Here is a 128,624-nt window from a genome sequence, read left to right on the forward strand (position 1 = left end):
CGTAATCATCAAACAGCGTTTTAATATGTACAGCGTAGTAAATAACCAAACCAGTAAACAGGACAGCTCTCAGAGATCTGCTCAAAAGGGACGGATAACTCTCGAACGTCGGGTTGTCGGTTGAATTAGCATCGCTTTCACGGAAATTATATGTTAGAGTACAATTTTATGGGAATTTAAATTGATGGTAAAAAAAAAATCAACTCTTATAAAATGGAGTAGATTTATAGTAACAACAACTTACATTGAATAAGGGTATTTTAGAAAAATTAAAATACAACTACATTCTTCAATTGAGAAGTGAACTATAGGCCCTGTTTGGAAGCTAGTTTTTTGGGCAAGTTTTTTACCTACAAGTTTTTTAACAACTTTTGCTACAGGAACCCAAAAAACTTCTCAAAATTTTTTACCTACACACTTCAAAATACACAAAACACACACAAATTCCTCCACCATCCCAACCCAATACACAAAACACACATAAAAAAAATACCCCTCCCTTTGGCTTTCTTCTTCCTCTACCATCCCAACCCAGTCCACCACCTCCGTCACCGACCACCACCACCTCCGGCGCCATTTTCTTTTTTTTTTTTTTTGCCTTTCTCCCTCTCCCTGCCATCCTCCTCCTTTACCCAATTTGACTGCATTCCTCTTTTTTTTTTTTTTGTGTGTCCCCCGCAACCCTCCCCCTCCAGCGACCAGATCTGGTCCCATGACCAGATCGCAAAAGTGGAGGGGAGGGGAGGGGAGCTGCGATCTGTTCGCACAAGGGCGACGAGGCTGCTGAGGGTGACGGAGATAGATGAGGGGAGGAGAAAAAGGAGGTGGCAGGCAGCGGGGGTTGGCGGGGCAGAGGGAGAAGAGGGGCGGCGGCGAAGAGGGGAGGAGAAGAGGTGACGGGCGGAGGAGACGGGAGAGGAAAAGGGGTGGCGGGTGGCGGGGGAGAGGGGAGGAATATGGGTGGCGGGTGGCAAGGAGAGTGGAGGAAAAAGGGTGGAGAGCAGAGGGGGGTGGCGGGGGAGGGAGAAGAGGAGTGGCAGAGGAAAGAAGGGGAAGGGGAAAGGGAGGGAGGGGGAAGGGGAGAGGGAGGGTGACGGCAGAGGGAGGGGGAGGGGGAGGGGTAGGGGGTGCTGCGTTGCTGCGGGGAGGGGGGCTGGTAACGGGGAAGGGGGAAGGGAAGGAAGAAGAAGAAAAAGAGAAGAAAGAAAAGAAAAAGAAAAGAAAGAAAAAGAAAAAGAAAAGAGAAAGAGAAAAAGAAAAGAAAAAAAGAAAAAAAAAAGTTTTTCCTCTTAAAAACTTCTACAAAAAAATTTTTCACCTTACAAAAAATTTTACACAAATTTTTTCAAAAACTTCTACAGTGTACTACAGTAAAGTTTTAGACAAACTCCCAAAAAACTCAGGTTCCAAACAGGCCCATAATTTGGAACAGATAAAAAAAAAGAAAAACAGGACTATCAAAGTAGGACGGAGAAAGTATATTTTTTCATACATCAAAAGAATTGTGCACAACAAAATTAGACGAGTATAAGCTAAATCGTGTATTAAATACAGTATAACAAACACACAATTTCCCGTAATGATTAGTGTGACAACCATGACAATTGCACATATCGTCAAACAGATATTAATTACAAGCGAAGGAAAAGAGCTAATATGAGTCACATGAACCAGAGAAAGAAAAGCCAGTGCCAAAGCAAATCAAAAGAGTGCACTACTATCGCCATTATGCTTCCCAAATTACATCAGGCGACTGAGAGTTTTGTGGCTGTAGTAGAACTCCAGCCTGGTTAGGAATTAGGAGGAGTCCCTTCCTTCGAAATTTCAGGGTCCATAGGGCTTAGATTAAAAACTTTTATTATAAATGTTTTTGCAAATATTTTTAAAATTTAAAACTTTGTTAAGGCCTATTCAAAAATATTTTTATCTTCCCTGACACAAGGGTTCACCAACCTCTCTCCACCTTCTCTTCTCTAGCCACCACCAGGCCTGTTTCCTCTCTCTTCTCACTCTTAACTGTTCTTTTTCTTCTTCCCTCTCATTTTTCGTCCCGTCCTTTCTCGTGCATCTATTCACCTTCTAGTTGTAGGGAGAGAGAGGAGAAAAAGAAAGAATAGGGAAAGGGAGGGGTGGTGGTGGAAAATGAGAAGAAGAGATAGAAGAGAGAAGAGGAGGTTGGGCGGTGGTGAAGGAAGAGGAGAGGTTGCCAAGGTGTGGGTGATGGTGGCAAAAGGTTGGAACTGGTGGTGGCTGGAAGTAGGGGTAGTGGTAAAGAAAGAAAGGTGTGTTGAGTTATATTTGAAAATTTTTAAGTTATTTCTTTTCTTGGAATATTTTTGGGCTGCTGTTATTATAGACTTTGTATGTATATAATTTTTTGATCGATCATCACAAACTACACCTACGCCTTGCCTGCAATGGGATAGATACTAAACCATTACCAGGCCAAATAAATGCAGTAAGGGCCTGATCTAAGTGTCTTGTGGTAGTCAAGTCGCCACAAAGACACCTATATTTATGGGAGTCAAAGTTTGAATTCTTTGTTTTTTTTTCAAAAAAAAAACACTTAAGTTTCTTTTTCAAAAAAAAACACTTAAGTCCCTTGTGATGGCTAAGTTGTCTAGGACAATTGAGCACCCACAAATACACTAAAGCACCCGCTGCAGATTTTGTATTTGAAATATAATTTTTTCCAAGAAATTAGAACCCATACATAGCCTCAATTTTTGGTTCGCTCAATTCCAAACACCCAAACGTGAACTAATACCTTTTTTTTGTTTTTTTTTAGGGCAACTTGAACTTAAAAGCGCACGGACATGTCCTATCGCGCAGGAGCATGTTAATACCAAAATGCCCCACCCATCAGCCATCTTCAGGACATAGTTAGGATCCTACCCCAATTAAGAGATACAGAAGACAGCCCAATGCAGCCGTTTTGTGGGCAACACATTTGAGTGAATTGTAAACCCCTAAAAATGATTCAGGCCTATGGCCTACTTATCAGAAACCCATTTAAGTGGTGTTTGTTCTGTCGTCAATTTTAGTATCATTTGCAGATTCATTTTGCAATGGATAAGACAACGATGGCATACCAGAAAGAGTGGGAAATAAAAGGATTTTGACCTCCAACCTTCATACAAACACTAACAAGTTAACAACCATCAACGACTATAAATAACACACACACTATTTAAGGAAAACTCACAATCCAATCCAAAAGGCATGCTGACTTTCAGGCTACACTGAGGATTTTAAGTAGTACACACACCACTCACAATCGATGTGGAATAGAGGGAAAGGGGGAGGGGAAACACCAAGACTATTGTCAAAGGCTCACCAACGGCTTTTAACCATTCCATGATTTTCCTTATCCACCAACAACCATAAATAGTACACACACACACTACCTAAGGGAAACCCACGGCTCAACCTAAAAGATATGCTGACTTTCACTAACAAGTTAACAACCGAAGTGACGGATAGACGAACAGATAAAATTCATACAGTTTCATCAATGAAATGATTAGTTAAATCAAAGCATTATTTTTTTTCAATACCAGACCAGGCTAAAATTTGAAGGAAACGAATACGAAATATATAAATATGCAAAATCATTTGCATTTAAAATGCACCTACTTTTTTATATATAAAGGCTTTATTGTATTCAAAAATTTAGCCTTCATTTCTTTTGAAAAGAATGATTATTTGAAAAAAATATTAGTTTGAATAATTCATGTAACCGTTGTTGTGATGTAATGTTTGTAAAATAAAAAATAATTAAAAATGTATAAAGATAGAAAAAATGTGTTTATAATGCAAATAAAATAATATTTAGAAAAATCTATGCATCAAACACACTTTGCAGTAGAAATGTTCAATTGAAAATGATACACATAGATGTATTACAGAAGTTAGGACGTGGGTAGAGACATTTGAGTACGAAATTTCCGGTCTTTGCACCATCACCAAATATATATATATATATATATATATATATATATATATATAAGTAGGCTCAATTGAAAAAAATAAACCATTTATTCATAAAAAGGTTGATGTGAGGGTCATGTTAATGTATGTTTGAATTTCGCTGCTAATGTAAATATTGTATCGGTAATGATTTGCAAGAAGCTCTATAAATGATCTATGATTTAGGAGGCGTTTCTTGATCTACAGCGGTGATTGAAACCGAATCAAACCACACTTTCTTCTTCTTAAAAAAGAAAAATATCCTGTCTCAAGGACCAATAAATAGAGAACAAGAATTGAGAATTTTGGCTATAAGCATCAGGGCCTAAGCAATAACAATCATCTTCCATCAACAGCCGATTCCACCATGGAAACCATACAATCTCACATAGCCTTTTTACCATCTCCAGGAATGGGTCATCTCATTCCTCTCACTGAATTCGCCAAACGACTTGTTCTTCACCATAACTTCTTAGTCACTCTTATACTTCCCTCAGACGGTTCACCCATGAGCGCCCAAAAATCCTATCTTCAATCACTACCCGCAACCATAACTCCCATCTACCTTCCTTCGGTTAGTTTCGACGACCTCCCTGAGGATACCAGGGTCGAAACCCGTATCGCCCTCACCATTTCTCGATCTCTTCCCGCAATTCACGATGCATTATTTCAGTTGCTAATAACCAAGCCATGCTCACGTCCTATCTCAGCTCTAGTGGTTGATCTTTTTGGTTCAAATGCTTTCCGATTGGCTAGGGATTTAAACATGTCATCCTACATGTTTTTCACATCGACTGCAATGTCCTTTTCCTTACTCGTACATTTGCCAAAGCTTGATCAAACCTATACATGTGAGTATAGGGACTTGACCGAAGCAGTGGTGTTACCCGGATGTGTTCCACTGCTCGGGAAAGACTTTCTTGATGCTATTCAGGAGAGGAAGAATGATGCTTATAATCTTCTTCTCGAATTATGCAAGGAATATGGTTCCGCCGATGGGATACTGATTAACAGTTTTGTGGAGTTGGAATTCGGTGCTCTCAAGGCTTTGAAAGAAGAGGGATGGTTTAAACCACCGATTTATCCAGTTGGACCGTTGATTCAGACAAGATCAATAAACGAGGTTGTTCCGGAATCATCAGGTTGTTTGGAATGGTTAAATAACCAGCCAACAAAGTCGGTTTTATTCGTTTGTTTGGGCAGCGGAGGAACTCTGTCCCAGGAGCAAATAAATGAAATGGCTTTCGGTCTGGAAATGAGTGAACAAAGATTTCTCTGGATTGTTCGAAGCCCGCATCAAACCGCTGCAAATGCTGCGTTCTTTACCAACAAAAGCGTGAATAATCCTTTGAATTTTGTTCCAAAAGGGTTTTTGAAGAGAACAAAAGAAAAGGGGTTAGTGGTTCCCTCATGGGCTCCTCAAATTCAAGTCCTGAGCCATGGTTCAACCGGAGGGTTCGTGAGTCATTGCGGTTGGAACTCGGTTTTGGAGAGCATTGTCCATGGAGTGCCTTTGATTGCATGGCCACTTTATGCGGAGCAAAAGATGAATGCTGTTGTGTTGACTGAAGATTTGAAGGCTGCCTTAAAGGTCAAGGCGGATAAAATCGGACTTGTGGGGAGAGAACAAATTGCAAAACTCGCAAAAGATCTAATTCAAGGAGATGAAGGAAAGGATGTTCGAGATAAGATGAAACAACTCAAGGATGCTGCTGCTAGAGCTTTCGAACTGGATGGCTCTTCTTCAATCTCACTTGCCCAGGTGGCTCAGAAGATGAGTGTCTTGAAATCTAAGTGACAATTACGGAACACCACCAATTGTTGAATGTACTCTTGGCTAGCTAGTTGCTTTCCTGTTCGAGTGCTCTAGAAACTAGAAATTTGTTAGGATCTTTGGGATGAATTCAAATTTGTTTTGGATCTTAGCTAGCTAGTTTTGGATCTTTTCTTTCTAGTTTCCATTTACACTACGCTTGCTTCCTAAGCTAATTCCTTCCTAGTATTTTTCTCTTCAATTTATTAGGCCCGGTTGATGAATTCAAATTCCCTCGGATCCCCTCCAGTGGAATGAACCACAACAATTTACAAAAGAAGACAGAAAAGAAAATACAGACAATGAACTTAATGTCGTCCAGCTCCTAAGCTGCCCCTTCCTTTCAGCTTTCAGAATGGTAAAATTGAAAAGATGCATTAAAATAGAGGAAAGAAGAAATGGTAGGGCTGGCCGTTGGATGTCAGCACAGAAAGCAACTGGGCAGGAGGTGACATTTCAACTGCTCTATTCGTCGTTACACTGAAAGAAAATATCATACTTTTCATTTTTTAATGTCCAAAAACATTTGTTATGTTAGAAAATTCAAAGAACAGTATCTTTTTTTAATATAATGTTTCTTTCTAATTATATGTAAGAGAAAAATTAGAAAGAGAAGTACAAATATCACAAGTAAACCACTATTCTTAAAAAGTTGGATTTCCAAAACATAACTAAATAATTGGGACGGAGAGGGAGTATTATTGTTCGTCTTATTATTTTTTTGGTAAAATTTCAGAAACTTTCTCTAAGGTTTTTGACAATTTCATTTGCCTCCCTTTAACTTCTGAAAATCTCAAATATCTCCCCTAATAGGGAATTGGGATCAATTGCTAATATAATGTGTGGCAAAATGACTATTATATCCTAAGTATTTAGTGAGATTAATTAAACAATACCTACAAAAATCGCTATTGGACTATATTTGAAGAAAAAAAATAAAAATTTGGCCATTTGTCTTTAGCAAGTTGGTGTGAATTTCTCCTCCAAATCTAGATGGCACACTTTTCTAATAGTAATTACGTACTATTAAAAAAGTGTGCTATATCATTTAATTTTTTAAAAGTTTTTAATGTTGGCCTTTATATTTTGTTGAGTTGCTTTGCAAATTTAGAATTTAGTTAGTCAAATCATCTAAAATTTGCTAATGCATTTGCTACATATTTTTGAAAATTACCTCCAGACTTTTGATTTTTTTTGCCTAGTTTTAATCCATTTAATAGTTTCTCAAAACAATCGTTGTAACAATTGGTAAGGGCATTTTTTATGCCAATTTACGTTCTCTCTCCAACAATTATTTTCCTATTCTACCTTTTTTTGATTTGGGATTACATGTTACACAAAAGTTTCAAATAAGAGAGCTAAATGAAAATTTCAAAATTTGAGAGGAACTGAGTGAAATTGTCAAAAACCTCAAGGGAGGATTTTGAAATTATCCCTACTTTTTTTTTGGTAAGAACATTTCAACTATTATCACTCATAAACTTTTTCGTGCTTTTTATGTTGGTACACATATTTTGTCCTCCATTAGACTCATGAATGCTCTAAGCATTATGATGTTTTCTTTTCTAAGATATGCTGGCCTATGTGTTATACTCCGTTAGTTAAAATTTTTACTTAATGTCATGATACACTATTGACTGTTATGAGATGAAACAGAAAAGAAAGTGAAGCATTCAGTTTTGTTAGCCATCTAAAAATGCAACGAAAGATAGTTGACACATATAAAGAATATGTGGGAAAAAGTAGTTTATTATTGTACCAACAAAAAAGCATGTCCAATTCTTATATTTCAGTATTGTTCTATGCTTGATGCAAACTAATACTCAGCAAAAAGTATTGTTCTGTATTTAATGCAAACTAAAGCAGCATTGATTTGATATTGTGTTCCCAATAAATGTACATTGCAAAATGAGTGCATCCATGTATAGGTAATGTAACTTTGGTATAATGTTCCTAACACAACACCAATGTGTCTCTGTCTAGGGGTGGCAATGGGGCGGGGGACACCTCGCCCCGTCCCCCGTCCCGCTCCGCTTCCCTCGCAGGGCACCACGGGAAAATATTAAAATTAAATTTTATTATGTAATTTCATTATAATTAAATTTGAACAAATAATTAAGTACTAAAATATTAACACATCACCAAATTATTATTCATTATAATTTTACAATTGAAACTCATAAAAATAATTAAACAAAGGTTATTTGAATACAATCTAATATGATAAAAGAAATATAACTAAAATAACCAAGTTTTCACTTTTGATACAAATACAATCACTAAATTATTATTGTATTTTTTTTTTGAAAAAAATGTTATTGTATTAAGTGTAGTTAAGAATTTAACATAAATATATTAATAAAGTTAGTATAAATAATTAATAATTTTTATTAATAGACATGTATAATTAATAGTATAATTGAAAATATCAATATATATATAATTATGTACATATATATATATATATTTTCAAATGCCCGTTTCTAAACGGGGAGAAAAAATTCCCCCCGCCCACGCTCCAATGACCCCCCGTGGGGAGGGTGCCCGCCTCCGTCCCCATCCCCATCCCCAGACTCGGTCCACATCTCAAAGTCTAGGAAGAAATTATGATCATAAGAAAGCTCGAAAACGCAAATAATGGTTTAAGAAGAATATATCCACGGAAGAGATTTCACTAGCAACTGATTTAAATTGCAAGACGAATGTGATTGCTACATTTCGTTCATGTATTCAACACTGTTACATTTCGGGTCTGAATTTGGACAGACCACAGATATTTTTGACGTTTTTTCTTTTCATATTCGTCTCACTATTTTTCTCTTATGTATTGAAGGACTTGTGCATATTCTTCTTCTCAATCATTATCGTTTGGATTGTTATTTTTAAAAATTTTTATAAAAATATATATTATGATGATTTGATATATATATATATATATAATTAAAAATACATTTCCAAAAAATATAAAAAATTTTCCGTAAAAAATCACGATCCAAACAAGGCAATACAGTCTTACTTTCAAGAAACTGGCACAGTACCCAAAACACCGAGAAGATAGAGCATGCGATGCATGTATTGGTGGATGCGTTGCCATCTGAAAAGGAATCTAAAAAATAGGCAGACTCATTCCATTACCTATTGAGTATATAGTAGCGAGTGATTCTGTAATTCCTCATTCCACACAATATTTAATAAAATCACCATGGAAACCACAAAACAGGAAGAAGCTCGTCATCTTCAACCTCACATCATCATACTTCCAGGTCCAGGACTGGGTCACCTCATTCCCTTCACTGAGCTCGCCAAACAAACGTCTTGCCTTACACCATAACTTCTCCATAACCTTCATAATCCCCACCGACGGTTCTCCTACCAATGCCTAGAAGGCCTTCCTTGAATTCCTAGCATCAACTCCATCTTTCTTCCTCCGGTAAACATCCATGACCTCACAGAAGACACTCCTGTTGAAGTCCGCATTTCACTGACCGTAAACCGCTCGCTCCCGTCCCCCCGCCGCGCGTTAGTTGGAACTAATTTCTCAATTGGGTCATCATCATGTAGTTGTACTCGTATTTGTGCATTGGTTGTTGATCTTTTTAGTCTTTCAGCAATTGATGTGGCAAAAGAATTTGGCATCCCATCTTATGTATTCTATCCCACCACAGCTACGTGCTTCTCCTTGGTCTTGCATATGCCGGAGCTGGATAAAATTTACCCCGGCGAATATAGGGACTTGCCTGAACCAATCGAGTTACCCGGGTGTTTCCTGTTGCACGGGAAGGACTTCATGGACCCGGTTCAAGATAGGAAGGGTAAGGCCTACAAAAGGTTGCTGCAGATACGCGACCGCTACAATTCAGCACAAGGGATATTGATTAATAGTTTTATGGACTTGGAACCGGTTCCAATTCGGGCTCTGAAGGTAGGTAGAGTATTGTCCTTGAAACCACCGGTTTATCCGGTTGGACCGTTGGTTCAAGGCAGCGGTATAATATATTAATATGATTAATATCATCACGCGGAATACACGAATCTGAATCGCCAGGATATTGTCTGATGAGCAGCCGGAGGGGTCGGTTTTGTTTGTTTCGTTTGGGAGCGGGGGAACGTTGTCTCAGAAGTAGTTGAATGAATTGACTTTTGGACTGGAAATGAGTGAAGAGAGATTTCTTTGGGCTGTTAGAAGCCCAAATGAATTCGCAGCCTTTTTTGGTGTCGAAAGCGTGGAAAGCCTGTCGATGTTCTTCCCGAGGGGTTTTCAGAGAGGACTAAAGAGAAGGGTCTTGTGGTAGCCTCATGGGCTCCTCAAATTCAAGTCCTCAGCCATGGTGCAACTGGGGGTTTTCTTACTCATTGTGGGTGGAACTCAGTTCTGGAGAGCATAGTGCATGGGGTGCCTTTGATTGCATGGCCACTTTTATGCTGAGCAACAGATGAATGCTGTATTGTTAACTGAAGATTGGAAGGTTGCCTTGAGGGTTAAGGTGGATGAAAATGGACTGGTGGGGAAAGAAGAAGTTGCAAGATTGGCAAAAGGCCTAATTGGAGGAGAAGAAGGAAAAGGACTTGGGCTCAAGATGAAAGATCTTAAAGGTGCAGCTGCAAGGGCTTTGAGAGAGGATGGATCATCGGTTAAGGCACTTGCTGAAGTGGCTCATCGATGGAGTTCCTTTAACGTGCAAAAGTAAAATTCTTCTACATCACAGTCCACCACCAACTCTGAAATTTTGTCCAGGGTGACTTATAAATCAACGGTTTCCATGTTTCTTTTACAAGAAAAAAAGGAGCTCCATTGAGGAATCGAGCTTGTTTTAACTCTTGAAAAGATGAGCTGGATTAAGGAATTAAGCTTGTTTTAATGTAGCATCACTTCAAGACTTACACTTGAGGTCCGTTTGATAAAACTGAAATCTGAAAAATAAAATTGGAATCCATTAAATTATTAAATTGTTAAGTTATTAAATCAAATACATTTAAATGTATATCATATTTAGTAATAAGTAAATAGTTTATCATTTATTTTTGAGAGTAAATTTTACCACTTAATTAATTCATATATTCAATTTTTTATTTTCAAACGCGTTTGAACATATTAAGAACTGAATTCATTAATTTTAAGTATTGAATTAGATTATCAAACAAAACCTTGATCACTCCCAAACTTTTGAATATTAATCAAGCTAAGTATTCAGCCCACAGCATTCTCCTTCAAAGGAGTATTTGCATCCTCCTAAAATGCCGAAAAGAGCAGAGAGAGCCCTTAGTCACTGGGCCCGTTAGAGAGACAGAATTAAAAGCAGCCCAACCCAGGGCCATATGAGTAATCTTCAATCATAGCATGTAAACCAATTACCTAGTAGAGAACATTAAAATTTTCAAATGAACCCAAAAACCTAAAACCCTAGAGAAAAATCTGAGAAAGGGGTTTAGGATCAGCAGATGGAGGAGACACTACTGACACTGGATCAGGATACTACTTGTACAGCTTGGAATTATAGTGGGCAGAGACTAGCTGCTGGCTCCATCAATGGGACATTAGCCATTTACGATTCAAAGGATCCAGCTTCTTCATCCTTCACCTGCACTTCCAGATTTAAGGTGCGTCACAAAAATTTACTGCACCCATTTCTTGCCTTTCTTCTTTTTGCCTTTTTTAATGTGCAATTTGCTAGTTGCTGCTATAAATGCAGTGGGCTTTAAATTGTTAAGTTAATAATCATCTTTTCTTGAAGATTTTGTTGGGTTTTGTTTAATTTGTGAAAAGGATATAGATTTTAGTGACAAAAACTTATTCGAAAACTTACTCGTTGAGCAGGGTTTTCTGTGTTGAGAAAGTAACATTTCTGGGTGTAGTTCTTCTTATCACTGCTCTGAGGCAATAAAGAAAAATAAAAGGAACTTTCACTGTAGTGGAAATGCTTCATTTTCTAAAGTTGTAGCTTTGGAGTTGATGTTTCTGTGAACTTAAACACTCAAATTAGTTGTTTGTTCTTTATATGGTCAACTGCTGTATTCTGATGTTGCATTTGTCTGAGATCCAAATTCCAAACATGATGCAATTTCTTATGCAAATTAGGTGCAAGAAACAAGCATTCTGAAAATTGTCTGGGTTCCCCCAGAGTTTGGAGACGCAGTTGCCTGCATTTGCTCTGATGGAAGTTATTCATTGTGGGAAGAAGTTGTGGAAGGTACTTATTGAGTTTAATACACGGTGTTTATCCTTGAAGTTATAGTCCTAAATGAAAATTGTTACCACAATCTTTTGAAATGCTGGGCTTGTTTAGTAGGACCAATCAGTGCATCAAATGTTTAATCTTAGACCATGTAACCTGACTCTCATCATTCTATTCGTTTGGTAATTCTTTAGATGCTGATATTCTCCAGTGGAAGCTGTGCAAACGCTTTGACAGGAACTCAAGTCGAGTTTTAGACATTCAATTTGGAGTCTTTGCCACATGTTTGAAATTGGTAAGTTTTGGACTTAGTTGTTGACGACTTCAATCTCATTATGCCTGTCATGTCATGAACAATTGACAAGGGCTTATAGCAAAAGGAAGAACTAAAAGTTCTGCATTTCTTCAACCACCAAAATCTAATAGTCTGCAGAGTATTACATTGTAATTATATTGAAGAAGGCCCGGTAACATCTTTTCTCATTATTTGTACTTTCTGATGCATGTGTGATCAATGGGGAAATTACTGATAGAATTATCTCTTAGATATATTGTCTATTACTGTATCAATGTGTTGAAGAAGTTACTCTGTATTTTTTTGCCGCATTGATTCCTCATGCTATGTTTTACCTAGTCTTTGAAGCTTGAATAATCCAGCATGCCTGATATAACACTCTTAAGCCTTGTTTGCAGTGACACTGTATATTGTACTTGAAAAAATTGAGAAACTGTTTCTGGATATTTAATAACCATTGCTACTCTACATTGAAATTTCTAGTAGTGGGGCAATGGGAATTACAAATTCCAATTTCTGAGCCGAAATAACTTGTAAGGTTTTTCTATTTTTCTGCATCACTATGTGCCTCGTAAGTGGCCCCCTTCTTTGTTTTTTGGTTCTGCATCAGTGTGTGGCTTTTAAGTGGCCCCCTTCTTTTTGGGTTTTATTTGTTGTTGAAGGAAAAACTCCAATTAGCCAATGAGTGAATGCTTTGTTGTTCACTTAATGGTACTTAAAAGTAAGTTTATAGGGTTATGAACACAGGCTACATATGTTGAGTGCTTTTTCTACTCTATATTAAGTCATTATTCTGTAGGTTGTTGTTCAAAAATTTGTAGTGCCTGTTAAGGTTGCATTGCTTTTTTGTGTACATATGGAAGAAAAGACTTGTTATCCTTCCATTCACTACACAAAGCTTCTTTTATGAATATTGATAATAAATGTTCCTGATAAAGTTGTGTTAGTCATGTGTACATCTCGAAGGAAAGAAGGGTAGCTTCTGAAAGTGAGATGCTACCTGATACAATCTTCCTATAGTAAAACCTCTGTAATTGTCTACTTGCAGCACTCAACAAGTAGAGTTCTTGTACGCTCAATTCTGAGGTACAGGGTGTATATGCACCAGTTTAATGACAATGCAGTGTTGTTTCTGCTGTATATACATCTGTGGCTGGCTTCCTATTTCTCATTAAGGAACCTTTGGATGATTTTTGTGACTTTCAATGGACTTAATTAATCACCAAAAGGAAATGGGCTAATAGTAGAACTCCTGATGCGATGCTCTGATGTATATTTAGGCAAAATTTTTCTAACAGGATGAGGGAATCATTCAGCCCTGCCCTATTGAATGAATAAGGAGAGACATATTCCATGACTCTGCCATTCTTATGCTACTCATTCTTTACTCCCCCTGTATCTTCTTAAAGGAGTTTTTGCAAGAAAGAGTTGACTTTTGCCCCCCTCCTGGAGTTCAAAACATTTACAGTTCTGCTAATCTCCATTCTTATCTTATGATTGAACTGCTCTGGCTTAGCTAATATAACTAATTTAAATTTGAGTTTTTTTTTTCGTTCCTGCTGTTATTTATTCCATATGTGCAACAAGCTGCTTAATTATGTCACTTTTGTGTCTTTTCCAGGTTGCTGCATACTCAGATGGCCAAGTGAAAATCTTTGATCTCCTTGATCCCCTGGATTTGATAAATTGGCAACTTCAGGTGGTTGTTCTATATCACTTAATTACTTTATATTACTGCAAACTAGTCACAGCAAGTATTGCTGCGATTTCTGTCATCTTCGGAGTTCCAAGGCTTTTGTGTCTTATAGCAATTGTTCTCCTTTTTCCCTTTATTCTCTCTTTCCTTGTTTTTTTTTAATAATATTCATGGTTCAAGTATTGAGTAGATTTCCCCTGCCCGCTGCACCTTCAGATCCTAATACTTGTATGTGCTGGAAGACTTTTAATATTCACATTAACAAACATGATATTTTGATCTTTTGAGAATGGTGGATCTGAATATTGTCCTTGTAGGCTGAATTTCAGAATGTCATTGAATCTACATCCAAATTTGGTAGACCTTCGTGCTTGTCTGCAGCAATGTGTTGGAATCCTCAAAGGGGTGAACTCCAGCAGTCAAGCTTTGTTTTGGGTTTCAATTCAGATATTCCGCAACTCAATTCCTCTAAGGTATTACAGATTCTTTCTTCCTTCTTTCTTCACCTCACGCTACAGCCACTTGATGGAAACATAAGGTTTTGACTCTTTTACCTGTTTGATATTCAGCATCAAACCTTGTTTGTTCACATAGTTTATTATTAGAATAACTAGTTACAAATGTTTAGTTTCTCACAGTGTGCTGTTTGTTGTATGAAGAGGATCCTGTCAATTGTTTAACTGTTAAGCTTGTGCATGCCTTAAATGTCCCATAGTTGTTATTGCATGAAATGCACATATGTTGGTCCATATGGTGATGCATTATCATGAGGTAGCTTCCATTTCTGTTAAATGTGAGGGGTGGCACTGTATGTGTTAATTGAGATTTTTTATCTTGTCCAATTGAAAATCATCATTGTCCAAGTATTGAGTGAACAACGAAATGCCGGGTGAGACTGGCCCTGGAGGTTTCCATTGTATGACCTTTTTATAGGCTTCCACAGGTTTGGGAATTTGATCAGGATCACCAGAGATGGCTACCTGTTGCTGAATTAGCTTTGCCAGAAGATAAGGGTGATCAAGTTTTTGCTGTTGAATGGGCACCAAATATTGGAAGGTGGCATACAGCTGTTCATTTCATGAATTTGTCCTTTATACATGAGATCCCTAATAGGATTTGGTTTTTCTGATTTGAGATTAGCTTTCAAGAGCATGGAATCAAAACAGCAAGGAGATAAAGCTAGATAGCAATTTATTGATGTGACAATTTTAGGTTATGATTAGTCTACTTTGTCATAAGGCACTTGATCCAACATTTCTGTTCCGTTCTTTTGACTTCTAAAGCAAGATTTTGGTTATGAAAAAGTTATAGGTGATTTAGATCTTGAAGCATTCCAATGCTTTCACCTATGTTAAATTTAATAATTTGAAATTGTGGAGCACATTAAACCATTTATAAAGCTGCAAGGACTACCATAGCACATTATCAGTTAGCCAAAACTACTATATGCTACCAAGACATGAGTCTGGACTTTATCATCTCACTGGACCTCAGATCCTTTACTTAATTGGTGCAATTGGAATAAGAATCAGATTAAAATATTCAAGTTTAATGATGGTGGATAAGAGCATTGTACTTTGTGCAGGCCATATGAAGTGATAGCAGTTGCAACTTGCAAGGGAATTTCGATGTGGCATGTCGGATCAAACCATGATCCTAATGGGAGGCTCTCCGTGGAGAGGGTTGCCTTGCTCTCAGGTCATAACGGCGAGGTACCATTTGCTAAAGCTTATGTACTCCGATGTCATTTTCCTTTCAGGTGTTAGGTAGCAATTCTGAATAGTGGTATGAAACTACTTGTGCAGCTTTTCTGGCTTTTGGGTGTGACATCATATTGCACTCTAATCCCAATATGGTTTTGCAATGCTTTTGTGTCCGTGGACCTTTTACCAATCTTTACAAATTTTTCTCTACTAAATCTTATTGTCAGTTGGCACGTATGAACTGTGAAATGTTTTTACATTGAATTGTTTATCCTTGCATCTTTAACCTCCAGCTCACCTGGCACACCAGTTATTTTTGGGTTGACAAAAACATTATATTTCTTGTATAGGTTTGGCAGATGGAGTGGGACATAAGCGGAATGACATTGGCCACCACCGGCAGCGATGGAGTTGTCAAGTTATGGCAATCTAACCTAAATGGGGTTTGGCATGAGCAGGCTCTATTTGAGCCAACCAGTTAGATTGCTTCACTGTTATAGATGCAGAATTTGGGTTTGCTCGTCTTTCTGACTCCTCTTGGATTGTAATTCTTGGATTCGAATTGGATTGGAGGCACTTGTGCTAATATTTGACTGTAAAATTGCAAATGTAGTTCTCACGACAGTTACATGTGGCTCCACAAGATGGTAATTACAAGAGCGATGATAATACCTTTAACCAGGCAACTGGAGAAGTTGGGACCATTCTGCTTTGTCCACTATAACGTGATCTACTTGATATTGGGGAAGAGGAGACCGATGGTCCTGATGGATTTGACGAAATTCAGAAAATTGGGATTTTTTCCGCAAGTGAAAGGCCTTGATTGACTTCAGGATTTCTTACTTATAATTCTTTCCATCTTATCACTCAATTCAATCCACCCTCAAACTGGGATATATATGTTCGAATACAAGGAGTCAAAGATCTTTTATTAGGCCAAGCCAATGCAAAAATAACGATACTGGAAAAAAAATTGGAGATAGCAAAAGCGAGAAACAACAGAAGGTAGAACTCTTTACGCGGAATGAATCGTCTACTTTTGACTTTTGACTACTTGAATCTTCTTACAAAATTGTTGTTGTGAATTTGTTTTGGAATTTTGTCTTTAAAGAAGGAAATGGCAATTTCTTGAACACCCTCAGTTTGTAAATTTTACTTCGGTTGACTGCAAGTGTGGTGCTGCAAACCTTGTAACACAATCACTACAAGCCCTTACAATTTCCTGTTGGAAGAATAGTTTACTAGATGCACAAACACTGGAAATTTTCATACTTTATCCCCCTTCTGTAGCAGAATATATATGCAGGAACCAAATGTTTTTGCCTTTTCAGATGATGCAAACAAAAGAAATACAATTAACCTTTAGTAAGGTTGAATTTAACCATTAACATTTAACGGAGACCATCAACAACGCCTTTGATCAATTCCAATTCCGCTATCCATCATCTCTTATGGCTCAACGACTTGTGCAAACTAGCTTAGGTAATGTAGTAAATTTTTTTCTACTTTCTACAAACAGCAATGAATTTATATCAAATACCAGTGTGAAACCGTCCTTCAAACAAGCATATTACTTGGGTAAATCATTTTTTACCCGCATGTGGTTTGGTGATTTATCATATTACCCCCCATAGTTTAAAAACCTATACATAGTCCCGTCACAGTTTGAGTTAAAGTATCATTATTAGTTTTTTTTTTTTTTTTGTTAAAACTAATGATCAATATTAAAAAATCAAAGCGAAACAGTTAAATTGACAAATTCACTTTCCACTACTATTTTTTCTCTTTTTCTTTTCATGTCTATTTTTTTTTATTTTTTTTTCCTTTGGGAAGATAAGAGATGATTTTGAAAGATTGTACTTTTGGCCTACTAAATCTTAACTTTCTCCAAATACAAAAAAGAAGAAAGGAAAAAAAATAGATAAATAACAAATAGAGAATACTATTAAAGATTTGGTTTAAAATCATACAATAATATTTTCATTTAAAGATTTAACATTTTCTATTTCTTATTTATCTATTTTTATGTCCTTTTCTTTCCTTTTTTTTTTTTGTATTTGGACAAAAAAAGAAAAAAAAGTAGTAAAAAGTTAATTTATTAATTTATTAGTTTGACTTTGACATTTAGTTTTTAGCCTAGACCATGGGTGGATTGTGTATAAATTTTTAAACCATATTGGAGTTATGTGGTAAAACATTAAATCAAAGTAAAAAGTAAGTTATCCTATTTACTTTTTCGATTAATCTTCTATACAATAAGAATGTATACATTGTCTCACATTGTATTGTATTATTAACCTAAGTAGCACCGCATGTATCATGGATCTGAAGGTGATAATATATATTCTATCAATATATATATAAGATTTACTCGTACTTTTTCGTCTTCCACGTAGTAATCTCATGAGATCGCACGAAATGTTTTTGAGCCAACGGCATAAATCTTATACATGCCTAAAATAAAGTATTAAGCTACTCCCATTAAAAATCCTGATGCCTGTAGGAGTCTAGCAAAACTGTTCATTGTATATCCACAGTCTGTATGTTTTACGTAATTAGTGCTTGGTGTCTGATTTTATCCTCAATTGTAAGCCCAACATCTGAATGCCCAAAATAATTGGGCTGAGCCTTCTTGTGTGTACTTGTTCCACCGACTACTAGAGCCTAGATATGAACAAGGATGTTTGTTTGATTGTTACTAGAACACCGGGATAGAAGCAGCGACCGTGCAAACATGTTTTAGGAAAGTTAGAATTCCAGAATCAGTAGGTATTCGACGAATCTGCTGATTTACATTGCATTGCACTCACACGTATCCCTACATATATGTATAGACACCTCCTCTCTGCCTCCACAAACTTTTCTCCCCATTCTTCTCTGTGATCAAGAAACGTTAAAGATGGTGAGAAAGAAAGTGGACATCGTGAAAATTGAGGATAAATCAAAAAGACAAGTGACTTTCACGAAAAGGCGGCAAGGGCTGTTCAAGAAAGCCAGTGCACTTTGCAATATTAGCAATTATGAGATTGGAATCGTCACTTTTTCCCTGGCCGGCAACATGTATGCCTGGGGACATCCCACAGTTGACTCCGTCCTGCAGCGTTACATGGCCTACAGGGCCCAGAAACCTGATGAAAATCATCAAGAAAACGAAACTTCTCCAGGCGATCACCATCAGAACAAACGGGAGGTGAGTCTGGCTTTGTCTTTATCACTACCTGCAGATGAAAAAGAGACTCCTAAAAGATCTGACGAAGAGAAGGCTGGTCAGGAGAAGGGTTTGGTGTTGAAGAACAACAAGAATAACAGTAGTAATCAAGAAGGGGAGAAGAGAGTGGAGGGGCATGCAGCAGCGGCGAAGTCAAAGGTGATGGCCTCATGGAATTTGCCAAAAGTTGATGATCTAGAGATTGATGAACTTGAACGACTTATGGCAGATATGGAAGAGATGAAAAAGAAGGTTGTTGATCGCGCTAATCAGATGAAAAGCAGTGCTGGTCGAGTTCCAAGTTCCTAGTCTGCCTAATTAGTTGGTACATATTTCGGGGGAGAAGATTTCAATCTTACAAGTCATTCAATTGTTAATTGCAATCGTTGGTCTGAAAGTCTACAATTTTTTTTTTTTTGGGGTTTTTGAAGGTTTGGTCATGTTTCAGCCAGCCATTGGCAGACAGGTATTTAGGTGAGTGAGCAGGGATCAGTAATTAGGACTTAGTAGTTAAATGGGGTTTTGTTTGAGTTCATAGGACGATGGACAATATTGCTGCATGTTCCTTTTCCCCTTTCTCCTCAGAATGTGGCACTTCTACGTTTAATTTTTCTTTGTGCCTTAATATGTGCCGGGAGCAAGATATGCACTTTGTCCGACTAAAGTTTCTTCTTTCCTACATCACAGGCGAACCACATTATAATGACCTTAACCGCACCGGCACCGGCACCGGCACCGGCCCAGGCACCGATTCCATTTGTTTCACTTGATTTTCACCAATAATAAGCAGTAGTAGAACTTTTCATATAAAAATTCTTTAATCATGTTGAATGACTTTGCCCGGAAAGGACTCGGCAATGTCTTTCTCATCTAATTCCAACCTTTGGGCTTTTGGCACCTGGGCATTTGGGCCTACTGGTTTCCCTCCGGCCATTTTAGTTCTCGAAAACAGGATAAGGCTCTGCTCATATCCAACACAATTTTCCTCCAAAAATAAATAAATAAAAAGACACAATTTTCCTCAATATCACCCTTTAATTTCCAACGCAGAACTGCAGGTACACAACTGTAAAACTACGCGTTGTGCAAAAATGATATCAGCGATGAACTCCGTACAACCTCTCTGGAGTTTGAAGAGCCCCAAATTGTCACTGGGTTCTTCTTACTCTTACTCACTTCGGCCTAGCGTTTCTCAGACAAATCTTGGGAGTAAAATCAAACGATCCAAGTTTGGCAGGAGATTCTTGGCAAATAGAGCGAGACTTGTAGTGTGTGGTGGGTTTCTTTTGCCAGTGGATCCCTGGGCACCTAATGTTGATTCACAAAGCATAGCTCCACCGCTCTTTGCTTTATCTCTTTTCCCCTACATTGGTTTCTTGTATTACATCACCAAATCCAAGTCTGCCCCAAAACTCACTCTTTTTGGATTCTATTTCCTGCTTGCCTTTGTTGGTGCCACCAGTGAGTTTCTTGCTCTTTTCCTGTCACTGAATTTCTTGTGTTTTCTTTGGGGTGTGAACATGAAGAAAGTTGCAATTATCCCTTTGTCTTTCCCCCTTTTCCGCGTATTCTTTTCAAAAGAAAGCCATCTATCATATTCATCAATACTTAATCCTTTTGCCAACTATAACTGTATTTACAAATAATCAAATAGTTCTGCTCTTTTGATTTCTAATTCCGATTGTCCTTCTTATCTATTATGACTATAACAAATCTAAACTAGGTATGAGTTGCTAGTGGCTTCTTAATGTTTTCTGGTTCAACATCTGGAATTAAACAATCAGTTCCCTGACTTGGTGTACCACTTGGAAAGTGAACAATGTGCGCTATGTTGAGTGAAGTTTCTTACCATTAAATTGACTGCAATTGCTTTTGCCATCCTATGCTTCATATTTTTGCTACCGAGAGCTACTATTCCACACCACTAACATTTTGCATCTTGGTTATTTCTGCCAGTCCCAGCTGGAATATATGGTAACTACTGTCCCTTATCAAAATTTTTGATGCAAATCAAGTACATCTTCCTCATAGTCTAAAATTGTCTAAATTTTGTGCTCTTGAGCAGCAAAAGTGCAATATGGAACTTCCTTGTCCAATGTAGATTGGTTGCATGGTGGAGCTGAGTCACTGCTGACTTTATCCAACTTGTTTGTTGTTCTCGGGCTGAGGCAAGCTCTTCGAAAGTTGAAAAATGCAGACGAAACCTCCTCTAGTTTGGCTTCTGGTATTGAAACGGAAAAGTCATCCAATGTCAAATTTTAAGAGAACGGACATTTTATATTGGATACTTATCCTTGCCAATGTTTATACGTAGCTAATTCCGTCACCTCTGTCTTTGGACAACTTTTGGCATACATTTGATCTAGTATTGACAGTCTGCTGTTTGCGAAAATCATGCAATTTGGTTGTGAACCTAATTTTCCAGGTTGATTCTGTATCGTGTTTAAATAATCATCCTGAGACAATATTAATGGAGCTGAAACCCCATCCACCCTCCAGAAAGGACAGAAGAAAATATTAATCATGTTACATTTTTCATATCAGGTACCGTAAATAGTGCCATGCGAAGAATTTTTGATCTCCTTTCCTTGGAGCAACTTTATCTTTTAATTCTCAAGCGCTCATGCACATAATTGAGCAATTATGCTAGCTAAAGAAAGGCCTATGAACACACCTAAACAGAAAAGAAAATACATATTAAATAATCTGTGTTCATGGTTTTGTTCATCTGAGAACTCTTAGCTTAATTCTTGGCAAACAAGAGCAACTTCTGTTCAGTGAAGGCCTGCAAATTGAAGGCAATATCCATGGATACCAACATACTAGGAAGCAGTTGGCGGCAAAGCCTTTGTCAAGAAGTTGTCAATCCAATGCGACTGGTTAGTGGTTAGTAAGATTCTTAAGCTTCTCAGGAACACTGGTCTATTCATAAAGAACATTTCTAGAGCTTAACTGCTAGATGGGAATGTTATAGCTATGGCCCCTGTACTCAGAGATGGGCCTCTATATTATGAGGTTCATAAACAATTTTAGATACTCTCTTGGCTAAATAACTAAACAATTCTGGATACTAACTTGGCTAGCATTATTTAGCTGACGTACAAATTTGTACAGGCACATTCTCATTCTACTTGTGAAAATGGGAAAGATTAGTTGCTCAAATTATCAATTTTGGAAGCATGGCCAGTTTGTTTGCCTATTCGCCTCTTCCTTTTACATTCAAGCCTGGGATCATGTGAAAAATCCAGGCGCATTGAATGGGAAATTTGGGTCTAGCTCAACAGAGTCAATTGAAAAATCCAACCCTGCGATTGGTGAATTGGTAGCTGATGCAGTGGCTGAGATGATCTCCGTGAGATCAGATTCTGAACTGTGCAAATTTTTAATCCTTCCAAGGTTTGCCATGTGGCAGGGTGACATCGAGAAGTAGTTCGATCCAGACGTTGCTGGAGAGACAAAGGATGGAGAATAAGTCCCCAAGATGTTTTCATCAACAAGTGCTGACATTGGAAAGAGCTGACTTTCATCATCCATATGTGTTGCTGAAGGGAAAGAGAAGGGGGATACAATCTCCTTAGCCTCTGAATCCCCAGTATTAACCCTTAAATTTGCTCGAAAATTCATTAGGATCTGGTTTGGCTGTTGAGGTTGTTGGTGGTTATTGTGATTGTAACTATGTTTAAATTCTTGCTTTGCTGGTGATGGGTGTTGTGGAACAGAAATGCTGGTGCCCGTGTTGCATACGTGCGTCCCTTTGTAAGTGATCTCAAATAGAGTAGGATCATCATCAGACCTCTGAACTTGCTTTGTTGCCCAGCAATTTCGCATGTGGCGGTATGTGCATCTATAGTAGCTTCTGCAGATAAATTGAAAACAGGGGTTAGTATTTACATTTCGTGCAGATGATTGTTTATCTGAAAAGCAAGCACCTTCTTAGGTAAGGGTTACTTTCATGTTTGCAGAGTGTTTTACATATTTTAGTGCAGTTTAGTTAAGGTAGTCAGGTCAGCTGGATGTACGCATCGGTCGTGTACTTGTTACAGTTGTTTGTTTGAACTTTAAATAATAAGCGAGCGTGTAGCTTTATCAATGACTTTTATGCGGGAGGACAAAGGAAATTGACCGCGCTCACCTGGGATATTTGGCTCCCAAAATGTCCTTCTGCCCGTACTTTCTCCAGCTATAGCCATCATCAGCAGGTCCTTCAAGTCCGTTCTCAGGGCTAACCCTCACTTGTTCTGTCCATGTGGGCTGTGTCTTTCTGCAAGATTAATGGCGAATTTTTTAGCATAGTGACATCCTATCATAAACTTAAGCGTTGTGATAAGATTTGAGTTCGACGAAATTCACCTCTTCTTAGATACATCTCTGAGGTCCTGATAATCGTTGAAGTTGTTCTTCGCTTCCTCATTCTGAGGGCTGCCCTCCACCGAGATTGAAGACTCCGGGGCGCCAGATGCCAGTGGCGTAGGCTGTGATTGTCCTACCGAGCCGCCACCATTCCACTTGAGGATCGAGAGAGCTTTCTCATAAGAAGATAGGATCCTTTGCAAGAGCAAATCTTGAGGCTCCATATATCCTGAGCTCAAGTGAACTCTGAGCTGCTTAGCTTGCTCCATCCCTTGAGTTAGCTCATTAACCAGCGTGTAGTAATCCCAGCTTGATCCGTACTCCATCTTGATATAGTTCCCAACTAACTGCTGTTTCAAGAACAATGCCTTCGATTTCTTTAAATGGCTTATCTCATCCAAGTGCTATATTAGTGACGCTCGGTCCGCGAGTTTGCTGCTGTCGAAGTTTTCAGTTTGCAGCATAAGCAGGAGACGGAGCAGAAGTGGAGCAGAAAAAATTTGGAAATGTTTTGTCAAACTCAAAAGGGTCGATGAAGAAGTTGCCAGGCTGCAGAGTGGAGTGATTTTGGAAGGAGGACTTGGAAGTTTGTTTCTGGGCAACTAAACTGAGGTTACGCTGTTGGGTGCAACTGCTAACTGCTAAGACGCTACTGAAAATGAGAGAAGCCGCAGCTGCTGAGTGCTGAGGAAGAAGCAGAGTGATGGATTTGAATTTAAAGAGACAGACACCTTTGAGTATTAATCTATATGATTTGAATACTTGACAAAGAGGAGGGGCTGTGGAAAAAGACTGGGAGAGTTGAAGTTTGACCGAGAAACCGAGTTTTTCCGCGTAGATTGGTCTTTGGTCATATTGGAATTTAGAAGTAAAACGTACTCTTACTGAATAGTGTGGCAGTGGAACTAAGGAAGAATGCTGACCAATTCAAAAGGGTTCTTTTTCCTTGAAACAGTTTCAAAAAGCACGTTTAAGGTTTGAGTTCCGGTAAGCGGTAGTGGCAAGTCCCCTCTCCATCTAAGTGTACCTCCTCCACCTTTTTTTTTTTAATAATATGTACCGAGATTGGTAACTTCAATTGTTTAGAATAGTGCATGTAGCATTGGATGTTTGAAATTTTCAATTTAATCCTCAAAAAAAAAAAAAAAAAAGTTCCCAATTTACACACACCATCATGGACACCAATTATTGCTAACTTTGAAGCACATAAATTTTTTTTTTCTCGAAACGATAGGATTTTTTTATTCATTAAAAAGGGAATTTATATGCGCGAGAACAAAGACTCGAAAAGCTGTACAACTAATACTCAATTGCACTGAGGAAAACACCACCGTTCCTCATCCAAAAGAATGCCTAAGGCATAAGAACTTAATCTTCTACAATTTGTCATGAAAAAATAAATTTCGCTTATTTAGTAGTAATATATTATTTACTCCACAATTGTTGACAATTGGAACTGGAAACGTTGAGACTAGATTTATCAGATTCTAGAATGTAACACCCCGGGGGAAGAAAAACCGGGCCGGGGGGGGGGGGGGGGGGAGGGAGGAATGCAGTGGTAACTGGTAAGGTCCAAGTGCTGACCAATTCAAAGCTCCAAACCAAATGGGCCTCCTTTCTTTCCTTCTCTCCTCCTTTCTCTGAAAATACTTTTTGACAGCAAATTCGTGGCGCACATGATTGAAGTTTGGAGGAGCTTACCAAGTCAGAGAAAGGGATTTAGGTGATTTGGATATGCAGCTGCCTAGATAAATCCTCATACGTCATTCCGCGTGGTTTCTTGATTGCAGCTTCTCACTGCTACGACACCACATACTAGTACTTCGTTCAATGGCCAAATTATGAAGATTCCAATTCTAATACCGCCCTCCCCTCCCCCCCCCCCCCCCCCCCCCCCACCCCACCGCACTCCAGCAAAAATGAAAAACAAAGGATCAGAGTTGGTGAGTTTAACTACTAGTCCCACTCGTAAATCGAGTTCTTAACCTTTTTTTTTTTATTTGTTTTTGAGGAAAGAGTTCCTAACTATGTTACTATTATATATGATTGAGAATAGGCAGGATGGTTCGTCGAAAAAAAAAAATATAAGCGGTAAGTTACTATTATAATACAGTAGTATTTAAAAGAAAGAAAAAACTGTTAATATTACATGTATGCATCTGCCACCGGTCTTGTCTATATTAACGAATTTAACTGAACATCCAAGACTCACCGGGAAGTGTCTCTTACCAGTGAATTTTGAGGTCACAAGTTCGAGTCTCCGCTCTGTTGGATTCCTCCGCGCACTTAGCGTGTTCGGGCCGGGATGGGGTACCGGGCCCGGGTCGCAGGGGATTAGTCGGGCCCCGTAAGAATTGACCCGGACACCCCACAAAAAAAAAAAAAAAAAAAATCCAAGACTCACCAGGAAAGAAAAGAAAAGAAAAGAAAACATGTTGTGTCCATAATATTTCAAGATAGGCCTCGAAGGATTTCTTCTTTTCAAAATGTACCATTTGTACTCCACTCTTATTCCTATAAGGGAACAGATTAGACATGCATATGAAAGCCTCTCTTGTCTTGCATCAAGATCTGAGTAGTGGAGAATTTCTTACTTTCAATTATTAAAAAGAGTGTAGATTTCAGCTCTACAATTTATAGAGTATTCACACCGCGATATATACCAACCAGTTCTTCCCAGCTGTAACATAAAAGCAATATACTTCGCCGGAGTTTAAATCGCACCAAGGACAATGGTGAAGCTTCGAAGCACTAGGAAAAAAAAACGAGAAATTAATTTTTTTTTTTTCCTCCCGCGCAGGAATAATAGCAGTATACGGCTAGTGGATTATAGAATTTGACTAATGATAACATTTTCAACGAGGCAGCCAATATTCAGAAATAAGGAGCACCTCTCCAGTCACCAGGATAAAGCAGCAGTAGTATATAATTTCCTACGAATTTTGTATGGTTACAAGCCATTAACGCGTAAAATTCAATGGGAGTCTCTATAGCCGTGTCTTCTTGCAAAGTTTGTTTACTTTAGTGGTAAAAAAAAACCTGAGACTATAGAGAGATTTGTTGTCAAAAAAAAACTGAGGAGGGATTCATTCATTGAGAGCTCAGCTCACAGAAGGAACGTCAGCTAACGATTATTTGGATCCGCCATCCAACTTACAAATGGTTGGTTCAGCACTGAATTGAATGGGCGATGTAATTTAAATAGTAAAGGTTTTGCTGCAGAAACTTCAACCTTGAAGTAGCCTTATTTATACACTTGTAAGCCAGGATTTATCTCCTTCGTACTGTTTCAGAATTAGGAGGATAAAACATTTTCAATTTGCTTTTTTTTTATAGCAATTGACTTGAGAATTCGGTACTTCTGTAGCTTCTGCTTCATATTTTTTTAGTCCCTTGCTATATAGTTTCATCCCTCCTCGTTGATCTTTCCCAGCAGCATTCAGTTCTGCACCCAAAAAACAAACTTTAATTAGTACCATCAACCGGACAAAGAGTAATTTCTTGTTCTTACAAAAACATCTTAGAGATTATGTTGAGATATGCAACTTTTCCTACATATTTTGCTAGATTATGTTTGATATCAAAATAATTTGGTTATTAGAAAAATAAGGATATTTGTTAACAAAAGATCATGTTGGTTTGTTAACAGATATTTTAGATAAGATTTGCTAGTAGAAAGAGATTATATTTTGTTGAGATTTTTAGGATAATTGTTAGTGGGATAGTTTGCTAGTTTGTTTCATGTAATCACTATAAATAGTGAATTGATGAATGTAAAACATAAGCTCATTTTCCATCTTCAATACAAGTCTCTTATAAGCTTTTTTTGCAACACTAAGGTGTTGTTTCTTAGTTCATGCCCCAAAAAACCAACAAAGTGGTATCAAGAGCCTATATCTTAAGGGTCTGAGTCTTTTTTTTAGAGTGAGTGCATTAGTGAGGATCCTTTATAAGTTCAAAGCCATGACAGGAAAGAACTTTTTGTCAAACATTTCAACTTTTAGTGGTGAAACTTACCAAATTTGGGCCATAAAATTTTGGACTTATTTGGTAGTCAATGATCTACGAGATATGGTAGAGACGAATTTTGTTTCATCAGTATTTGAAGAGCTGATGGATACACAAATTAGAGACCACAGAGTTGCAGTTAGACAGAGATCCAAGGCCAGCATTCACATATCAATTTTTGATGCTGTTTTCACAAGGATAATGGCTGATGATTTGATTGAGAATAAATTATTCTCAATTAAAATAGAAAGGAGAAGTTTCACTATGAATTGGTCAAATTTTGACAATTCTAAAGTGGAACATGATGATGAAATCAAGAATCCAGATCCTGAAAAAATTCAGGAGGAGATCATTGATAAGTCAGGAGATATCAGATTGATTCCTGATATTTATCAAGATTATAACATTTCTGTTTTTGGGTCTACAGATTTTGATGGTGATGGCAAAATGAAGAATCATGCAAAATTTCATATTTTCTATATAGGTTCAAACATCGTCAAAAGATGTTCCATTTTAAACCTATGAGAAAGTTATTTGGAAACATTAAAAAAAATCATCTTTTATGTGGAGTTTGGCATGAGAAGACAAAAGAAGAAGTTCATTGCAAGGCTAATCATCAATTGCAGAATTTCTTACAAAAGTCTCGTCCAAAACAAGATTCAAAGATTTGAGAAGACAATTCAAAATCTGCAGCAAAAGTGGCAAGGAGGAGTGTTGAGATATGCAACTTTTCCTACATATTTTGCTAGATTATGTTTGATATCAAAATAATTTAGTTATTAGAAAAATAAGGATATTTGTTAACAAAAGATCATGTTGGTTTGTTAACAGATATTTTAGATAAGATTTGCTAGTAGAAAGAGATTATATTTTGTTGAGATTTTTAGGATAATTGTTAGTGGGATAGTTTGCTAGTTTGTTTCATGTAATCACTATAAATAGTGAATTGATGAATGTAAAACATAAGCTCATTTTCCATCTTCAATACAAGTCTCTTATAAGCTTTTTTTGTAACACTAAGGTGTTGTTTCTTAGTTCATGCCCCAAAAAACCAACAGATTAGAATACGACCCACTGATCAAGTCTCCTTGTCTTAAAATGACGGCCAATTCTTAGTTGCCATATTTCCCTCTTGTATTTTAGTATTAGACATGCATTACATGGGATATCAGTTCATATAATAAGCTAGCACACAGTGGAAACACACACCTCTGCAGAAGTTTCTTTGTCACTCTCATCGTCGCTGCTGCTTCCATCACTGGACTTGCCTGCCTTGTGATTCATTTTGTTCTTCATGTTCTTTATGTGCTCGCCAATATTGGCAATGAAATGGCCTCCATGGCCTTCCTTCTTTTTCTTGTCATTTGCTGCAGCATTAGCTGCATACATTTGTGATCCTTGACATGCCGATTGCTGAACATGGCTTGTAGCGTGGCTCTCATGGTCATGGTGGAGTGAAACGTGATTCTTGGCCGCACCATGCTGTGCATGATGTCTGTGACTGTGATGCTCACCATTTTGCCCATTATGCTCTTGGTGCTTGTGCTCAGTGAATATTTTGCGGGCCGAATTAGCCATCTCCTTCACCTTGTTGGTGACAGAGTGTTCATTGTTAGCCTTTTGGGAAGTCTCAGTGGTTGTCTTCTGGCTGATGACAGTAGACTCCACATGAGTGTAAGTTTGCTCAACAGGCATATGGCATTGCATTGAAGCCATTGAAGTTCAGTTTCTGGCCGGCCTCCGTTCCGATTCTGATTGCTAATTTGCTAGTGCTTCTTGAGCTTTCGAGCTGTTGATCAGAACTTACATATAGTTGTGGAGTGTTAGTGGGATTGCTTTCAGTCCCCCCCCCCCGTCACGCTATACTCCGAATCTCCTTTTCCTGCGAAGCACGCGTTTGGGAGAATTGATTCCCTGATGATAACATTCGCCTGACTCCTATTCATTTATTCCATGTTCCATCACTTTGAGATTCTCTGAATGGCCACACTTTCAACAATGCTCTTGAAGAAACGAGTATGGGTAAATGGTACTGATCAATTTTTTTTTTTTTTTTTTAAAATCTAGCTAGACTATGATCGCAAAATCTTTTGACTCAACCATCGGTAGATTCTCTACAGAGGCATCTTGCTTAGAGCTTTACAAGAGGTTTAAAAGTAAATTCTTTTCTGAAAATAGTAAATGGGCACTTCCAACCAAATTACAGAAACTCTAGAAAGCACAAATTTCAGGAAAGCAATAGGTTGTCAGCACAAATGCAGCGTTCTAGGCACTGAATGATCTGTCATCATGTAAAGAGCTGAATAACTCAAGTGAGAAAAAAAAAAAAGCAAAAGAAACAAAACCAAAATTGGATCAAATTTGGTGGCATTGAATTGGCATAGAAAACATGTCACGGAGGATCCCAAGTTGCCTTAGATAGGTACCATTCAGAAGTTCACGCACAAAGTGTCCCTGGATGAGAGTCAAATGATGAGATTATACTAGAGAACAGATGTTACTTGTATTTACCAGAAACACGATAAATTAGGAAAATGATATAAAATAAAAGAAATAAACATATTATGTGTATCCATATAGACAAACAGTAACAAATTTTGCACTTCAAAGTTTTCCGAGGATCCAAGTAGTCAATCCACATCCTCCTGCGACGACCAAATGAAAACTCACAAAATCCTAATAACTTGTTTTCTAGGAGCATACATGCAACAAAAGCTTTAGTGAATAATAGAGAGAGCATCTCCTTGTAATAACCAAGACATATGCACAAAAACATTGATAGCTCGGCAGAACATGTCAACCAAATATGTTCGTGCCCATCTGACAAACAAAATACTCTTCCACCAAAAGGGTTAAGCTGCCACTTTGTCACCTTCCTTTTAAAAGATTGGAAACAAAAGTAGCTATAGCCTGGATTGCACAGTCTTCAGCTTCATCTTGAGAAGTTCCAGATGATTGTTGATGCTTCTTAGCAATCTTGAAAGAGTGATCACCACCTTCAATAACATGCAATTCACTGACTACAGTCATCTTCTCCTTTACAGCGTCCAACTTCTCCAGTGGACAAAGCCCATCTTTGCTACCCTTTATGATTGAATGTTATGTAACCCACAGCCAAGTATGACACAGCAGAAAATACAGTTAAAATTTCATGTTTGCAGGAAAAATTATGCTTAAACATTGAGGAGCCTATAATGCAATTAGCAGTGATAACTTCAATTGAACCAGCCATGTAAATATTCAGTATCAGAGTACAAGAAAGATGGAAACCAAAGCAAATATCAGAATAGAAGCCAGATTCATGCTTTTCAACCAGGGAAAATTTCCACATAATGGGAAAGAAAGAAAGGGGAAAAAAAAAGCAGAAGATATCATCTTGTCACCTGTACAAACATGACAGGAACTTTGAGTTGCAACAGTGTTTCATCTCGTACTGCACCATTCATCCCCTGAAATTGAGAGGGATTAAACTGAGTAGAAGAATGTAAATTTGTGCACCGAAGCAGACATGCATACATACACACACAGAAACAGAGACTTCAACAGATAAAGCTATAGCAATTTGTTTTTGTACTCCCCAGTTACTTTTGGCCACATTAAAATACTGCCCAGTGCTAATATAAAGGGTAAAGGGCTTTTGAACTTGTTTTCATGGCTTAAATGGAAATTCACACTCCTTCGCCTTTGCCTATGAAATTTAGTCCTCCAGAATGTTTATACTTGCTCAAGTCTCAAAAATCTGCTTGCCAAAAAAGGCAAGAAGTCTTAATTGGATAAGTTCTTTTCATCTTTAATACCCAAGTAAGATGCACCATGACGCATCTGCCTAACTTACATAAATAAAGACTACTGATCTCCAGCTCGTGCAGAGACAATACATGGAATCGACCATTGCTTAATTGCAGAATACAAATTGAAAGATCAGTTCGAAAACATCTGATATGCATAAAAAGGGACCAGATCATCACTAGTAAAACTACCAGAAAAAATAAAATCAGATGTAAATGATGTCCAACCTTTAACGGGTAGCCCAAACAAACTACTGCCAAAGCATCGACTTCTTTACCACTAGCAACCATGCAGCTTACCCTATACACCCAAAGCCATGACAAAAAGATCTGCATCATGTACCATACATACAGCCAGGAATAGTCTCAATAAAAAGTAGTCAAAACTATAGATAGCCGTTCTGCAAAATATTATAATTGTCTCACTCGGCTAGGATGATAGAGTGCAAAAAATCTCATTTGACAGACTCATAAGTATATGAGGTTTCATGCTGTACCCAGTCATTTCCAAAAGTTGATTGGTTCCTGCTTTTTTGGAGATTTACTCATCAGCAAACCAGTAAACTTTGTAAGGACCATTGCCTTGGCCACAATTGAAGAAAACTTACAAACAGAAAGACAATGTATAAGACTTCCACAACTTTGTCACAAACTGAAGAAGAATAACGCAAGAACTAGTGTTACCTAGAACCCATGGATTTCCCAACCATGATCAACGGATGCCCAGCGTACATCTGCATCGTCTTTCTAACAATATCTGCATGGAATTCAACCAGTTTTTCTGCCTTAGGAGGAGCCTTTCTTTTCCCTCCAGCAATATCTGCCAAAAATCCAACCAACAGCCTTACCTTAAAAATTCAAACTTTTTGAAACACCATAAAAACATCATGCTATTTTTTACTCACTAACTTCAAACTATACCTCCTAATCGAACACAATAATATGCCCACTATCATTTCTCATATTAACAGGAACCATGTGACCGAGAAAAACAAAGGAAGTACTACAACAGTTGGGATTGGCAAGAAAAAGGAACAGCTTACATGGGTAATCGAAGGTTACAACTTCAACAGCATTTAGTGCCTTGTGCAACATCTTCTTCCATCTGGTTTAGAATACTATTAAGTTGGGTTATTTACAAAATAAAGGAATATTGATGTTTTTTTATTAGGTTTCCAGAAATATACAAGTCGATTTCACAAGCTAAGAAGATTCAATATAGCCAAAGCGCGCTCACACAAAACCAGTAGAGGAAGGTGAAACGCGGGACCCACCTGACCATCCAGTCAGAGGAAGAAGGAGCACCAGCGCCATGAGCAAAGACAATTACAGGTGATGAATTGTCTTTCTTACCCTTCACAGATGCGCTGGTATTGACTGTCATCTCTTCCCGCCATTCTTCTGCATTTTGTTCCTTAGGATCGTTTTCGAGGCTCTGGCTGCTCGTGCGCCGACGTTTTGAAGCCCGCATAGCTGACACTATTCTCAGATAGAGAGAAGCGAAGATGAGAAGATTTAAGAAATGGGTTTTCTGAATTCATCAATTCAGCAGCTTCATACTTCCTACTTTTCTCGATTCTTGCTGTGATTTTCGCGCCATAAGATTTGGGGGGGGGGGGGGGAATATTGGGCAAGTTTGGGCATCAGACTCACAGCCACAGGCCCATATTTTTAAAAGTTTTGGGCGCTAAGCCCATTTAGTGGCCTTTCAGATCTCAGCAATATATATATACCTTGGGTCAATTTCATACCAACCCATTTACACTAGAGGTCTCCAATTTATGTATGCCTTGGTATTCAAATGGTATTTATGGTACGAATTTTATCTTAAAATTTTATTTTGATTGAATATTTGCCAACCCCCCCCCCCCCCAAAAGTAAATTTTGAGATGATTAAATATTTGTTCCCCAAATTTTGAGAATACTAGTAAACATTACTGTCATACATTCTATCTTTGGCTCCGTTTGATAACACTGAATCTGAATTTTGAATACTGAAATAATTAATTTGCTGAATTTTAAACACTGAAAAGAGATATATGAATGTCTGAATCTTAATGTTGAATCTATTTATACTGTTTGATAAATATTCATAACTTAATGCTTAATAAGCTAAATTGTACAATTTTGCCCTTATATCTTTTAATCCAAAAAGGAAATAGAACCTATGATTTAATTAGCTTGAAATTGTTAGGTATAAAAAAGACAATATTTATTTTTAAATCAAATTAATATAAAAGAAGAAATATATTATGCAAAACATTAAAAGAAACATTACAATCCAATAATTCATATAACATATAAATTCGACCTAAAAAATTTAGAAATGATTGTTTGAATAGAGAATATCAGATTGTTTTGTTTAATTAGATAAGGATTTTGAATAGAGAATATTAGGTTGTTTAATTAGATAAGGATTTTGAATGTAATTAACAAACAGGGATAGATTTGGTAGATAAGATAAAGTAGTTGAAGTAAATCTCTTGATTCTTATCGAATTAAGCATTCAGTTATGATTCTTGTGCTGAAAAAACTACATACAAATTCAGCACCACTTAATAAGTTCAGCAGGTGAATTTTTATTTATCAAACACCCAAAACCTCTTAATGTCTGAATGGATTCAGTTTCAGCACTTTTTTATGTTATCAAACAGGCACTTTGTCTCCACAAATTTCAGAAATCCTAATTTTAGATATTTAAGCCTTTGTAACTCAATAAACTAATCTAATATTGTTCCCCTTGGAGAAGGGGCCAGTACAACCAAAATTTTCGTACAATTATGTGGTTATTGTTCATTTTATATGTTTTTGCGTATGTTTACATTTCTGTGTTGTACACGTAATTTTTGTTCTTATACGCTAAATCAATAATTTAATACAACCACGATTGTAAACGTATAGCACATTCTAAAAAAAGTGCAATACCTGTATCAATTGTACAAAATTTCAATTTGCAATAACTTTCCCCTAGTCCCACATCGATTCTAAGGGGTTCGGGGGTTGCGTAGTTAAGTCTCCAAGTTTGCCTCAAATTTAGATGTAAGGTTTGAACTCTTGACCTTCCGCCTCACAAGATATGCGATAGCCAACTACTGCGGGGGTAGTTGGTTAATTCGCTGAACATATTGGACATGAAGATTCCGACAAATGTCAAATAATATGTTTTAGCCAGCAAAAGCGAATGTCAATCAAATACAGAGGAATCGCATCTGTGTTATCTTTCAAGCCTTGCTGGATATGGTTTTGAGATGCCTTAAGTTTGCCCTTTGTTTATTAATCTAATAGTTGATTGCCCAGTCGTGGTTCTTAGGGGCCAACTTCTGTTTAACCTTTAGCGCTGTTTCTGTGGTGGGTTTGGAAACTTTCAATTTCTCAAGGTAGGTGTCTGAGTGATCTCCGTACTCCATTATTTGCAAAAGTCAAAATTCTCTTTGGTCTTTGTTTAATGAAAAGCCTTTAAGCGCATCTATATCTATCCATTGAATTATTTGATTCTTTACTATAGTAACGTATTACTTTCAGTCACTATATTGCCAGTTCGCATTAGAGTCATAATGCCTAAAGAGTTACAAATTGAGAATATAAGTTGTATTTGCTTCATGAATAAGTCGAACTCGGATGTGTATTAATCTTAATACCATCTGTTTGTGACAGTCCCTCCATCTTCTTTAGTGCAAATAGATGGCTGAAAAATTAGTTTTCACGTGGAGAATACCATTTGAGCCATAGTGGATTTAAAGTTTAAAAGCCAGTTGATCATAGGCAAATAATTTAGCCTATACCTTTATCCTTTTTGCCAGCTCTTTTTGGAAGCAGTGGGATTTGACGATGCCGATAAAGATAACAAGGCAAGATATGGAGACCCTACCATCATACCCTGTCGATCGGTTCACGTTTTCTCCATTCTTGAACTCGCAGGTCAACTTTAGTAACGAAAAAGTCTGAGTTTCTCAGTCATCGGAAAAAGACAGAAACCTCGGGGAGGTGATCTCTCCATTTCAGTGGGTGTCTGGGGGGTCTTTACTTCTTAGCAGCGGGGCACCCCTGTGGGGTTTCTATCCCACATCGGTTCGGGGGGGTTTGGGGTTTGGGTTTATTAAGGTCTGCGGGAGCCTTCAAAAGTTGCCGGCTTTTGAAGGTTTCTCGCAGGTCAACTTTAGTAACGAAAAAGTCTGAGTTTCTCAGTCATCGGAAAAAGAATTAGAGATGTCCTCTTTACTAAGGTCTATATAAAGGGCTGCTTGTCGAATCCTGGTCCATGGAGCAAGGTGTAGAGTCTCATAGACCAAAAAGGATACACAAGAATCTTCATTCTTCAAGGCATTGGTTGTTCACTCTCCCTCAAGGGCTTCCCCGACCTGGGCCACGCACGAATGGCCCCAATAATTTAACAGGGGTTAACGTGCCTCAAGGCTAGAGAAGCTCTTGGGGGAATATTGAACAGGTCATGTCTTGCGTGCTTGTGCCAAAAAATGATGATCATGCCGACAACCATCGTTTCAGAAGTTTGAGAATCGTTTCGCATTACCAATGGCTTTCATTGCTCACTCTCCCTCAAGGGCTTCCGATCGACTTGACTCTTCAAGAGCGCCCGAGCTGAGGCGCTTGGGGAGAGTGGATAATGCTAGCCAATGTTACCGCATATAGTTTAGTTATCAGTTATCACTGCAGCTGGAAGCCTAGAATCAAGTGGCTCCTGAGCAACTATTCCTCCGACCCTGCCAAAATTAAGTTCTCTGATCAGGTTGGAAATATTTGTGCTAGTTTTTTCTTCCTGCTACCCATTTGGATACGATAAATACATGGTAAGAAACAATCTCCAAGGGTTAACACATGCATTACCTATCCATGATTGATGTTAAGTTGTTAGCCCTAATTCAATAATTGGTAAGATATTCTTGGAGGGAGAGTCCGTATTAATTTGAATGCTTGAGAAATTTTATTCTGGTCTGGAGCAGCTACATTCCTTGGTATCATCTCAAAACATTACGCATACTCGCGTTAGAGAACAAGGATTCGACAGGCTACCATACCGAAGGCTCACGATCGGTGATAGGCGTACTAATTGTGTAAAAGTGTGACAATTATCAAATTACTCCATCAACACAAAAAGTTGGACTTAAAATTCCAACATACTTGTAATAGTAGTACTAGTAAAATAGCGAGTGGAGAGGGGTTGTGGAGGTGGTACCACAGAACTTTGACAAAACAGTGCCGTTGGGGATGCATGTGATGAGTAAGTAGTGGCTTGACCCCCCACCCACCACCAGGCACCAGGGCCATCACCATGCATGTCAGCTTTTTTGGTTCTCTTTCAAACATCTTTGTTGAAAATGGAAACGCATAATATAGCAAGAAGTAGAAACTCTGTCGTCCTCTTCTGCAACTCGTAGGATCCGTAAGGACAAGATAGTGAAAAAGTGGGGATGGAAGGACGGGGCCTATGCATGAATGTATCACATCTAACTTAATCAGAAGGAATCTATCTATCTGCATTTCTTCGTTTATCGAACCTCATTGTTTCTGTCCGCATGTTTTGTGTGGAAGAAGAAAGCGAGAAATTGGCAGCTGGACTTGTGTATCAGGATTCTCAGGGGAACCCTGATTGAACTTCAAATCATACTTCTCCCAGTACACTAGCTAGGAACTGTCAACCTCTTTGTAGCATTTTTAATTTTAAGCTGTCAGAAGACTCAAAACCACTCTGATCTTGGTGCTGCTGCTTCACATTTCACACATATACACCTACACTCGCTCTGTGTGATCGTGTTCCATTTCATCAGTATCCCTTCTTTAGGTTTGATTTGCCTTGCTCGGTTTAAAATAACATTGAACACACACACGCACACGCACACATTTATTTATTTATACTGTTTCAATTAGCATATTAACTATGAATAGGGAACGGTGTTGAAAGCATAATTATGTTTCTCTATGGATAATGAATTTAATCCAGCTGACGGAGTCATTGACTTATTCTTTCGAGTTATTGCTTGATTCGTGATTGGCTGATGAGAAATATTTAAAACAAACACACACATGCATCCACACAAGACTTCGAAAGTGAAACTGGAAATATTAGGCATTGGCTCAATGCGATGGATCTTGGACTCTTGGTATGTGTTACTAGTAACATAAGAATCATATTTCTGTAGACTGTTACCTAAGGGAGTATATCTGATGAGCAATGACTGCTATTTTTTAACATTTTTTGTGGGGTAGTAGAGAATGATGTTATTGTCTATTTTTGCCTTGTGAGTGTGGTAGAAAATAGCAAATCCTTTCCTTGTGTTTAGGCACAATAAAGATAACTTGATCAATCCTAAACCAAGTCACACACACTTTCTTTAAGTAATTACTGCATCAAATGGTAACCATTCAACTACTCGACTCATTAACACAACAATATTCCTAACACAGGTTACTCTTGACTTTATGACCAATGCTAGTCGTAATAATAAATAAATAAAGTTGCAGTTTTATTGAGTCTCTTTCTTATTTTCATTCTAATTTCTGTGGAACAGATCCGGCTTCATAGAAATAGGTGCTTCCCAATGAAAGTGTAAGCTGACAAGAAAGCAAAATGTATGGTTCATGTAATTAGGACCTTAAAAAATGCAGGAATGTATGTGCAATCTTTTGGCTAGAAGAACTGTTAGATATGAGCTCCAGATCCCAGATTGTAGACGATAACTATCATGTTATGATTTCTAATAATTACACCAAGAGCACCCAAAAAAAAAAAAAAATTAAAGGAACAGACTTCACCGTAGGAGAAGGCCGAAGGACAGGCAGTAAAATTATCTCCAAAGAGAAATATCCTAGTCCTTAGTGCCTGCTCATCACTTACAATGCTCAACACTTCCACCCAATCTTGCATCATAAAACCCTAGTATCTTATACTACGCCTTCTCGTACTTGTTTTCCCATAACTTCTACCTGCAATGATGAAAGAGCACTAAAGTGTGCTACCTACGAAGAGCAGCATGAAATAGTAGTGTTTTCCACATGTTTAGCATCAAGCAAGCTCTTGATTTTTCTCCACAAGCCTGACATCTTTAGCAGATCTAAGCACATTTGCTTGATCATCAGTGATTTCTACCGCGAACCCGTCAACGATGACCAATGACAGAGTCTTCTTGTAGCTGCCAGGTTCGAGGGTATTCGCCAACAAATCATCGTGCTTCTTGCTTAAGTACAAATGAAGTTCATGCGCTCCCCTCTTCGTTCTACGGAAAAGAATGTTGATGCATATGATCCACATGTTTAGGAAATCACATATTAATGACGAAACCGTTGTTAATACACTTATTTTTGTTGAAATGGTTTCTTCATAATGGAGAAAAATAAACAGCAAGTTAGGTGAAAAACAAAAGACAAACCTGCTGGATCGAAGGCGCTCATATTCAGGATCATAATTCATGAAAACGAAGTGCAACTCGTTGTTTGTGCTTTCCATCACTGCTTCTGGCTAAGTAGTTAGCACATGTGCAGAGGATACAAATGCCACTGCCTGGCTATTTATACAGGAATGTGATGCCAGGTGCCAACTGTTCACGACTAGGGTAAAGAAAAATTACCCTCTTAGACATTTAAAAGCCGACCTAGAAAGCAAAATTAAAATGAAAAAGAAAACTTTTGCCAAGACAATCATGGAATCTTGATTGCATAAGCATTTCTAACCCAAAGAAATTATTAGTTACTCTAGCCACCTTTAAAAAAAAAAAATGGTACTAAGAACTGCAATCATGTATATGGAGATTATACTGATCAGGATTGATTGCATAATGCATCAAAAGTTTTATTTTTCTATGTTGTTATACTCGAATAGATTCCTATTCATGCCAGCCACACAACTCGAGCAAAATATGCCACCGCCAGAATGCTATATATTGACTATATATGTTCATCATGCAAGACTTCAACAGCTGATTCTTCGGTTAATTAAAGACTTTAGTCCTATGGCATTTGGGCTGATTGGAAAGATGCAGATCTTGTTCATTTTCCCTACAAGATGCATCACAAAGAAGAAGACATTCAAGTAGCAACATTTTTTTTTTGGTGGGGGGCCAAGTCATTCAAGTGACAACTTTGACAACATTATATATATTCCAGTGGGACACTTTTGCGATAATATAATTAATCAAATGCTTTAACGTCTTTTTTTGTCCCTTCTTAGGGTAGGGTTTAATTAGACGATACTGGAGACAATGCTTTAGTTAACAATATCTTAAACTGGAGCTTTGTTGCCTAGGGTTTTGCTTTAGTTCGAGTTAATTGTGATTATGGTAGAAAAGTCAACTACTAACATTCGAGGAAAGCGCGAGGCTCTTTTGGTACCTGTATCTGCAGATAAGATGTATGTATATATACTACGCAAAGTAATTACAACCCTGTTCTTTAAACAAACATGGTGGACCTGTTCAAACTTGGCTGCCTCAGTGATTAATCCAATGGATCGCTGAGGCGGTATTCATCCGTCTCCGTGAACAGGCTGCAAAGGACAAAATGCAATGAGCGGTTCTTAGAGAAATCCTGCAGAAGATGTACAGGCCCATCTGGTCTGGTTAATCAAAACCTCGACTTTAAGAAAGACAATGACAAATATCTCTTCAGAAGATAAAAATACTGTTAAATCACAGCTTCCGAATGATCTGAGCATTAACATGATGTAGCCAAAACTTAGCGGCCTTTAAATTCAATCAACGTATATGCTCCCAGATTGAATTTGGTAGCAAAAACTCAGAGATCGCGTAATGATCTGCTTTTGAAAGCATGGACAGGCTTTTGAATGAGGTTATGGATGCAGGCAACAAATGAAAAGAGCTTCAAAGTTTCTTCAAATGTACTTTTCTTACAATCAGATTAGTATGTTAAGCGAGTTTGAGCTTGAAATTTATATAGTTTTATGAACACAGGATTCTTGTTTCCCGAGGATTTATAAGTAGAGAAATTCTACTTAACCTTCAAATGCAGGTGAGATTTGGGGCCAAACTAAAAGAGATATATACCAAATTAAATCTTATAAACACGCACGCACGCACACACACAGACACGCACTGAACTAAAGAGGTAGCCTTACATTTATAGCAGCATTTATAGGAAAATAAAAAGAAATCAGGCAAATTGTGTAATTTCATCTAAATGGACTTCTTTTTTTTTTTTTTTAGGGTATCTAGATCGACTTTACTTTCATTGTTATTCATTAGTATAAATTTTTGTTAAAGTCCCATTGCTATTGCTAATGTACCAATCAAAGAGACACGAGAAATTAAAAACTACAAGCTGAAAATTGCTCAGATTCTTGATTGCGGGATCTAGAGGTCAGAAACGAAGGCAGTTAGCGGAGGGAGGGGGGGGGCCGGCCGGGAGGGGTTGGCCGACTGGCCGTACTGTCTGAGCGGTGATAACAAGGTCATTAAAGCACACGTGTATCCACTGACAGCTTCCTCAGTCACATGGTGCCGTGGTCCTCCCATGTGTCGATTGACGATTGATTAATTTCTCTCCTTTTCTTTTTCCCACAAAATGAAAAATGTTCAGTCAGCCAAGTCCATCATCAGAGTTCTGACCCACACGTAGGTGAGGTACTCAACATTCACCAATGGACACATATGCTGCATCTGTTAAAAATTGACCTTTTTTTTTTTTTTTTTGGTCAGCAATGACGTGGAGTATACAGACCCAACTAAATCAAGAAAGTGCTATAGCATAATTCTTAGATTTTTTTCGTTGCAGGTGAGGACTTAAACCCCTCCCTGGTGGCCACTAAGCCATTGGCCTAGTGGTTTGTTAAAAATTGACCACGTCGTGCACTTTTCATGTTTTCCTTGAGCTTGGTGGCTCAGTGGCTGCCAAGTGGGACTTAAGTCCTTTCTTGAGCTGTAGGTAAGAGTTCAATTTTCACCTGCAGTGAAAAAAATTCAATGGTGGTACAAGAGCACCTCTTTGATTTAGTAAGGTTTGTATATATATCTGGTAGTCCCCAATATAAGCCTCTTTAGGCTCTTCCTCTCCTCTAATGTAGGATAGAATAAATTATACAATAGTTATGGTCTCGATAAAAAAAACATTTAGGAAACGATAGGACAAACGAGATTAACCCAAAAATATGATTCATCGAAGTCTTCACTTGATATAATCATTGAATTTGGTCCGATGGTTAAGAAGAGCCTTTTAGAGCTCTCATCTATACTTGTCTAATTTAGCGATTCATCCTCCATACAGGTTCAATTTAACTTCCTCTCTGCATAGGATAGTGTAAATTATTTTTGTTAGACAAAAAAATTGTCTTATCTAGTCTGGCGACTCACCCATTATATAGGTCCAATTGAGTTTGCTCTCCCTATAAGATAAGAATAACGTAGGAACTGATATAAGGATAAGAAAAAGGATAAGGTAAGAACTCATATAATATATAAATAGAAGCAGTCTAGTGACTAAAACAGAAACTTCCGGATCTAAAGGTTCATTGACTCCTGCACCCATTCTTTCTTTTAGTGTAGAATATGAATTATCGTATTGATATAAGAGAGAGAGGCAAAAGTCAGACGTCTATGGCCTAGGACCAGGAATTCTGTTTAATTAGGCCCAATGGGCATAAGAGTGTTAAACAGCAAGCCCTATACAGTCGCTTCCTCCTATTCTTTCCTTATGGCTATTGTAATAAACAAAGAAGATGAAAGAGTGGATTGGCTTATTTTTCCTAGGTTAATATCCCTGCAAGCTGCAAGAGTCGGGAGTAATATAAAAGCCTTCGGGCCATTCAGCAGGACTTCGGCTATTCCATTTGGGCTTTGGCCCACACTGAAGCGCAATATTCACCATTGCATCCCAGCGAAAAAGTACTAAAAACTTGGAAACATCTTCCACATTTCCTTTCCTTCCTTCCCTTCATTTCCTTTCGCTTCGCTGCGCTAGACATGAAGTCATCAACCTTCTTCTTTTGCGCAAAAAAGAAAGAAAAAAAATACAGCGGGTGCAACTGGATACAGTTTTTTTTTTATAAATAAATAATATTTATTTATATTATAAATGCATTTTTTAATTATCCTTTTTATATTTTTTATTACTTTGTTTTATCTCACATACAATTTACCACAAAAAAAGTTACAATAATTAATTTAGATAATATTTTAAATACACTCACCAACTTCCTAGTTAAAGACCCATTTATATTCAACTATTGCTCAGCTGGTCCATCCTACACAGTCTCGCGTTTTGTCTTCCCCCGTAACTGGCAATTAAAGATGACAATTGAAACGAGGTTAATGAGCGTGGATTGGAGCGAAATAGCACGGGACGGGTGGGGGGGGGGAGAAATTTTTCCCCCACGCCCCCTGCACCTACTAATATATATATATATATAAATATAATATTTAATTTAATTAATTACAACCTTAGAATAAGGGGCGGGGCAAGTAGTAGGCAATGGGGCCCTAAACCCGTCATGTTGCCATTCCTACGTGCCACCCACCAATCAAAGCTTACAAGTTACACACCAGCAGTCTGCGTCCAAAACCTACATCAGTCCAAGCCTTCACCATTAGATACTTTTGCTTGTGCCGTACGTAGCCAGGTGTTTTTCTTCATAAAGTATTATGCAGGTAAAATTATGGATCTGATTATTTGACTTGTGTACGTATTGGTCTTTCTCAGACAATTGGCTGAGTGAAAGGGGGAGCCAATCGAAATGTTTGTTTTGTTGTATTCAAAGTCAATAATCTCAACTAAGATAACCAGACACTTGTGCAATCTAAGGAGGCATGTAATTGATAAAATTGTTGAAGTAGTGGACAAAAAGTCAAAAAATTGTATGAGCGATTTTTCAAAAAAAAAAAAAAAAAGAAAAAAAAGAATTGAGCTCACATCGTAATGGAAAACCAGACACATAGCCGAAGTCAACTATCACGATTATAACACGTGTACGGTAAACCCCGTTGCCCGTTGCCCAGTTTCCACTCTCCAAACTCCAAAATCACTCCAAACCGTCAAACATCCACTAATTGCCCAAACTGCCCAGTATCCCCCCTAGCCCCTAAGCATCCTATATCTACCTTTCATGCTCGATTTTCCGACGAGCCTTACCGTTCAAACTATGGCCCGATACTCCGCCACCGTCGCCTTTACTTTCACACTTGTTCTCCTCTTTCTAGTCACAGTTTCCCATGCCCGAGTACCATCAGATATCCCAGAGGGTGATGTCATCGACCTTGCACTTACACGCTCCCACGCTGGCTCGGACGCCAGCTCCGTCCTTCATCTCCCCAGCGACAGAGTCAACGATGATGTATCTCGCTCTAATCAGCCCGCCGTTGACATCCCTGAATCTGTATCCATCTCCGTCGGATCTATTCCGTTAAGGGTCTCTACTTTCCGTCCGATCAACCGTCACTTCCCCATCAGTTCAAGTTTTCGGTTCCGCAACTGCCGACATCACCACCAGCACCACCATGACCGCCCCTTTTTCAAGCCCATCGGACAACAACAACAACAGCACGTGAAAGTCCCATATGGAAATGATATGATATTGTCCACTGGCGAAAGTAACGAGTTGGATCCGTTTATATTCCATCACGGCCGCATGCGGCGGATCCCGGCAAAATTGGTCAAGTTCCATCACCACCACCATGATGACCATCACGAGGAGGATGATGATGGGTTTTCCAAGTTTGTTTCAAAGCATAGCCATAGGTTTGGTGAGGAGAAGTTTAAGAAGCACTTGCGCCATCACGAGGAGGAAGAGGACGAGGATAATCGTGAAGAAATGAAGGAGCGGGTGGGAAAGAGAGAGGAAGAGGGTAGTTTTATGAAACGTATTCGCAAGTTCCTGGATCGCTTCTAAGATATAGTGTTAAAAGTTTTTTGTAGATGTCTGTCTGATGAGTTTACATGCTTGCATGCATGTATGGCGCTGCTGATCTTAGTGATTTTGTTGTCTGTTTCGTCATATTTGTAAATAAGTTGCATCCGTCTGAGATGTAAGGAAGGCACGAAGCATATGTATTACTGCAACATATGTTGTAATCACACTTTATCAATCTGATAGGATGGATTCGATTTGCTCAGATTTTCAGTCATTAGTTCCTTCAAATCGTGATCTTGTTGAAGATATCTGTCCAGTTCATGCCATCAGCCCGCGTTTGTATTGTAATATGAGTTATGGCCTGCCCCTGCTTTCATGTCAAAAGTTGCAATTTTTGTTTGGTCTCCGCTCACGACCTGTTCTCCTCATGTTAAACAAAATTTTTTTTTCCGAAGGATCATGTTAAACAAATTTACTACTTCATTTCATATTTGCTGCTTGACTTGTAATAATAAGTCCCATCTATAATATGATAAGTGAGTTTCCGATAAGAGGCGGACTATCTAGAGAGAAGAATGGATAAGATAATTGATTTTGTTCACCCAAATATTACAAGTGTTGCATCAAGAAAAGGTATCAAGGAAAGGATGCAACAGAAATGGTTTAATGTTCATTAGAAAGTTTTAGGCAGTCGATGATGTTTAACCTTTATATGCAGGTGTACAACAAATCATAAGAATACTATATTTAGTTGAAAAATGAAAAACGTTACATTGTTCTTAGAACGAATTAGAGCAAGAACCAGCCTGATAGGTGCTGGTCAGCTCCGAACATGGCCAGGGGCTAACTCGAACAGCAGCCCCACTTACATCAGAGCATTTCCATGGAGGATTTCTTGGCCCTACGTTCCCCTGAAGGTTGATGTTGGAGAGGCAGATCCCCGTGAATGGGGAGTTCTTCAGACCTTGTATTTGCCCAGACTGCAGAACCCCCTCACCCCAGACGTCCTTTATCGTGACATCCTTAACAACTGGTAGAGCATTTGGGTTGTAATTGGTGTCAGGATGGTCTCCTACATCCCCTGCAATTTTTATCCCTTTCCTGGCATTTTGCATATAGACATTTGAGACTGTGATGTTCCTTATGACGCCACCCCGGCCAACGTTTGTCTTCAAATGGATGCCAACTCCCATGTTGTACAGGTTTATGTGCTCAGCTAACACATCCTCTATGCCTCCAGAGGTTTCACTTCCAATTGCAATTCCAGCAAATGGGGATGATCCAGTTACCCGCCTAATTGTGATGCCATGGCTGGGGCGACCATAAGCAATACCATATTCGTCCCAACCACTCTTCACAGCCACAAGGTCATCTCCAGTGGAAATGTACGAGTCCTCAATGCAAACATGGGTGCTTGAATCTGTTTTAAGTACATCAAGATTATGAAACATGTTAAAATTATTGTAGATGCAATTCAAATGTAAGAATTAGAAGTTTTAGCATGCTTTGTCATATTAAAAATTTTCAAGGATGGAATTCACAGTTATATGTGAGGCAAGTCGACATTTTGCACTCTCACTATTGTAATTGAGATCCTATTAAGGTATTGCGTCAGCAAAAGATCTTTGCTACTGTTTGTTTCTTTAGGTTTTCACACTACAATAACAGTTGTGAATGTAAGATCACGCATATTGGGAATAGTCTCCTAGATACATACTTCAGAAATCAAAGGCTGGAACTTATGCTGTTAAAAAGATGCCATCTAACAGCAGGATAGATAAGAATTTCAGCAATCATCCTGATGTTCAATATTTTGGTGCAGACTAGCACATAATGAAAACAATGTAATCTTATAAGTGTATTAGTGGAACTTTTAATCAACATCATCACCAATAAAGGGAGCATTATATAACAACTGTTGCTGAAATGGATTCTGTACCTGGATCAATTCCATCAGTGTTTGGAGAATCAGCTGGAGCCAATATCGTGACATAGTTAATAACAACATTGCTGCAAACAGATGAAACAGAATCCTATCAGATGCACATTTTGTTATTACTGTCCAGGACATCATTTAATAACATTTGCACTATTTTCATGTTGCAAACTCTTTGCTGAAATGATCATTAGGCTTATTTCTCCTTATGCTTCTTATGCCTCAAAGAGTTGAATAATGGAGTTGATCGCGAAAGAGAAATAATCTCATTTAATTGTCAAAGTGAGACCTTCTACTTATTTAATTATCAAAGCAAGACCTTCTACTGCAAGCAAACCACCAAATTTGGAAAGCTTAAGAGTTGCACAGTTAAGTATCAGATTCCATTTTCAGCATATTTAAGGTGCTTATGGACAGAAACAACCCATAAATAGCAAACAAAGAGAAAGAATTTACCTTTAGGCAGTTATTCTAGAGACCTTTATTCAAAAGATCTAAACACTTTTGACTTGTAAAAGAAACTTATTTTGTGCGCGAGGTCAAGCTTAAAAATATGATTGAAACTCCTCTTAGTTTGATTTGATGCCATAAAGATGATAAGAAGTGGCTACTCTAATGGATGCATGGTTAAGCAAAGATATATTACCTGCAATACACGGGATGGATGTTCCAAAATGGTGAGTTCTTGAAGATGACGTTCGATACAATTATGCCTCTGGAGTTCATAAACTCAATAAGATTTGGCCTAGTAAATTGGAGGGTCCTACGCCTCCACATGTTCCACCATATTTCACCTTGCCCATCAATGGTCCCATTCTCACCTAAAAGGGAAGCAGTTCATTGTACCAACACCACTGAGAAATAAAGGTAGGAAAAATACAATTTTGTTATACCAACGCCAATAAAATGACACTGTAATCTTTGTCATCAAACATTAATATGTGCATATTAATAGACACATGTCCACCTAGGAGTAATTACAAATAATATATCTTCACCAAGAGAGACGGTTTACAAAGTAACAAACCAGTGATTATCACGTCATGGAGTCCATTCCCATGGATAAAGCTCATGTACCTTCCTCCAGGTAGTTCTCTTCCTCTTCCATAAGAAGGTAAGGGAGCAATTAAAGGCCAATATCTTGTATCCTGAAGTATCAATTAAAGCAAATGTGCATATTAATGTAAACGGATTACTGTTTAAAATAGGAACAATCTATCCCTAGATTCTTTCTACTAGCAATCGGATCTGAACTATTAATAATAGCTTAGCATTTCCCTACAACCTTCACTGTATATCATGATATGGACGACATAGGCATTAGCGAAAATGTTAGCAAACTTGAGGGAGAATGGGAACCACCAATTATTATTAAAATTATAATACTGAAGATGATATCCCTCTCCCCTGAAGTGCCAACACTATTTAACTTCAACTTTCAGTTAAACAAAAAACAAACCGCTGTGGAAACTAATATATCTTGTCAATGAAAGCCTCTATTCGAATCACCCGAGTAACTGAATGGGTATGATGATACAACACTAAGTAAAACTGGTGGATTTTATTGGAACCAGCCATCAGTAAGGAAATAGCAGAATCACTAAATAAAGGGCCTGGGTCTACGGCTGGTTGCTTTACAGTCTCACCAGCAACAATGTTATGTACTGTATATAGTCATCATCTTCCATGTTAACGAACATTGAAGTGGCATCATGCCATATCTCCAACAGCAAGGACATATCAATATAGTATATATATCCCATCTTGAAGAATTAAAAAAAAAAAAAAAAACTTCGGCTTAGGTGTCAGATTGGCTAGGTTGTCCACACCTTAATAACCATGCACATGGGAACAATTGTCCACATCTATATCATCCTAGGCCCACAAGTAATCCTTAACGTGTATCCTTAGTCTTTTAATAGTACCATTTTGATAACAAAATAAAGGTTCCTTCTTTTCGTGCATGTCCTACTAATTTAAGCTAATGACCCACATAATGCGACTCATGTTTGGCCCCTCTAATTTTCCGACTTAAAATAATAATCCGCTCCGTGCTCCTTACCCTTTTCCCTCCCTACATAAAATAAAGGTTCAGGGCTCCAAATTGGATCATGGTCAAACCTAATTTAATCTGAACTCTAAAAGCAGACCATCATTCCTTCCTTAATCGCATGAAATCGAAATTGATCCGTCCGCATTATACCTACCAGAGTAATGAGCCCATAAGCACATGCATGTCGTCACATTTCACAAATTCTTTTTCATGACAAAAGAAGTACCACACTACTATGGTAGTGAAGCTTAATCATTGCATTAAAAGTTCACCATCATATTCAAAACTGTATCTAACTATAGCAACCAAAAAACATTAAAAAAAAAAAAAAAAAAAAAAAACAGTTGGATTACCGTGGTAGCTTTGATAACAGCACCTCGAGCCAAGTAAAGAGTCATGTGGCTAGTAAGATTAAAGCTCTCAGTTAAGTACACCCCAGGAGGTATGTAAAGAAGCGTGCCACCCCTCCTCCTCAAATGCTCAATTCGATAAATTGCCTCCCTAAATGCCTTGGTGTTCAATGTCCTTCCATCTCCAACTCCTCCAAAATCCGTGATCGATATCTTATCATTCCGGTACCTCATCGGGACAATGCCGGAGCACGTCACCCACTCAGCAGCTGCCTTGCAGTGGTTTAGCAGCAGGGCAGCCGCCAAGAAGGCGAAAACTATAGATGAAATTGGACGCATACTAGAACCCAGACGGGTTTTTCTCCTTTTTCGAACTAAAAATGACGGAAATATGTGAAATTGGGGAGTTTCTTTCGAGATTTTCAGCCAGTGTTTGTGGTTGAATGGAGGAAAACCAGGAGGAAAAGTACAAAAGAGTCTTTATTGACTAGGAAGGAACGAGAAATAGAATAATTTCTGCGGTTGACAAGCCGGCGAATTTCTGCTGTGAAGTCCAAGCAAGTAAGTCCAAGAAAGGCTAAAACTTGATAAGGGCTTCAAATTTATCTGCATAAACATAGGCAAGATCCATAAGCATTCCAAACAGAAAGCTCCAAAAGAACATATCACGACCGAGAAAGCTGAAAATGGATGCTGGGAAATTTGTCAATAAAGAATCTTACCCAGGAAAGATTAAGCTGAACCTTACGGAAATGAACAAAAATGAACCTTTAAAAGGGGAAAAAAACAGCACCTGAAGAAATCATCCGAAGCCGATGAAGGCAGAGTGGCTCTGAAGAAGCAAAACCGAAGCTTCTACTTGTCTAGAAGTAATTCGACTTTTGAGGGGAGCGCAAATTTCGACTGATAATATATGGTGCTAATGCGAATCGCCAGCTAAGGAGGGACACGGATGTATGGGCATTTTTATTAGTGTTTTGTATTTTGCTATATATTCTTTTCATTTTTCAAGGCTGCCGACCGTCACGGATAGTTGACGGTCGGATTTGAGGAGATCCATCAAGTTATGATGGCTTAAAACTGATTAATTAGTGAGGGTGTTTGGATTGTTGAATTATTTCACATAAAATTTCGATTGCATTATAAACACGTTTCTCAATATATTTTTTTATATTCTGAACTATCTTTTTATTTTACATACATCACATCATAAAAAATATTACAATAAATAATTATTTAAAACACACACTCAGTATTATACTCCCTCCATCCTATTTTGATAGTCCTGTTTCTTTTTTCACACAGTTTAAGAAAAAGTAGTTAACTTTGTTAGAAAAGTAAATTTAGATTGTTATTTCCTAAAATACCCTCACATTAAATATGGTACAATTTTATGGGAACTTGAATTGATGGTAAAAAAAGAATCAACTCTCATTAAATAGAATAAGTTTATAGTAATAATTACTTACATTAAATAAGGGTATTTTAGAAAAATTAAAATACAACTACATTCTTCAATTTGAAAGTGGACTACAATTTGGAACGGATGAAAAAGGAATACAGGACTATCAAAGTGGGACGGAGGGAGTAATTGCCTTTTGATATTGATTGTAACTCCCTCTTCCGAGTGACCTTTCAATTTCAATACCCCTTTATTCCGCTCCATTGGCCAAATTCTACGACATTAAAGCATAAAACTTGTCAAAAGTTGCAATTGATATAGAGGTCAAAAGTTGCATTTCAAAGACGAGAATTGATGTGTATAATGGCTTTACTGTCCCATTCAAAGGGTAATGTTTGTTTAAGACAGTTCTAGGCTGAGATGTTCTGTTATTGTTGAGATGACGCAGTATTAAGTAACCCAAGATCTCGTTAATTTCAATTTGTGGTTCAATCGGACCATGTAGCAAATAAACATCAAACTTGGTTGTTGTATTAGCAATTTAGCATATTTAAAACTGTTGGAAGAGGAATTCAAGGCGGAATCTGGATTGGACTTTGCGATAGCATTCGTCTTTACAGACCATTATCATTTGTTTATAATACCATTAGGAGTAGACAGTCCCTTGCTTTTAGGTACATCAACAGATTTCCCGGTCACGGGGTCACGGTGGTTTTGTTTTTCTTGTTCTTAAACAGCATAACTCCTCGTTAAAAAAAAAAAAAAAAACAGCATAACTCGTAACTCACAACTAAGCTCGCAACACAAAACAGGAAGTTAATGGCTCCATGCTGGATCGGGTACTGACGTGGCAGCAGTAAATTGAGAAGCATGTTTTAGTTTGGCCAAGGGGCTGATCTGTTGATGAGCAGAAATGTCATGTAGGCAAGCACGCATTTCAGGAATTAGGCCACCATTACTTGATAGATCATTCTCGGGGATACCCTGATACTGCCAGTTGCAAGAGCTTTCCGTTTACACCCCAAACCCAATGCCACCTCCTCCGTCCGTCTGTCTCTTTTGGGCCTTTGGTTGGTCGTTGGCACTGTGCTAATTGCTAGATTTGTTATCTGAGTTAAGTCGGGATGCGTTTGATAAAATTGAAATTTAAAAATTAAAATTAAAAATTTATCAAATTATTAAGTACTAAATTTATTATATTTAAATATTTATATCACATTAAGTGATAAATAAAAAAAGTCATCATTTATTTTTTGAGCGTAAATTTTATTTAAAAAATTCACTGTCACTTAATTAATTTAGATGTTCAAAATTATCTTGATTATCAAATGCATTTGAACATGTTAAATTTTGAATTCATTAAATTTAAGTACTGAATTGACTTATCAAACAGAACCTTACTAATTTTCACAAATAAGTCACACATTTTTCATGATTTTTCATGAAAAAATTACTGTAGCGATTGAATATATGTGAGGAAGAAAGATAATAGGAAAATGTGATCACGAAAAACGACGTAATTTTTTGACGGAAAACGGTAATCCAAACAAGGCCTTAATTATGGGGAAATTTTTTTTTTTATAATTAATTATGGGGAAAGTTAAAACACTACTCCTAGTTTTGTACGTTACAGGGACCCGGCACTAGTCAGAATCATGGAATCAGACATGCATACACCACAGCTAGACCCCGCGGCCACTAAATCATCAATGACTCTACAGGAAAGGAAACTCTAGCCTTGTTTTGAAAGGAATTTTTTATCAAAAAAAAAAAAAAATTCTACTCATTTTTTTTTTGTGATCATATTTTCGAATCATCTTTTTACCTTATTCACATGTATCAAATCGCAATAATACATTTAAAAAAAAACCAAAAAATTACAATCTAAACGCAACCTTAGAAAAGCTGACTGACAATGGTGGAGCCTAGAATATTACTCGCAAGTTGCATACCTCAAGGACCACCATTAACAAGTCCTCTTAATTGCTCTGGCTGCAAGGCCAATTTCCGGCTGAAATTTTGTGAGAAAATGGTCCTCTTGGCTCAAGGCACCCCCTTCCGTCTGTTCATTTGGTCCATCATTTCTTCTCTGTGGATGAGAGAGGTGGGCGAGGAGCTAGCAACACATAAATATTTTGTCGGCCCTCAAGGCCCCTGATCTAAATGCAGACCCCATTGCCCTGTCGAGGTATTGGGTAGGGATTAACTACCCACTCATCAAGTCACCACTCACCACTAGCCACTAGGCCATGGCCAGCTCACCCAAATGCTCAACCATGCGCTGATTCTCCACCCAGACATTTTCCAGATTCAGCATGCAACGTTTTTGTCCTTCTTGCGCTCTCTTTACCAATAACCGACCACATTTTTACTTTTTTTTTTTTTTCTAATCGTTTGCCCGCTTGAACAGGCTTCACAGCTTTACATAAAGCTACAGATAAGTAATGGGAACATGAAGAATAAAGCTAATAGCACAACACTTCTCATAGGTGGTCACGAATCAGAGAAAGTTCATTGAATCTCTGCTTTCAGTTTCCCATATTCTCCATAAGAATCTGCCCATGCTCTTATCTTCTCCATGGCACCACTTCTATTGCAAAGATACCTTTAATATTTTATACTGGTTCATTACCAATAGAACAGCAAGGTCCAGTCCACAACAAAGAACAGTATCTATATACTTTGCCTTCCTAAATTCCACTATTGATGGCAATTCATTGGATATTCATGCCGTATAATCTAAAGCTCATTGAAGCTAGGTCACAGCTATACACTGACCGATTTAAACTAATTCATTCCCTTCATCATCCGTACCTTATAACGCTGCAAACTGCTCCAACATGACCACTTAAAAATTTTGATGACACGACAATTTGGTTTATGCGCCCAGAAGCTCAAACTGGACACAAGAAAGAAATTAGGCGCTCGAGCTTTGCAACTGCTTCACCATAGAAAAATACAGTTAAAATTGCACATTCATCAAACTGGCTCATCCATAAAACTAGGAAAGCTACACAAGCAGTTCAGGTGTGAATCGCTGCAAGAATAGTATAGAGCTCGCTGACAACCCTCTAGTGAAAAGCAGGCAGGATTTAGCATTTAAAAGTCAAGCTTAAATCAATATAGTTTCCAGAAAACAAAAAAGAGTATCCTATATTTTTTTTTTTCTTTAAAAGGAAATGGTACAACGGGATATATTCTAGGAATGCAACTATTAATCTATCATGGCATATCACCTATCCGGTACAAACATCTTCACATTATAATATGACAAATATGAAGGAAAACCCAGAGAATATGTCCTTAGCCAAGCATTACATACACCTGGAATTACACAACACTTAAAAAGGCAAATATATTTACAAGCCAAACTCGAGAATAACATGCTAGACTTATGGTTTAAAAGTCTGATGGGATGTGAGACACTAAAGAGCAAGCATACGCCATCAAATGATTAGGTTATGCAGTGGCATGTCCTTCAAAGATTGAGGATTGGCAAGATACCGCTCTTTCTAGTCATTGAAATGAAAAATCTTGTACTTCGATGACGATAACTGGATGCCTGAAGCTGCAAATCAAGTGTACCTCTTTCAAGCCTCAATCTCTGTCAAGTGGCTCAACTCTATCCTGCACAGCTAGGCGCTCTGAGACATCAGCAAGTGACTTGAGGTTACACTTTATTAGAGCCTCAACAAAAAAACATGTTTCATCCTTGGTATTTCCCTCTGGCACGTCCACCACAAATGATTCAATAACCAATGTCCCTGGCCTCCCATCAATAACCTCTGGATGAACAGTGACGGTTGACATGTAGTTCTGCAGAATTTTTCACTACCCTTGATATCCATATAGTAAAGAAAAAAGCACAAACAAGACAAGTTTGGCCAAAGAAGCCATGAAAAATCAATAGAATCTAAATCCTGTCCGTGTAATTTGCAGCTGATGCAGCTAATTGCGTAGAAACTAGTTACCATAAACGTGCTTGCTCAAATGCACAAAAACTGTAATCATGGCACAGAGTTGCATGTGAATTGGAGCATCTATAACTCTTTTTTTTTATTATTTTAAGTGCAAGTGGGAGAGCTTGAACCTGGAAACTCTAACTTACACTCAATCCTCCCCAGATCTGCACATGCCAGAGCATTTCAAGTTATGATTCTCACAATGTTCTAAAGCACCGAAGGTGACAAGTAACTCAGTGCGTTCTCTCGAGAATGAATTGTATACAGTAGGTGAAACAAGAAAAAAAAAAAAAAAAGAAGAAGCTAGTACAACTAAAAAGATTTAAAAAAAATGCATTCATGGGCTATTCATACTGAAGAAAAATAGTTGTTCACAGGAATAAATATTACACCTCAAGTTGTGACTGAAAATCAACAGTCATCTAACAAACGTACGAAATACAGCCGACTGAATACTGAATCTCCTAAATTCCCAGGTCACAAAATTTCCCCCCGGTTCACAGGTAATTGTACTGGAAAACATGAAGAGGTTTCAAGATAGAATGAGGAGGACAGTTTTTCAGCATGAGACCACCTTATTACCTAGTAAACTCCTCAAGGCAATACAAAACTCAACCAACAAGTGTTTTACTGGCTCAAGAGAAAACATAGAAAGAAAGATACTTACATTAATATAGTCGATTTAGACTGCCATGGTAAATCCCGATGAAATTGCGTATCATCAGTAGTCAACTTGTATTCTCCTAGTCACATTTTGAATTTGCCAAACAGAGAAGAATCTAGAAAGTATAGTACCTTTAGCCTGTGATCTCCACCTACAATCCGCATGCTAAAGATGTGCTCCTCATCATCCAGAAACTCTAATCTTTCAGTGCTAGTGGTAGCTGGAAGTCCAGACTTGACATTAACTTCTCTTACACTCCCGATCTCAAGATCACCCTGCACCACGCACCTGCTCACAAAGGGCTTGTACCTTTGCGGTTGATCAAACCTCCTTACTAGAGACCACACCTGAAATGCCCAATAGCTAGCTCATTTATCCACTCCCCACAGGAAAAAAGAATCAGAAAATGCCAAGTTTACCCTGTTAATGCTAACAGTATCGATGTGTAAAACTTGCAAGAAACTAGCTAATCGTTGAAGTTCCTGCTACATACTGCAGGAGCTCACAAGCTCAACTACTTAGTCATGACCTCTCCCCCTTCCCCAAGTATCATAAAAAAAAAAAAAAGAAGAAAAAAAGGAAAGATGAGTAATTTTTCGCAGGGGAAAAGCCTCAAGATTATCGTTGCCTGCAATATCTCTCACGCTTTCGGTATCAGTGAACAGAAAAAGCACTGCTAAGTGCCAGTAAGCATTAACATGCCAAAGCGTCGGACAAACTAAAAATCCAAGGAGACGATGATGAAAATAAAGTAATCCCAGATCAAATTCGCTCAAAAAAATTCCAAATAAAAATTACAAAAAGATTAACTGCCTGTAAATCAGGAAACACAGATCCAAAGCCCAACTGAACAGTTTTGTATGAGCATAGACCAAAAAAGGAAGAATCAAGGGCCCCTTCGACTTACAAGGTGAACTGGGGCTTTAATATGTTTAACAAGAGACGACGAGCATTGGTTGGCTCTGACCTCATGCATGTGATGCCGTCTGATGTGCTCATCATCTTCCATTCCAGTTCTTTTTTCGCCACTCATTATGCTGAACATAATCACTGCTAATCAAACAATAAGCAATTCCGTGAGAGCCTATTTCCACCGACAGAAGCAGGAACTTGAGTGGATTTTGCGTGTTATCGGACGGGATGGAGAGAAAGGGAAGAGGGAGTGGATGTTTGCGGTAAAGTCAGCCCTGGAAGGGTCCAAAAGACACCGCCATTGAAACCTCCCCTGGCTTCAAATAAATAATGGGCCTAAAAAGTGTGAACAGAAGTACACTCTCTCTCTCTCATCCACATCTCATTTCCATTTTGTGTAATTAAAAAAAAAAAACAAAAACTTAATTGCCTACTGCATTAATGGCTGCAATGTCTCCCGTTTCTTGTCATTGGTCAGATGGATTAAACCAAACTAAACTTCTCGTTGCCTGCCATTCTCCTCTTTCATATAAAAATAAAAAAAAATTATTTGTATTGAATAATGGCTATCGAGTGGCTCGATTCGTTTGCAGCCCTAACAGTGATGTGATATAGGTGGCAAGAAATAAATAATTAAAAAATTTTCCTCTAATATTCCGGGGGGGGAGGGGGGTTTGGTAAGAGCTTATTCATAATTATTTTGTTGCGGACAAATCAAATGAAATCGGCCTGTGAGTTAGTGCTCGTCAAATATTAAACTTGACTAAAACGTGTTGTTCGGTTAGTATTTGCCAAACAGCATTAAACACGATCTGAGGAAAATTTACATGTAAACTTGACTAAAACGTTGTTCGGTTTGTGAAAAGGTTAAAAATTTACATGTAAATAATGAGGCTGCTCAAGGCCAAATTGCCTTCCCTACGCACGCGAACAACCCTTTGGGTTTGTTTGGATTACTTCATATTTCCCCAATTTTATTTGCTTAAATCATCTTTACAATTTCCAATACACTTTTTTATCTTTCCAATATCTTTTTATCTCACATACATCACATCACAAAAAGTGCTACAGTAAAAATATCCCAAATAATCCCAAATAACTTACAATCCAAACAGACCCAAAATTTGACGACAATTTCAAGTTAATCAAAGCATGAAATAAAAAAAAGGTTTGGCTAATACTTATACCGTTGAATTAAAAAAAAGAGGCATGGAGATGGAGGGTAATCCCTTTCAACCATCCATCATTTGCGTTGGCTAATTGATTGTTACCCATCATCTTTCGACCTTACCTACATAAGCCCTCCCTTAATATTTTTATTTATTTTTTTACCAATAAGCCCTCCCTTAACTAGAACTTGAAATGATGTGAGGACTGAAAGCGCGTACGTAGTACCAGTTACCAAATGATCCACGTGACCAAGGTGAAAGGTCTGCCCAAATATCTTACAGTTACAGATCGAATAATTTATTCTCTTTCATGCGACGCTTCTTCTCTCTTTTTTTTTTTGGGTAAAAAAAATGAGATCCCAGCCCTTATTTGAGTTATTGGATTATTCACCATTTTTGTTATAAAGGTTGAACTCTGGTTGGTAGATGCCTTGATTAGGGACTACACCACCAGATCAGCTACTGCTACCTTGGGGGGACACGACGCTTCTTCTCTTTCGAAAGCCAAAATTAGGAGTTGTATGTATCATGTCAATAATGGCATTCCACTAGTAGTAAACATCAAAATTAGCTTGATCAAGTGTTTAAAAAAAAAAAAAAGCTTGATCAAGAGTCTTTCCCCAAGCTGTGGTCAAGTAGAATGATGTCGCTTAGCCTCGGAGAGCCAACTTAAGTTGCAAGGACATTGATCGTAAGGTCTCTGATTCAAACCCTTCATTTTGAGTTTTACTGATAGTCTTTCTTAAGGTTTGATAGTCTCCCATTAGAAGAAAAATGTTGGTAACATCATTTTATTCAGAGATTAACTTTTGATAAAATCATATTGAGTTCCCAAAAAAAAAAAAAAATGACCAAGCCTAGTAGTTGACTTTAGAACTCACGTTTTGTCTTTTGTTTGCATTAACTGGTGCAAAATTGTAGCCCTCTCGGAGATCATGCAAGTGCCTCATAAATCCGGTACTCCACAAGATACAACTTTTTCCTTCTTCTAGGATTTAACAAAGAGTAAATTTTTTATACACTATTAATATATATACTATCACAATTAAATGAATGATACATACGTAAATTTTGAATTTTACACATATATTATATACAGTATTTAATAATGACGGTGTATATTAGATTAACTCTTTGACAAAATCCCGGACTTGTAAATTGCAACTGCGCACGCAAAGAAAATTTGCTGGAAATTTCATTGGGCCGACCCCAATGAAAAGCCCCTCAGTTTGCAAACTGGCCCAGAAGACGATCTTCCCGGACAATAATTTCCCGCCAGTACTGCTCCTCGCCTTCATCGGCCTCCCTTTTTCCCGCCATTCCGCAAATCTTCTCAATCGATTCGCTCCTCACAGTTCAAAGCTCCTTCTCCATTCCTCAGCTCGCCAACCCCACCCGGATCGTATGTTTTCTTCTTCGTTTCTGCAATATCTCAAAGTTTTAATTACAAAAATCAGTATATATTAAGCAGTAGTAATATTTTAATTTTCCTTAGGGCCAGGTTTTCTTTTTCTTTACAGTAGCCCTTTTTGCATATCATCTGTGAAAATAGTGTGACGAGTTTCCTACTCATGGCTGGAGAGGGAGCTGAAAATGGAAGAGATGATATGATTATTGATGGATCAGGAGCTGATCAGCAGAGGCAGAATAATTTAATCTTTGATGGAGTCAACGTGAATTACCTCAAACTTTATTACGGTAAGTTTTCTTCGTCTTAGAATATGAATGTTCATTTCTTAACCTTGAACAAGTCTACTGCTTTTAATCTATCATCGATTATCCATAAATTCGAGAATTGTATAAATCCCAGTGCCTTTTTGTTCCTCGTCTTAGGGCAAAGATTCTGGATTTAATTTTTAGTGCCTCCATTCCCTTACCTTCCCCATCCTACTTCATCCTTCCCACCTCTCCCCCGTTGAAAGATTTCTTTTTTCGGAAAAAGAAAAACCTATTGTCTACCGGATGCTTCCTTATATAGTTTGTCTGTGGCAGGGAAGCTTTTTCCTCATGCTGATGTGTTTAAATGGATGTCGTATGGGAACGGTATGCTGGATATCTTAACCTACAGGTTCCCCTTTTTGTGGGGGGACAAAAGAGAGACTGTATTTTTTCTTTTGAAGAACTCATAGAGTTATGTTTTGGCTGGTTAGATGGGAAGCATCCCGGGTGCGACCATTCATACTTCGGGCGCAGAGAATTCTCCTTCACCTTGGATAATGACATATATTTGCGGTTTCAGTCTTTCAGTGGCTTGTCTGAAATGGAAAATTCTATAAGGGAAAAATGTCCCTTTAAAATTGATATTGGCCCTGTTTACAGTGTGGATGTAAGATTTCTTTGCTTTGGTCCTGTTTTATTGGTAAAAATGTCCATTTGTTTACATTCTGGGTACGTATGAGTTATGACATATGTTGCAAGCGCAATATGAGAATGCAATGAATGAATAGCGGAAGACTGGAAATCGATGTTGTTTTTATCAAAACATGCTTGAGGCTTCTTTTATATGAATGCTCAGTACCAGCCTGTACGCATGAATGAGTCATCGGCTTTTCATTTAGCATTTTATGTGCTTTCTCGTTTCCTGCAGCCTGCAAGGAGGCATGCCTATGCACAAGGGAGTGATAATGTCTTCACTCCAGTCGAGAGGGAGCTCATTTTTGATATAGTGAGTTGCTTAATTTTACAATTTAAGACTGCATAGTTGGAATCCCCAGCCATTTGACATTTCTATGATACAGGATATGTCAGACTATGATGACGTAAGATATTGCTGCTCAGGGGCCGATGTCTGTTTGGATTGCTGGCCATTGATGACAGTTGCTATTAAAGTTCTTGATTCTGCCCTTAGAGGTATTCATACTGTTTTCATCTATGATCTGAGTATGTTCTCTGCTCATCCTTAAAGCTGTCATTTCTGGCATTTATATGTTAAGAGAAATTTCTTTTCCATTATCACTATTGTATTGCGGCTCATTGATATGCTAATTGACAGCGTTTTTTTGTTTTTTGGTACTCTTTGTTCACTTTCTGATGTAGTATATGATCTTGCGTACTGTCAATTTTTAACTGTTCGAATAATATTTGATCCTTTTTGTCCTGTCAAACAGTATTTTCTTCCTCTTCAGAGCAGTTTTTATTTTTATTTTTATGTGAGTCCTTACTTTCATTTCATTGGAACTTGTTTTCAATTTCTGTTGAGGTTCGAATTTTTTCTTATAATCTCTTAGATACTGAAATTATTTGTGGATTTATCTTCAAAAGAATATAATCTGTTGACCAAATATCATATACTACAATATCCTAATTTCGCTCAACTTTGTCCTGCAGATGACTTTGGATTTAATCACATCCTCTGGGTGTACAGTGGTCGACGTGGTGTGCATTGTTGGGTGTGCGATGGAAAAGCTAGGAGGTAATGCTAACATTTGAGAAAAGTAAAGGAAATTTAGACTTGTAAATTTGCTATTCACCAATTGAGGTGTGCCTTATATTGCTACTACACCAGGTTGAACAATGAACAGAGGGCAGCTATTGCAGATTACTTTCGTGTGTATAAGGTAATCCATACCTATCTCAGATCTCCAGCGATTCTGGATTATTTTTTCTTAGCCCAAGATCTAACGAGCACATTTTTCTGTTCAGGGTAATGAGAATAGTCAAAAAATGGTTTCTCTATTAGGTCAAGCACTTCATCCCTTCCTTGTGTAAGTGCATTTGTCATTTTCTTATGATAGGTAATCAAGTGATTCTCTATATCTATTTGCATCTTTGTGAATAAGTCCTCATTATATCTCTGCAGGAGAGCACACAATGAAGTTCTGAAAATTTTCTTCGAGGAAAAATTGCTTTCCACTCAAAATCTATTATTAGATGAGGACCGATACGAGAAGATTCTAGGAATGATTCCTGATGAATGTATGTGTATTTAAATATCATTGGAATTCATCTCCTGGTCCTCGTTCTGTTGTGTTATGGGTAACCTTTCCTCAAGCACTGGGAAGTTGTGAAACAGAATGTTTATTTTGCAGCCATTACTTCAGAGCTTCGTGGAAAGTGGGCTGATAATAGGCGCTCCAAAGAAGATATTAATGTTGTCCGCTGGCAGCAACTGAAGCACATGCTGCAATCAGCGAAACAAAAGGTCAGTAGGTCAGAGTAAAGGAGCTGCAATTAGCTAAAGCTAATTCATGTATCCTGCTCCTTCTATGTACTCCCAGTCTGGAGTTACCGATAAACAATCAAATCTTGATTGAGTAAATCAAAATGTACTTTCCTTTTCCCGTTTCAGTTGCAACTTCGTCGGTGTGTGGAAGAGATAGTTTTTTCTTTTACATATCCAAGGCTTGACATGGAGGTCTGTAAATTCCCCCTACCTCTTCTACTGCCTCTCGTCAGACATCATATTTCCTTGCTAATCACCTTAACTTCTTCTGTTCCCAACCTGAATGAATCACTGAAATGTATCAGGTTTCAAGACACATGAACCATTTGCTAAAGGCACCCTTCTGTGTACACCCAAAAACAGGTTTGCATTAACCTTCAAGATATATAGAAGTTCAGGATTTTATAAATTCTGATGGGTGGTCACTTTCATTTGATTTTGGTATTAGAAACCGTGTGCATTGATTGGAAAACCTATCTTTGGACTTTGGGTTCAAACTTTAGCTGTGAAGATATGATAGCTGTTGAGCATATGTACTGTGATTCATCTGAAATGCATTTTTCTTGTTTGCAGCTCCTTGACATACAATTCTTGCATCTTGCTTCCTTTTTTTTCTGCAGGCCGTGTGTGCATTCCTATTGATCCAAACTGCTGTGAAGATTTTGACCCTACTGCAGTACCGACACTTTCCAAGGTAAGCGTCAATGTGCAAGAAATTATTCATCATTTCTACAAGAATTTATTATGGGAATGCTGATAGCCTTCTGTATGCCTCCTTATTTTGGGAGTGGTCAAATGGTTTTAAATAGTTAATTCGTTCTCAAAATAAAAATCTTTGTTGTTTTTTATCACAAATATGTTTCTTATCTATTCATTATCTCCTTACCCAAATATGCAGATCCTTGAAGAACTTAATACGGAAGGTTCAAGAAAGGAAGGTGACAATGGTATGCTTACAGAACCAGAGATTCTATGAGTGCTCTTTGATTTGGTTGATGAAAGTTAATCTAGCAAGCATCCCAGAATGAATAATTATTTCTGGCTCTTCTTAATTGCCTAATTATTTAGAATATATGTTATGTTCATTGTGAATTAGATGGCACACAATTGCTTCAGGTTGGTGTTTCTTCCTTTTGTCATTAGGTGAATTTATCTGGAATGACCATGATAAAACTTGAAAACTGTCATGCCTTTTAAACATCTTCACATTTAGTAGTATATTCCATTCAAGATAGTTGTCTAATGACTCCAAGTCTTTCCAAACTGGAAGGTCAGATATTAGTTATACATTATGGTAATTCTTGGTGGCAGAATGGGATAGAACATCACTGGGAGATCCTGTCAGATATTTTCGATCATCTTTCTTGCAGCCTCTGCTAAAATCATGCAAGGTATTTCTCAATTATTATGATAACTTGTTCTCATACTAAAAGACTATGCTCTTTTCCATTTTCTTCCTTTATTATTTTTTTTGAATTTTGGGGTTGTGTTCATTGTTTTCTGAGACGCATTATATTTTCTCTATGAACACTAGTGGTATATAGGCTAGCTCTTATGTCATCTAAGGTCAAAAGTTTTTTAACACCATCTAAATTTTGTTAGCCCTAGGCCTTGAACTCCATTTTTTTTTTAATCTTGCCTTTTTCCTGTATTAGTTATCTCTTAGCTATTCCCCTGGACTAGCAATGAAATCTGCATCTATTTCGAATTTGAATGAACAGAGTTGAGAAACATTAGGATTGACCCAAGGCATTTTGTGAACTGCGCAGGAGGAGATAGAGAGTTCCTATAGTGCCAAACTTCAGGAGTCAAAGAACTCACTGAACTGGTAGAGTATATTATTCATCATCATGTGTAATTTTACCTCTCTAAGTTGATAGCTTGGCATAAAAGTGTCAAGTCCATTTGTTTTTCTGAGGCATGCTGGTAGTTTGGCTCCACTTTTTTCAGTTAGCAGTTGGGAGTCATTAACGGTTGTCATGTACGTAACATATTATAATTGTCATGGCAAAAAGTTGTAGAGATCAGTAATTTATTAACAGTTGTCATGTGTGTAAGATATCTCATACGGCTTAGGCAAGTAATCTGAAGAATTTTAAGTGCAATTTATTCCATGCAATGAATATCACTAAAAATTTAGACGGGCTTCCATTTGGCACCTGTAGGTGGAATCTTGAGTGGCACTTTGATCAGTAGGATGTACTGTTGTTCAGAATATAATCTTTGTGCTAACTACAGAACATAATCCATTAGATGTTGTGCAAATGTTTCAGACAACTTTGCATTCCCTAGTCCTAGTAAGGAATGTTGTGTACCAACAGGTCTTGTATTTTTTTTTTTTTTTCTTCTTCTTCTTTTTCTTTTATTTTAACCAAGAAGTGGAAGCTGGAATGGAACGTGTATCCGTGCCAAAATAACATGGGTACTAAATCCTCCATCGTACAACACGAATTATCTTCTGGTCCTCACCCTTCTGAAGTGCTAAAACTAAAAGAGCACTGCTGCGTGTTCTTGGAAAGTAAAACTGCGAATAAATAACCTCCTTGTCGTTCATGTCTTCAATCTTTGCTTTTAGAAAATCGCATCAGTTCCAAACGTTTTGAGAATCGGAAGAGAGAATTTTTGCACTCTCGGTCTAAAAACACGTACACTGATAACTGATTACCAAACCCAAAATCAGTCACCACGGGGGACTTTACCAGAACGAACTCTTCATTGTCAAAAGCAGCCAACCGTCCGTGGTACTCTCCCTCTGTGGTTTTCCTTCGCGACAATGAAAGGACTAAATTATTTTCTCCAGGTGATTGAATTCGCAAGTTTCTAACAAAAACAATAATATGAATGTTGCAAATGATTCTGCGCGTGGATTTCTGCCTTGGTGAAAGCTTGTATTTGTAGCTCACTACTATGGTTACATCTTCCAAAATGATCAACCACAGATAGATATTATAGACAGATCCAGAGGATAGCAGAAATCGAGTACTAACCAGACGTTCTTTGCATCTTCTTGCATATCGAAGTAAAATTAACAAATCCTTCACGACGAATCATTATGAACCTTTTTTAGTAATCATCACGAGTTGCAAAGAACGAGATAACTTGCTACTTCTCATGCCCTAGATGCATATGAAAACTTCGTCAGGGTGAAGTGATCTGCAAAAATTGATGATTCAACACCCAACTCCACTCACTAAATATTCGAACTCCTCACCATCCAAACAAAGGTTAAATACCAACACGCAACTGAGCGTAGCAAACCTGACAGTAGTACTACTACTACTAGATAGGGTACCACCAAAATTAAGCATTTACACTGACTACTAGTATTATTACATAAGACGTAAGAACTAAAGACTGGATTCCCTAAATTTCTAGACGTACTAATAGTGACTGGAAGAAAAGAAAAAAAAAAAAAAAAAAAAAGCGAAGTCTCCTCAGAATCTAATTTCTAATTAGCCAGCACTTCCCATATCAAATCAGGATCAAAGGAGGGAAATCTAGCAAGGGAGCAATCCTCAAACTCTGAACCCATCGGTCCAACTGGAAATTCACCTGAGATCGAGGTAGATGAATTCTCACCCTTCCAAATTCCATCTTCCGAAACACTCGGAGTCGGTGAAACCAATTCACTACTCCAACTGTTGTCGTTACCAAGCGGAGGCAGTGAGGATGAGGATGAGGATGTATCAAGAATCTTCATTTCCTTCTTGCTCTCTTTAACCTTTGTAGCATCACCACTCCCGCCACTACTTTTCTTGGCATTCTTGTTGGCTCTCTCTCTTTTAACCTTCTGGCAAATTGCTTGAATTTTAGCATCCACAGCATTCTTCAGAGCGTTCAACCTGGCACCATCTCCAAATCCCAACTTGCTAGGATCGCGAAGATTGGGAAAATTCAACCTGGCATACTCCCCACGAAGCTTGTAAGCTGCTCTGTCGTATGCATACGCTGCTGCTTCAGCTGTGTCATAGGTTCCAAGCCAAACTCTCATTCTGTTCTGAGGAAGTCTTATCTCAGCTACCCACTTGCCCCAGTGCCTCTGCCGCACCCCTCTGTATAGCTTTTTCTTGCACGGATGCATAAAACTCTGTGCATATACAGAGTTCTGAAGAGGGTTCGTTAGCCTAATTCTTGAAACTGCAGAGGAGTTTCCTTTATTTTCTTCATAGAATTTGTGGAGCAGATCTCTTTGTTTGAGGTAGACTGAAGATCCTAGTGGCTCAAAAACAGAGTCCGCCACAGGATTTGGCTGTTGGCCGTAAGAGAGGATTGAGTCTAAGGTGTTAGCACCACCAGTTAAAATGAGATGCGAGAGTGAAGATAGAATGCTAGCACCATCTTCAAATGCTAACGGCACGGTGTTTTCTTGGACTCCTGCCATTTTACTTGGGATTTGATTTTCAAAGCGAGACAAAACAGGGGAGAAACAGAGGAGGAAACAGGGGACTCCAAAAAAAAATTTGTCCCTTCTTCCTGGATCAGGAGAGTGAGATTGATGAGAAAAAAAGGAAATCTATAAGAAGAAGAATTGGCAACGAAAGGAAAGATAATAACTCTATTCAGTACTTAATGGCAGCTGATGATCCACACAAAATATCTCGGGATCAACTGGGAACCGGGGTTTTCGGGGATTTTGAGTTTTCAAAAATTTGATGCAGAAATGGTTAGTGATACAAGATGAAGACAAGGATTGAAGGACCTGAATGAAGAGAAGGGATGAAGTTGGAGAATGAGAAGCAACAGAGAGTATTTACTCTTTTGAATAGAGATAGAAATGTGAAAGCTGTTAGTAAAAAGTAGTAGTCCTAGCGCAGAGATTCTAGCCTACACCCTGCAATATGAGAATTATTTCAGGGTTGGGTCTCCGCTCGCTGTATTTATAGCTGCAGGCGATTTTTTGCGCGTCAATAGTTCACATTTGTGATTCAACTTTACACTCTCGTCTACTGAACAGAACGCTAAAGTTTTTAACTTATCCCGTGTGGACCAAAGTGGTCCGTACAAGTGATTTAAAAAGCTTACTTTATGAATTTATTACATGTGGAGCCAGCCCAGTTGCGGTTAAAGTCCAAAATGTACGCATTAACTCAGTGCCACGCGCCCCATTCTGGTTGAGATTTGCCTTTGATTGCCATTTTCTGCTCATGTATGGCAGGGGAAATTTGCTTCCACTTTTTTTTTTTTTTTTTTAATGAATGAACGAATGAATCCTTGCGTCCGCTTCTTTACCATTGCTCAGGAGGAGAGCGACGGCCGATCGCAGCTCAGCTTGGTTAACTTGTTCAGATGAAAATCTTCTCATTTCACAATGCAAACTCAAGACCAGGATATTTTCAACGTTCCGTAACTTTCACAGTACAGGTAATTATTGGGATTCAGCCCATTTAGATTTTCCATTTGCATAAATCAAAGAAAGGCACGGGTGTATTTGGATCGTAAATTATTTGAGATAATTTTATGAAAAAATTATTATAGCACTTTTTTGATACGATGTATGTGAGATAAAAAAGTGATAAAAAATATATTGATGATGCAAGCAAATCAACGTATGTAAATAAGATGTAATAATTTACGATCCAAACACACTCTCGTGTGTGTGTGTGTGTGTGTAGATGAGAAAAATCCGAAAGTAAACCTTTTTAACGTTTGAATTTGCTTCAAACCCCTTTTTAATATTCGGATCGGGAGAAATCGTACACCTCCTCAATAATTTCTCCCTCCTTGTTACTGTTAATAAAGAGGAATGATTTGCTATGTACTGGTATCCTTTGTACTGACTACTTTCAGCTATGGTACTTGCCTAAAATTTCAATGGAAGTGTCTTGACGACTGTTACCCCAATCAATTGTGTATATTGCTTCGGATTTGTCTTGACAACTGGAACATTAAACAGGATCGTACGTCCTTGACATTCGACTCAAAGATTATAATTACTGTTGTGGCTGTGGCTGACAGACAAGCAATTTCAGGAATAATCAACGAAAGCTATCCTAAACTCTGCATCGCCAGCATTTCAAGAATGATAAGACACGCTTCTGTCCTGCTACCTTAAATTGTGCCCAAAAAAATTCGCATCCAAACACAACCTTAATCTACAAGAGTAATGCTCCTCCTGCAACACAGACTGCCATGCACAAAATCATCTACAAAGTCCTGATGATTAATTCACCATTTAAAGTCTCTAAACTCACATCATGCCATGTGTAATTTAATTAAAGTTCACGTTTACAGAGACCAAATTGGATACAAGTTGTATGATTATGCATAATCATCGGTCATGGTCTTAAAAAGATTTCGCGGCGCATAAACCAAAAGCTCCTACTCGCATAATTCAGAGTGGAACTAACTAATGATGTGGTAGTAGAAAAAGATCAATCGGGTAGGTGACACTACTGCATGGGTAAAAAAAAAAAACACTCAAAAGGAGGAGCCAAGCGGAGTCCAAAAGCCACTACGAAACGACACTTGCAAAAATATCACAGGGTGGGAGGACCAAGCGGCTCAACAATCAACCAGTGGCTGGAATCCAAATGGAGGCTGATGACCGATTCTTTCATCGATCCTCATCTTCTTTTAGATGGGGAAGAGGGAGTGAAATCAGATCAGTCATGAGAGAGTCGTTATCGCATCTTTTTGCATGGGACCCGATATTCACTGCACGGCATTAAAGACGGAAAGGTGGCTTTGAAGGATGATGCTGATGATGGCGTTTTGAAGACAAGGCTCGTGATGGACCCAATTTCAAAGGCCTAGAAACCCTTTTTTCCTGTCTGCATGTGATGCAAACCTAACCCTCTTCTTCTTCTTCCTCCCTCGCAAAAGTCAATCCATATCCTTTTTTCCCCCATCCCCCGTGCCTCTCATGCCCTCCTCCTTCCCTTTATGCAAAATGCCCACTCTTCTGAATTTTTTTTTTTCTTCGCTTCCCTCTTTCGCCAAACTATCCAAGACTAATATGAGGAGGATTAGGCAACGATAAAGAAATTCACAGAGCCAAAAATGATGATGACATCAACCTAATTTCACTCTTTTTTTCATGGTTGTTCAGTTTCCAAATTTGAGCCGAAATGAGCATCATCTTTCTCTCCTTCCCTTGATTGGAACCCATACCGGGCATCTCTGAATTCGTCTTCAAATTAAACATGCGCAAAAAAAGCGCATTCTTTGCTATGCATCTTTGTTACTTATCAGGAACTGCACGACATTAACAACTCGTTAAATTTGAGACCTAGAACGGGCGCCTTTCGCTTAATTAAGAAACCAGACCTTTCATTAGAATTTCATTCCGCGGTTCTACAACACCTGGCCAACTGAAAAACATTCGAGTGAGAGCTCTCGTTCAAATTGAACTTGACTTAATCTCCGATTATCCTTTTGATGAACACCATTGTTCCAAAGTTTCCTTTTTTTTTTTTGGCTTTCACTTCACATTTTCGGGTGTGAATGTGAAATCATACTTGCTCGAGAAAATGGAAATTTCTCTTCTGGCGGTGGCGGTTTACTTGCACAAACGAAACAACATCTTGGCCAATTCTTTGAGGCCGCATCCGCATCATCATGGCCCAAAATTGTTGAAATTCCATATGATCATCCCACTCACTGCTAGTCACTCATTCGAGTGTTTACGTGTAGGGTTGACCTACAAAAAAGTTGTATTTTGGCTGTATTCGGCTGGGGATGGCCTACAAATGCACTGGCTGACGCCGACAACAAATGTGGTCCCACCTCCGAATGCCGACGCGTCCCCACTTGGCTTATCGGATCAGCAACGTGTCACCTCGTCCATTAAATACTATCCAGACAAGGTCACCAACTCGATACAGCTGAACCTTACTCATTACCCTCCTCTCGTGATTTCTTTTTCTTCTGAAGCTTGCAAAACGAAGTGACGTCGTTTTGGGTCAACTGCTTGTGTAAAATCTCTCCCCTCTTCTCTCCTCCGCACCCCCACCAAAACCTCCTTCTCCCCCACAAAAAATCTTTTTTTTTTTCCTTTTTTGTTTTTGGAAAGTTTGGGGGTGCCCTGTATTGAAGCTTTATCATCTTTGTACATGTCTTTCATGTTTTGGGACAAGGCTACCTCACGTCAACTGCCATGTCATAATGACATCATCACCATCAGTTTTGTGACGTGTCCCAGAGGCAACTGTCGAACTCACTAGTTAGAGCTGCTTTAGAAATCAGAAGGTTTCCGCCCAAAAATAAATAAATAAGTAAAACAACAATTGAGAGAGAAGGGGAGGATCTGAAAGGAAAAATGAAAATTGGGGCTCCTTTCTACGTACAACCATGAAATTAGATTTTAAAGAATCAAATTAGATTTTTTTTTCGAAAGAAAAAAAAATCAAATTTGACTAAAATCAGGTGCAAGTGATGAGTTTTTTCTTTATATATATGTATATATATATATATATATATCAAGCATGCATTAAATTAACATTTATGCTTGATGCCTTCCTGCGTTAATTGGATCAAATCAATGCATAACAATTTTTAAATTTTAATTGTTTAAAACCTTAATTAGGTGTAAAATTGGTGACAGCTTCAAAGTTCAAAGGCTAGAAATCTTTACATTTCAAGAGAAGACTTCCTTGTGGAAAAGGAGAACATGAAGAGTTTGAGAGTTTCAAATAGAAGACCTCAAATTTACGGTAGAGTTTGATTTTAAATGCTACTATAAAAGTTTCTAATGTTGTGTTTGGATTGTATTTTCCGTCATTTTTCATGGAAAAAATACTGTAGCGATTTGATATATGTGAGGAAAAAAGGTGATAGCAAAATGTGATCACGGAAAATAATAAGGTTGCGTTTGGATTGCATTTTCCATAGATTTTTCGTTGGAAAATTACTATAGCGAATTTGATGTATGTGAGGTAAAAATGTGATTGGCAAAGTCCTAAGTTTGCCATGTACTTAGTCAAGTCTTGATTTCTTTTGCTTTCCTGTTTCCTGTTTCCTGTTTCCTGTTTAGGTCTAGCCATAAAAAAGCATTAATTGCCAAATGCTTTAATTTCTTTGATTATTTTTCTTATTTGTAGAATTTGATTGATCCGATCTACTACAGACAGAACACTAAACAGTGAACAACACTAGAATTTTAGGCTGTTCAAGTCACACAAAAACTTGATTCGACTATTTAAGCTCTTTAAACAATAGAAATCAATTTCGCTAAATTTTTTTACTTTAACAACCAATCATGTTACATTCAACCTCTAAATATACTACTTCCTCCATCCCACTTTGATAGTCTCATTTCTTTTTTCACACAGTTTAAGAAAAAGTAGTTAACTTTGTTAGAAAAGTAAATTTAGATTACTATTTTCCTAAAATACCCTCACATTAAAAATGGTACAACTTTATGGGAACTTGAATTGATGGTAAAAAAAGAATCAACTCTCATTAAATGGGGTAGGTTTATAGTAATAACAACTTACATTGAATAAGGGTATTTTAGGAAAATTAAAATACAACTACATTCTTCAATTGGAAGGTGGATTATAATTTGGGACAGACGAAAAAGGAAAACGAGACTATCCAAGTGGGAAAGAGGGAGTACTTTTTTAGTTGTTCAAATTTCTTCTGATACTACCCATTATCTTAGAATCGATGCTGGTAGTTGTAGTATTTGCAATTTTGCATAATTGCATTGTCGTTTTAAGTTTTAAAGAACTGCGTTTTCATTCTCGAACATTTAAGGCTACTCAGTTGCCTCTTTCAACGATTGTGATTCTTCACATTCTATTTTCAGAAATCCCATTTCACGAAGTTTCAGAAAAAGAGAAAAGTGGCTCGTACTACACTGAAGGTTTTCCCATGTGCGCGCTGCTGCTTCTCAAACTATTATATGCTTCAGTACCCCATGCATCCTGCCGATGATATCCATGAGAGGATGACTATTCGAGAAGGCAATCAAGGCATATGAACAGGAAAAGATTTTACGTAAAGAAAAAGTTTTATTATGGATGGATCTGTCTGGTCCACCACTCGCTCTTGTAATATTCAATGGTGTTTGATATCGAAGTTACTTATGTGTGGACCTAGCCACTCTCGTGGCCTTGCCTCTCGAGTCTCGAGTCTCGACCCTCCTTCCCTTTTGTATTCGTTGGTGGTTGCGGCTCATACTCAATGACAGAGGAAAATACATCCATGACTGTTCATTCCGGATACATATAGCTTACTGTTCCCATTGCCTGCATATGAGAGACGTGTAAGATTTATCTAAAAAATTAAGGGGATGCGGATAAATAAATGAAGAATCGAGAAGAGGTAATCAGGTAAATAAAGTAGTACGTGTAAACAATTAGAATGAAATAGCAGACTAATTTTTGTAAAAAGGTAATGTAAAACTGCATTGGAGAATCTAATTATACATCTTGAGTTAGAAAATTACAAAAAGCATTGATAGTATCATGATTTGGGTTAATTAAATAGGTCTTTTTCTTAATTATTATTCACGATAACAAGAATGACCAGATAGAGTGTCGAAGTTCATTCACTGAAGTAGTCCAAGACTCGAAGTAGTAAAGGGGGTTGAAAATTAATATGGTAGATGTTGTAGTTTGAATCGGCAAAGATTCTTAGCCGAGTTCTACACGATTCCTGACAAACATTTCCGGATAAGGGATAACTGGATCTTTGAAACAAAACGAAAAAAATCGAGCTAACGAAAATTATTTGGTGAGCCAAATTAATATGTTATGGCATGATAATCAACCATTTAGGCATTAACATACCAACGGTTCGGCAATTGAATTGGGCGTAATTAATGACAAAATAATAGGTAATTTCAGAGTTGAACTCGGATGGAAGAGAAAACGATAAGGCAAATCGTTATAGACAAAGGCCAAAAGGAAAAATTTAACTCCTGAAACTGAAAGGGGATAAATTGACCAACGTTTGTGGCTCATAAATGCAGATTATATATAAATGATAGATAAATGGGTTCCTACCATTGATAGAAAAATCGTTGGCTCATTTGCTAAATTCGATTGTCATTCAAACGTTTTAGACAAAGCAACATCTCAAACGGTTATATGCGACTGAAAAGGAAAATTATTGGTTACTAAGGGATATTCCGGTAATTACACTAACACACAAGCATATACGAGTTGTAGAAAATGCAAAAACAGTTGCACACTAATTACACATTCCATCAATACCCAGATGGTTCATCAATGACAACTTAAATGTATTAAAATAGGGTCATTTCAGTAAACATACCTAAATGCATGCTTTCTTAACTTATACCTAAAGCTTTTAAACTAATACATAATATTTCACATTCCCAAAAAACCCCCACCTATGCAGTTGAAATTCAACCTATTCTTTGACCAAAACTCAACTTACATACTCCCTCCGTTCCACTTTAATAGTCCTGTTTCTTTTTTCACACAGTTTAAGAAAAAATAGTTAACTTTGTTGGAAAAGTAAATTTAGATTGCTATTTTCCTAAAATACGCTCACATTAAATATGATACAATTTTTTGGGAACTTGAATTGATGGTAAAAAAAGAATCAACTCTCATTAAATGAGGTAGGTTTATAGTAATAACTACTTATATTGAATAAGGGTATTTTAGAAAAATTAAAATACAACCACATTCTTCAATTGGAAAGTGGACTATAATTTGGGACAAATGAAAAAGGAACACAGGACTATCAAAGTGGGACGGAGGGAGTAATATAAGGAAGTTACATAAACTTTTTTTTCGAAGGATAATTAATGCTGTAGTGCAATCAATACTTCTGTTATGCAAGTAAATAGGTTTTGTTAAGTACGTACACATTTTTTTTCTTAATTATTATTCACGGTAACAAGAATGACCAGATAGAATGTCGAAGTTCATTGAAGTAATCCAAGACTCGAAGTAAAGGGGTTGGAAATATAGTAGATCTTGTAGTTTGAATCGGCAAAGATTCTTAGCCGAGTTCTATACGATTCCTGACAAACATTTCCGGATAACTGGATCTTTGAAACAGAATGAAAAAAAATCGAGCTAACGAAAATTATTTGGTGAGCCAAATTAATATGTTATGGCATGATAACCGGTTTTGCTAGCTTTAGACCAAACAATTCGAAACAGAACCTAAGGGCTAGAGTGTTAAGAGAGAAAAGAAAAGCAAGAGAAAGTTTTATGTTATGAAAGAACAGAAAAGAACTGAAGAGGTCTCAAGTTGTTGGAGAGTTGAAGAAAAAGTCTGCAATGAAGCTTTACTTTCATTTGCCCTCCGTTCCTCTCAATATTTGGAGAGAAAAACCTTTTAACCATTAGCCCTTCTATTTCTCTGCCTCTACTTCCCTTTCCCTCCACTTAAAAAGACCCATTCTTTCTCATCCTTTTCTCTTGTGCCGTCCAAACCCTTCCATCCAAACTAAATGTAAGTGGCAAAAAAAGTGAGTAAAATGATGACACAAAAAAAACCAATTCTAGGTTCGAACCTCTAGAAACCTTAAACTCAATTTCTATCATCATCCGTAAAGCTGAAGGTAGGGAAAACACAGTTATGTATGTTGGCTCCTTTTATCGTGGTCTCTACGTGCCACCTTTTCGTAGCTGCTTAATTTGCAAGTATGACTTCATAACATTTTTGTTCCGAAATTTGAGAGGTAATTGATTGTGTCGTAAATGTGTTGAAAAGCAAAACTTGTTCTACAAAAACACGAGCACCTTTCGAAGCCAATTTGGAATGAGTTAAAAGCAAGCGTTAGACAAAATAAGCTAGAGAGCGTTGAAATAGACAAGTATACTTTTTTTACTTAGAATTGATTGGTCATGAACAAATTAGGAGAGACCCCGCTGACGCTCACTTTTCCAGTTAGGGAAATAAGTGTTGCTCCTGCAAAATTATCGCAATATCATCAACTAATTGGATAATGGCCAATGGGTTTTTTTTTTTTTTGGTTACGTACTAATGCATACACAGTCTTATTTATTGCAAGCGTCAATGTATTAGAATTTATAACATTAAAGTTATACTCTAAAATTTGTGACAGAAGATTCATTGCCTCGAAACGAGACTGAAAAAGGAGAAAAATGCAACCATTGCCTTCTCGAGCAACCTTTTTCAACGTTTTATCATCGAGATGTCCTAATCCTTGAGGAATATTTTAAAAAAGGTATCAATTGGAACAAGGTCGGTTTGACTAATTTTGTTAACTCTGATGACTTCATACCAGTCTTCAAATTTTGAGCTCTTTTTCTACGCTAATCTGAATTATTTGAGATGTTCAATGATTGAAAAACCGTTGCCACCTCCAGAGATGTCGGGTTTATAATAGCGCAAAATATTTAAGAGCCATCTCCACTCGGTTGCCAGTCTTAATCCAAGGTCGAATTTGTAAACCCCTGTGCTAAGGGAATTGACTTGTTCTAAGCCCGTGGCCGCCGGCCATGCCTCACCACCGACTTGGATGTTGAAGTGTCTGACGAACGAGTCTACTTCTCAGTCCATGCATAATCCATTACCAGCCGTATAATATATTTCCTCTCTAAGCTCCGGAAAGCAGAAAAGCAAGACGCACAAATGGGAAAGCCCCCGCTGTAGAGTGGTTAGGGAATTTTTATTTCTTTATTTTAATTGATTTCTTGTTTTTGGTGGAGGGCCAAACATGTCTTTGTTTGACCATGGGTTTGTTTAATACTAGTAGACACTAAGTGTAAATTTTTTGAGGTTTGATTGCAATTTTTGCTACGTTTTCCGTGGACATATTTTCCAATCATCTTTTAATCTCATATATATCAAATCGTTACAATGACTTTTCTACAAAAAGTCCAGAAAGATGCAATCCAAACAAAGGCTAAATTTAGGTGCAAGAGAGACAATAATGATGATGTTAGTACACACAACATTATAGATTGAAAGTGTGTTCAACCAGTGTCTTTGTCTCTAGCACAAAATCAGAGCATCCATGAAATATTAACGTGAATATATAAGTGCGATGGTAGATTGAGTCAGAAGAAGGAAATTTGTTCAAATACAAATTCATGGCACTAATTTGGTTTGGACAGTCAAGGCAAAATTACCCAACTTGTTATATGTTATCATTCTCATGACTATATATACATCTCTCTATATATACATATACATATACATATATATATACTAGGGAGGGATAGCCCGCGCGACGCGCGACAATTTGGTGTTTGTGATTCAAGATAATTAATAATTATTGTTTAATATTTTGTAGTATAGGAATTGAAGTATGATGATTTTATCATGTGATTTTAATAGAAAAATCATAAGTTACATAGTGAGTCAATAAAAATAATGTGCAATGAGATATCCTTATTGTTATACTATATAAGAATCCGTTGTGATTAAATGTTATGTTTGACTTTCAATTGCAAAGATAAGGGTAGTTGGAAAATGTAAAAATGTTTGAAGTACAATTAAAAAGTATCCAAAGGTCTTTTCTAAAATTTATCCAAAATGATAAAACATTTTAAAGTATCAATTGGACCTTTCATCTCTCGAATCTATATATGTTCGTGAAAGATCCCTAAAGCAATGCTTTTGATTTCTCCCTCGATTTAAGTTCAACCTGAATTATCAAGTCTAGTTTATCCATCAATCACTTTGCGTCCAATCTAATCTAAAATAATTTTATTTTTGACTAACTATTTATATAATTTGGTGGGCATAATACGACTGAATCACATGTTTCTTACAGAGATAATAATGCCCAAAAATGATAGATAGATAAGAAACTTAATGGTCATTTTCAAAGTTTTGTAGAAACTATTCAGATTTGGTGTTTTTTGTTAAGGACATTTCTTTATAATCTCATAAATAAGTTCAAATATGCATAATTGTTAAAGATGTGAATTGAAACTATCTTGATTATAAAAAATTGGTGCAAATAATATTTTCTAAATTTGAAATTGTAGAAAATGGTAACAAAAATCAGAAGAAATTCCTCATATGAATTCGAATTGCAAACTATAGGTAGAAACTGCTTAATGATATTTTTCAATGTTTACTTGTATAAGTATCCAATATAGCATCTCTATTTAATTGACTCGTTTGAACTATGGATAATAGTTGCTTCAATCAAATCAAGAAACATTATTTATCATTGTACAACATACAATTATAAGTAAATGAATTAATACAATGCAATCAAAATAGTGCTGTAGCTAAAGCATTTAAACTCATCAAGTTCCACTACAAATTCTTTTAGATAGCATAAAAAGCAAATTTTTTGTATTTGAAACTATATAAACAGGAGAATACAAGAATGAGATCATAACATGGAAAGCAAATAAAATGCAAATGACATCTTAGTACTATGTAGCATGATTAATTTTCTTTTTTAGTTTCAATGAAGTACAGAATTCTAAGTTAATAAATTTTACAATCATAAAATTCCCAATTAAAATAAACACAAGCTGAATTCCAAATCAAATTACATGAAAAAATAACTACTTGAACCATAACTACTGAAATGTAGTCAACAGATCTCTGGAGTCAAGAACAATAGAAGAAAGTTCATGAGAAATAAGGTTATTTGACTTCAATAAAGAGATAATACCTTGGCCGAGAAGGAGAAGATGATAAACTTACTTTTCTGATTATTTTAGAAAGTGACAACATTATCTCAAATTGTACTTTGACCAGAGACAGAATCTCTGGGATCTACTAAGGAAAATAATACAATTAGTCAGTCTTTGGAATTAGAAGTATCAAAAAACAAACTATATGGAGTTCTTGAATAAACCAATCATAAAAAAAAAAAACTACAATGGAAGAAGACAAGTCCAAAGAACTCACCTCAATTTAAAGGAAAAGTTACGCATTCCATCAAATATTTAATAACCATAACAAAACCAAAGGGGTGAAACCGAAAAAGAAGAAAGGGTATCGGCTAAATATGGGGCATATATATGATAATGATTGTTCAGATAATAATTAAGTTAATTAATTGTAATTAAAATCCAATTATGTAAACATCCAATTAATTCCTTAACGGATGAGAAAGGTTTCAGAAAATTGGAAGGTTTGGATGTTAGTATAATAAATGATTAAATGGGCTTTTATGTAATTCTATCAAAACACAAGTTTAATTTAGTTGTACTTGATACTCAATTTGGCACCAAACATTGTAACATACCAAACATGCCCCTAACCTTAAATGTCTGAAAGGTTATATAAGTAATTATAGTAAAATTAAAGTTATAATGACTCGTACTCAATGTTCCAATTACACTTTAAACACTTTCACATTCCCAAAATAGCCCCACCCTTGCGGTTGAAATCTAAAAACCTTCATTGTTCTAAACTCGTTCTTATATAGTATAAGATATATATTCGCAACATGTCATGACTAGTTAGTACAATGCAATTCACTGGAGACTACGTTACTCAATCAATTGTTTGAATATGAGTTTATTTGGATAATTTATTTGAGATAATTACTGTAGTACTTTTTGTAATGTGATGTATGTGAGATAAAAAGGTGATTGGAAAGATAAAAAGTGATTGAGATTTGTGAAGTCATTTCAATCCAAATGTTTTCCATGATCCACTAGAGTAGATAAAAGGTGGTATTTTCCTGTATCACTTCACAAATTAATCTTTCGTTCGATCATTTATCCTACTTTCTTGAACTTGAGTGGCTTGTTCTGTACTCTCTAACCAAGTTGGTTAAACAAAAAAATGACCCCCAAAAAAGAAGTGGACAGCCATCAGTGGATTCGGCCCCCAAATGCTTTCTGCTAAAATCCACTAATAAGCTATGCAATTTAGCCCATTCTTCGAGCGATACTACCGGGCTCTTCAGTTTAGAAAGAAGATGTTAACCCAAGATGATAGGGACCAAGTAACTTGCTAGGCTTTCTTCCAGATAATAAGCCCAAACCCAACAAAACTCTTCTTCATGACCTTCGAGGGTTGCTTTTGTCATTTCACTTACCAGAAAAACAGTAAAGCAACTGTTGACCGCAGCGCTCCAAATTGATATTCCTTTGCTCTCCTGATAGTCCACCACCCGATGACCTTCTTTCGCCAGCTCCCACTTCCCTCGCCGGCGGCCGCCCTCTGCCCCCAGTCCCTCCTGGAATATTGACTTCTTCCACCCTAGCGGATGCAAAATTTAAGTTCTTAGATACAATAGTATTTGTGCTACTTTATAAGCTTTGGATGTTGACTGCTGAAGACTTGGTGACTACTGGGACGTGAGGGACGAGGGAGGCACCGGAGAACGACTTCTGAGGTTGCTATTCCTTTAAACTTTAATTTCGAACTTTTTTGATCCGATTTTCGTTCTTTGGTTTATTCGGACCCTGCAAAGATTTCATCAATCTTTAGGAAATTGACAAAGAGAAAAAAGGAAGAAAAAAGGGCGAAAAAAATCCCATATTTCTATCATAATTATGTAAAAAAGGATTTTTTTTTTTGTTTTTTTAGTTTAGATTAAAGCAAGTGCTTGAGAACTAAAAGATGGGATTAAGTTGTAGGCTTCTGGGGACAGTATTTCTGGCCTTACTCATTATCAACTCTTCTGAGGCTTCTGATTTAGAGGTAAATAAAGATTCAATTTTTATGTTAACTTTTTAATGTTTTACGCGCATTGTTATCGATTTGGGATTTTGTTTTTAGGTCCTGGGAGATTTAAAAACTGGTAAAAATGTGAAAGGTTCGGATATATCAAACAAGAATGATGGTGGGAAGGAGAAAGTGGTGAACCCAGAAAAGAAAGGACAAGATCAAGTTGGTACTGGGTTGAAAGAGGGTGCTGATAACAAAACCACTGACGATGTAAAAGGTAAACAAGTTGGGTCGAAAGGAGGTGGCATTGAACAGAAGAAAACGGATGCTTCTGGTTCTGAGCCGAAGAAAACGGATGGTTCAGGTTCGGAGCAGAAGAAAACGGATGGTACTAGTTCTGAGCAGAAGAAAACAGATGTTGCGGGTTCTGAGCAGAAGAAAACGGTTGATACAAGTTCTAAGCAGGAGAAGCCAAATGATAATGTCACTAAGGACGTTGACAAGAAAGACAAGGCACGAGGGGATTCGGGTTCCCAGTCTAAAGATATCTCCGCGACACAAGGGAGGAAGGAAGGGGGTGAAGCCTGTGATTCATCATCAAATAGCTGCACGATTGAGGAGAAGTCAGTCATTGCTTGTCTGAGAGTTCCAGGAAGTGGTAAGTGTTTTTGCATGTTTAAGGCAATGGTCTAATGTGAATTTTTTTCAGGGTACCTTGCTAGTTAGGCTTCAATTGATGCCTATATGGTTTAATCTGCTTGCTTAATGCGTTCACGACATGAGGCTCTTATCTTCTGTACAAGTATGATGGAGATGTTAATCTGAAGGAAAGTTTCAAAGTCCTAGTGTTTTAAAAAATGACCTCAACTTGGGCCTGCACATTGAAAAGAGTTTGTTATATTGGGTGTGACATTTGCAGTGCTTTGGCGCTTTTGGCTACCGTTTTAGTAACTTTGTCATGTTTTTATTGACGACATATAGAACATTGTACTTCTTAACAATTTCGAGATGGACGGTGTCAAAGATGGCAGATAAGTTGAACATCTTAAATAGGAATCTCGAGTATCATAATGGATGATAATCAAAATTTGCACTGCATTTGGTTCTTAAATACTACTGGTGGCTCATTTGTAATGCTTGTCGTGACTTGAGTGCTTCTTCTTTTTGCTAGATTGCACATGTGGATAGGTTATTATTTTTCAATTTGGACGTTTTACAAGTTAATTGATTTGTGTCAAAAATTGGTGTATGTATATCATCTTTGCTATGATCACCACAAAAGCAGCCCAAAAAGGACAGGTTCTTTGCTAATGCTTTTGAGTTTGACTTGATTATATGTTGATAATTTATCAATGTACTAAGACAATTCAATCTTTGTTTTGTACCTCCTAGAGTCTGAAAAACTTTCACTTCTGATTCAAAACAAGGGGAATGTACCGGTCAGTGTAACACTTTTTGCACCTGATTTTGTCAAGCTGGAGAAAAAGCAAGTACAAGTTCAAGCTAACAACAATGAGAAGGTATGTAGAAGTAATCATCACTTTTCAAAAGCTCTGTACATTAAGAATAAACTGTGACAAATTTCCTTTGACTTAGTCCCATATTCTTTTTATCCCTTCAGATAAGAAAATGAAAAAACAATAATAAGAATTGCAGGCTATTTGCAGATTATAGATTGACACGTGTAATCAGGTGCTTGATCAGCTGCGTTAGTTATTTCTTATATTAGAAGTACTTAGGGATGCAACCTACTTGTATATGAGATGCATAATACCTTTCACTTTTCATTCATAACTTTAGCAATCTCATTGGAAGGAATCTTTTAGATAGAAAGGAAAGATTCAAGACCTTAAATGTCCCCTAATTTAGTCACAGAAAAGACTTGGCAAATTAATCTATGCTGCACCAGAAATTTAAAAGTAAAATAGAGACTTATGTGCTTTTCTAAACTATAATAGCTTTGGTCTAGTCATGGCATATTCCTTTAATTGGCTGTGAACTTGTTTGGGAGGAAGAACTAGTGAAGGATGGTATTTTTCAATGTGTAGCTGGAATCACAGCTGAAACTTAGGACATTTGTCATTTACAAATTTGACTGGCTTATAAAAGACTTGATGTAGCACAGTGAAATGTTAAAGAAAATAATTATGGTGGTTTGTTTCAGGTCTAGTCATTGGCTATTCATGTCTACTCCTTACGTAAGAAGTCTGCATGTTATTAATTTTGTCGGATTCTCTGAAAGAAGTTGCATTTTACATGCTTTTATCAATTTTTGCGGAGTTCCATTGTATTTTAAGAGTACTGCCGTTAAACTGTCTACTGAGGTCAGTCTTAATTGTACGTATCAGCATCTTACATGTTATCCAGCTGAAAATACTTTAATTTGATGGTCATGGAGAAGCAAATCAACGCCTGCTGTATGCACTTTTATCCTCGTGAACATCTGATTGTATATTGCTTATTTGCTAAGCACTTTGTAAATTCGATTTTACATTTTTTTTTTCTCTCTTCCAATAGCTAGACTAAATTTGTATGCTTGCTGCTTACTGTCAAAAGAAATGAGGACTCCTAGTCGTTTATTGATAGATGTCATTGTTATGACTGTCTTAATATAGTTAACTTGGTATTTCAGCTTAACTCATTGTTACATATTTTGCATCGATTGGATAATGTCTTGCCTTCTCCAGTTGTTCTGAATAGAAGTGCCTTATATCTCTGAATCTGATGATTTTGGGTGACTCAGGTCAAGGTTTCAATAGGAAATGGAGAAAGTACAACTGGTATCATCCTAAACGCAGGCAATGGCAATTGCAATATTGATATCAAGGAGATGAGTGTACAGAGATCCAAGGAAGAGACTGCTGTCTCTGCCCAGTTGACATATATTAACCTGCTTAAAAGCACACCCTCGGCATGGTTCATATCTTTTGCTGCAATCCTAGTGATAGCATCAGTTTGCATTGGTATTGGGTTCCGGCGGAAATATGGTGCAAGAAATAGCCCTAGTTATGAAAAACTCGAGATGGAGCTTCCGGTTTCAGGTGCCAGCAAAGTAATACCAGATTCAAATGATGGATGGGATGACAGTTGGGGTGACAGTTGGGATGACGAGGAGGCACCGAAAACACCGTCTGTGCCAGTTACTCCGAGCATCTCTTCCAATGGCATTGCCTCAAGACGTATTAACAAGGAAGCTTGGAAGGATTAGTAGCTGTTAAAGTGAATATACTGTTTTTTTTCCCCATCTTTCTTTTTCACAACGGGGAGTATGGTTTTCATTTGCCAAAATGTTCTGCCAAAACATGTTCCCTGACAAAACAGAAAAACAATCTTGTCTTTGAATTTTGGGAGGGGAGTTACTCTTTACTCTTACAAAGATGGACAGATTGCAGGATGCCACACGTAAAGTATAGCTTTTTCAGTTTTTTGTATAATGACAAAACTCTAGCTTCAACTATATACTATTGTGAAGGTCAATGGCATGAACAACGTATTAGCAATTTGTATCATTTGATATCCCTCTTGTTTGTTCCATATAACTAATTGTCCAGTTTGGATTGCTATTTTTTCGAGTTTTTATAGAAAAGTGTACTATAGTAATTTGATATATGTGAATTAAAAAAAATAATCAAAAAAATGTGTTCATAGAAAATATAAAAATATTTTGAAGAAAAATGGCAATACAAACAAGGTTTGCTTTGTGCACCACTTAGACGCATCACTTAGTAAGTAGTAGGGTTACATGTTCAAATTATTAAGGAGTAAGTTTGGAATCATTATTGATTTTTTTCCGCAGGAAAAAAAAAACCATGGATTGCCCAAGAGGATTTTTTTGCAACAACAACAACAACAACAAAAGATTGCCGTACCGTCCGTTCTTTCAGGACCCATTAGATGACAAACTTCACTGGACAAGTTTGATTCGAGCGTTAACAAATGGCCCAAGTCTGATGTCAAGGTGAACTTTTAAGCAATGGGCCATTTCATCTGTGAATGAAAGCCATCAAATAGCTCATAAAAATCGTGTGTGGGTTGGGGCAGTATCAGAAGAAAATTTTGGTCGGTCCATTTGTTGCACATCAAATTGTACATCGGTGCAACTGTAAGTTGATTGGCATCTTTTTTGTTGCTTACATACAAATGAAGGGTGCCAAAAGATCCAGCAGCATACTATTATGCCTGTTGGGTATGTTCAACCGTCAAGTCTTCTTCTTTCTCCCTTTCTTTATAAAGTTTGAATCTTTTATTGACCAAAAAAAAAAAAAAAAAGAGTATAGTTCCCGCCTCTCAATGTTGGTTGGATCATGGATCGTAGTCAGGGTCTATATATGTTCAGCACTTGGATTGAGGTCGATGCATCTGTTTCTTTTGTGGGCTCTCTTGTTGTATTGGGCCATGTTTGTTAGGCCGCAAATAATCTAAATAATAAAAGGAATGGCCGTGTGACACCAGAGCTCGAAACAAGCACACTACTTAAAGCAACAGTTTGGAAAAGATAAAGGCCAAGTCAGACCTGATAACAAGGACGGCATGCATGCTTAGATAAGCCCGGCAAGCATTTGATTGATCACGTGATCACAAGACGCAGTTCTTAAGACAACCAACTCGTAGACGTTAGATTTTGACTGAGTAACAGAGGAAATATTCACACAAGAGCGTACCGCTGGAACACCGCCCATTCGCAACAAGGGAAGAAAGGTTATCTCCCACATCCCAAGTGACGGGCACCACCACATGGATAGTTTAGGGAATTGTTAGCACACGGGCACGGGCATGGTGATTGGTGAGTTGCAACCTCCATTTGAGGGCACAAAAAAAGGAAAAATGCATTTACATCTCAGCACTCTCTTATGAACATTCACATACATATATGGATGGATTCATACATATTATTGTAGCATGTTCGTCCATTTGTTTTCTAGCTATTTGTGTTGTAATACTCCCTCCGTCCCACTTTGATAGTCCTGTATTCCTTTTTCATCTGTCCCAAATTGTAGTCCACTTTTCAATTGAAGAATGCAGTTGTATTTTAATTTTTCTAAAATACTCTTATTCAATGTAAGTAGTTGTTACTATAAACCTACCCCATTTAACGAGAGTTGATTCTTTTTTTACCATCAATTCAAGTTCCCATAAAATTGTACCATATTTAATGTGAGGGTATTTAAGAAAATAGCAATCTAAATTTACTTTTCCAACAAAGTTAACTATTTTTTCTTAAACTATGTGAAAAAAGAAACAGGACTATTAAAGTGAGACGGAGGGAGTAATATTTTGTGCTACCACAGGTGTCAACAAACTGGTGTGCATTAAGATTGAAAGAACGAAGCTCTCTGAAATCCAAAGTGAAGAGGTGATTTCTGTCTCGCTGGAGGGAGTCACCCGAGCTGAAATAGTGCCTTTATCTTGGGTGGACCACGGAGACGAAGTAACCTGCTTAAGTCAAACAAGGGAAGGGCTGGATCCCCCGGAGTATCTCCGAAGCCTAAGTTAGTTCGGAAGTAAGGGGGAATAAAGGAATAAGTGTAGTGAGTATTGTTTACCAGAAATTGGTCATCCCCCTTCTTAGTAGAGATGTTCAGTATTTATAGGGGCCGGATGGGAGAGAAGAACTGCCATCACAGGTCCCTAGAGATCTGATACGGTCAGTGCATCCGGCGGACTTGACTGGTCTCTATGACAAGATATGATGGGACGTTTGTCATGTTCAGGCGGCGTGTCAGGGCAGCTTTCTGTCAGGAGTCAGAGGTGCCAGGGGTCACACCCAACCCTTACGCTGACGTCGGATGTCTAGGAGCCACCTCAGCTAGGATGCTAATCGAGGTGATGGGATGTCGACCCCACGGGTGACAGCCGAGGTGGCAGCCCGGGGTAGGCCTTTGGGCTACCCGGGCTGAAATGGCCAACCTCACTAAGCCCCCCAAGCTTCGAGAAGGACAAGGTCATTATAATCCGAGGTCGTACCTTCCCGAAGTTGACGAGCGTGTGGAACACGAAACATTGCAGGGACACGTCGATATTGTGTGGATGGGACTGAGAAAGGGGTGAGAAGATGGTTGTCAGCTTTAACGTCGGATCCGAAAATCAAGTGTCAGGTGAACAGTATCGTCATTAATGAGGGGAGAGAAAAAGAGCCGCAGGGAATCCCAAGGATCGCGCCTCTCCAGCTTCCCCCTGTCGCCTATAAATAGGGGGTTCTTTTTACCGTTCCACGCTTCACCTAAAATCAGAAATCACTCCAGAGCTTCATCACTTCGTCTTTTCACTTCGGCAATCATTTCTAAATCTTCTTCAGCAATCTCTTCACTTCACAGTCCCTAAGTAAGTTCACTTCTTTTCCTTTTATTACAATGGCTAGAACAGCTCGTACACACAAAGAGACAGTAAGGCCAGATTTCACCGAAGCAGAGAGACCTGACCCCTCCGAGGAAAGGACTGGGTCTGATGGCAGAGGTGCAGAAGCTGGGAGGCCCGGCCCGTCCGAGATAAGAACTGCAGCCGACACCGGGGAAGGAGGAGCTGAGGCGTCCCACCGAGCTGAGGCTATGGAAGAGGAGGCCGAGGAGATAGAAGTGGACCCTGAGGTCCTGTACAATGATGACCTCGGGAATGAGGTCCCCAAGGACGAAGGTGTGCAGGAGCCTTCCACCCCCCCAAACGTGGCTACGATGAACTACGGCCAAATGCCAGCCTTCAGCAGTACTATGTCGCAAGCCTCCGTATCCGGGGTCATCCGTAAATATCCCTGGAGGAAGGACTACGGCATTTACATACCCCAACCGGACCAATCCGCCGCGCTGCCACCGAAGGGAAGGGTAGCTATATACGTGGAACAGTTGGAGGCCGGGCTCAGAGTGCCCACTACAAGGTTCCTTAGGGACTGCTTGAGGTACTAGGGGGTGAGGATCACTCAACTCACCCCGAACGCTATCCGCGTTCTAGTCGGCTTCCAACTGCTCTGCCGACATCAGAAGATCGAGCCCACCGTCAACCTCTTCCGCCGTTGCTATTCACTTAAGAATAGCGGAAGTGAAAAGGGTTGGTTTTACTTCGGGAACAAGGTTCCGAAGTTGGTGTACGATACTCCGAGCTCGATAAAGGAGTGGAAGAAGAACTTCATATTCGTCCCGGCTGAGGACTTCCCTAGGGGATTCTGGTGGAGGCCTCCAACTTCGGTCAAAGAGATTTCCCCAGGCAAACTGGAAGAACGCAACTTCCAAAAACTGACGGGGTCGGGCCTCAAGATTAACTGTTGGAACTTCCCTGAGAATGTGCTTGTGGAAGGAGGGTTCAGTCGAGCCTTGATCAGCCCGGATCACCCCATTCTATTATTTTCTAGGCTCAAGATACCTTGTACTTTTCCCTTGCCCTCCTTTATTTATTCTTTTTGAATTCTAACTGACTCTGTTTCCCTCTTTGCAGTGACAAAACTTTCCGACCTGATTACTTCGGGGGAGGTTGAGGTGGCGAAGAGGCCATCAAAGAAGCGCAAGGACGCTGCCGAGACCTCTTCCAGGGCGGCCAAGAAGACTACTGCAGCGGCAGGCACTCGCGAACCCGCCGTGGTGATCATAGGCGAGGGCTCGCACACCTCGGGCACGCCTGGCAGATCCAAGACTTCATCCATCCCGGTGGGGATTCCTTCCCAGGGAGTCACGGTGGTCTCTCCACCTCGGGGGCGAGGTCGAGGTACGACCATACTCCAGGGTAACCCCATCTCGGGGTCATCATTATTCAACCTTCACAACGTGCCCTCCATCGCAGCCGGGGAAAACAAAAGGCACTCCGGGGTATAATTTTGCCCCGAGTGGGAGGTTAACGTTAATGATCGCTGCAAGAATCTCCAGGTCGCGCACGAGCTCCTGGTGAACTCAGTCTTACCCCGGGACAATACTTACACAAGGAAGCTCAACCCAGCCGAGCTGATGCAGGGCGCCGCGGTTTCCTGGGCCTCTGCCACGGCGTTCTTTGCTGAGATGTATCAGCGCTTCGGGGACTTCGTAGAAACTTATGAGTCACCCGCCGAGCTCCAGAAGAAGATCGCCGACCTGGAGAAGGAACTGCAGGCCACCAAGGTAGAACGAGACAAGGCCGAAGCGGCAAAGAAGAAGGCCGAGGTCGCCAACAACTCCCTCATAACTGCCCTTGACGAGGAGAGAGAGAGGAGAGCCCAAGAAGCACAATCGTCCAAGGAGGCCATCGACACAGCCGGGGCTACGGCCGTGGAGGCGTTCCGCAAGTCAGAGTCCTTCACCCGTGACCTCGGCGAGCTCACCCGGCCGAGCTTCATGCTTGGCTATACATCGGCCATCACCGAGGCAGCACCCTTCCTCTCCTCTGAACAGTTGGAGTCCCTTCAGAGCACCTCGCACTACAATGAGGATGGTAAGGAACTGTGTGACCGCATAGCTGAGGGTATTCAGGCTGGGAAGGACCTAGCCGAAGTCCGGGTTGAATTCAACAAATGACTCCTAGAGTTTGAGCTGGATGAGAATAGTGCTGAAGGGAGTCAAACCGGTAAAGAAGCTGAAGGAGGTCAGGCCGGCGAATGAGCTACAGCACAGCAAGACGCCGAGGTGGGGGGTGAAACTGTAGGACAGAGTGCCGGGATGGGGAGTGCTTAAAGGCATTCAATTTTGTAATAGGTGGGCCGAAGTCACGAATGACTTCGTCCATCCACTTTTGTAACCATGAGTCGGGGTCGTATATGACCCCAGCTTATTGCTTTTTCATACCTCAATGGAATTGGCTTTTCTTTCATACTTTTGCTTTTTTGCTAATTGAGTTCGGTTTCTTTTCTTCTTTTGGCTACTGTTTTGTCCCCTTATTTTTCACTTAAGATAGAATAAGAATAAGTGAGAAATAACTTCAAGAAGTGGGATATAAATACACGTACCCCTCAAGGGTAATACAACTTAAGGTTCTTATCATGCCAAGTTCGGGGCACCGGCGAACCATCTCGGTAAGCTAACTTACAATATCCATTTTGGCTGGACTCAACAACACGGTAGGGTCCCTCCCACTTGGGATTAAGTTTTCCCTGGGGTTCGGCTCGGCTGACCGAGTTCTTCTGGAGTACCAAGTCTCCTGGACTGAACCTGAGGTGTTTGACCCGAGCATTGTAGTAGCCAGTTAGGATATTTTTATAGATAGCAACCTTGGCTGCGGCCATATCACGCTTCTTTTCGACAAGGTCGAGATCAACTCTCCGTTCCTCCTCGTTGACTTCGGCAGCGTACGTGGCCATTCGCGGGTTGGGAGTGATGAACTCGGCTGGAACGACTGCCTCGGAGTCATAGGTTAGTGAAAACGGGGTTTCTTGGATCGCTGACCTCGGCGTGGTTCGGTAGGATCACAGCACACTGGGAAGCTCTTCCATCCATGACGATCCAGCCCGGTGGAGCCTGGTTTTGAGGCCATGGAGGAGAGTTCGGTTGAAGTTTTCGACTTGTCCATTTGCCTGAGGGTGTCCCACCGAGGTGAAGTGTTGTTTAATTCCTAGATTTTCACACCAGGCCTTGAAAGGATTGTCGGTAAATTGCCGACCGTTATCCGAGATGACCACCCGGGGTAGGCCGAAGCGACAAACCACGTTCTTCCAGAAGAATTTTTGAATCGCCGAACCAGTGATATTCTTCAAGGGCTCGGTTTCGACCCATTTGGTGAAGTAGTCCACTGCTACCACTACATAGCCATAATTGCCCGGAGCTCTGGAGAATGGGCCGATTATGTCAGTCCCCCATTGCTCGAATGGCCATGACGAGGTGATAGGGATCATTAGATTAGTCGGTTGTCGGTGCTCAGGGGCATGGTGCTGACAAGAAGGGCAACAAAGAACCATGACCTGGGCATCCACCCTCATAGTGGGCCAGAAGTACCCGAGTAGTAAAGCTTTTTTCACCAGCATCCTGAAACCGACGTGGGCACCACAGAGTCCCTCATGAATGTCTTGGAGAATTTTATCGCCTTCCTCGGGGGTGATGCACCGCAGCCAAGGGCCGAGATAGGACCTCTTGTACAAGAGGCCTTGTCGAAGAGTGTACCGAGCTGCTTTACGTTGAATCTTGCGTGACTCGGCTCGGTCTTCGAGGAGCTCACCCCGGCTAAGGAATCGGACTAACGGTCCCATCCAGGTGTCCCAGGGTAAATGGGGTACACCTCTTCTCCTTCATACCCCGACTCGGCTAAGACTTCTACAAGGACCGTCTTGTTCAGATTAGAAAAAGAGGAGGAAGCGAGCCGGGAGAGAGCATCAGCTCTCCTGTTCTGTGACCGCGGTATCCTTTGAATCTCAAAAGATTCGAAGTGTGTCACTAGCTGGAGGACCTTGGAGAGGTATCGATGCATCACCTCTTCCCTGGCCTCGTATTCGCCCAGTATCTGGCACACGACGAGTTGAGAGTGGCTATAGACTCTGATGTACGCGGCTCCGAGCTTACGAGCCAGCTGCAGGCCGGCGATGACCGCCTCGTATTTAGCTTCATTGTTGGAGGCAGTGAAGTCAAACCTCAAGGCATACGAACAGATCTCTCCTTGGGGATCTTCGAGGAGCAGGCCGGCTCCACTTCCCTCACTATTGGACGAGCCATCCACATGTAAGATCCAGCGCTGAGGCTCGACGGTGGATGGAGTGACAGCCTAGGTAGGTTCGGCGGAGGATGGGGTGGGCATACTCATCTCGTCAAAAGTGAGCTCGGCGAGGAAGTCCGCGAGGGCCTGAGCTTTGATCGCCTTGCGCGGCTCATAAGATAAGTCGTATTCTCCTAGCTCAATTGCCCACTTGGTAAGGCGCCCCGAGAACTCTGGTCGTGACAAGACTTGCCGGAGTGATTGGTCTGTCCTTAAGCAGACGTGGTGAGCCAAGAAGTAGGGTTTGAATCTTCGAGTTGCATGAATCAAGGCCAGCACGAGCTTCTCCGCTTGAGTGTATCTGGTCTCCGGACCTCAGAGAACTCGGCTGACATAATAGACAGGCGTTTGGACACCTTCCTCCCTAATTAGCACGGCACTTACTGTTTCAGCTGCGGCGGACAGGTACTAGAATAACTTGTCCCCGGAACGAGGTGAAGTGAGTGTTGGGAGGTGGTTGAGGTATTCCTTTAGTTGCTCGAACGCCTGCTGACACTCTTCAGTCCAGGAGAAGTTGTTGGCCTTTTTGAGAACTTTGAAAAATGGCAGTGCCTTAGAGGCTGATTGCGATAGGAACCGGTTCAGGGCGGCCAATCGCCCTATAAGCCTTTGGACATCGCGGACGCAACGAGGTGGAGACATTTCCTGAATTGCTTTCACCTTGTCTGGATTTGCTTCAATACCTCGCCTAGAGACGAGGTAGCCCAAAAACTTCTCCGAGGTGACCCCCAGGACACACTTCTTGGGGTTTAACATCATTCGCGTCTTTCGAAAGACCTCCAGGACCTCTTTCAGGTCGGCAAGAAATGTGGAGGTGGTTCGACTTTTGAGAAGGATATCATCCACGTAGGCCTCGACAGTTCGGCCGATCTGAGATTTGAAAGCTTGGTTGACCAAGCCTTGATACGTGGCTCCGGCGTTCTTCAGTCCGAAAGGCATGGTGGTGTAACAGTATGTGCCTTGATCGGTATAAAAGGCGGTTTTCTCTTGATCCTCCGGACTCATTCCGATCTGGTGATACCCCTTAAAGGCATCAAAAAAGTAGAGGACCTCATAGCCCATTGCTGAGTCCACCAAGGTGTCAACCTTGGGCAATGGGTAGCAGTCCTTGGGACAAGCTTTGTTGAGGTCGGTGAAATCGACGCACATTCTCCAAGCCCCGTGTCCTTCTTTACCATAACCGGGTTGGACAACCAGGTCGGGTACTGGACCTCCCGAATGATTTTTGCCGGGAGGAGCTTGTCCACCTCTTCGCCAACAGCTCGGCTACGTTCAGCGCCGAGGTGCCTTCTTTTCTGCTTAACCTGGCGAACTTGGGGGTCGACATTCAGCTCGTGTATCATGAGATGATGTGGAACCCCTTGAACCTCCACTGAGGCCCAAGCAAAGACATTCCGGTATTCTCTGAGGAGGTCCATCATACCTCTCTTGACAAGGCTGGGTAATCGGGTACCCACACGAACTGTCTGATCAGGCTTCGTGGGGTCCAGAGGGAATTCTTCCACCTCATCCCCCGTCTCCAGCCTCGGTACCTTCTCAGTTCGTTGAGCATCAATGCTATCTATTGAGAGGATATTTGACCTCTTCTCAGTCCTCACTCCGGAGGTTGATGGGGAGGCTACTTGTAGGGTGGCGAGGTAGCATTCTCGGGCAGTGCAGACGTCGCTGCTGACCTCGGCCACCCCCGCAGGGGTAGGGAACTTGAAGCTCAAGTGGTAGGTGGAATAAACTGCCCGTAGGGCATTGAGCGTGGGTCGACCCAGAAGTAAGTTGTACGGGGAGTCAGCCTTCACTACCACGAAGTTGACTGGGATGGTTCGACAACGAGGGTGATGTCCCACAGTCACCGTCAAGGTCACCATCCCCTCGGGATGCACAACATGTCCCCCGAATCCCACAAGAGGAGTCCGCACTGGGGTCATTTGTTCCCGAGTCAACTTAAGATTTTCAAATGTGCGGAGGTACATGACGTCCACCGAGCTTCCTGGGTCAATGTAAACTTTTTTTACAATGTAATTGTTGGTGAGGACCTCAATCACCAAAGCCTCATGACTACTTGAGGCAGCAGGAACTAGATCAGTAGGGCCATATGAAATGACCTCGGATAGGCGAGAGCTTGAATCAGCTTGATCCGGGTTGGCTTGCCTGTAGGTTCTCTTTCGAGAGTTTTGACTATCTCCTCCCGTCGGACCTCCAGCGATCGTGTTGATGACTCCGGCGATGTTTGGACCATACCCTAACCCTGGGCCTGAAGATCCGTCTGGGGGAGGCCTTTTTGACTCCCTAGGACCTTCAGGGGGTCGGCAGCTACTTCTCGACGTCCGCCGCTCGTCTCGGCGATGGTCACCTCGTCCGTTGCGACGGTTGTCTCGGCGTTGGTCACTTCGGCGGATGAACTGCTTTAAATGCCCTTGCCGGATGAGGTTCTCGATCTTCCTTTTTAGATCGTTACAATCCTCAGTCTCATGGCCAATGTCCCGGTGATACAAGTAATAGAGGTTCGAGTTCCTCTTATCCCGGCTACCGTACATCTTGGGAGGTGCCTTCCCGAGGTTGTTTTGTTCCATCACGGATAGCACTTGAGATCGGGAGGTGTTCAAAGGGATTAAGTCGGACTCAGGGATTGGGGCTTTCCCCTTGGAAATCCTATCGAACACGCTGCGGCGGTCCCGGCCAGGACTTTGAAAGCCACATCCTGTTTTTACTTCAGTTCGGCCTTGCTTCTTCCCTTTTCTGGCGTCAGCCCTCGGGCGAGCAGCTTGAACCTCTTTTTTCATGCAGTTGAGGTCTTCGGCTTGTATGCCCTTCTCAACTTTTGACCACAGCTCGTAGAGGGTGCGGGGAAATTTTTTATGGATTCCCGTGTTGAATACCCCCGACACGAGCCCATGGGTGAAAGCAGCGATAGTAACCTGCTCATTGGGGTCAGGTATTTGTACACTTTCCTCGTTAAACCTCTGGACGTACGATCGAAGTGACTCTCCCGGATTCTGTTGCATACTCAACAGGTAAGCCGAGGTCCTAGTTGTAGGTTGAGATGAGATAAAACGGTGAAGAAATCTCTCCACTAATTCCCCCAGGGTCGAAATACTCCTAGGTTCCAAACTTGTGAACCATTTTCGAGCTGTGCCCTGGAGGAATACGGGGAAAGCCCGGCAGATGACGGGGTCAGGGATGCAGTATAGATGGAAGGCTGAGATGAAGGCGTGGATGTGGTCATCGGGATCACCTCGGCCATCATAAGACGGTATCGACGGAAGTTTGAAATTTGGAGGAAGTCTTTCCTCGTTGATATCGTCAGTGAAGGGTGGGACTCTCATATAATCCACCCCAGGCCTTCCCATGGGCCGAGGCTCTTCCTCGGATCGTTGCCCCAAGAGCCCTCGAGAAAAGGCCTTGGTAATAGAAGCCACCCTAGAGGTGGCCTTAGAGAATGTCCGTTTCGAGGCACTTCGGCTCAGGCGCCTTCCATCTGACTCCTCTTCGGATGAGTCCACAGGAGATCCATCTGACTTCCTTTTAGAGAATTCGGCCTTTTGCTTGCCTTGCCTCTTGAGGTATCTCCCCAGCTTTTCAAAGATGGTGGGGTTCTCATTTACAAACTCATCCATACGGGTTATGGCTTCTTCGTTTGCGGGCTGAGTCCTTGGGGACTCCTGCCCTTCAGAAATATCGTCCTGCTGGGCTGCGTTGCTCTGCTCAGCCCCAATAGCAAGAGCTTTTCTGCTCCTAGAACGCGTAGGCTTCATATCCTAATGTCTTCGTATTCCCAAAGACGGCGCCAATTGAAGAGGTGATTTCTGTCTCGCTGGAGGGAGTCACCCGAGCTGAAATAGTGCCTTTATCTTGGGTGGACCACGGAGACGAAGTAACCTGCTTAAGTCAAACAAGGGGAGGGCTGGATCCCCCGGAGTATCTCCGAAGCCTAAGTTAGTTCGGAAGTAAGGGAGAATAAAGGAATAAGTGTAGTGAGTATTGTTTACCAGAAATTGGTCATCCCCCTTCTTAGTAGAGATGTTCAGTATTTATAGGGGCCGGATGGGAGAGAAGAACTGCCATCACAGGTCCCTAGATATCTGATACGGTCAGTGCATCCGGCGGACTTGACTGGTCTCTATGACAAGACATGATGGGACGTTTGTCATGTTCAGGCGGCGTGTCAGGGCAGCTTTCTGTCAGGAGTCAGAGATGCCAGGGGTCACATCCAACCCTTACGCTGACGTCGGATGTCCAGGAGCCGCCTCAGCTAGGATGCTAATCGAGGTGATGAGGTGATGGGATGTCGACCCCATGGGTGACAGCCGAGGTGGCAGCCCGGGGTAGGCCTTTGGGCTACCCGGGCTGAAATGGCCAACCTCACAAAGATTCCCCTTTAATTTAAAGACATAATGCAAAATTTGGAGGCTTGCTAGAATCAAATTTGTCATCCAAAGTTTCCTCCTCGATCTTTTGATAAGCAGCAATTGCAATCAATTACAATTTGATTTTGGACAACTTCACGTGCATGGTAGCTGCAAAATGGAGAGAAAGTAGTAGGAGAGTTCATCATTCTTTTCTTTTTGGCAGAACTGAATTCGCGATCAATGATGAATTTCAGCTCAATTTGGATGGAGTTGCTTTTGTTAAAATTTCTGTTTCTGGTACAGAAAACTTCTACCATGCGCTTCAACCATTTTTTCATTTCGCATGTATGTTTACCCCAAAAAAGAGCTAGAACAATATATTTTTCTTTATATATATATATATATATTAAAAAAAACACAATTTTAAAAGAACCATCCAAACCGATTGATTTACTATGATCAACCTCCATCTTCCCACCTACCAGAAATTGACATACTCGAACGCAGAGTTCCTTCTTCTACACATACTATAAGATTGAGAAAATATAAACACTCGAAGTTTGTGCAAATTAAGCATAATGGAAATAAAAAGGAAAGAGAGAAGCAATATTCTCTTCTTTTTTTTTAATCATTTGGCATGCATAGGAAACCCGCTGTAGTCGTGTTGCTTCTCTGATAACTCCAGCAAAACTCAGACAAAACCAAAGACGAAGGAAATGCTTCCCTCTCAAAGACTCAAAACTAAATAAGTTTATCATTTGGCAACCATGGGTTATCTAGTGATGAAGAGTCATTAATGAGCGTTTATACAAGTTTGAGACTCAGAATTTGGATATTCTTTTTTGATAAACAAAATAATTTCATTGCCTTAAATCCCATACTAAGGGCACATTCAACCCCAAACATATTTAATAAACCATTGAATACAAACGATCTTTATTAAAAAATAGATATGTAGTGCCATAAAACTTCGTATATCTTTCAACATCAGATGAATCACTCTAACCGCAATCTATGCACATATTTGTGTCTTAGTGAAGAATTGCAGCCATTCTCGAGATGGCACTAATTTTCGTTCTAGTACTACTAGGAAAATAAGCCTTTCCTTCCTTGACCTAAAATAGGTCACTTAACATAAATCATTTCTTCTTGTGAAGTAGCATTAAGTGTATAACCCTCACATTCCCCTGTTTTATATGAAAAAAAAAGTAAATTTTATATACATTGGTGCATATACAATGTTACGATTGGATATACGACACAAATTCAAAATTTAAATTCAAATTATGTGTCATATATCTAATAGTAAAAGTATATATACTATCAGTGTATGTAAAATTAATCCATAAAAAAAACCAATTAATAACTGATATGTTAATATTGTGTGAGAATGAATTTTCTGGATTGAGGATTAAGGAACGCTAATATAGAGTCAACATTCACTGAAACAAGAGTACTTGTGACTAATGACACACGTCCCACACTTGAGCCAGTAAATGAGGATTGAGGACGTCTTTTTCTTTTTTTCTTTTGGGGGGGGGGGGAGTGGTGGGAGAGGGGAAAGAGGGATTGATGAGGTCGTTTTGGTTGTGTATCCAAGATGGCAAAGAGATTATTGTGTTGTTAATTAAGAATTTAAGATCAAATATCAGGTGATCACTTCTAAATCTTCCATCCCTTGTCCCATACTGCGAAGCGAACTCCTTCCTTGGTCCTATTCAACGTGGTAGTTATAAGCAAGTGACTTTACAATCGTCCTCCTGTCAACGTGTCTCGTTCTCACTGGTTGGTCCTTGCACATGGCATGTGCTCCTTCTTGCCCTTTTTCTCGTGTAATAAAATGTGGGGCTGGCACGTGGTGGGGTCCCCTTCCTATTGTGTCAGACTCAGATCTTGCATGGGCTTCCTCACATGACGGAGATTATCCTCCGTTCTTAATCGTCGTCTGCCCCTCAGTCTCACACGCGTCATCGCCGGACTTAACGGCCGTGACGCCACCCACCCGTGATTGCGATTTGACAATGAAGTCGGACCCACCAACGTCGTTGCGCTGCTTGCTCAAAGTCGCTGTCCGATAATGAAGGCTGTTACACAAACAATTCTAACAAAACAAATGAATTACCACTTACTAATTTGCTAAGCCCCAATCATATTTTATATCTTTTTTTCCCATATCGATAATCACTAATAATACTTCATACAATTTTTCCATATCATAATCACTAGTGACGAAACCAATAGTTGGCCACCAAGGAGAGTTCTAAAACTCTCAATAGCTGCAACATTCTTGTTCATAATTTTCTAAAAATTTACTATTTTTCTTAATGTAGAGTAGGAATCAGTATAAAATAATATATATATATATATATATATATATATAATCACTAGCTGACAAGGAAAAAAAAAAACGTCATGATTCTTGGTCGCAACTTATAATAACGATAGCAAACTAACGAAGTGAGTGTAGAATAAACTATTGCTGATCGTAAAAAAAAAAAAAAAAAAAAAAGCAGGGAACGAGGCACTAATTGGTAACTTGAGAATTCACAGCATTCAAAGTTATTTCAGCACCTGAGGTTTACTGACATTTGTTGATTTTCTTGGCCTTAACAAGGCGCATAAAATTTTGCTTCTAAATCTCGACCGCAGAATAAATCAAAGCAAAGAAAGAGATGGGACAGTTTTTCGTTGGGATTAAATGCTCAGTGCAAGTCAAGGAAACTGGGACAAAGCCATGAGTGGTCGTATCGTTAAAAACTGCAGAGTGCAACGTCGGGCGGCTCAGAGAATCCAATTGTTGCATCACATAACACACTATTGCGTCTCATGCAACGATATGCAAGTACAAAAACAACTGCCCCCTAGTATCTTTTGCAGTTAGAGCCGACCTTATGCTTGGGATTCTGTTGTCGGCCTTTTTCCCTTCCCCTTTTCTTTTTTTTTTTTTAAAAAAAATTTTAATGATAGTACTTCACGATTAGGATTGCAAAAAATTTACTGCCTTATTTCAAAGTAAAATTTTTACATTTTTTATCATATTTTTAAATTAATTTTTTATCTTACATATATTAAATCACTATAATATGTTTTTTCTATAAAAATTGCAGAAATTAGCAATCCATGCTTTTGGCATTTCAGCACTTTATATATTTATTTTTTTTCTCATGTATATCATTAACAAAGCTATGGGCACTCTTTGATGGATATCACTTGATTTTTTTTTTTTTCCGATCTAAAGGGATATCCTAGAATCACCAAGACTGATCCCCTAAATTGGGCAGAGCTCGCCCCTAGTTGGGATATTCTGTTGTCGCCACTAATTATATTTGACTCGATGAGAATTTTGTTGTAACAACAATTATGGTATTAACTGTCAAGATTTATCCTTTTTAACCTTCGTGAGACTTAGTGCCTGTTTGATAACATAAAAAAATGCTGAAACTGAATTCATTCAGACATTCAGATGTTGTGGGTGTTTGATAAATAAAAATTCACCTGCTGAACTTATTAAGTGGTGTTGAATTTTTATGTATTTATTTCAGCACAAGAATCATAGCTGAATGCTTAATTTGATAAGAATCAAGAGATTTACTTCAACTACTTTATCTTATCTACCAAATATATCCCTGTTTGTTAATTACATTCAAAATCCTTATCTAATTAAACAACCTAATATTCTCTATTCAAAATCCTTATCTAATTAAACAAAACAACCTGATATTCTCTATTCAAAATTTTTTTTTTAACAATAGTATTTTTTTGCAGTAATTTTCATCCACAAACATTTATATTTTGATATATATATTTTTTGTGCAGATAAATATTATTTATGTGATGCAGCTTATCCACACACACGTGACTTTATAACACCATATCGAAATATTAGATATTGGTTGTCTGATTTTCGAAATGCTTCTCGTCCAAAATCAAAAGAAGAACGCTTTAACTAAGCACATGCAAAATTGAGAAATGTAATTGAACGTGCTTTTGCAGTATTAAAAGCTCGTTTTCCCATTCTCAAAACGATGAAACCATACCATTTTCCCATACAAAGAAACATTGTCATTGAATGCATTGCTCTTCACAATTATTGTCATTTTCATACCTAGCAATTTTAAGTTAATTAAATTATAGGTTCTATTTCCTTTTTGGATTAAAAGATAGAAAGGCAAAATTGTACAATTTAGCTTATTAAGCATTAAGTTATGAATATTTATCAAACAGTATAAATAGATTCAGCATTAAGATTCATACATTCATATATCTCTTTTCAGTGCTTAAATTCAGCAAATTAATTATTTAAGTATTCAGAATTCAGATTCAGTGTTATCAAACGGAGCCTTAGTGAAATGTGGAAATATTATTTGTGTTCCAACTTCCAAATGCTCGTCTACAAAAAAAAAAAAAAACTATAACATATTAAAAATTTCGCAAAAATAGATATTTGGGCATTCCGGTGTCTTGGTGTGGTAATCCCTTGCCTTCTCACGGGCGAATCTCATCTAACATTCATTCTCTCTGGAAGAGGAAGTTGTGTGCAATCCCCACAATTTGTAGGAAAAGCAACATCGGAATGCTTGAGATGTCAATCCCGTCGACATGGTGGAAGAATATTTATTTATTTTATCTGGTGAAGCGGTTGGAATTCTGGCCCAACAACAAGGTAGGAAAAATTCCTCTTACTTGTCAATCCCGTTGACACAGTGGCAGAATTTTTAAGAAGTTGATGAGGCCTTGCGAACCATTTACAATTAGCCGCCAAAAACCTCCAAAATGCGGAACTCTGGTCAAAAAATAGTCAACCAACTCTCAACCATATATATATAAATTAATTTTTTATATATTAATAACATATATATATTATTAAAGTTGAATGCTTAACACATATATAAAATTTAGAATTTAAATTTAAATTCAAATTATATATCATGTATTTAGTGGTGCAAAATATATATACTATCAGTATATATAAAAAAATTAATTCATATATATATATATATATTAATATTCTATACACTAACAGTGTATATACTTTCATCATTACATGTATGACACATAATACAAATTTAAATTTAAAATTCAAATTTTACATATGTGTCATATATTCAATCGTGATAGTATATACACCATCAATACATACAAAGTTTACTATATATATATTAATGGTATCACGGGGTAACTTACTGCTTAAAATTTAGGGTCCGCTCAAAAGGGATCTTGCCTTGTCTGCCAATGCAATCTTCTCGTACGTCTCTTTTGCTTCTGCTTTGCTTGTACTCCATATTTTACTAAGTACCATCGATTGGGTGGAACCTTTGGGGGCTGAAAGATCTCCATGCGCATTCGTAGCTGGGGATAAAGTTAAACGTTGTACGAGCACATGAAATCATCTCATATTTAGCATATCTATTATCTTTATGCATAGTGGGGTACGAGATATTATACTCCCTCCGTCCCACTTTGATAGTCTTATTTTTCTTTTTAGCCTGTCCCAAATTGTAGTCCACTCTTCCATTAAGAAATGTAGTAATCTTTCAAATTGTCTAAAATACCCTTATTAAATATCTTGTTATTAATACATTGTTATTACATACTAACCCACTACATTGAATACATTAAACTTTTTCAATACTAACCCATTAGCTGTAACTGATATTAATTGGCACTCTTCGTGATTAGCATAAGGGTATTTTAGAAAATTATTAATCTAAATTTATGTTTCCAACCAAATTAATTACACTTTCTTAATCTGTGTGAAAAAAAAAACCAAGACTAACAAGACGGGACGGAGGGAGTATATCAAAGCGAAATGATGCCATCTAGTCTAGTTATAACTTAAAATGAAGAGCGCACTCCGACAAGAAAATCAACCGTGGCCATGAAAGCGATAACCTAGGCCCTAAGTTGTGTGTCACATTCACACAATACCTAAAAGTTCTATGGACGACAAAATAATATTAATATTTGGGGAATGCAACCAACGAAGCGGTTAGCTGACCATTAAATGCTTTAGGCTTTGGGCTACCGTTATGATGTTAAGATTTTACTATTAAACTCAAAATTTCATGTCTTTTCCTTGCTTAAAAAAAGGGGGAATGATGGCCCTTGATTGTAATTGTTTTTGTTTGTAAGGTCACATAAAATGAAATCTTTGAAATTTTAATTCATGGGTGTTCTTTCTGATGGCGTGTAAAGCAACAAACGGTCAGCAGGCGGTTAGAATAATACCTGCTTGTATGTAGGACCTTGGTGACAGTTTTAAATATTACAATAATTATTGCTATAGCTCAAATAGCATACAGTAACAGCGTCGGTGTTTCCCTGTTGTATTGGAATTCTGATTTTTTTTTTTCTGATATTCACCAGCACTTCAGAGTCCCCAACATTTGGATCAACGGTCTACGCCAATCTTCTGGCCATGTCACTTATCTTTCTCCTTTTTGAACCCCAATTATGTCACCAAAAAAATAGAAATTGAAACACTGCTAAATGTAAAAGATACGACATGCTCTTTTTTTTTTTTTTTTTTTTTGTGGATACAAAAAAATTTTGGTAGCTAGGCTTGACCCTAGTCATCACCTTAGGTCAGACATATATTTGGAATTATAGGTCACTTGTATGATTCTTATAAATCATACACTAATACAACTCTCATATCAACAGTGAGATCGAACACACGTGAATACAACTCTCACATTGGTAGTTGGAATCATAGGTCACTTATAAAAACTATCGTACATCAACATAATCCTCACATCAGCAGTGAGATTCAAATACACATCAATGCAACCATCGCACCGACAGCGAAATTCAAACATGCGATTTTTTTTATTAGAAAGTGGTCCGTATTTACCAATTGATCCAACTCGTGTTCTAAAAGTGGCCCGTTTCTTATTTTCATTGCAAATATGCTTCCGGTCTTAGTAATTAACCAAAATTTCACAATTGTTCTTGATGCTTCCGAACTAAAAACTCAAAGGATTAAATTCGTATTCCGAAAGTTGGGAGTCCAAATATGCAATTAGTCCTTGAATATACGGCACGAACCTAACTGATTAACGGGATATTTGTCTGCACTTAGCACTAGAAACCAAGGAAACGTTAATAAAGCGGATGCCCCACAATTATAGGAATTAGAATTCCAATAGATTCTGCATCATATAATGGCCGCAGACTGGTCCAAGCTTGTTTGGAAAAAAATTTTAAAAAAAAACATACATTACAAGATTTCATCCATCTTTAATTTTAAAAAAAAATGCAATAAGATCAAACGCAAGTGCGCCGTGTAGGCCTGTACCTTCGCGATTGGCTGATGGCCTAAGACTGAGGCTATTATAAAATCTAAAGAGCAGAGCCGATATATAATCTGAGTCCATTATCTTCCTTGATTTGCGTCTATTTGCAGGTGGTCTCATATGCTGTGGGAAGAACGGGATGTTGATTGAACATGCAGTGCTTTGGATTTTTCGCATAGAATAAAATGTGAAAGCTACTTTGATGTTTGTTATATCATGGTAGGGGATGTCTGGCTTATCTGACTCCATCCGTTGCTCTGTTAAAAAAAAATTTTTTTTTTTTGGGCTCTAATTGAATTTATTTCTCAATCAGGGACAAAGAATTTGGTCACACATCGTGGATTTCGATTTGAATAATTGAACATTCTTCTTCATGGTAGCAGGATGGATACAAAACTCGTTACGAGAGAAGTAGATTAGTTACCACATTCCCTTTTCTTCGAGTTGAAAAGAATAATTACTCCTAGAGAAGGGTCATTCTCAAGGAGTTTAAGCCGGGAACATGCAAGAAATCAGATAAGATCTAGAAGAGGGTCCTGTGCTGAAGGGTCTTTAATCGACAGTGAACAGCACGTGTGACAGTTGGGACCAAAAGCTGTAATTAGGTTTATGGGAGTTAAAAGAACGCGCATGAGTCGATGACGACGATGAGCCATGAAGCGTGTTACTGGTTTTGGTTTTTGGGGGTCAATGTCCCTAATGAGTAATGATATCGTAATGGTTTAAAAGGGAGAGGCACCATTTAGTGTGGCATGCGAATTGATGAGAGCTTGTAATAAAACTTATAAAAGTAATAACAAGGCAACTGTGATTGATAGCATGTCGGGAAGTTTTATTAGTACTACTTATATTTTTCTCCTTTCAGGGCTCAGTGCTGCTACTCCAATTACTGAGGAACTTCTGTTCCGTGTACCTCAGTCATGTCTCTACCCCAGGTCCGGTTTTTGGGTATCGTTATTCTTGTTTTCTAGTTACCTAAGAAAATGTTTGCATTGCTTGTTTTGAGGGAAAAATTTTATTTGGTTTTTTTTTTTTGAATTATTTTCTCTAATGCATTTGTCAACCACCTTTTTTTTGGGGATAATTTCACAAACCTCCCCTAATATTTATGACAATTTCACTCTGCTTCTCTTAGGTTTTACAAATTACATTGACCTCTCTTATCATAATAAAATGACTATAATAACTTTCACTTAATAAATAATTCACAGCATAATGAAATGAGATTTTAAAAAAAAAACCTGACCTTTTCAGACTATTTTGTTTACAAGTTATAGCCAACGATGATTCTCTTTCATTTGCTATCAATCCGTTCTCATCCATCAATCCCTTCCTTCTATAACTCGTTCTCAAATTACCACCAACTATTGCCTATAACTACAATCAATCACACCACAAGTGATCCCTCAAACTTTACTATGTATTCCTATTCCTCCTTTCTTCTCTTTGGAATTGTCAAAGCACATGTTTAGTTGAGGGATTAGATTTGATGGTTGAAATAAAATTCAATTTCATGGTCAGACTAAAAGGAGATGAAGAGGCACACAATAATAATGGAACAAATAATGCAATCATTGACCAAAAGAGGAAAAGGGATTGAAATTGATAAATTTACTAATTTGTCTATCATCTATCCAAAAAACTTTTTAAGATGTTAATAAGTACATTTATATTTCTTTTTATACTTGACAATTGTTGGTTGTGGCTTCGCTATGAAGATAGAGTTTTTTAGACTATGTTATTTAGTTTTGAAAAAGTGTGGGCATTGGGTTTGAAATTTGGGATGTGATTAGTTGTAAATAAAATTTTGGGTTTTGGCAAAATAAATTTCTTGAAGATCTCTATAGTCATAATGCTGTCATTTCTTCTCTTAAATTTGATTAATCCCATCCATACTCAAATCTCCTCTAAGGATTTTCTTCTTGACCATAATGTGGTTCATGTAGTAGGAGTTGAGTCACTTATATGGAATCAAATCACAGCATTCTATGTTGAAGATTATGCAAATATAAGTGCAGTTGATTGTGTGTTTAACTATTCTATGGAACCATATGGTGAGAATATTTCTAAAGTATGTAACTAATCTTCATAATTGAATGCATACTTTGGGAGAAGCAAGTTTATGACTGTGATGATGGAATTGCTTGGGTTTAGAATTTGGAATTAGACTATTTGTTAGGCTAGTTTATTAGTATAGTAGGTTGGGTTAAAATATGGGAAAAACCAATTGGCAAAACAAATTTTGTTTTATTTTTATACAAAAAAGGGCATTTTAAAATATTTGAGAAAAATATAGCCTTTTGGACCTATATTGTTACAGTAAAAGCAAGGGAGGTAAGTGTAATTTAATAAACTTGAGGGGAGGTCTATGCAACTGCCGGAAATCTCGGGGGAGATTTCTGAAATTATCCTTTTTTTTTAAATCTAAATGAAGTCAGTAATTACAATTTCGAGTCTCTGAGTATGAAACTAAACATTTGTTTGAATTTGGTGATTTTGGGCTGCACTTTTCTAAGATTTGATATATATGTAAGACAAGAAACTAGTTAGAAAACGTATCAAGGGAATATTGTAAATTTTTTCCAAAAACTTACAAATTAAACTATAAGAAAATTATTGCTGTGTGAACCCACGAGGAAATGGAGTAGGAAAAGAAAATATTTTGAGTAGATCAAATAAACTATTTACTGCACAAATTAACAAGTACAAGATCATCTAAGTTTAACAAATTAATGTTGGAGGCAAATCCATGAAACAAACACTTTTGGAGGTATTTGCTTGACTTTAAGATGTTATAAAATTTAACGAGATGATCATGTCATGTGGTTGTCTTCTCTATTATTTGATTGGCATCCAAATGATGAAACAGACATGTTATTGGTGGGTGTGAATTTGAGTTGGCTTAATTTAGTTCACATGCCATGGAACTTCCTATGCATTTCATTTGGATAATGTTTATAGAATCAGGGCTACGTGTCAGCCGTGAGGGAGCGGTGGCTGGGGGCCAGAAATTTTTTAATTTTTTTTTTTTTTGCTTGTTGGGGGGAGTAATAATTATAAAATAAAACTGCTCAACTTATTTTTATTCCACAGTAAAATTATTCATGAAATGACAAATTTACCTTTTCTAAGATGATCTCAATCTGTAACTGGTGAAGGGCATGGCTATCATTTTATAAGAAATATATATGTTGCGGAACTAAAATTTGTGCTTGTCAATTAATGCCTTTTACCTCTCTGTTTCATGTTATCTTGCATAGATCTTTTCACAAATAGCTGATAGCAATAAGATGTGCTTCTAGCAACGGAAAAAAAAATGGTCATTATTGTTAGAGAGGTCATTTTAAACAAACTAGTAGTAGTAATATTTGAAAAAAAAAAAAAAAAAGAGTAAAAAAGCATTAGCATTGCTAGCTAGTTTTCTGTTTTCGTGAATCCTGACAAAGGAATAATAAACAAAAAATTCACGTACTCGTGCAATTGACAAATGCGTGCACGTGCAGCAAGGGATCCGGATTTACGCAGCTCCACAAGATTGAAGATTGAAGATTGAAGATTGAGGGGCTATTTCTTGAGCGCTGCTTTGGTGATTGAATTCCGCTTACCGTATTATGCAAGACACCACTAATGTTTGGTGCCTTTAGTTGGAATATATTTCAGAAGCTTCCCAGAAGACATGCCACTTTTTAGTTTTACACAATGTTTTTAAACTCGGACCGGTCAGTGAACTGGAGAGGTGGCCGGTTCGCGGTTCGATCGGTCCGACCGGTTCAAAGGTTCATTGTTTTTTTTTTTTTTTTTTTAGTGTTAAGTACTAAGCAGGTTTCATTCTACACTTGAACTTTACCAACATAACTTAATTTAAGTTATGATAATAATAAATTTTCTAAAAGTTATACACAAAACATGGAATGATAAATATAATTAAAATATCATAATTCACCACAAGTTTTCATAAATTCATTATAAATATAAATAGATACAATCCAAATGTGCACCAATTATCACAAATAAAAACACAAAAAATAAATAAATTAAATATTGAAATTCTTTTACAACCCTTAAAAAAATCCATAAAAGAGTTCAAGTTAAGACAAACTATTTGAATAGCAAACTTTTATCAGTGGCATGATAAGCAACCACACCACCTTCACAATTTCATCAACTTAAGCTGAAAAAGTTAAAATTTTATTATAAAAATATAAATCTAATTGCTCAAACTAAAAAAAACTAAAAATTTTTGAAAAACAAATATACAGTTAAACACATAAAAAATTAATTGCTACTAAACATTACTAATTAACATGTTATATTAAATTCAATGATCCTATACCATTAATTATTTTAAATTCAATTATCAATAGCTTCGATTATGTGCCAACTACTATATTTTTGACCAACCCAATGTTATTATTTGTAATTCCTACCCAATTCCTACACGGATGTGCACTACTTTTGCAAAAATTTCATCCTTAATTAATCGAATAAAAATAAAACAAAAATGAGGGGAAAAAGAAGAAAATGCAAAAAATCAACTAAAGATAATAATATAGAAAAAAACCTTGAAAAGAAAAAAATTAAACTTACTAAAATGTTGGAAAACAAGAAAAGTTAAAATTTTCAACTTGTTTACAATCTGCTAAAGTTAATAACCTGATAATAATGGTGAAGACTTGAGAAAATCTTGTTGTGGATATTTGGGTTAAAAATGGTTAAGAAGAAAAAATTGAAAAAAAAAATTAAGAGAAGAACTTGATGTTTTAATATATTTTTTAGTCAAGTAGAATTCTCAACAAACTTAAGTACAGTCTAGCGGTAAGATTGTCATATTTAAACTTGGAGACCCAGGTTCAAATCTTAACTACACCATTCTTGATATTTTATTGAAGAATTTAAAAATCGCCAATTCACAGTTCTTAACGGTTCGTCCGGGTTTCAACGGTTCTTCATGAACTTCCGGCTTTAACATTAGACCGGACCGGTGACATGGCCGGTTCGCGGTCCAACCGGTCGAACCGGCCGGTCCGGTCCAGTTCTGAAAACATTGGTTTTACATGCAAGATACTATCCCACTCCACTTTAAAAAAATTAATTATAAATTACACAACAGTTAAAAGTACAAGATTTGAAGGTCTGAGTTTTAAGTCAATTCTCGACATCGTACCTAGTAATCTTTGGGTTAAGTGGAAAACACCACAACTTTAATGCACACTTGACTAATTAAATGCAAGCAGCGAGCCATACACCAGCATGAATTACTCCACTTTTGCGGCTTTCTGTCCTGATCAATCTAAATCTTCTACCAAACACACACGTAATTTGAAATTTGAATGGTTAGTATCTAATTGTCAGCTGCGGATTTGAATTTTTTTTTTTTTTTTTGGGTTAAGTCGTTCTTCATTAACTATTCATATTATTTTTAATGGTCTACTATCGAAGTACGAAAGACTAGCAAAGAACATTTTGTCTCCCTCCATCTCGCTGCCCCATGCATTTGGGCATTCCTACTTCCTCTACTTCTCCTTTCAATTGCTAGAAGATAATCAAAATAATTTCACAATTTGAATATGCAGTCAATGCATGCAACAAATGACAATAATATGATTAAAGTCAAATAACGTTATTGTCTAACTCCATTTCCCCCTCCCCTGATTACAGCGCAAAAGATTGCTCCGGCAATACCGCAAGCTTCGAACTTCAGTACCAGGAAAAAGAGCCGACAAATGACTTTGGCCAAATTCTCTAGTCCCAACTACTATTTGTTACGCAAATTCGGTAGTGTGAATACACGACAGTTGCAATAGGACAGCAATTGAGCATTACCACCGAAAAGAGAAAAAGCGGAACTATGCCCACTCGGGAGACGATAATGCTAAGGCTCCAATCCAACTGCAGCAAATGAAAAAAAGAGTTTAGAAAAACCTTTTAATAAAACTAACACCTTTTTTTTTTTTTTTTTTTGTTTACGCAGAGGTATCTGGATCTATGAACTGGTTACCGTACGACCCAACTAATTCTCTGCAGGTCGGGAGAGACTGCCCAACATCACAGACCGTAGTACCCAGAATTTGAATCTTTGCGGTGATACTCACCTAACTAGGCTACTACTACCATCAACTCTAGCCCTGGGGGCTTTTAATAAAACTAACACCTTATTCATCGGGATTCAAATTTTTCCTGTTCCCAGAGTTGACAACGTGCGTAGTAGATTAAACATAAACAGGAAACAACTGCTAGCAGGAACTCCGAAATTGAGTCTTGAAGGGTGAGGCTTCAGTGACAGTAGACAAAAAAAACCAAAACCATCGAGCTTATTACCAGCATTTAGCACATACAAACCAAAAACAATTAAGTTCCCTTATTGCGTTTACACCTAACTACTTCTTCTGCAGAGTTTACACTAATAGAGGAGTATTATCTTCTTGTAGACCTTACCAGAAATAGAGAGCATTTATTTTTGTATTCAACTACTGATGAATTCTAGTGGGACTTTTTCCCAATGATGTTTACTCTACAAAAACATTAGCTAACACAATTTTGAATTACTCCCATTTTAAAATACACTTTTACATCTATAATCTCCTCAGAAAATAAAACTTTTAATCCTAGTCCTCCGATGGCACTTGTTTGACAAATTGTTTGTCATATGACAAGGGATTTGCCGCAAAAGATGACTATTTCTAAGTATGTACATAAAATCGTCTGTCCGTACATTCTGCAAAGAGTTCAAATTTAAAAAAAACCAACAACAAAAACTCAAAGACCTATCGTATAGAATCTAAATTTAGCTATAGTTTTAACTCTACATATATGCTTCCAAACTTGTATAGTCTTGGTCCAAAATCAAATTATCCTTGAATGAACTTCATAACAAACGAGTATTACCGAAAAGAAGATTCGTACTTTACTAGGAAAAGAAAGCCATTTTGTATTCGAATTTTCAAGAACTGTAAATGTGATTTATTTTTTTGGGGGGGGGGGGCAATTATAAACATCCCTAATCAATCAAGGTTGTAATCCCAAACAAGGAGGATCACAAGTTTGCAATCGGTTGGTGGCCGGGGCATCCCAGTGAAGGTACTGCGTGGGAACGCTGGAAGCATAGCTCGACCGCCGGTGATTGGCAGTAGTGGGACATCCTGCCGTGATCGTACCAAAACCGTCGCCAGCCCCTGCCGGTAACTGCGGAAATTGGTCTCTTTTAACTTGTGTATGACGTGTTTAGATTTTTCGTTTCGATCACTTTTGTATTTTTACAAATTGTTTTTCTTTCGTGACACTTTTTCCCAGAGGTAAGTACCTTTTTCTGTTTCTGAAAAGGGCAAAAGGAAAAAGAGATTTCGAATTTCTTTTTCCTAAGGCCGTTGATTGCGGTTGGAATAAAGAACTTCTTATGTGGACCCACTCTTTGACCGCATCTTCCCTCTTTTGTCATTTTACGCTCTTACGCTTTTTGATTTTCTAGGTTGAGAAAACAGCCTCAGCTTTGGGAGATATTCGCGAGCAAGCCATCGCCGTAGTCAGTTTTGACCGTCAGTAACAGTAATAAAATATTAACCGCGTGATGTCGGTGTTCCATCCGACGCTAATGCCAGATAGAAAATTTTGAAGGGGCTGAGCCGTGAGTGTTGTTTGTCGGGTTATTGAATGGTCTTCACAGCCGGTCAATTTATATGATTCTGGCCCAAAATCCATGCGTCCTTCAGCTGCCACGTTGTTGGGAAATTTGCAGGTGGGAGATCCTGGAGTCATTTTCACCCGATTCACTCTACTAGACATGGGTCAAATCAGCGGACTAGCCTAAATAAATCGGACCATGTTAATTCAGACCGGGCGGGAACGGTTGTCAGTACAATCGTTTCAAAAGTTTGTGTATATTTTATACACGGTGTAATATCATTTGTATACGATGTAATACTAGAGAATAACAGCGAGTAACCCTAGTACAATATTTTATGGGTCCCATACATATTAAAATCTGGATCTTATAAATTTTATTGGCCAAATCTTGGCCATTAACTGACAGGGACGGTAACCGTCCCTGCCCCTCAACCTGTTAATTCTGTATACTTGAAACTCTTCTTTAAACTTGAATTCTGTATCGAAACTCGTTGAACATTTTTGTTATGGTACATTCTAAGATTGAGCCTCAACTTGTTCATTCGATATTAGTTTGCAAAAGCATAACTAAAGTTCCCAAAAGTCCAAATCGTTGTTTTTTTTTTTTTAGTTAGTTCAAGCTTGCGTTAATGTTAACAATCAATTTTAAGCACAAGCGTCTCTTGAATTGGTACACAATTTTGTGTTAAAAGCTTGCTTCTAAATATATCACTCTTTAATTTGTTCATCTTTCATTCATAGGAAAATAGGCAAAGAGAAGTGATTTTTTTTCCTTTTTTGTAGCAAAAAAAAAAAAAAGTAAAGCGAATAAGAGAGAAAAAAAAGAAGAAGAAGAAAAAAGCAAAGTAAAATTTGTATGCGTGGATCGTCGTATAATTGTGAAGAGGTTAATATAAAACAGAATTTCGACTATATTAACACACGAGATAACTGTGAATTTCAGGACAACAATCACAAATAGCATGAGGATCAGTATGGCTTTCTTTACATTCATGCAGATCGAACGCAGGGAGGGTTGGAAACTGTATTAGATCTGGTTGGTCACTCGTGATCACTTCCATCCTTTATTCCCTTTGCGTCTTTCAATTTGGCTGCTCTTTCTAAATTATGTTTGATCTTATACAATCATGATGAGTTAAAAAAGCAATTTAGATCAGAACTTGGGATTTCGCATTCGTGATCTACTATGTTTAGACCATTATTATTTGGTTGCTTGGCTGTCAAAAGATGCTTGAGTAGTTAAAGCGTTTTTACAAATGAGAATTAACGCAGCCAACAAGGGAGGCGCTCAAGGCAAATAAAGTCAATCTTCTTTCTTTAATTTAAATCCCTTAATGATGATGAAGGATATGATTGTAGTCACATGACTACGTTCATCTTTTTACCAGACTTCCTGGCTAATGGACTAGCGTTTTACGTTGATCTTCTAGGATTGATGATAATCGTTGCATTTTTCACCCTATCCTTTGTAACCCTTTTTAATGATATTCATTTTCTTCCGCTCTTCATTGCTCAAGTATGCAGTAATTTCTTTTTACTGCACAGCATAAGTTAAACCGCTCCGGCTGGAGACGTGCGTAAAAGTTACTCCTTGACAAACTACTCTATATACTCACTGAGTCTGGCTCACTGACCATCAAGGAGGGGTAGAGGTTCAAATTTCATGTGCTAACGGAAAAAAATTTAAGAGTGGTGTCAAAACACCCTTTTAATTTAAGTAAGATCCGTGTACTTACTAATTCCTAACACAGAGTCTTTTTAGACTTCCATTTTTTTCCTGTAATTTAAGATAGAATAGATTATACAATGATTATTTTCTCCTGAAAAAAAATAAAAGACAAACTAGTCTACGTGTCCATCCAGTTACCTATGAGAGGCGAGACCCGTTGGTTAGTTATTCAATTTGTTAGTAATTTGTTCATAAGATTCTGGATGCGATTGGGTTAAAGATTCAAGCGAAAAATCCCCGTTCATTGGCCGATGAACTCTTTCCAAATGATTAATGTAGGTTATTTACTAGTTGTATTTAGCTTAGTCCATCATGCAGGTCAGCTCAAGTGTCCATGGCCAAGTAAAAGACTAAAAGCTAGTAGTGAAAGCTGACAAAGAGTATTGACTACTATGGTTGAGAGGCACTTGGCATTCAGGGGGGAAGAGGTAATCAGGTAAAGGTCAGGATGGACAATTTGCAATTGAGCAAACGGAGACGGACGCTCAAAAGACAGACAGAGTCTGAAACCTTTTTGACTCTTTCCTCTGCACCCCCATTTTCTTATTTCTTCTTTACTTCTTCGGGTAAATCCTCGTTCAACTCCTGCATCCAACCCACTTCTCAATCAGTATTCATTTTATAAATTAGGAGGACCAGGAGGCAGGAGCCCTCTATCCATCCCCTGATTTTCTGCAGTAATTCCACCCCTGATTGCCATCCCATAGGCCATATCACGAAGAAAAAAATATCCAGCGCCGACCCTTCCTAGCAAAAGCGCCGAAACAAGAGCACATGACTCTGCCCTTTTCTGTTTCTTTCTCTCTCTCTCTTTTTCTTCCCCACTCAAATTATCAGCTCATTAACCCTTGACGAATAAAACCAAAAACAAAAAAAAAAAAAATGCGGTAGTAACAACGTCAATAAAATACTACTAGTTCAGCAAATTAAAAATTACAAAACTAGTAAGTGCATTAATTTCTGAACAATTGGCACCTTCCCTCCACCCCCACCCCCTCTTCGACCTCCATATATACAAGCACTTCCCCTTCCCCTCACTCACCTCTTTCTATTCCTCTCTATACTTTATTCCTGTTCTTCTCTTCTGGGGTAAGTTCCTCAGAAGTTATGCACTAGATTATAAACAAAACCAACATTGGCATTTTCCATACAGAAGAAGTTATCACTTCTGTTTTCAGAACAGATCTATATAGTCGCAGAAATTGATTTTTGGCGTCCCTTTCAGTTTTTGGAGCAAGGGTTGGCTTTAAATTAATGGAGAATACTGTGAAACTCTGTTTCATTGCTCCTCTGTTTCTGCTGCTTGGGATTCTTCCCTTAGCATTTGCGGGCCACGATTATAGCGAAGCTCTAAGCAAGAGCATTCTCTTCTTTGAAGCTCAGAGATCTGGTTACTTACCAAGAAACCAAAGGGTCCAATGGAGGGGTAATTCTGGTCTCAATGATGGCAAGCCCAGCGGGGTAAGTTCAACTATTTAAGCCACATTTTGATGTTTTAACTTCTGTGGCTCATTTTTCACGTGCAATTGCTAATTTAGCTCAAATTCTTGAGTTGTCTTAGGTGGATCTAACTGGAGGGTACTATGATGCTGGAGACAATGTGAAATTTGGGCTTCCCATGGCATTTACAGTGACTATGATGTCCTGGAGCATTATCGAGTATGGGGGGCAAATGGCTGCGAGCGGTGAGCTTAGCCATGCCATGGATGCCATTAAGTGGGGCACTGACTATCTCATCAAAGCTCATCCCCAACCCAATGTCCTCTACGGGGAGGTAATGAATGGTTCACTCTAATTTGAAAAAGAAAAAAAAAATTAACGTTTGATTAAATGTTGGGATTCGTTGCTTAGATTGCGAGCAATTTTTTTAACTGTAGAAATCTTTTGGTCAAGGAGTTTGGTCTACTTGCACTGCCACTTTTGGCCATCGCGATTCCAACATTTTTAAGAAACCACAAATTCTTTCGTAGTTAAATCTAACATTGGACTTTCCAATTCCATTTCTTCAAGAAACAATAATAATATTATGAATTCTCTTAAAAATCAAGTAGTGAACCGGTACGTCATTTTCAGAGAAAAGCGAGATTCGTTTAATACGGGATTAGGAGGTCCCCTGTTTTTTTTTTTTTTAACATTTTTAAGCATTGGTGGGATTATTATTATTTTTTGGCAGGTTGGAGATGGTAACACAGACCACTACTGCTGGCAAAGGCCGGAGGACATGACCACGTCAAGGGCTGCTTACAGAATTGACCCAAGCAATCCCGGATCTGACCTCGCTGCTGAAACTGCCGCCGCAATGGCCGCTGCGTCGATCGTTTTCCGCCGTTATGATAGTGCATATTCCAACGAGCTTCTCGACCATGCTTATCAGGTACACTCATACGTATTTGCATAGTCAAAATGTTGTTGTTTAACTTTTTATTAATTCCGAATCTCTAATGTCGGCTTCAGACCAAAAGTTCTCTGATAGTACTAGTAGTGTTTACTTAACTAATAACTGGTTTATTAGTAGTAATAATACTTAGTTAGTGGTCGCTGTCCGCTGAGAATGTGTTCATTGGACCGGACGAGGGAGCGAGAGGATCCGGTTTGGTTTCCTCTCCCCTACATTTTTTTTTTTTTTTTCAGAAGAAAAGAGAAAAGAGTGTCCACCGAGAACAATAATAGTAATGAATGAATTGGCGCACGCTAGCAACAGTTGATTGTGCGTAGGTTAGCAAAACGGTCGCGCAGTTAATAGGCAGTTACGAAGGTTCAGCTTTTTGTCAGGCTGGTGGTTGTCGGTGTAGGCCGCAGGGAGAGGTTGGAATGCGTTCTGCTTTTACGAATCCCATTGAAGCTCAATGACTCCACCTTTACAGTCTTCTTTCTTTCTTTCTTCTTTACTACTCCAGGAGTAATTATTAAGATAAGATAAGATAAAAGAACCCAGCATGCTTTCTTCAATATTCTAAAAAAAAAAAAAAAAAACTCCTAGTTTTACTTCTCAGTCAAAGTTGGACTACAGCCAGCCAGCCATAAAAAAAATAATAATAATAAAAAAATCGATCTTCCATGTTGCTAACGCTAGCTAGCTTTTGAACTTTTGAAAGACTTTCACTAAAGAACCCAGACATTTCACATATCAGCTGCGCTTTTTGGAATGAACTACACTAGTACACTATTTGCGCTCTTTTTATCAAGTGGAATGGAATATGCTTATCTTCACCGAAAGAGGAGCAAAGGGACTTCAAAGTTCCAAAACATCCCCTTTCTTTTTCCTTTCGTCGCTGATCAGTACAGACTACTGTTTCGAGTATGGATTGGATTCTTTTCTTTTCTTTTCAAAACCTGTATGGATTCTTTAAACAAAAGATAAATGGCGTTTACACTGAGGTCCTGGTGAATGAAGAAGGAAGGGTCCAAAATTGAAAATTATAGATCAGCACAGCAGGAGAGACCAACAATGGCGAATCGATAAAAAGTGCTGAGTGGTACATACTCTTTTTTTTTTTTTTTTTTGCCCTTTATGGGTTAATATATGTACTCACTAGTGATAATTATTGTGGCATTGATTGATAGCATTGCCCATCATCATCCAGTTCAAATGCTGGTGAAGTGAAATCTTACGGCGCGAAAAACCGAAAAAAAAAAAAAATTTTCTTCATGGAGGACGTAGGGCCCATCTTAGCCGGCATTCACGGGCAATGTCTCTTATTTGTACGGCTTTGATGTACTTCCAAATCCCAACCGTTAATTAAAAAATGATCAAAGGTAAAATCTACGGGGTATGGAGTCTGGGCCCGTAAGATCTTGAAACGTGGTGTGTTGTCGGTGGGATTCGGAGTTTTGGACCACTAAAAATATGCCCCTTCTTCTTTTATCGTTTGGAAAAAAAAAAAAAATGCCCCTTCTATATCTTTCTTTTCTTGGTTTTCCTGTCTTACCCTTCATTTTCACGAATATCCCCCCCTCTCTCTCTCCGGCGGCTCTAATGTAGTACAGTATTTGTTGTCGTGTTCAGCTGTTCGAGTTTGCTGATAAATACAGGGGCAAATATGACAGCAGCATCACAGTGGCCCAGAAGTACTACCGATCTGTTAGTGGGTACGCGGTACGTGATTCCTCCTCCTTTTTTTGTAGCCAATCTAAATAAAAAATTAAACATTAGTGCCATTTTTTTTTTTTTTGGGCACCCCTCCAACTCCCTTTAGTAAAAGTACATTTCACTCGCTTTTAATTGCAGGACGAGCTCTTGTGGGCAGCAGCCTGGTTGTACAAGGCAACCAACAACCAGTTCTACTTAAATTACCTAGGCAACAATGGGGATGCTCTTGGTGGGACTGGTTGGGCCATGACCGAATTTGGGTGGGATGTCAAGTATGCTGGCGTCCAGACCCTTGTTGCCAAGGTAAAATATTTTCTAATCCATACTAACTATTTTCGAACAGTTTTCTTGACTTCTAAATTGTTATTTCCATAAATGTTGGACTCAGTAACAAATAATCATATAATCAAAGGTGCGCCTGGATTGATTCATGAACTAACAAACCCGCTTATTGTATTGTTTCGTTGCAGTTCTTAATGCAAGGGAAAGGTGGTCGTTATACAGGGGAATTTCAGCAATACCAGCAAAAAGCCGAGGCTTTCATGTGTTCGTGCATGGGAAAGGGCAATCAGAATGTTCAGAGAACTCCAGGAGGCCTCATTTTCCGCCAGAGGTGGAACAATATGCAGTTTGTCACAAGTGCCTCATTCCTTCTCACTGTCTACTCGGATTATCTTGCTTCTGCTGGCAAGTCTCTCAAGTGTGCTTCTGGCTACGTATCGCCATCTGAAATGCTCTCATTTGCTAAATCTCAGGTATAGCTGCTGTTCTCTACGAGTTTTAACCGACGCGGCGCATTTCACCTCTTATCTCTTACAATTGTCCTGTGCTAACTACTCGATGCTGGGCTTCATATGCTACTGCAGGTGGACTACATTCTTGGAGACAACCCGAGAGCCACGAGCTACATGGTTGGATATGGGAACAACTATCCTAGACAAGTTCACCACAGAGGTTCATCCATTGTCTCCATCAAGGTAGACCCCTCATTTGTGAGTTGCAGAGGGGGTTATGCCACTTGGTTTAGCAGGAAAGCAAGTGACCCCAATGTCCTCACCGGTGCTATTGTTGGAGGGCCAGATGCATACGACAATTTTGCTGATCAGAGGGATAACTATGAGCAAACTGAGCCTGCTACCTACAACAATGCTCCCATTCTCGGTGTCTTGGCTAGACTACATGGTGGCCAAGGCGTTTATAACCAGCTTCTTCCAGGTATGGTAGAGAGAGATTGATCTGTTTCAAAGTCTTGGCCTAAATTAATCATGCAGTTTTCGCTTAATTTAATCATGCAAATTTGGTGCAGTGGCTCAGCCTAAACCAGTCCCACACCCGAAATTAACTCCAACTCCAGGTATTATTCTTTTCCAGTTGTAGGAACTTAAATCCACTATTTTGCAATTCTCAAACCTTGCCCAAGATACATTGCCTGATTGGTGGGACTTATCTAATGTGAGGGTTATTGTATCGCAGCTTCATCCTCCAATCCAATTACTGTTGAGCAGAGGATGACAGATTCATGGCTTAACCATGGAAGAACTTACCATAGATACTCTACAATAGTGACTAACAAATCTGACAAGACAGTGAAGAATTTGAAGATTTCAATATCTAAGCTCTACGGCCCTCTGTGGGGTCTCACAAAGTTTGGTGATTCTTACACATTTCCAGCATGGACCAACTCTTTGCCCGCAGGAAAAAGCATCGAGTTTGTGTACATCCATTCTGCTTCTCCTGCAAATGTATTGGTGTCGTCCTACACATTTGCTTGAGACAAGAAGAAAACGCATTCTCAGCCGAGGTTTATGAGTTTTATCGAAGTTACATAAGAATTGTGCACATATAGAAGGAGCAGCCCAGAAGGCCTACCTAAAACTTCAATTACTCGTTGATTTGCAATCTGAGCAGTGTTTTAGTTGCAGTTAGGTAAAATAAGGGCGAAGCATGGAGGAAGAAAGGAGTGAAGAGACGATTTAAAAGTGCTCATCCTCTTTCTTCTCCACTTCATTTATGAGTTTGCATAGAAGAATTGAGAGACAGTCAAAAAGAGTGAGATTTTGAGAAGTGAAGAAAGGTTTCACATCTCAATAGGGTTTTTAATGTTTTTCTTCTACAGCAAAGCTTTGAGGGCTTTTTCTTTCAACTTTTTCAACTCGTTGTGTGGTGATATTGTAAGGTTTACAGCTTTTCTTGATCTCAACATGAATATAGTTGGTGCAAATTTGTGATCAACAAGCTTCTCTGTCTACATGGTTAGTTCTTACAACTCCTCAAAATGCTGTGCTCGTTGTTTGTGACATAATGATTGTGTCTCATCACGAACAGGAACACACTACTGGGACTTGCAGTGCTTATTGAACAGTACTTATTCTACAAAAAATGATCAAGAAAAAATTGACGAAAATCTACTACTAGTTTATACAGTTTGTTGTTTGAGAATTGAGATCAATTTGGTCAGCCAATGAAATCTACAACTGTGCGAAGAAGAGACACCTGATTACGGTCATGGACTATTTCGTTGAGTAGCATTGCACACTTGCACAGGACCGCCGGTTCAAACTTATGTACCTCTAGCAACACTAAACTGGCTAGTTGCTCGTAATACCTTTTCTTTGGGCCTTCAGCCTCGTATTCCAAACAGTACGTCTAGCCCAACTTCACAACATCATGCGGTGTGTGGGGAGCTAACAACCTGGGTTGGGCATATTAGAGGGTAGCAGGAACTAATTAGTGCTATCTAGCTGATAAAACTGCTGAATTCGTATACTTTCATCGGCAGATTCGCTAAATTTAAAAGAGAGTTGACGTTAATCCAGTTCTAGAAAAGTAGCTAATCATAAAAATGAACACCTTAGCCTTTAATTTCACGACGAATTCACCTTCTGCAATCCCACCAATTGTCCAAAGGAATGAATTTGAGTGAGAAACGAACGTCGTTCCAACCATGTCCAAAATCAGAGAAATCTCCGATGTACATTGCACGTTCAGATCCTACACAACAGCGAGGAGAGAAAGGGGGTTGGGGGAAGCAGAAATGACATTAACACGAGTAAGTACAATCAACTAGTGGAAGCTTTGCTGCTCGGTTGGTTGCTTGAGATCAACTACGATTATGCTTATGTTGTCTCTGCTTCCTTTAGCAATAGCTAGCTGAGCCAAAATTGCTGCAGCTTCCGCAGCAGCACCAGGTTCCTTCGACAACCTTTTGCTGATCTGGCCATTCAGACACCTCCTTACTACTTCACAGGCAACGTCATTGGGCACCACATCCCACAGGCCATCAGTTGCTATGATGAGGAAGTCGTCCGACTCTGTTCTCTTGCATACTTTGACCTCTGGCTCCGAGATCACGTAGGGCTTCAGATAGTGATCGCCTGTTTAAATGAATTGGTCCAACAATTGAAAACTGGAACTATGATCACAAAATGCCGGCGATATAAATGGAAATTTACGTAAAAGTTATTTGCTAAACCTCGAAACTTTTTTACCGATTTCAGATTGAAGCCTGTTTGTATCCCACGCAGATATTAACTGACAAACTTTATTTAGATTGGGACTCGCAGACGTTAATGAAGACATGATAAATTAGTGCAGCAGGATTAAAAAGATTCATAGTCCCAGAGACAAGGAAGATAAGAATAGTCCAAATTTCTTGAATTAGGCATTTATTTGCTTAATGATCAGCAAGGTCTCCTTAACTTCATGCAGATAATGAAAACACAAGCTGAAGCACTCGAGTCGAGTCATTTTTCCACAGTATGAATAAGAAGATGATGTACCTATTGATCTTGAAGTAGCAAGGACTCCCTGTACACGGCAGCCATCCCAATCGATGATCCTTCCACCAGCAGCTTCCACCCTCTCCTTCTCATCAGGCCTATCAGGCTGTTTAAAATAAAATGCCAAAAGTGAAAGCTAAAAGAAATTAGTGTCAGATATGCTTTGAAAATTAAGAATGCCAAACATCGATGATTACCTTAAGGATAGGAGAAAAAAAAAAAAAACTGTTGCTTTCGTTCTAACAATAAATTCAGGTTGCCCTCAGCTTGTACTTCTTATTCCTTCTTTTTGGGGGACAATCAAAAGCTTTAAAACTAGCAGATGTCACAGCGATTAAGTTTTTAAAGTCATCCTCACAAAATCGATAGAAAAAATCTGGATAATACGTATTACAATAAGATACAACTATTTGGGAAGATTTGAGTGGTTAGCCGTGTCATTACATCTTCAAAAGTATCGTCCCAATGACTTATGCAGCCATAGCATATAATTCAGTTCAATTCAGTTCAGGTAATTCAATTCAATTCGATTCAAGCAATTACATTTCGATCCAGTTAAATGAAAATGAGTGTGATAAAGTACACACTCGACTTTCTGAAGTTAACATGTAGACATAACTTAATGTTTCAAAAACCAGTCAACCAGCAACTTCGAATTTAAATTGTCCAAACCACCTAAAGATCATTTGAAGAGGGTCTTATGAATTATTGATCCCCAGTGTTATATTTGGTATGTTATGATTAAACTCTAGCAACTTAGCATATCTGAGTACTTCAAGCCCTGTCTACCATGTTTTGATTGCATTTCAAAAAACAGTGAGAAGACAAGTGTTACCTAGAAAAATCAGTGAGATGCAATGTGCATGAGATTTTTTTTAAAAAAAAAATTTGGAAATATAAAAAGATACTAAGAACATATTTAGAAAACATGCCAAAAATCTTTTATCCAGAAAGTGTTACCTAGCTATCACTACTACGAGAAGAAAAGTACTTCAGCGAACGAGATAAAGAAAAGGATTCAGACTTGAGTCATGCAAATCCATGGTGGCTGATAAAAGGCACTTTAGTTCTTTTTTTTACATTGTGAATTTCTGTTTCTGGACACGTTTGTTTTTGTTCCCAAAAAAGAAAAAATGTTCGTTTTCGCTTGGATGGCTTATTCGGCAAAATTTCCTTTGTGATGTGACGTTCTTTAAACACGTTTCTTATTGCCTTGTTATTTTTTCACTACATTTTTAACCTCACATGTATCATCACATATATGATACATATACATATATAAATATATATATACACACACACACACACTCTCACACACTAGTAGATAAAAAAATTTTCCTCCAAATGAATAGACTACAATATTTGGACCTTTTGCCACCTTTGTGAGTGAAGTGGGTCGTACAGTAGATATTTCTCGAGCTGGAGAAAATGAGTCAGAAAGGCAACTAAACGAGGAAACCCAAAGGAGTTGCTCGCATTTCCAGCACACCTCATATGACGCATGCAGACATTGCAGTGCTCCTAAAACATTTCTGAGTCGACGTCGACAACAAAACAAAAGCACACAGACATCACATGGAAAGCGACAAAGCGAAAGAAAGGCACACGTAAGACGTAAACGATCTCCTAGGTGACACCTCAACGCCCCAGAACAACACACCCCCCCCCCCCCCCCCCCAAAAAAAAAAAGAAAACAAAAACAACCCAAAACAAGAAAAAATAACAAAAAGGAAAAAAAAAATCCATCGTCAACATCACAACACGAGAGAATTCAGAACTTCACCTTATGATCATTCGACAGCGCCATCGCTCTTCCGCCACGACACAGTACCGCCCTTGAGTCCCCACAATTTGCCACCACCAACTCCTCTGGCCCCACCATTACCACCACCGCCGTTGACCCCACCGCCCTCTCCGCCTCCCCTACCTCCAAACGCCTCACCCCCACCACTTGCTCATCCATTCTCAAGAAACACGCCGTCATCACTTGGCTCCAATCAACTCCACTTTCATTTTCCGACGATAATACTTTGTCCCTCGTGTTTGCTTGGAGCTCTTTTTCGACCAAATGGTGCATGCGGTCACGGCATGCATTGGCCACCCTTGCCCCGCCGTGACCATCGTACACTGCGAAGAATTCGTACTGTCCGGCCACTATCCCAGGCGCCACAGTCAATGCATCCTCCATTACCCTCCTGCGCCCGATAACCGATACCGATCCGCAAATTAACCGGGTCATGCTACCGCGATCTTCCACTTCGCCCGCCACTCCCTCTTTTTCACCAACTTCTCCCTCCGGTAGATTATCTCCATCACCAGGAGCAGGGCTCTTTTTTGATGCAGAACCTGAAAAACCCAAGTCACCGCTCCTGTTTCCGGCAGCCCCTTTCAACTTCTTGTCCTTCAGGGAAACATCTTCGTCTGCCGGTGCCTCGTTGGGCTTGGAGGTTGCCACCTTGTAATCAAAGCTTCTCTTTCTGGCGCAGCTGCATGCATCCTTGTCCTCGCTAAAATGCAAGGGCGGTTTCAAGCCGGCGGTCATCATTCGCCTAATCTGCAGCCTTTTCCGGCGAGCTTTCCTCGCTTTCTTTGCAAGAAGAGTACCCTTTGTAGTGCTAGTTTTGTGGCCGTCGAGATGGGATCTCATCTTATTAAAACTTTCTGTTTTAAAGATTCGATATCAATGAAATTAAACATTTTTCAAAACAATTTTCTGTTTTGGTTGGGGGTGGACTGTGGAGTTGAGGGGGAGGGGGTTTTGAGTGATTCTTGGATTGTAAAGACGGGAGGAGAGGGCTTGTGTGTTTTGAACTTAAAAAAGGGGAGGCAAAGAGTGGTAAGCTAGGACAGTTAACGTGGGTAGAGGAGGAGACTGGACAGTGAAGAGTACGAGGAAAAGCAGACACGTATGAAGGAGGAGGAGTGAGGGACGGAGGTGGTGGAGGAGGCCAAGGGCGCGGGATACTTGTTAACTACAACTTATTACTAGTACTGGAAATGGGAAGACGTGGACGGCCTACACTTTAATTTCTATTACACGTAGCGCAGCGGGAAAAGGTCGGCCCATTTCGGCTGGCGGGGTACCTTTTTTCTTTTTTCTATTTACTAGTGTTTTGACCAGTGCAATGCGCAGGATTATATTTCAAATCAAAATAATATTGTATATATTTATATATTATGGTACAAAATGATAAATATATATATGTTAAAAATTTTAAAGAAGTGATGCCTAATATTTTGAAAAAAAAATTAATCTATAATAATTTATAGGATAAAAGAGTTGTTAACGCATTTAAGGAGAGGGTTAGATTGGATGGTAAGGTGAAAAGAGTTTTCTTAAAAAAATTAATTTATTAATATCCGACAAAATATATTATATTATACTCATATATCAATACTTATAATATAAAAAAATAAATTATAACGAATTTATTTTCTTTCATTTTTAGAAAAAAAATCTTTCTCCTATTTTGCACCCATATAATTGTTGAATGCATTTAGATTAGCATTTTTCATAAACTTTAACGTATATTTAAAAAAAAATCTCCATAATATTTGTTTTTAGAATTCTCAAAATTATTAAAATTGTCATCATTTCCCTCTTCTCTTATCCGACGCCTAATCATCAGATGCCTCATACGACTTTTATATTTTCTATCGTAGTATCACTCTCTTTATTATTATTTTTTTGTCATCTTTATCATATCCCTGCAATTTCTTTTCTTTTTCTCTCCCTTCTCTGCCCATCCTTGTAACCCATGTTTCTTCTTTAGCCTTTCCTGCCACTTTTCAACTTCTTACCATTTTCTTCCCTCCCTCCTCCCCCTATACCTAACCTCTAAATTCATATCCCTGCAATCCAATATATTTAACTTTATCTATCATAATAAAAATTAAAAATTAAAAATTGATTATAATGGTTGCAATTATTAATATCTAAAAATGGGAATGAAAAACTAATAATATCTATAATATCCTCAAGTATTACAATCAATATATATATATATATATATATATATATTTAACATAGCAAATACATAGCTGCATATCAGCAATAAGAATACATAAATAATTAATGATGCCAAAAGTTATCCTTAGTGTTTGGGTTTTGCACTCTTATTCAAATCTAATGTCAAATTTGGGTCAGATATACACAAATTAAATAGTATTTTAGGATTGAATGTTCTATATCTTTCTCTTAAACTATAATGTTACTTTTTTTAAAATTTTTGTTAGAATTGGTGTTGTTATTATCATTATTTTTTTTATCAAAAATGAATATTTCAAAAAAAAATTTCCATGTTAAAAAGCTAGTATTACATTGTTTTTTTTTTAGTGATTTCATAATTTGGATTTCACAAATGGTCCATTCTTTATTTTTTAAATCCACGACATTATTTCATGAATATTTTTTTATTTAATTTTGCCCTTTTTCTTAGGATTACTAAGTTAAAAGATAAAATATTGTCATTTACTTTTTTACTTTTACTAAGTTTGGCAATGCTTTCTTTTTATTTACCCTCCCACTAATAAACTTCAAACCAAATTCCTATATAAGTGGAGTCACTACTTTTTTAAATTAAAAAGGCATGGAAACTACTTCTTACTTAAGAAAATATTATTTGCACTTCATTTTTTATTATTTGCAATTCGACTATTTGTTATATCATATAGTATAATTAATGAAAATTATATAACCAAATTGATTATTGAGGTATGAATAACAAAAATGGAGTGTGAATAATCTTATTTGTTTAAATTAATAAGAAAGTATGAAAAGATGTTATATTTCTTATCTCTTCTTATGGTCTTATAGAAGTTTTAATTGTTGTAAAATCATAAATGCCGCAAGGCAATCGGAAATGTGATGGGTTGAAGTTCAAATAGGATAACATGCATATTAACCAACAATTTGAAATGAAATGATTTTAAAAAGTAACCAACAATTTCAAATGTGAATAGTAGATGTAGAAGTTGAGAGGAATATATTTTATAAATTAAATTAAATGTGAAATGCTAGAAAAATGGAATTGGTAGTGGGAAGATGCGTAGAGGCTTGTTGCTAAAAATCCCTTCTCAAATTTATATATATAGATTGTGGAAAATGTTATTTATATTTATATTTTATTATTCACGCTTTTTATCACTTTAATCATATAATTTATTTATTTTTATTTTTATTATTCACACTCCCATTATCACTTTAATGTGCAGTTCAGTTATTAGACATTTAGACTATATGACTAAATAAATGATGAATGTGTTAATAACCAAAAATGATTACAAATAGCATTTCACTTAATTTTCTACCGCTTTTTAATTAACTAGTACTACTATGTTTATTGTTTAGGGGCTCGATGAGATGAGTTGTAGAAGAAAACGCGGCGATTGCTGGATTTTTTTTTGGGCTTTTTCGGGACGAAGGAGAAGAAGTACTAGAGGAGGGGTGGAGGGAGGGGGTTTGCGCTAGTTTCAATGAGCAGCCTTCTGCGTAGGGATATACGCGAGCCGAGTCGTAATCAAGTAACTCGCGAGTAGCTCGGTCAACGGCTTGACTTGAACTCGGGTTGACTGAGTTCGAGCCGAGTCTCGAGCTACTCGATTGTCATTCGAGTCGAGTTTCGAGCCAATATTTTGAGGCTCGAGGCTTGTCGAGCTACTCGTCAAGTCGGGATATTTAAATAATATATTTATTATTTAAATAATATATATGTATTATAATTATAAAATTACCATTATGGATATAAGTTTTACGGAATTTACATTCGAGTCGACTAGTCGAGTCAAAAAACTTGATTAGACTCGACTTGATAAGGCTTGACTAAAGATCGAGTCTCGAGCTTAAAATGAGTTCCTCGAGTCAAGATTCGAGTATCAATTTTTTGTACTCGGTCGAGCTCGAGCCTAGGTATATATGAGTCGAGTCGATATCGAGTATAGCAATACTCGAGCTTGACTTGACTCGATCCATCCTTACTTCTGCGCATCAAGAAGAAGAAAAAAGAGGGATACACATCAGAAAAAAAAAAAACAAAAACAAAAACTTCTGTCATATGGATGGAGACTGCAGTTAGGTTTCTGCTGTAGCAGTTTGGAGGGTCCGATTGCATTTCTTATCACTCTGAATTCAGTACTGGATTGTAGCATGGCAACTTTAAAAGGTTCAAGTTCATTAGCGGAAGAAAAAAGGTTGTACAGTTTAAATTACAAGACATACGTTAATTTTAATATATATGGAACTCATAAAAAATAAGAAAAATCATTCAAAACATTATTTACATTTTGCTAAATTAATTTTTTATCGTTTGCTTTTAAAATATTAATTTTACACCTCTTACAAATTCAAATCAGCAAACTTTAGTCTCAACTTAAATTTTCAAACATTTTTTAAATTTAAAATTACCACATGACTTACATGTGATCATTTTTAGGTATAAAAAAATCAGATCTCACTTATTTATAGGCAAAAAATGAATTTAGATCATATCTAAATTCGATCTAAATTTGAACTAAATTCATTTAGGAAAAAAATGAATATAGTTCGGACTAGATTCTGCATTTTCTTCGAGGTAAAAAGAATATAGATCAAACCATCCATTTAACTAGAAATGATATCTAATCCTTTTGTTCCTAGAAATGACAACGTGTGAGTTAAGTGGTAGATTTAGAATAAAAAAGTGATTGAAAATTTATGGTGGGACCAAATTTTGTTGATTTAAATATATGAGGAACATAAAATTAATTTTTTAAAAGTGAATAACAAAAAATTCATTTGATTAAATACGAGGGACGTTTTGAATGATTTTTTTAAAAAAATGTATATATATTAATTTAAATTATATTCAAATTAATTTGTATTTTGACTAGATAAATTTATATTTTCTTAAAATACATGAAATCGTGGCCCAAACGCGATTACACACACTGATAAATATTTGTGCCCTATGTTCTTTGGCTTTGGACTTTTGCCTTGGCACCCTACCAAATTTGTCCTAGCCTTCTAGGCTTCACTCATGGCTAAGGCCATGCAAAATATGCAATCCCCGCTCAATATATTTATGCCAATAATTCTATTTTGTTTGGCTATGAAATTACTTGAAAATTTTTATTTGGAATAATACTATAATAGTTTTTTGTAATATAATGTATATGAGATAGATAGATAGTTGAAAATTGTCTTCCAAATACTATAATGTATTTATGCCAATAATTCTATTTTGTTTGGCTATGAAATTACTTGAAAATTTTTATTTGGAATAATACTATAATAGTTTTTTGTAATATAATGTATATGCAGGATAATATTTGCAAAATTCTCTTCCAAATTATATTATCCAAATGAAAAATGTACTAAGGTGTTTGGCATACACATGTAACATATGTAAAAGTGAAATGGAAGATTTAAAAGTTTTGGATTAAAATTTCTCTTCTCTTTTCCGCTTTTAAAATCTCACATCTCCTTTGCTAGAGGGAAAAAAAGAAGAAGAGGTTTTTTGGATTTAAGATTAAACTCGGGCCTGAGGCCAGCTGAGAGTTTGGAGATATCATTACTTTGAAACTTGTCCTGTAGTTTGGTGTACTGATGAATGAGCACGGCAGGAACCAAGTCCTAATATTCATGATTGTTTTGTCATTTGTGATGGTGACTCGAACAAGCATGAGACTATGATCCCATTTCTCATCTCATTGAGATGTGAGCTTTATTTATCGCATCGCTTGATTACAACACCGACATTATGATTCTATTCATATAAATCTGCGGGGAACAAAAGATAAGAGGGAAAAATGCAGCAAGAGACAAGTACAAAATTGTTCGTTCGATGCACCATATCCAGTAGACATCAAACAGCTGAGTATAATTTGACCGAAGAAAAGAAAAATAGAGAGTATCAGCTGACATGTTAACCTTTGGGAAGAAGGTGCAGGCTGTGTTCCGAATTGTTTGACTCTTTAGCCACTACGAAGGATCAAACGTCTCAAACCACTCGACCAAAATGCTGAGGTTCATACAGAAGACGTCCACATGCATACAATGAAATGTGATGCATGGCACCTCAGGCGATACCTGACAGCAGAAGAATCAAGAATGTTTATCCCCTAGCAATTCGATAAATAAACCTAGATCCGGCCAACACTCAAGCATGTTTATCATTTGCAAGCCTCAGACCTTAAAACCGTGATCAGAATACTGCTGTAGGTCAAGTGCTAGACTGCTAGTTTGATATCTTAAACGGCGTGAAGGCTTTGGCGTCTATCAAGTGGCAGCCACCTTTATTGTTGTACTAATTTGACTTGAACTGGAACACCTGTTAATTGTTATAGGACAAGACGAGCGTCGACCTAAACTAAACACAAGACTTTGTGCATTTTCGGAGATATTTTTGCCTATATAAAGGTTGGAACCGGGCCCTGGTAACGTAAAGAACCTATATGCCCGTACAATCTGGTAGAATGAATGTGTACCAAGTTTCTGATTGTTTTTTTTTTTTAATCAAACAGCAGCATCTAAAATAACCTACTCCTGCTCGTATTCTAGTTTAGACTAGGGGGGAGGTTGGAGGTCCAACTGACCTAGAGAAACCAATGAGAATTGAATCCAGAATGATTTATGAGATAACACATATAATGATACAGTGACGTGGGAGATAAGATTTGAACCTTGACCTCGCTCTCCACCAAGACTTAAATTCTTTGACCATGACTAAGCAGGTCAAAAGGTCATTGGTTTTTCTGATTGTTATGTTTGAATGCCAAATAAATTTCACACACTCTCCATTATTTTAGCTTCAGAAGACCGAAAAAAAAATGACTGAATTCGTTGGCAGTTTTACGAAAGGTATCTAGTAGTATCATGCTCTAATTTTGAGAATTATAGACATTAATAAAACTACTCCCTCAATTGTTATTTGAATTGCTTGAGAATTTAAAAAATCATGAAATTGCTTAAAATTAAGGGGTGCAGATACTTAAAAAAATAAGGATAAGCAAAACACAGATAAGAATATAATTGTAAAAATTAATGGCTAAGGGTGGTCTCTTAAGGTCACAATATTTGAAACATTGCTATTTTTCTTTATGAAATTCAAGGTACATGAGACATTTGGTGTATTTTTGTTCAAAAAAATAGAAATGTTACAAACTCAATGTGATAAATGCTGTAACTTTGAAAGTTGTACATTACTCTTAACCACTAAAATTTCTCAAATTGATCGTTATTCTATCTTGTTATCTCTATATTTCAGCTATTTCATCCCCAGATTAAAGACATTTTTAGGATCTTTAAATCTCGAGTGCTTCAAAATAACCATTGAAATGTCTATAATACTACCAAAGTCCTATTGTCGTCTTATACTTTTTCTGTATTGATTGCCATTTTTTGTCAAAAACTATTTTTGTTTATTGAGTCTATGATGACAACTTAAAAAACACACACAATCTCAATTATGACTTACTAAAAAACAAAAAATCGTTCCACATTTTCTTATTCCACCCACTACACACCATAGCCATTATTTTTTCCCTCCTTCCTTCTCCATCTTCCTTCTCCTTTTTCTTTTCTTTCTTCCTCTTCCTTTCCCTTCCCTGCAACAACCCTCCCACTCCTTCTACCTGATCCACTCAGGCCATTGCGACCAAATTGGTATGGTAATGGGTTGTGTAGAGGAGAAACCATCTATGGACACATGTCATGGCCAAAGTACCTTACTCAGGCATTTCTCAAACGGAAGCAGAAGGACAAGCACCTTAGTTTAGGATTCTTGGGATAAGGCTAGAGTTTAGATCCAATGCAATGTTTTGAAAATCGGACCGAACCAGTCGGTTGAATCGTGAACTGGCCATGCCTTCAGTCCGATTCAATTAAAAACTCAAAGAATTAATTAATCCGGTCAAGAACCGATAAAAATCGAGAGGTTCAACTGTGTTTTTTAAACATTTATTTTTTAAAATAAATATTTTATTTTATTTTATTCATAATTTTTAATACTAAAATAAATAAAATTTTATTAAATCCTTTAACCGAAATCGACCAGTTGAACCAGGTCGAACCGGTTGAACCATGAACCGGAAGGTTTTCTTTGGCTGATTCTTTAGGTCGCAACTAGATTAGGGGGGGGGGAGAGTGTTTTGGGAGAAAGAAAGAGAGAAGGAGAGGAGGAAGGAAAAGAAGGGAAAATAGGAAGGAGAACGAGAAGGGAAGGGGGAAAGAGACAGTAGAGGTGGGGTAGTGTTCAATATTAAAAAGTATTTCAAAAAAAATTTAATCTAAAAAATATCTCAAAATATATCCTTAAAAACACCTAGCCATCTATAGTAAACGCTTTTCACATATATTGCTTTAGTAAATTTTTTTAAAAAATATTTTCAAAAACACCTAATTGATACGGTCTAACTGAAATTGAGGCAAGAGCTAGCATGTGAAACTGTCAGAAAGTTTGAACTGCGAAACCAGTCGTCAAAGAGACTTAAACTCTGCAACCGATAGCCCAAGTTTGTTTCAACATGTCAACAGCAAGCAAGCATTAGGCGCATTAGAAAATTGAGATGAGCCCGTCTCATTTTATCCCAGCAATTGGATGAACTTCAGGGCGAACATCCTTTCTCAGTTGTCCAGGATGTCTCTAGATTCTGTTCATGCCCAACCTGAAAGTGAATGCCGCAGGCCTGCGTTTAAGCAATGGACGTAGGCATCCAACCCGGAAAAGTTGTAGTAACTGGGACCAAGGACAGTCCCGAAATTAATTTCTCATGGGGAGAGTGGAAACTAGTAACTATGTGATATAATGGTCATTTATCTATTATAGTGCTCCTCAGTTGATATTTTCTAAAAACTTTTCAATAGGTAAGTCAAGCGTCATTTATCTATTATATGTTAGATAGAACCAAAATTGATTTCAAATTCAACAAACAAATAATAACGAATGTTAAATACATTATTTTAAAATTTAATTTATTTTTAACTATTTTGTAGTTCCATGGCTACCAAAGAGATGCTAGCAAGTCCTTTTTTTTCAAGAAGAAGAAGAAGATGCTAGCAAGTCCTAACTCTCAAAAGCATTTAGACCATTACACACCTATATGATTAGATTTTTTTTGACAAAATAAAAAAAATAAAAGATTAGTAATTTGGCATTTTTTAAGACATGCAAATCCATCATTCAGCATGTTAGGGGCAAAAAGTCTATTTGGCCCTCAAACTTCAACGATTTTATAATTTTAATCTTGCAATTATTATT

The 128,624-nt window shown here is 38.2% G+C and overlaps 15 protein-coding genes, 1 long non-coding RNA gene, 1 other non-coding gene and 1 pseudogene across 26 annotated transcripts; 9 read left to right on the forward strand and 9 right to left on the reverse strand.

Moving 5' to 3' along the window:
• Window positions 1-4,176: 4,176 nt before the first annotated feature.
• On the forward strand, window positions 4,177-5,984 carry LOC113707453 (hydroquinone glucosyltransferase-like). The gene has a single exon (XM_072062313.1). It carries the CDS (start codon window positions 4,337-4,339, stop codon window positions 5,765-5,767), a length of 1,431 nt encoding a protein of 476 aa, XP_071918414.1. The 5' UTR covers window positions 4,177-4,336; the 3' UTR covers window positions 5,768-5,984.
• Window positions 5,985-8,837: 2,853 nt separating this feature from the next.
• LOC140013330 (hydroquinone glucosyltransferase-like) lies at window positions 8,838-10,665 on the forward strand (annotated as a pseudogene).
• Window positions 10,666-11,116: 451 nt separating this feature from the next.
• LOC113705671 (protein SEH1) lies at window positions 11,117-16,353 on the forward strand. Of its 2 annotated transcripts, XM_027227590.2 has the most exons (9): window positions 11,117-11,380; window positions 11,859-11,970; window positions 12,150-12,250; window positions 13,872-13,949; window positions 14,264-14,419; window positions 14,890-15,002; window positions 15,532-15,658; window positions 16,000-16,162; window positions 16,263-16,353. In XM_027227590.2, the coding sequence occupies exons 1-8, from the start codon at window positions 11,222-11,224 to the stop codon at window positions 16,129-16,131; spliced, it is 978 nt and encodes a 325-aa protein (XP_027083391.1). In that variant the 5' UTR covers window positions 11,117-11,221; the 3' UTR covers window positions 16,132-16,162; window positions 16,263-16,353. The 2 variants fall into 2 exon arrangements, with proteins under 2 accessions (XP_027083391.1, XP_027083390.1); XM_027227589.2 differs by having other exon boundaries at window positions 11,118-11,380; window positions 16,000-16,353.
• On the forward strand, window positions 13,224-13,344 carry LOC113707528 (small nucleolar RNA snoR104). The gene has a single exon (XR_003452255.1). It is a non-coding gene; the product is annotated as a small nucleolar RNA snoR104 (small nucleolar RNA).
• A 1,895-nt stretch (window positions 16,354-18,248) lies between the features above and the next one.
• LOC113706265 (uncharacterized) lies at window positions 18,249-19,464 on the forward strand. The gene has a single exon (XM_072063142.1). It carries the CDS (start codon window positions 18,549-18,551, stop codon window positions 19,164-19,166), a length of 618 nt encoding a protein of 205 aa, XP_071919243.1. The 5' UTR covers window positions 18,249-18,548; the 3' UTR covers window positions 19,167-19,464.
• Window positions 19,465-19,840: 376 nt separating this feature from the next.
• LOC113707456 (uncharacterized) lies at window positions 19,841-21,249 on the forward strand. Its single transcript, XM_027229791.2, has 3 exons — window positions 19,841-20,318; window positions 20,814-20,831; window positions 20,923-21,249. The coding sequence occupies exons 1-3, from the start codon at window positions 19,949-19,951 to the stop codon at window positions 21,117-21,119; spliced, it is 585 nt and encodes a 194-aa protein (XP_027085592.1). The 5' UTR covers window positions 19,841-19,948; the 3' UTR covers window positions 21,120-21,249.
• A 513-nt stretch (window positions 21,250-21,762) lies between these two features.
• On the reverse strand, window positions 21,763-24,000 carry LOC113707455 (probable WRKY transcription factor 53). Its single transcript, XM_027229790.2, has 3 exons — window positions 23,208-24,000; window positions 22,990-23,118; window positions 21,763-22,713 (listed from the first exon to the last, which is right to left on the reverse strand). The coding sequence occupies exons 1-3, from the start codon at window positions 23,531-23,533 to the stop codon at window positions 22,089-22,091; spliced, it is 1,080 nt and encodes a 359-aa protein (XP_027085591.1). The 5' UTR covers window positions 23,534-24,000; the 3' UTR covers window positions 21,763-22,088.
• A 2,403-nt stretch (window positions 24,001-26,403) lies between these two features.
• On the reverse strand, window positions 26,404-29,018 carry LOC113707457 (uncharacterized). The gene is made up of 2 exons (XM_027229793.2): window positions 28,425-29,018; window positions 26,404-26,652 (listed from the first exon to the last, which is right to left on the reverse strand). The coding sequence occupies exons 1-2, from the start codon at window positions 28,929-28,931 to the stop codon at window positions 26,647-26,649; spliced, it is 513 nt and encodes a 170-aa protein (XP_027085594.1). The 5' UTR covers window positions 28,932-29,018; the 3' UTR covers window positions 26,404-26,646.
• Window positions 29,019-29,741: 723 nt separating this feature from the next.
• Window positions 29,742-32,589, reverse strand: LOC113707458 (uncharacterized). Its single transcript, XM_027229794.2, has 6 exons — window positions 32,278-32,589; window positions 32,047-32,108; window positions 31,688-31,823; window positions 31,232-31,304; window positions 30,599-30,664; window positions 29,742-30,299 (listed from the first exon to the last, which is right to left on the reverse strand). Exons 1-6 carry the CDS (start codon window positions 32,472-32,474, stop codon window positions 30,084-30,086), a joined length of 750 nt encoding a protein of 249 aa, XP_027085595.1. The 5' UTR covers window positions 32,475-32,589; the 3' UTR covers window positions 29,742-30,083.
• Window positions 32,590-37,683: 5,094 nt separating this feature from the next.
• Window positions 37,684-38,527, reverse strand: LOC113705480 (uncharacterized). Its single transcript, XR_011820284.1, has 2 exons — window positions 38,386-38,527; window positions 37,684-38,232 (listed from the first exon to the last, which is right to left on the reverse strand). It is a non-coding gene; the product is annotated as an uncharacterized lncRNA (long non-coding RNA).
• A 5,929-nt stretch (window positions 38,528-44,456) lies between these two features.
• Window positions 44,457-49,080, reverse strand: LOC113705625 (probable polygalacturonase). The gene is made up of 6 exons (XM_027227539.2): window positions 48,941-49,080; window positions 48,151-48,753; window positions 46,772-46,892; window positions 46,391-46,565; window positions 45,748-45,818; window positions 44,457-45,228 (listed from the first exon to the last, which is right to left on the reverse strand). The coding sequence occupies exons 2-6, from the start codon at window positions 48,484-48,486 to the stop codon at window positions 44,588-44,590; spliced, it is 1,344 nt and encodes a 447-aa protein (XP_027083340.1). The 5' UTR covers window positions 48,487-48,753; window positions 48,941-49,080; the 3' UTR covers window positions 44,457-44,587.
• Window positions 49,081-52,744: 3,664 nt separating this feature from the next.
• Window positions 52,745-55,457, reverse strand: LOC113706976 (abscisic acid receptor PYL8). Of its 3 annotated transcripts, XM_072063409.1 has the most exons (4): window positions 55,083-55,457; window positions 54,307-54,522; window positions 54,179-54,198; window positions 52,745-53,365 (listed from the first exon to the last, which is right to left on the reverse strand). In XM_072063409.1, the coding sequence occupies exons 1-4, from the start codon at window positions 55,218-55,220 to the stop codon at window positions 53,230-53,232; spliced, it is 510 nt and encodes a 169-aa protein (XP_071919510.1). In that variant the 5' UTR covers window positions 55,221-55,457; the 3' UTR covers window positions 52,745-53,229. The 3 variants fall into 3 exon arrangements, with proteins under 3 accessions (XP_071919510.1, XP_071919511.1, XP_027084900.1); XM_072063410.1 differs by lacking the exon at window positions 54,179-54,198 and having other exon boundaries at window positions 55,143-55,457; XM_027229099.2 differs by lacking the exon at window positions 54,179-54,198 and having other exon boundaries at window positions 55,083-55,452.
• A 2,046-nt stretch (window positions 55,458-57,503) lies between these two features.
• LOC113706514 (uncharacterized) lies at window positions 57,504-62,453 on the forward strand. 5 transcript variants are annotated; one of them, XM_027228437.2, is made up of 17 exons: window positions 57,504-57,658; window positions 57,809-57,954; window positions 58,249-58,299; window positions 58,407-58,582; window positions 58,844-58,921; window positions 58,995-59,106; window positions 59,584-59,668; window positions 59,762-59,813; window positions 59,899-59,960; window positions 60,056-60,171; window positions 60,285-60,397; window positions 60,545-60,610; window positions 60,724-60,781; window positions 61,039-61,112; window positions 61,317-61,365; window positions 61,730-61,809; window positions 62,188-62,453. In XM_027228437.2, the coding sequence occupies exons 2-17, from the start codon at window positions 57,828-57,830 to the stop codon at window positions 62,248-62,250; spliced, it is 1,362 nt and encodes a 453-aa protein (XP_027084238.1). In that variant the 5' UTR covers window positions 57,504-57,658; window positions 57,809-57,827; the 3' UTR covers window positions 62,251-62,453. The 5 variants fall into 5 exon arrangements, with proteins under 5 accessions (XP_027084238.1, XP_027084239.1, XP_027084235.1 ...); XM_027228438.2 differs by having other exon boundaries at window positions 57,520-57,658; window positions 57,780-57,954; XM_027228434.2 differs by having other exon boundaries at window positions 57,522-57,658; window positions 57,777-57,954.
• A 1,254-nt stretch (window positions 62,454-63,707) lies between these two features.
• Window positions 63,708-64,945, reverse strand: LOC113706335 (ethylene-responsive transcription factor ERF061-like). The gene has a single exon (XM_027228219.2). It carries the CDS (start codon window positions 64,797-64,799, stop codon window positions 63,867-63,869), a length of 933 nt encoding a protein of 310 aa, XP_027084020.2. The 5' UTR covers window positions 64,800-64,945; the 3' UTR covers window positions 63,708-63,866.
• A 12,381-nt stretch (window positions 64,946-77,326) lies between these two features.
• On the forward strand, window positions 77,327-81,414 carry LOC113706266 (uncharacterized). 2 transcript variants are annotated; one of them, XM_072063143.1, is made up of 5 exons: window positions 77,327-77,630; window positions 77,825-77,938; window positions 78,017-78,563; window positions 79,298-79,425; window positions 80,649-81,414. In XM_072063143.1, exons 2-5 carry the CDS (start codon window positions 77,858-77,860, stop codon window positions 81,111-81,113), a joined length of 1,221 nt encoding a protein of 406 aa, XP_071919244.1. In that variant the 5' UTR covers window positions 77,327-77,630; window positions 77,825-77,857; the 3' UTR covers window positions 81,114-81,414. The 2 variants fall into 2 exon arrangements, with proteins under 2 accessions (XP_071919244.1, XP_071919245.1); XM_072063144.1 differs by having other exon boundaries at window positions 77,830-77,938.
• Window positions 81,415-89,535: 8,121 nt separating this feature from the next.
• LOC140013599 (uncharacterized) lies at window positions 89,536-92,283 on the reverse strand. Its single transcript, XM_072062949.1, has one exon. The coding sequence runs from the start codon at window positions 92,281-92,283 to the stop codon at window positions 89,536-89,538; it is 2,748 nt and encodes a 915-aa protein (XP_071919050.1).
• An 18,278-nt stretch (window positions 92,284-110,561) lies between these two features.
• LOC113706563 (endoglucanase 6-like) lies at window positions 110,562-115,846 on the forward strand. Its single transcript, XM_027228488.2, has 9 exons — window positions 110,562-110,982; window positions 111,083-111,295; window positions 111,695-111,895; window positions 113,528-113,617; window positions 113,750-113,914; window positions 114,082-114,366; window positions 114,478-114,826; window positions 114,918-114,965; window positions 115,085-115,846. The coding sequence occupies exons 1-9, from the start codon at window positions 110,776-110,778 to the stop codon at window positions 115,381-115,383; spliced, it is 1,857 nt and encodes a 618-aa protein (XP_027084289.1). The 5' UTR covers window positions 110,562-110,775; the 3' UTR covers window positions 115,384-115,846.
• A 662-nt stretch (window positions 115,847-116,508) lies between these two features.
• Window positions 116,509-120,389, reverse strand: LOC113706564 (protein phosphatase 2C 51-like). 2 transcript variants are annotated; one of them, XM_027228489.2, is made up of 3 exons: window positions 119,174-120,389; window positions 117,391-117,496; window positions 116,509-116,985 (listed from the first exon to the last, which is right to left on the reverse strand). In XM_027228489.2, the coding sequence occupies exons 1-3, from the start codon at window positions 120,035-120,037 to the stop codon at window positions 116,675-116,677; spliced, it is 1,281 nt and encodes a 426-aa protein (XP_027084290.2). In that variant the 5' UTR covers window positions 120,038-120,389; the 3' UTR covers window positions 116,509-116,674. The 2 variants fall into 2 exon arrangements, with proteins under 2 accessions (XP_027084290.2, XP_071919646.1); XM_072063545.1 differs by having other exon boundaries at window positions 117,391-117,526; window positions 119,174-120,176.
• Window positions 120,390-128,624: the final 8,235 nt, after the last annotated feature.

Source organism: Coffea arabica, chromosome 8c (genome assembly GCF_036785885.1).
Source record: "Coffea arabica cultivar ET-39 chromosome 8c, Coffea Arabica ET-39 HiFi, whole genome shotgun sequence".
Taxonomy (NCBI): Eukaryota; Viridiplantae; Streptophyta; class Magnoliopsida; order Gentianales; family Rubiaceae; genus Coffea; species Coffea arabica.

Coding starts and splice junctions, on each gene's coding strand:
- LOC113706266 (XM_072063143.1), top strand. CDS start 77,858: ATGGGATTAAGTTGTAGGCTTCTGGGGACAGTATTTCTGGCCTTACTC. Junction 78,564..79,297: donor TCTGAGAGTTCCAGGAAGTG/GTAAGTGTTTTT, acceptor TGTACCTCCTAG/AGTCTGAAAAACTTTCACTT. Junction 79,426..80,648: donor AAGCTAACAACAATGAGAAG/GTATGTAGAAGT, acceptor TGGGTGACTCAG/GTCAAGGTTTCAATAGGAAA.
- LOC113705671 (XM_027227590.2), top strand. CDS start 11,222: ATGGAGGAGACACTACTGACACTGGATCAGGATACTACTTGTACAGCT. Junction 12,251..13,871: donor TTGCCACATGTTTGAAATTG/GTAAGTTTTGGA, acceptor TGTCTTTTCCAG/GTTGCTGCATACTCAGATGG. Junction 14,420..14,889: donor CGCAACTCAATTCCTCTAAG/GTATTACAGATT, acceptor AGGCTTCCACAG/GTTTGGGAATTTGATCAGGA.
- LOC113707457 (XM_027229793.2), bottom strand. CDS start 28,931: ATGGCTTCAATGCAATGCCATATGCCTGTTGAGCAAACTTACACTCAT.
- LOC113707455 (XM_027229790.2), bottom strand. CDS start 23,533: ATGGAGTACGGATCAAGCTGGGATTACTACACGCTGGTTAATGAGCTA. Junction 23,119..23,207: donor AGAGATGTATCTAAGAAGAG/GTGAATTTCGTC, acceptor TTAATCTTGCAG/AAAGACACAGCCCACATGGA. Junction 22,714..22,989: donor TTGGGAGCCAAATATCCCAG/GTGAGCGCGGTC, acceptor ATTTATCTGCAG/AAGCTACTATAGATGCACAT.
- LOC113705625 (XM_027227539.2), bottom strand. CDS start 48,486: ATGCGTCCAATTTCATCTATAGTTTTCGCCTTCTTGGCGGCTGCCCTG. Junction 46,893..48,150: donor CTGTTATCAAAGCTACCACG/GTAATCCAACTG, acceptor TTGATACTTCAG/GATACAAGATATTGGCCTTT. Junction 45,819..46,390: donor ATCCATCCCGTGTATTGCAG/GTAATATATCTT, acceptor ATCTGTTTGCAG/CAATGTTGTTATTAACTATG.
- LOC113706335 (XM_027228219.2), bottom strand. CDS start 64,799: ATGGCAGGAGTCCAAGAAAACACCGTGCCGTTAGCATTTGAAGATGGT.
- LOC113706563 (XM_027228488.2), top strand. CDS start 110,776: ATGGAGAATACTGTGAAACTCTGTTTCATTGCTCCTCTGTTTCTGCTG. Junction 111,296..111,694: donor CCAATGTCCTCTACGGGGAG/GTAATGAATGGT, acceptor ATTTTTTGGCAG/GTTGGAGATGGTAACACAGA. Junction 114,367..114,477: donor TCTCATTTGCTAAATCTCAG/GTATAGCTGCTG, acceptor ATGCTACTGCAG/GTGGACTACATTCTTGGAGA.
- LOC113706564 (XM_072063545.1), bottom strand. CDS start 120,037: ATGAGATCCCATCTCGACGGCCACAAAACTAGCACTACAAAGGGTACT. Junction 117,527..119,173: donor CGCTGTCGAATGATCATAAG/GTGAAGTTCTGA, acceptor AATTTCTTTTAG/CTTTCACTTTTGGCATTTTA. Junction 116,986..117,390: donor TGCTACTTCAAGATCAATAG/GTACATCATCTT, acceptor TCATTTAAACAG/GCGATCACTATCTGAAGCCC.
- LOC113707456 (XM_027229791.2), top strand. CDS start 19,949: ATGATATCAGCGATGAACTCCGTACAACCTCTCTGGAGTTTGAAGAGC.
- LOC113706514 (XM_027228437.2), top strand. CDS start 57,828: ATGGCTGGAGAGGGAGCTGAAAATGGAAGAGATGATATGATTATTGAT. Junction 58,300..58,406: donor ATGGATGTCGTATGGGAACG/GTATGCTGGATA, acceptor TTGGCTGGTTAG/ATGGGAAGCATCCCGGGTGC. Junction 59,669..59,761: donor TGCGATGGAAAAGCTAGGAG/GTAATGCTAACA, acceptor CTACTACACCAG/GTTGAACAATGAACAGAGGG.
- LOC113707458 (XM_027229794.2), bottom strand. CDS start 32,474: ATGCGGGCTTCAAAACGTCGGCGCACGAGCAGCCAGAGCCTCGAAAAC. Junction 31,305..31,687: donor GGGAAATCCATGGGTTCTAG/GTAACACTAGTT, acceptor TTGGGTGTATAG/GGTAAGCTGCATGGTTGCTA. Junction 30,300..30,598: donor TTCCTGTCATGTTTGTACAG/GTGACAAGATGA, acceptor TCAATCATAAAG/GGTAGCAAAGATGGGCTTTG.
- LOC113706976 (XM_027229099.2), bottom strand. CDS start 55,220: ATGTTCAGCATAATGAGTGGCGAAAAAAGAACTGGAATGGAAGATGAT. Junction 54,523..55,082: donor TTAAAGCCCCAGTTCACCTT/GTAAGTCGAAGG, acceptor TGGGCATTTCAG/GTGTGGTCTCTAGTAAGGAG. Junction 53,366..54,306: donor GTGGAGATCACAGGCTAAAG/GTACTATACTTT, acceptor AAAATTCTGCAG/AACTACATGTCAACCGTCAC.
- LOC140013599 (XM_072062949.1), bottom strand. CDS start 92,283: ATGAAGCCTACGCGTTCTAGGAGCAGAAAAGCTCTTGCTATTGGGGCT.
- LOC113706265 (XM_072063142.1), top strand. CDS start 18,549: ATGGTGAGAAAGAAAGTGGACATCGTGAAAATTGAGGATAAATCAAAA.
- LOC113707453 (XM_072062313.1), top strand. CDS start 4,337: ATGGAAACCATACAATCTCACATAGCCTTTTTACCATCTCCAGGAATG.